A 144179-nucleotide genomic window follows, 5' to 3' on the forward strand; every position below is an offset into this window, starting at 1 on the left:
AAGGAGAAATCACGAAATGGGCATAGTTGCTTTCGTAACAGATGCTGGCAGCAGCAGTGACGTGAGATTGAAAAATCACTAAAAATAGTAGGAGTGGAATTAATTGATGAATAAATTATGTATTCGAAGCTCGATGAGTCTATTTTCATATAGAAGCAACGAAAAGATCATATGAACAGTATGTTAAGAGATATTCAGGTTCACGTGAGACAGGGCCAGAACGGTTTCTGGATTCCCTGTTCCGACTTTGGAAATTCATTATAAATTAACCAGAGACAATTAGGAGTCATAACATATATGGATAGATTCCTCTCTGAGTCTAGTTTCTATAGAAACAAACGGCATCAGTATTGAAGCTCTTTCCAGGGAGATATCCAGGTCGTAATGCGCAAAGGTCAGTGTAGTCGATCCCTGTAACATGGGAGACTTTGACTAATAAACTGTACTAATTGGCCCAACGAAAAATTCTAGAAAAAAATATGTAGATGGGCATATGAGTCTAGTTTCAGGGAAAAATCACAAAACTGATTTTCGAGTTGTGAAACTCAAGATATGATTTTTAAAGCGACTAGTACGCAGATTGGCAGTGTCTAAGAAATATTTTTATAAAGGGTTTAAAGTCTGTTAACACCTCGTGTTCGACTCCGGTGTCGGTCTCGGGTTCGGGGTGTTACAAACTTAGTAAGCATCAATTTAAATTCTAATCCACTTAACATATAATCATCATCTGATAAGATCAATCACGTATTCATCGCTCATAAAGCACACAAAAGTTTCTTATTCATATCATTTGAAACTATAATCATTTCTCTCAAATAATAATATTTACTTACAGACTCAAAAGTTTTTTCAACGATTCAAGCTAACTTTACTGTGCCAAGTTTGGGTCTCGCTCTGCAGCGTCAAACATTTTAAACTCTTGCAATCATCAAATATGTCACATAACTCTTTTCATGCTGCTTTAACCATATAAAATCACAAGATATCTTTGAACACTCTATTATTAGAACATACTTCAAGCCGTTGATTGATGCATGATTGAAGATCATAAATTTTTTCTTCAAATTAAACTGAACCAGTTCTGATGTTTCGGTTGACAATATCTCTGTGCAAAAAGGAAAACTTCAACAATCGAACTAACTTTAATTTACCACAACATTTCTCAAATAGAATTGTTTCGATAGATATAGTTTTGTATCGTCTTTAAGAATATGAATTCTTCCTCCAGACTATCCCTCAATTCACACGTGTTCATGCAAAGTTTATTTCCAATCCGGTGGATAGATTCAAACACATATAACCCAATTAACTTTTCAATCAAATAACTTCAGATCAGATTAAACTACTGAATCAGTCTTTTCAAAGAAATATTTTCTTCTCGTTAAAAAGGATAACCCAAACATATCATTATACAGATGTCACAATCATCAAATAGAAATCATAATATCATAATAAGTCCGACGTCTTACCCATAACAATAAATAATATCCCGACTGTTAATAAAGCATTTGAACCCAAAAGAAAATCAAATATGATTTGAACAACAGCCAATGCAGAAGCACAACTTTTATAACTCTAATAACGGTACTGTAGTACTCCCAAATTTCAGAACAAAAATTATGATTATAATAGATATAGGCATTTCTGTCAAATAGATATCTCTTATAGATAATTACATAGAATCATAAAAAACCAGAATAGCGAAATTTTCAACATCTGAAGTTACACAGAATATCAGAAAATTACAACCCATATAGAATGATATCAACCACGATGATATCCTAGAAAATGTCCAGAAAGAACAATATCACTCATAAATACTGGAATCCATAGTAACAGAAGCAATATAATCTTCACTATTTTCAATAGAACAATAGCCACTAGAAATAGAGTATTATTGTCATACAGATTTTGCCGTCAATTTTCATATCCACACTAGGGAATAAATACCAGAGAAAGACATAGCAATGTCGAATATAACCCAAACAGACCAACGATACTTTCATCCCTTAATATGTTTAGCTATTGTTTTCATACATTAAGAATTCCTTCTAAAATTAAATAATTGCATATATTTTTGAGGATAATTATACACATAGAATGCCCAGAAGAAGTCATAGTAACGGTCAGACTATAACCGCTGCACTCAGCTATCAGTACAATTCAAACATTATTCAACTGTCTAATTCTATCATCATTAGGTTCATATTATCCCATCAATGACAGAAATTAATCTAAAGAAGCTTCGAGTTAATACTTTCTTTAGATAACATACCTGAATAGGTCATTTAATCAGAGTTAACTTTTTCTGTAATAGTGACTTTGCATAATCTGAATAGTCTTCAGAACTATCCAATATCTCTTTTAATACTGTCTTCATTTGCTGATTCATTCACTTTTCTAACCACATTATTATTCTTCCAGACGCGGACATCTGTAACTCCACACTTGTGAAGTTATTCAACCAAACCTTACAGATTTCATTTTAACAATTCACTGATAAGAGGGTGAGGGTAGTAAAGCCTCAAATTTAACTTACACATAAATACACATAACACATACTATTACAAATAGCCAGTTCATGTAACATCCTAAAATAGGGCCTAGTCAGAACAGTGGTTTCAGGACCACAAATCAGACATCAAAATACTTATTTCATGATTATTATGAGGTCTAGAATATGATAATATTCATGTGTTAAAAGGTTCATGAAGGAATTCTTTGAGTAAGGTGTCCAATTAGACATTAGGGACCAAATTGAATAAATTGGAAAACTTGGGTTTTAGAAGCAATTTGTATGAAATTTCTTTAGAATATTAATTAGAATGTCTTGAGGAGCAATTTTCCCAATTTTTAGGTTTTTGGGAAAAAATGGGCTTGTATGGATGAAATTTTAAAGAAATGGCTTAAGGGTATTTTGGTCAATTTCAATTTAATGAAATAAAATGGGAAAAAGAAGGCAAAATCAGCCATTCTTCTTCATTGTCCAACTGAAATTCTCAAGTCACAATAGCTAGGGTTTTCAACATTTTCAAGCTCAATAGTAGGTGCTCCCAAGCCCTGTTTTTAATGTTCTTCGTATTTTTGAAATCCCGGTAGCTTACTCTCTCTATTTCTACCTATATTTCATGCTAGGGTTCATGTTTAAAAATTCACCTATGCATGAGCTACTTGTATTTTGATGGTTTATGGAGGAATATGGAAGTTGGATGTGTGTTAAACATCTTTTCTGAGGTGATTTTCATGAAAAACCCCTAAAAATGACCTTTTTGCAAAAGGTGTAAACTGTGAGGTAGAAACATGAAATAATGGAAAAATGTGGGCTTCTATAAGAGGAAAGAACATTCGGCTAGGCTTGGGTAATGTAGAAATTGCATGCATTCCATTATACGAGCCTAGGGGCTAAATCATAAAAATTTGAAAGGTTAGGGGCAAAACGATCATTTGGACTGGGGATGAAATGTAGACTCAAAAAGTACAATGTGAGGTGTTAATGATTTATTTTTATTGTTATAGACCCCGAGGAACAAATTTTAGAGGTCAATCAAGGAAAATGAAAGGTTTTGGAATAACCGAAACACGATACCGAGACGAGTACCAGGTAAGTTCGAATAACTTAAAGTAAACTCATAGTATGCTTAATTGCATGATTTATGAGTGTATGGTAATTGCATTTGATGATGGCATGAAAATCTACGAAATATATCCTTAATAATGACATGTTGATAAATGTCTCGGTTGAGGTTGAAAAGGAAATCTGATGGATAAACCATAGCTTACATGACCTAAAATCCTACATGTGTTGCAGAAAGGATTTAGCCCAGACGGGTAATCCGTTGATCTCAAGTATAAAAAGGATCTAGCCCGGACAGGTGTTCCTTGAGTGATCGAGCCTCCCGAAGAATATGTGTGCATTGTGGATTTAGCTCGGACGGGTAATCCAATTAGGGTTTGAATTTAGCCTGGACTGGTAATTCAGATTCGACCTCATTAAGGGTGTTTGCTGCTATAAGGGATTCAGCCTATACTGGTAATCCCGACTTCACCTTATGAGTTTACGATGCGAAGGATTTAGCCTGCACTGGTAATCTCACCGTAAGATGTGAGATTTGCGGGAGTGCATACTTGAAATGATCATTCTTATGACTTGACAGATAATGGATAATCCAATGAGATTTCTTAAAAACTTAACAGGATTAATATGATGTATATAAATGAAAAGATGAATGATGATCTCATCTAAGACAAATTACATGGTGCATTATTATTGTGACTAACTTGTTGATTGAATGCATGTGATAGGGAAACTATTTAATTCTTGTTGGTTTATTTGTTTAATATGGTTGTACACTAATTAATTGGTAAGTTTACTTTCCAGTTATTCGAACTTACTAAGCATGTAAATGCTTACCCCTTTCTTTTCCCTGTCTTATAGAGCTTGAGGACTTGTAAAGATTAGAAGACGGTTGGAGAGTCAACATACTATCAACTAGTCCAGCTTTGGTATATAGGCACTTTTATTTTGTTCAATGGCATGTATAGGGCTCTTGGTTTATTTTGTTAGATATGTCATTTGATTAGCCATAAGAAGACATGTAAAGATATACACATCTATTTGTATATGGCCATGGGAATTGGCTCATTTTGGAGTAGGCTATGACCTACAAATCTATGATTGTTTATGTTTACAAGAGATGGCTTGACTGTAATTGGCAATGAGTTATAAGAATGAGCCAATCTTAAATGTGTCAATGAGACATAGAAACCCTTAATACGAAAAGAGAATTAACCTAGCATGTATAAAATTGATGATATGAGGTTTACGTGTAATGAGGTTTATCAAGGTTATATCTAAGTGTATAATCTGGCCTTATTATGCATTAAGATAACCTATAAGTGTGAGTGGTTGATAGAGGGTGACCAAAGGCTTGGAAAATAGCCCTACAAGGTCCACACAGGTAGACACATAGGGCGTGTGTCTAGGCCATGTGGTGCCAAAGGAAAACATCACTTGGAAATTTTTCCAAGAAGAGTTTAAGAAGAAATACATCAGTCAAAGGTTATTAGACTCAAAACAAAAGGAGTTCTTGGAACTCAAGCAAGGAAATAACACTGTAGCGGAATACAAAAAGGAGTTTGTAAGGCTAAGTCAGTATGCCACTGAATGGGTTCAAACTGAGTCAAAATTGTGCAAACATTTTGAGAAAGGTCTAAATGAGGAAATCAAGCTGTTGATTGGGATTCTTAAGATACCGGAGTTCGCCCCATTAGCTGATCGGGCCAAGAGGGCCGATGAGCTCAATAATGAAAGAAAACAAGAAAAGAGAGAGGTTTGAGTTTTGGGCAAGAGATCCAGCGGTAAGACACTCTCGATTCCTACAAAGAAATCAAGCAACCAACATGAACGCTCCATTTCATCGGTAGGATTTTGGGTAGAACGAGAGGCTCCAAACGACGAAATAAGAAATCTTCCTCCCCGATGGTAACTAGTGTGGGGAGTGTAGATGACCAAAAGCCAAAGTGTAAAAGCTGCAACAAATTTCAATCCGAAAAGTACCGAATGGAGAGCGGTGCATGTTTCAGATGTGGTTCTCTTGATCACTTCCTCAAGGACTGCCTAGAGTGGAATGAAAAAGAACTGGAAGTAGCCCCGAAGTCATGTGCTCCCATTGCACGAGGTAGACCTCCTAGATATCTTGGAAGTGCTAGTGGTAGTCGAGCTGTGGCTAAAGACACTGCAAAATCAGAGGCTTGAGCTCCGGTAAGAACTTATGCAATACACGCTCAAGAGGAAGCCTCTACTCCTGATGTTATTACGGGTACTTTTTCTCTTTTTAATACAAGTGTTGTTGCCTTAATTGATCTGGGGTCGACACATTCATACATTTGCATGAGATTGGTGTCTAGTATGAACATACCCATTGAACCTACGGAATTTATTATTAGAGTGTCGAACCCATTAGGCAAATCAGTCCTGATTGATAAAGTCAATAAGAATTGTCCTTTGACGATTCATGGTCAATGCTTTCCGGCTAACCTTATGTTGTTACCATTTGATGAGTTTGATGTAATACTTGGTATGGATTGGTTAACCCTGCATGATGTAGTTGTCAACTGTGGTAGCAAGTATATTGAATTGACATGCTCATAGGTGAGATTTTGTGGGTTGATTCAACAAAATTTGGTACGCCACCGGTTGTAATCATAGTGATGGTTTTTCAAAGATATATGAGAAAAGGGTATGAAGCCTACCTTGCTTTTGTATTGAACACTAAGGAAACGGAGTTGAAGATTGAGTATGTGCCAATAGTATGTGACTTTATTGCTCCGTACAGGATGGCGTCAATTGAGCTAAAAGAGTTAAAAGCACAGTTGCAAGAGTTGACGGATAAAGGTTTTGCAAGGCTAAGCTTTTCACCTTGGGGTGCTCCCATATTGTTTGTAAAGAAGAAAGATGGTTCATTAAGGCTATGTATAGATTATCGGCAGTTGAACAAGGTAACTATCAAGAATGAGTATCCTTTGCCAAGGATCGATGACTTGTTCGACCAGTTGAGAGGAGTCACTATGTTCTCTAAGATAAACTTGAGGTCCGGCAACTATCAGTTGCGAGTTAAGGAATCGAATGTGCCTAAGACAACTTTCAAAATGAGGAACGGCCACTATGAATTTCTTGTCATGCCGTTTGGGTTAACAAATGCACCGGTCATATTCATGGACCTAATGAATAGAATCTTTCAGACGTACTTGGATAAGTTCATCGTTTTGTTCATTGACTACATTTTGATTTATTCCAAAGATGAGACAGAGTATGCGAAGCATCTGAGAATTGTGTTGCAGACCTTACAGGAAAAACAACTGTATGCTAATTTTAGCAATATTGAGTTTTGGCTTCAAGAAGTTGGGTTTTTGGGTCATATTGTTTAGGGTGAAGGCATTCGAGTTGATCCAAGTAAGATCTCTGCTATTGTTGAATGGAAATCGCCTAAAAATGTAACCGAGGTTAGAAACTTTTTGGGTTTAGCTGGTTACTACTGAAGATTTGTGAAAAGATTCTCCATGATTGCGACTCCAATGACGAGGTTGCTACAGAAAGACGTTAAGTTTGAATGGACAGAAAAGTGTCAGCAGATTTTCGAGAGGTTAAAGACATTGCTGACTGAAGCCCCTGTTTTAGTGTTACCTGTGCCAGGAAAAGAGTTTGTGGTCTACACTCATGCATCCTTAAATGGATTGGGTTGTGTACTTATGCAAGATGGCAAGGTGATAGCCTATGCTTCACCGCAGTTGAAGCCACACGAGAAAAACTATCCGACTCATGATCTAGAGCTTGCCGCCATTGTTTTTGCCTTGAAAATTTGGAGGCATTATTTATATGGAGAGACTTGTCATATATTTATCGACCATAAGAGTTTGAAGTATTTGATGACTCAAAAAGAATTGAATTTGAGATAGCAGAGATGGTTAGAATTAATTAAAGATTATGAGCTGATCATTGACTATCACTCGGGAAAGGCGAATGTGGTCGCCAATGCGTTAAGCAGAAAATCCTTGTTCCCACTGAGAGCCATGGATGCTCGATTAGCATTGCTTGATGATGATTTAGTTTTGGTAGAGCTAGAAGCTAGGCAGACATTTCTACAGGAAAATTTATGATGCTCAAACTAATGACAGCGACTTACAAGCTAAAAGAATTCAATGTTAGTCGGGCATTAAATCAGATTTTCAAATCGGTCCTGATGGATGTTTAATGTTCAGAGAAAGGGTTTGTGTACCCAAAGATGATGAGCTTATTTGGAAAATCTTACAAGAAACACATGATAACCATTTTTCTATTCATCCGGGAAGTACCAAGATGTACAATAATTTGAAGAAAATGTACTGGTGGAACGGCATGAAAAGAAACATTTCCAAATTTGTATCGAAATTCTTGATATTTCAGCAAGTCAAAGCTAAACATTAAGTACCTTCAGGTTTGTTACAGCCTGTGATGGTCCCCGAATGGAAGTGGGACAAAGTTACTATGGATTTTGTGACAGGTTTGCCATTGACCCCGAAAAAGAAAGAGCTATATGGGTTGTGGTGGATAAGTTGACAAAGTCGGCTCATTTCATTCCAGTAAGAATAGATTACTCTCTTGATAGATTGGTCGACTTGTATATATCTGAAATTATGAGATTACATGGAGTACGACTGTCAATTATTTCAGACAGAGACCCGAGATTCACTTTGAGATTCTGAAAGAAGTTATAAGAAGCCTTGGGTAGAAAGTTGAGCTTTAGTATAGCTTTTCACCCACAGACCAGTGTTCAGTCTAAGCAAACGATTCAGATCCTTGAAAATATGTTGCGATGTTGTATCCTAGAATTTTAAGGTAGTTGGGAAAAATATTTACCATTGGTAGAATTTGCCTACAACAACAATTTTTCAAATGAGTTTGAAGATGGCAACTTATAAGGCATTGTATGGCAGAAAGTTCTGAACTCCATTGTATTGGACAGAACTCAAGGAAAGTCAGATTCACGGGGTTGATCTGATCAAGGAAACTGAAGAAAAAGTTAAAGTAATACGAGACTGTTTAAAAGCGGCATCAGATAGGCAAAAGTCATATGATGATTTGAAAATAAAAGAGATTGAGTTCCAATTTGGAGATAGAGTATTCTTGAAAGTATCTCCATGAAAAAAAGTATTGAGATTTGGCTAGAAAGGCAAACTGAGTCTACGATTTATAGGACTCTACGAGATCATTGAAAGAGTTAGACCATTAGCCTATTGAACTGCATTGCCACCCGAATTGGAAAGATTCACGACATGTTTCATGTATCCATGTTAAGGAGATATCAATCAGACCCCTCTCATGTGATTTCACCGGCAGAGATTGAGATTAGACCGGATATGGCTTATGGCGAGGAACCTGTCAAGATTTTAGCTCGTGAAATTAAACATTTGAGAAATAAAGATGTTACTTTGCAAAGGTTTTATGGCATCGACACGGTGTAGAAGAAGCTACATGGGAAGCAGAAGAAACCATGAGAAGCGAATATCCACACCTGTTTACTGGTAAGACTTTTGAAGACGAAAGTCCCTAAGGGGGGAAAAATGTAACATCCCGAAATAGGCTAGTCGGAACAGTGGTTTTGGGACAAAAAATCCAACATCAAAATATTTAATTTATGATTATTATAAGGTCTAGAATATGAGAATATGCATGTGTTTAAGTTTCATGAAGGAATTCTTTTAGTAAGGTGTCCACTTGGACACTAAGGACCAAATGGAATAAATTGCGAAACTTGGGTTTTAGAAGAAATTTGTATGAAATTGCTTTAGAATATTAATTAGAAGGTCTTGAGGAGCAATTTTCCCAATTTTCATGTTTTTGGGCAAAAATAGGCTTGTATGGATGAAATTTTAAAGAAATGGCCTAAGGGCATTTTGGTCATTTGGCAATTTAATGAAATAAAATGGGAAAAAAAGGCAAAAATCAGCCATTCTTTTTCCTTGTCCAACCGAAATTCTCAAGTCACCATAGCTAGGGTTTTCAACATTTTCAAGCTTAATAATAAGTGCTCCTAGCCCCGTTTTTAATGTTCTTCGTATTTTTAAAATCCTGGTAGCTTACTCTCTCAATTTTTACCCATATTTCATGATAGGGTTCATGTTTAGAAATTTACCCATGCATGAGTTACTTGCATTTTGATGGTTTATGGAGGAATATGGATGTGTTAAACATCGTTTCCTAGGTGATTTTCATGGAAAACCCTAAAAAGGACCTTTTTACAAAAGGTGTAAAATGTGAGGTAGAAATGTGAAATAATTGAAAAATGTGGGCTACCATAAGAGGAAAGAACATTTGATTAGGCTTGGGTAATATAGAAATTGCATGGATTCCATTATACGAGCCTAGGGACTAAATCGTAAAAATGTGAAAGGTTAGGGGCAAAATGATCATTTGGACCGTGGGTGAAATGTAGACTCAAAAAGTACAATGCGAGCTGTTAATGATTTATTTTTATTGTTATAGGCCCCGAGGAACAAATTTCAGAGGTCGATCGAGGAAAACGAAAGGTTTTGGAATAACTGAAACACAATACCGAGACGAGTACCAAGTAAGTTCAAATAACTTAAATTAAACTCATAGTATGCTTAGTTGCATGATTTATGAATGTATGGTAATTGCATTTGATGACGGCATGAAAATCTATGAAATATATCCTTAATATGACATGTTGATAAATGTCCCGGTTGAGGTTGAAAAGGAAATCTGATGGATAAACCATAGCTTACATGACCTGAGATCCTGCATGTGTTGCAGAAAGGATTTAGCCCGGACGGGTGTTCCGTGAGTGATCGAGCCTCCCGAAGAATATGTGTGCGATGTTGATTTAGCCTAGACGGGTAATCCAATTAGGGTCTAAATTTAGCCTGGAATGGTAATTCAGATCTGAGCTCAATAAGGGTGTTTGTCGCTATAAGGGATTTAGCCTCGACTGGTAATCTCGACTTCACCTTATGAGTTTACGATGCGGGGGATTTAGCCTGGACTGGTAATCTCGCCGTAAGATGTGAGATTCACGGGAGTGCATACTTGAAATGATCATTCTTATGACTTGACAGATAATGGATAATCCATCGAGATTTCCTAGAAACTCAACGGGATTAATATGATGTATATAAATGAAATGATGAATGATGAGCTTATCTAAGACAAATTACATGGTGCATTATTATTGTGACTAACTTGTTGATTGAATGCATGTGATAGGGAAACTATTTCATTCTTGTTGGTTTATTTGCTTAATATGGTTGTATGCTAATTAATCAGTAAGTTTACTTTCTAGTTATTTGGGCTTACTAAGCATGTAAATGCTTACCTCTCTCTCTTTCCTGTCTTACAAAGCTCAAGGACTCATAAAGATTGGAAGACGGTTAGAGAGTCAACATACTATCAACTAGTCCAGCTTTGGTATATAGGCACTTTTATTTTGTTCAATGACATCTATAGGGCTCTAGGTTTATTTTGTTAGATATGTCATTTGATTAGCCATAATGAAGACATGTAAAGATATACACATCTATTTGTATATGGCCATGGGAATTGGCTCATTTTGGAGTAGGCTATGACCTACAAATCTATGATTGTTTATGTTTACAAGAGATGGCTTGACTGTAATTGGCAATGAGTTATAAGAATGAGCCAATCTTAAATGTGTCAATGAGACATAGAAACCCTTAATACAAAAAGGGAATTAACCTAGCATGTATAAAACCGATGATATGAGGTTTACGTGTAATGAGGTTTATCAAGGTTATATGTAAGTGTATAATCTGGCCTTATTATGCATTAAGATAACCTATAAGTGTGAGTGGTTGATAGAGGGTGACCAAAGGCTTGGAAAATAGCCCTACAAGGTCCACACAGGTAGACACACGGGCGTGTGTCTAGGCCATGTGTGACACATGGACCACCCTCATGGGCGTGTGGTGTAACACCCCTCGCCCGTATCCAATGCCGGGACAGGGTTCGAGGTGCTACTGGACTTAACTCAAGCATACGCATATAAAATCAGACCATAAATTTCTTTTAACTTGAAACTTCTTGTTCACATGCATTATCTCCCTTGAACAGGTTCACGAGGCCCAAAACATACATTAGAAACGGTTCGGGATTAAACCGTGAACTTAAGAAAAACTTGGAAAATTCATGTTTTAAGGCTCCACACACCCGTGTGGGTATAGACCGTGTGGTCACACACGCCTGTGAGGCTTGGGACACTCCCATGCCCTTAGTCCGTGTGCAACACTGACTTTCAAACATGGCCATGGCACACGCTCGTGTGGCCTGCCCGTGTACAACAGTGTCTTTAAAACACGTCCATGGCACACGCCCGTATGGCCTGCCCGTATACAACACCGACTTAAAATTTTAAGTGCAGGGGGACACACGACCAAAACACACACCCATGGAAGTGAGCCGTGTGTCACACACGACCTAGACACACGCCCGTGTGTCCAACCATGTGGACCCTAATAGGCTATTTTCCAATCTTTTGGTCACCCTTTTCACCACTTATACTTAATGGTTACCAAATACAAAGCAAAACGTGATTATACTCTTATAAATGATCTTGGCAAAACTTATTGCATGGAAATCTCATATCATTGGTTTCATACATGCTAGATTATTTTCCCATCTTGTATTTATGGTTTTCCATGTCATTATAACACATTCAAAATTGGCTTGTTCTTGTGACTCATTGCCAATTATAAACAAACCATCACATATGAATATAAACATGCATATAATTATAGGTCATAGCCTTCTTCAAAATAAGCCAATTTTCATGGCCCTATACAAAAAGATAGGTATATCTTTACATGCCTTCATTTCGCGAATCAAATGACACATATAAAAAAATACTCAAAGGTCCTATACATGCCATTGAACAAAACAGAAATGTCTTTATACCATAGCTAGTCTATTTGATAGTGTGCTAGCTCTCCAACCGTCTTCCAATCCTTACGAGTCCTTGAGCTCTGAAAAGCAGGGAAAAAAGAGAAGTAAGCATTTACATGCTTAGTAAGCAATCAGAAAGTAAACTTACCAAGTAATTAGCATACATCCATAATAGATAAGGAAACCAACAAGTATGAAATGGTTCCCTATCACATGCACTCAACCAATGAGTTAGTCACATAACAAAGCACCATATAATTTATCTTAGATGAGCTCATCGTTCAACATTTTATTTTGTACATGTATTTCATGTTAATCCCATTGAGTGTCTAGGAAATTGTAATACCCCGTACCCGAGACCGTTGCCGGAGTCGGACACGAGGGGTTAACAGACTTAATTCTGTTATTTTTACAGTCCATTTTAAAAATTTCCAGACTAGCTAGCTAACTGCATCACTGTCACCTTAAAAATAATATCTTGAGTTCCAAAACTCGAAAATCAGTTTCGTAAATTTTCCCTGAAACTAGACTCATATATCCATCTAAAATTTTTTTTCTAGAATTTTTGGTCAGGCCAATTAGTACAGTTTATTAGTTAAAGTCTCCCCTGTTTCAGGGTTCGACTGCTCTGACCTTCATGCATTACGACTTATATATCTCCCTGTACAGGGCTTCAATACTTATGCCGTTTGTTTCTAAAGAAACTACACTCGAAAAGGAATCTATACATATATGGCATGACTTCTAACTATCTCTGGTTAATTTATAAATAATTTCATAAGTCCGAACAGGGAATCCAGAAACCGCTCTGGCCCTATTTCACGAAAACTTTAAAATATCATAAAATACTGTTCATATGATCGTTTCATTACTTCCCTATGAAATTAGATTCATCAAGGTTCAATTAAATAATTTATTCACTATTTAATTCCATTCTTACTATTTTTAGTGATTTTTCAAATCCACACCACTGCTGCTGTCAGCATCTGTTTTTAAGGTAAACCTTACCTATTTCATGGTTTTCCATGAATCAACTAGAGTTTGTCATACATAGCATCAAAATAATCATAATTAACCATTCCCAATGGCTAATCGTTACCAAACATTTCCATACCTCTCAATGAACAACATACAAGACGATTATAATGCTATGCTCAAAGTGTATATAAGCCATTTTCGCATGGCTATCCAAATTTATACAAAACCAAAGGGTACATGACCAACAACAAAAAGGGTAGTCCTATACATGCCATTTTCAGAGTTCAACCAAAAGTGTACCAAAAGGGCTTTGATAGTGTGGACGACTTCAGCTTCGACAATCCTGAGCCCGATAGCTGACGAACCAAAATCTATAAAACAGAGATTCAAAGAACGGAGTAAGCATTTAATGCTTAGTAAGTTTTGAGCAATGAAATCATGCACAACTGAAGTATAGCATTCATACGACTAAACGAATAATTTCATATACACATATTCTCACAATCATACCTACTTCACATTTCCAACCCTTATATTCATACGTAAGGAATCAACTTGTCTAAAAGCCGGAAGCTTGTTAGTCGATTGAGCAAATACTATTTAGAAGGAATCAATTATCTCAATGCACATACGAAACATACCTCATCGTTGGGATTTTACGAGCGTATTAATGGAAATTATTACAGCAAGATCGCTCATTCCCAAACCCAATTATCTTCGGGATTTAGCCGATATAACCACTCGCACAAGGCCGTCGGGTCTTAGCCCGGATATAGCTACTCGCTCACATGCCTTCGGGACTTAGCCCAGTTATAGTAACTCGCACAATTGCCTTCGGGACTTAGCCCGGTTATAGTAACTCACACAATTGCCTTCGGGACTTGGCCCGGTTATAGTAACTCGCACAAATGCCTTCGGGACTTAGCCCGGATATAGTAACTCGCACAAATGCCTTCGGGCTTAGCCCGGTTATCAATCCGAATATCCATGCACATATCAATAAATCATGACACATCAATATTTCATTTTCGTAACTAGAATTCAAACACAAGTCACTTATCAAGCATTATCATTTTCAGCTCAAAAGCTACATACAAAGGGCATGATTTTGATTTGCTTATAACATAATCTAATCGAATCATAATCTAAGTTTCATTACTCGAAAACTTACCTCGGATGTTGTCGAACGATTTCGACGGCTATTCGATCACTTTTTCCTTTCCCTTATCCAACTTTGGTCCTTTAAGCTCTTGAGCTAATTCAAACAAATTTAACTTATTAAAGTCTCATTATGCTAGCTTATGGCCGAATATGACAATGAATTTGATAGGTCATATGGCCACCTTTAGCTCAAATACAAAATGGTCATAAGCATCTTTAATCACATTGAGCAATTTAATACAATTAATCTAACATTTCCTCATGTGCACTTTTATGACCGAATACACACATCATTGACCTAATATCAATTAACTAAGCACTTAACAAATTCTCCTTGAGCCGATTATCTAAGTCAAGATAAAAGCATCAATATGCTTGCCCCTAACCGAATACATGCAACACCAATCTATCTCATGTGGCCGAATATGCATGTCTATGTTGAGGCCAATATATGCTTAATACTTCCTACAAATATGGTTACTTGTATTGACTACATACCATTTTGTTTCAAATTCAAAACTCGGCTCATACACATATATGCATTAGTAATCAAATACTAACATTTGCACTTCACATTACTACCATTTCTCATCCAAATAACATGAGCAACAACCATTTTTCTCTTCTACTTCCTACCATGGCCGAATGCATCAAGACACCATACCATTTCAATTTTGGTCATGGTTTAAACAAAGAACTTAAGGTCTAACTCAAAAAAAAAGAATGCTAAAAAAAAAAGAAAATCCAAGAGTCATCAATCCACCATCACATGTATCATTACAAAGCTTCATATTTAGCATGCAAATGACATCAACACAAATCCACCTTAGCCGAATCTTAGCTCATCTTCATCACACAGCAAAGATTTAAACCATGGGCTAGGTAGAACTCAAGCTAACAACTAAAAACATGCATGAATCTCATGGAACAACATCAAACATACCTCCTCCTAAAACACCAACCAACCAAACATGAAGCAAGAAGACTCCTTTCTTCTTCCTTTGATTTTTCGGTCAAGAAGGACAAGGAGGATGAAGCCTTTTTTTTCTCTTTTTTTTTCTTCTAGGTACGGCACAATGGGGGAACAACCACACACATTTTTTTTGTTTCTCCTACTACTAACACTAATATTTTATTGCCCATGTTCTTTATTTTATTATTCCTAACATAAAGCATTAACCCAACATGTTTATGACATGTTTTAGCCATAACATTTTGTCCACCCTCATGCTCATGGCCGGCCACTACTAATTAGGGGGGGGGGAAATTGACATGCAAGTCCTCCCTTTTGATTTCATGCACTAATTGATCCATATAGATTAACCTATCACATTTCAAAAGTGTCACACATAAGTCCTATTGACTAAATTCACATGCAATTTACTAAATCGAAGCTTAAAACTTTCACACATTCATATTCACATATTTTAGACAATAAATATCATATTCAAATAATTTGGTGACTCGGTTTAGCGGTCCCGAAACCGCTTTCCGACTAGGGTCACTTTAGGGCTGTCACAGAAATCTTGATGGAATATCCATTAACCATCAATTCATAAGGATGACCATTTCAGGTGTGCACTCCCGCGAATCTCACATCCTATGCCAGGATTACCAGCCCAGGCTAAATCCTCATATCGTAATCTCATAAGGTGATGTTGGGATTACCAGTCCAGGATAAATCCCCCATATCGTAATCTCATAAGGTGATGTCGGGATTACTAGTCCAGGCTAAATCCCTTATTGCGATAAACACCTTTAATGAGCTCGGATCTGAATTACCAGTCCAGGCTAAATTCAGACCCTGATCAGATTACCCGTCCGGGCTAAATCCATAATGCACATGTATTCTTCGGGAGGCTCAATCATCCAAAGGAACACCCGTTTGGGCTAGATTGTTTTCATAATTGAGATTAGCGGACTACCCAACTGGGCTAAATCCTTTCCACAACACATGCAGGATCTCATTACACATGTAAAACATGATTTATCCATCGAATTCGCTTTTTAACCTCAACCGAGACAATTTTTCAACACATCATTATTAGGAATTCATTTCATGTAATTTTATGCCATCAATAAATGCCATCATCATTCATTCACAAGTCATAATCATATAATTAGGCATATTAGGAGCTTACTTTAAGTTATCCGAACTTACCTGGTATTCGTTTCGATGCTGTGTTTCGATTATTCCGAAACCTTTCATTTTCCTCAATCGACCTTCGGAATTTGTTCCTCGAGGTCTATTACAACAAAATTAAATCATTATCACTCCACATTATACATTTCAAGTTGAAATTCCACCCCCGGTCCAAATGACCGTGTTGCCCCTAACCTTTCATATTTTTATGATTTAGTCCCTAGGCTCGTATAGTAAAACACATGCAATTTCTATCTTACCCAAGCCTATCCGAACATTTTTCTCTCTTATGGCAGCCCACATTTTCCATTATTTTCACATTTCAACCTCACATTTTACCACTTTTGTAAAATGATCCCTTTTTGGGGTTTTTCATGAAAATCACTTAGGAAAAGATGTTTAACACACATCCAACTTTCATATTCCTCCATAATCCATCAAAATACAAGTAACTCATGCACGGGTAAATTTTTAAACATGAACCCTAGCATGAAATATGGGTAGAAATGGAAAGAGCAAGGTACCAGAATTTCAAAAATACAAAGAACATTAAAAACAGGGCTTGGGAGCACTTACTATTGAGTTTGAAAAGCTTGAAAACCCTAGCTATGGAGGGCTTGAGAGTTTCAGCTGGTACAAGGGAGAAAATGGCTGATTTTTGTTTCATTTTTCCCATTTTATTTCATTAAAATGACAAATGACCAAAATGCCCTTAAGCGCTTTCTTTAAAATTTCATCCATGCAAGCCCATTTTTGTCCAAAAACTTAGAAATTGGGCAAATTGCTCTCCAATACCTTCTAATTTATAATATAAAGCAATTTCATACAAATTTCTTCTAGAATCCAAGTTTTTCAATTTATTCAATTTAGTCCCTAATTTCCACTTAGACACCTTACTCAAAGAATTACTTTTTGAAACTTTAACACATGCATATTGTCATATTCTAGTCCTCATATTAATCATAAAATAAATATTTTGATGTCAGATTTGTGGTCCCGAAACCACTATTCTGACTAGGCCCTATTTTGGGATGTTACATTTCTCCCCCTTAGGGATTTTCGTCCTCGAAAATCTTACTAGTGCACAGATTTGAATATTGGCTTCTCATGGTTTCTTCCGGCTCCCATGTAGCCTCTTCCACACCATGTTGATGCCATAAAACTTTTACTAAAGCTACATCTTTATTCCTCAACTGTTTAATCTCATGGGCTAAAATCATAACCAGTTCCTCTCTATAGGTCATGTCCGGCCGAATTTCAACCTCAGTCAGTGAAATTACATGACAGGGGTCTGATCGGTATCGCCTTAGCATAGATACATTGTGACAGCCCTAAATTGACCCTAGTCAGAAAGTGGTTTTGGGACCGCTAAACCGAGTCACCGAAGTATTTGAATATGATATTTATTGTCTAAAATATGTGAATATGAATCTGTGAAAGTTTTAAGCTTCGATTTAGTCGATTGCATGTGAATTTAATTAATAGGACTTATGTGTGACACTTTTAAAAGGTGATAGGTTAATCTATAAGGACCTATTAATGCATGTTATAAAAATGATGGGTTTGCATGTCAAATTTCCATTTATAATAAGTAGTGGCCGGCCATGGTATGGGTCATTGATGATAATATGTATTTTCTATTAGCATTATTAGTTTACAAAATAAAATAAGGAATTAAGAATAATAAAACATGTGGTAAATGGGAGGAGAAACCAAAGTCTTCATCTTTGCTCCTCATTGCCGTGACTAGGAGAGAACAAGCTTGGAAAAAATTCAACTATGGTGGTTAGCTAAATCAAGGTAAGTTCAAGGATGATTCTTGGATTTCTAGCATTTTTTTTGAGTTAGTCATTAAGCTCCTTGCTTAGCCCATGTCCAAATTTTGAATCTTTTTGGTAACATGAGTAATCGGTTAAGAGAAAATGTTCAAGAAATGGTTGTTGTTCATGTTATTTGGATGAAAAGAAAAAAATTGGTAGTTAGGTGAAGTAGAGTCTAACAAATGAGCACATATGTGCATTAGTTGCTAGATGGAGAAAAATCGGCTAGCAAGTTGAGTACTAAGGCCGAATATGATTTTGGATATTATTGGGCAATGTATGTGTTTTGAATTGATGGAATGGAGAGGATGCTTTAATTGTGTTATGAACAATTATATGTTAAATTAAGGTTTGCTAAGCTAGCTATTAAGGTGAAGTGCAAATGTTAGTATTTGACTGCTAGTGTATATATGTGTAATAGCCGAAATGAAGATGCTTGATGTCATGAATAAATGTTGTTTATAGGTTTGGGAATTGAGTAAAAATCTGATGTTTAATCACTTAAGGATTCGGCATTGTTTAAGATAATTTACTTAAAATGTGATTTTGAATGTTATGAGTATTGGGATGTAAGTATATGTGTGTGCTTGGTCATAGGAGTTTGCTATGAAATTTTGTTTGGTTGAGTGATAAATGGCCGAATGAACTATAGGCTAGGGTGGATAAATTTTTGTACATAAGTAGTGTGTGTGACTATTGGTTAATGAATATTCGGCATAATGGGGTTTATGAGTAAATGGCATAATATATATATGTGTGTGAATATGTGATAGTGCATAAAACAAGAAATCGATTAAATTGGGATGGTCACACATAGGTATATTCGACTTGTAGTTTTATAAATGTGATATGAGTATTTTGTTTGTAAATGAGTAGTAAATATGTTAAGAATGGTTCTAAAATGTATATGGATGCCGTGTGATTGTGTTTGATTGGGAAGTAAATTGTTTGATTTAGCTCAAGAGCTTAGAGGATCAAAGTTGGATAAGGGAAAGGAAAAAGTGATCGAATAGCCGTTGAAATCATTTGACAACATCCGAGGTAACTTTTCGAGTAATGAAACTTAGTTTATGATTTGATTAAGTCATGACATATAAGCATAACAAATAAACGGTGATATAATGATTCTACTTGAATTGTATATTGAGGTGATTAGTTTATACCTATGACGGGTAGCCGAATGTGTATAGAGATCATGTTATAAAGCAAATCAAAATCATGCTCTTTGTATGTGGCTATTGAGCCGAAAATGGTAATGGTTGATAAGCGTCTTGTGTTTGAATTCTAGTTATGATAATGAAATATGGATGTGTCATGATTTATTGGTATATGTGCTTGATTTTTTGGATGATATCCGGGCTAAGTCCCGAGGGCATTTGTGCAAGTTACTATATCCGGGCTAAGTCCCGAAGGCATTTGTGTGAGTAGTTGCTATACCCGGGCTAAGTCCCGAAGGCATTTGTGCTAGTGACTATATCCGGGCTAAGTCCCGAAGGCATTCATGCTAGTGACTATATCCGGGCTAAGACCCGAAGGCATTTGTGCGAGTTGCTATATCCGGCTAAATCCCGAAGATACTTGGGTTTGGAAGCGAGCGATCTTGCTGTAATAATTTCAATTAATACGCTCATAAAATACAAACGATAAGGTATGTTTCGTATATGCATCGGAAAGGTTGATTCCTTTCAAATAGTACTCGCTCAATTGATTAATGAGCTTCCAGCCTCTAGTTAGGTTTGATACCCTGTGTATGAATATATTGGTTGAAGCGTGAAGAAATTATGATTTTGAGAATGTGCATATATGAAATTATTCATTTAGTCATATGAACGCTATACTTTAGTCGTAAATAATTTCGTTACTCAAAACTGACTAAGCATTAAATGCTTATTCCGTTTATTTAATTCTCTGTTTTATAGATTTTTGTTCGTCAGCTATCGGACTCGGGATTGTCGAAGTCGAAGTCGTCCACACTATCTAAGCCCTTTTGGTACTCTTTTAGTTAAACGTTGATAATGGCATGTATAGGACTAACCTTTGTTGTTAATCAAGTACCTTTGGTAATGTGTATATATATTCGGATAGCCATGCGAAAATGGCTTAAATATTTTGAGCATAGTATTAAAATCATTTTGTATATATATGGTTTTTGAGAGGTGTGGAAATGCTCGGCAATGATTAGCCATTGGAATAGTTAATCACGATCATATTTGGTGCTATGTATGTCAAATGGCTAGTTGAATCATGGAAACTATGAAATAGGTGAAATTTACCTTAAAATAGATGCTGACAGCAGCAGTGATGTGAGTTTGAAAATTCACTACAAATAGTATGAATGTAATTAAATAATGAATAAATTATGAAATCGAACCTTGATGAGTCTATTTTCACATGGAAGAATCGAAACAACCATATGAGCCGTACTTTATGAGATGTTTAAGTTTTTGTGAAATAGGGCCAGAGCAATTACTGGATCCCTGTTCTGACTTTGGAAATTTACCATAAATTAACCAGAGATAATTAGAAGTCATTCTTTATATGCACGTATTCCTTTTTGAGCCTAGTTTCATTAGAAATAAATGGTATATGTATTGAAGTCTTGTACAGGGAGATATCTAAGTCGTAATGCATGAAGGTCAGAGTAGTCGAACCCTGAAACAGGGGAGACTTTAACTAATAAACTGTACTCATTTGCCAGACCAAAAATTCTAGAAAAAAATCTGTAGATGGATATATGAGTTTAGTTTCAGGGAAAATTTACGGAATCAGTTTTTGAGTTTTTGAACTCGAGATATGATTTTTAATGTGACAATGACGCAGTTAGCTAGCTTGTCTGGAAATTTTAAAATGAACTGTGTAAATAAATGAATTAAGTTCGTTAACACCTCGTGTTCGACTCCGGAAACGGTCTCGGGTGCGGGGCGTTACATACATTGAACACATCGTGAATCTTTTCTAGTTTGGGTGGCAATGCCAAATGGTAGGCTAACAGTTCAACTCTTTCGGTGATCTCATACGGTCCAATAAATCGCGGACTCAGTTTGCCTTTTCGACCAAATCTCAACACCCTTTTCCATGGAGATACTTTCAAGAATACTCGATCTCCAACTTGGAACTCAATTTCCTTTCTTTTCAGATCAGCATATGACTTTTGCCTATCCGATGCTACTTTTAGACAATTTTGTATCACTTTAACTTTCTCTTTAGTTTTTTTAATCAGATCAACTCCATGAATCTGACTTTCCTTAAGTTCTATCTAGTACAATGGAGTTCAGCACTTCCTACCATACAAGGCCTCATAAGGTGCCATCTTGAAACTTGTTTGAAAACTATTGTTGCAGGAATATTCTACCAACGGCAGGTATTTTTCCCAGCTACCCTGAAATTCGAGGATGCAACATTGCAACATATACTCGAGAATCTGAATCTTACGTTCAGACTGACCATCGGTCTGAGGGTGAAAAGCTGTACTAAAGCTCAACTTTGTACCCAAGGGTTCTTGTAATTTATTCCAGAATCTTGAAGGGAACCTCGAGTCTCTGTCTGAAATGATCAATCGTGGTACTCCATGCAACCTTACAATCTCAGAAATGTATAAGTCGGCCAACTTATCAAGAGAGTAATCTGTCCTTACCAGAATAAAATGAGCTGACTTCGTTAACTTATCCACTACAACCCATATGGCATCTTTCTTTTTTGGAGCCAAAGGCAATCCTGTCACCAAATCCATGGTTACTCTGTCCCATTTCCATTCAGGGACCATTACAGGCTATAACTACCCTGAAGGTACTTGATGTTCAGCTTTAACTTGCTGACATACCAAGAATTTTGATACAAATTCAGAAATATCTCTTTTCATGTCGTTCCATAGTACATTTTCTTCAAATTGTTGTACATCTTGGTACTTCTTGGGTGAATTGACCAATGTCTTTCATGTGCTTCTTGCAAAATCTTCCGAATAAGCTCATTGTCCTTGGGTACACAAACCCTATCTCTGAACATCAAACATCCATCAGAACCAATCTAAAAATCTGATTCAATACCTGACTCACATAAATATAGTCATAGTTCTCATAAATATAAATATTATACCTAACTAATAATCAATTATCTTCCATGTCTCATAACAACCTTTATTCAAAAATACCTATTAACTTATTTGAATTTTTTTTGACTAACAATTATAAAACATAAATAGTTAACCAAAGGTAGCATAACAATTATAGTTCATTCGACATATATATTTACGAAACATCAAAACATATTTAAATAAATTTTATAATAAGTTGCATTCATGGATTATTACTCACCCAACATGTATCAATTAATACTTCCACAAACCCATAATAAATCCAATTGAAATCATGTTACAAACTTTATTAAACAATCACTTACGTAAATTAAATACATTTTGCTAGGATCGATCATGCTATTAATGCATATGCGCATAATATACAAATTTCCCAAATGTAAAGGTTACGTATAACATCCAAGATATGTGTACCAAATAAATCGACCTAATTAAACAAAAAAAATACTTACAATATCAACTGATCTAATCAAGGTAATATACCTTTAACTATCATTTAACTATATCACATTTCATATTTCCAACTAAGCATTATTCTAACCGATTTTTTTAGTCAAACACATCACTCACATATAATGAACACAATCTCTAAGTTCAGCAAATTACACAACCAAATACAAATTATAACTAACATCACTGTCACACTAATTTCCAAGCATATAACACCTAGCACAATTATCATACATTTTATAACAAATTTCATGACAGCCAAAATAAATTAAACCATGACCAAACATAACCAATTCCAAGCTTAGAAATTAAGCCATTTTCGCATGGCTTTAAACATACATAACCAAAATTCAACATTTCATACACTTTCTAGCCTATACATGCCATAATTCTAGTTTAGCTTATAAGGTACCAAAACAGTAGTTAGTGTGATGAACTTTACTGACAGTCCCCGAGCTCGTAGCTTTATCCAAAATCTATAAAGTAGAAATACACATATACACAAGTGAGCTTTTTATATCTTAGTAAGTCATAAGCAAATAATCAACCCAAGGATATTATCAACTTAATTTAACTAAACCGAATTATATTATCATAACACATTTAAATCCAAACGCATATAAATTCATATTATATATATACATATATATTTATTCATTACAAATATCACTTAACTGAATGTCTATATAGTCAAACTAACATATTAGCATTTAATTTTCCAAAACCAAATAATCATTACAAATCTAATTCACATACACTCAATTACATAAGCTCACATGTTACCACATAATTTCATATACATGTATTGATTATGTGACCGAATACATAAATTCCCATACATATAATTAATACTCATTCCAATAATTTTAACAAGGTTGGATACACGTACCTAGTTCACAAAGAATCTTATTTGCAGTACACACAATTTGTAATGAGTATCAATTTGCACACTTACCTTATTTTAAATAAACCTCAAGCTAATTCATACCTGGTCATTTAGCTCATTTTCATACTCAAATACAACTTATCTTTGCCTGATGAACCATTCAGAATTGGATAAGACACCCGGATAATCACATAAATCATACAATGCCAACGTCCCAGACGTGGTCTTACATGTAACCACATATCGATGCCATTATCCCAGACAGGGTCTTACTCGTAAACACATATCAGTATCACATACTGATGCCATGGTCTTACTCGTACACATATATCGGGATCCTATGTCATGACATATGTATCCTAGCTATTCCTAAGGTTCATTCGGGGCTTTCAGACATCGTAACTCGGTTGAAACGAATGCTTGAACATGGTTACCAAGCTTATACACATTTGGCAATAGCATATATAAATTCATAATTTGCATACCAGCATATATACTTAGCATTTAACTACAATTAGATATATCCATTTGATTGTAAACTTACCTCGAACGTCATAAAACAGGATGAGGCTGTTAGTCGACAACTTTCATTTTTCCCCGGTCCAAATCTGATTTCTTTGGTTCTTGATCTAAACATATTCAAATTAAGCTCATTCAAACATATTTTCATGCAATTTAGTCGAAAAACACATAAATGGGAAAATTACCATTTTACCCCTAACATTTACAATTTTTACGATTTAGTCCTCATTGCACAAAACACAAAATATGCAAAATTTCAAGGTACCCATGTTTAGCCGAATATTCCTAGTGTTCATACAAGACCATATATTTTGTTTATTTCACATTTTTGTCCCTCAAATTATTATTTTCGAAATTAAGTTCTAATTACTCAAAATCATCAAAAACTCCAATACAAAATATGTTAATCTAAAACATATCTTTCATTTTTCATCATCAAACAAAAAAATCATAAACTATCAACAATGGCACAACTCAAAATATTCATCAAAATAAAAAATTAAAGCATGGGTCTTGAAGATGACTAAGCATCTATCTCAAAAATGTAGAAATTATCAAAAACCGAGCTAAACTAGTACCTTAATCAAGCTTGAATACCACCGAACCCTAACTTGTTTTTCTTTTTCTTTCTTCTTTAAGTTTTGGCCAAGAGAAAAGGTAATATGAAAACCTTATTTTAATTTGATATAACATATAATAACATATAATAATATTTTATTTAATTATTTATTTAACTTTAAGAATATTATAACAAAGCCATATGACATATGTCTACCCATTGCAACTTTAAGGCTTCCATTTAAAAAGCCAAGTACAATTTAGCCCTTTTTAGAAAAACCACTGAATTTTCATTTTATGCGATTAAGTCCTTTTATTTAATCGAACACCTAAACGATAAAATTAAATCACGAAATTTTCACAGATATAAATTCACACAAAATAAACATAGAAAATAATTTTTTAATTATTTTTCTGACTCAGATTTGTGGTCCCGAAACCACCGTTCCGATTAGGGTCTAAATCGGGGTGTTACAACTCTCAACCTTAGGGATTTTCGTCCCTGAAAATCTTACCGGTGAATAGGTTCGGATAACATTCCTTCATTGTATTCTCTAGCTCCAATGTTGCTTCCTCAACTCCATGCTTATGCCATAATACTTTAACTAATAGAATCTTCTTATTTCGTAACTCTTTAATCTCACGAGTCAAAATATGAATCGGTTCTTCTTTGTAGGTCATATCTGGCTGAATTTCAATCTCAAACGGACTAATCACAAGGGAAGGGTCAGATCGATATCTCCGAAGCATCGAAACATAGAATACATTGTGGATCTTTTCTAACTCAGGTGGCAACGATAATCTGTAAGCAACTGGCCCAATACGCTCTATTACTTTGTATAGTCCAATAAACCTCAGGCTCAGTTTGCCTTCGTGACCAAACCTGAGTATTTTCTTCCACGGTGAGACTTTCAAAAAGACTTTATCTCCAATCTGAAACTCTATATCTTTAAGTTTCAAGTCCGCATAAGACTTCTAACGATCTGATGCTACTTTCAAGCGTTCACGAATCACTTTCACCTTCTGTTCAGTTTCTCTGATCAAGTCAACCCCGTGTATCTTACTTTCATTGAGCTCAGTCCAGTACAACAGCGTACGGTATTTACGACCATACAAAGCTTTATAAGGTGCCATTTTGATACTCGATTGATAGCTGTTTTTATACGCAAATTCAATAAGAGGTAGATGCCGTTCCCACGAACCTTCGAACTCGAGAATGCAACATCTCAACATATCCTCAAGTATCTGAATGATTCGCTCACACTGGCCATTTGCTTGCGGATGGAAAGCCGTACTGAAATGTAATTTCATACCTAATGCATCTTGCAGTTTCTTCCAAAATCGTGATGTAAACTTCGGATCTCGATCCGAAACAATGGATATAGGCACACCATGTAATCTCAGAATCTACAAAACGTACAATTCAGCTAGCTCATCAAGTGAGTAGTCCGTACGTATCGGAACAAAATGAGCCGATTTAGTCAATCTATCAACAACAACCCAGATTGCATCTTTCTTGCTCGGTGTCAGTGGTAGACAAGATACAAAATCCATCGTAACTCTGTCCCGCTTACATTTACGTATCATAATTGGCTAAAGTAACCCTGAAGGTACCTAATGCTCGGCTTTTGCTTGTTGACAGACTAAACATCTTACAACAAAGTTAGAGATGTCTTGCTTCATACCATGCCACCAGTAAAGCTATTTCAAATCATTATACATCTTTGTACTACCTGGATGAATAGATTCAAAATCATCTGAATCAACTCTGAATTCCTCAGAATACATATTCAGTTTCTGAATTTCAAACAGTCTCCAGCATCAACTCTGAATTCTAAATCAGCATTCGTCTCACACTGAACTCGTTTTGCAATCAATTCATTATCAACCTTCTAGGCATCACATATTTGTTAAACAAATAACGGTCTTGCCTTCAATTCAGCTACTATCGAACCATCATCAGACATGGCCATATGTGTATTCATTGGTCGCAAAGAAAATAGTGATTTTCGGCTTAAAGCATCAGCAACAACATTAGCCTTTCCTGGGTGGTAATCAATCACAAGCTCATAGTCTTTTAGTAATTCTAACCATCGACGTTGTCTCAAATTCAGATATTTCTGAGTCATCAAATATTTCAGGCTTTTCTGATCAAAATAGACGTGACATTTCTCACCGAATAGATAGTGACGCCAAATTTTTAGGGTGAAAACAATGGCTACTAATTCTAGGTCGTATGTAAGATAGTTCTTTTTATGCGGCTTCAACTGTCTCGAGGCATAAGCTATCACTCTGCCTTCCTACATCAGAACACAGCCCAAACCATTTAATGATGCATCACTATAAATAACAAATTCTTTACTCGATTCTGACAGAACTAGCACTGGAGCTTTAATCAAAAGGGCTTCCAACTGATCAAAGCTTTTCTGGCACTTCTCTAACCACTCAAACTTAACATCTTTCTGCAACAGCTTTGTCATTGGGCCTGCAATCATAGAAAAACCTTTCACGAATCGTCTATAATAACCAGTAAGTCCCAGAAAGCTTCAGACCTCAGAAACACTCTTCGAAGGTTTCCAATCCAATATAGCTGAAATTTTGCTCGTATCAACCCGAATACCTGATGCTGATACTACATGACCCAGAAAACTAACTTCACTAAACCAAAACTCACATTTACTGAATTTTGCATACAACTTCTTATCTTGCAATGTTTGCAATACAAGTCTCAAATGTTCAACATGTTCAGCTTCACTACAAAAGTAGATCAGAATGTCATATATAAACACAACCACAAATCGGTCCAGATACGGTCTGCAGATCTGATTCATCAAATCCATGAAAACAACAGCTACGTTAGTGAGCCTGAAAGGCATAACCAAAAACTCATAGTGTCCATACCTGTGACAGCCCTAATGTGACCCTAGTCGGAAAGTGGTTTCGGGACCACAAGACCGAGTCGTAAAAATAATTAATTGCTATATTCTGTGCTTATTATGTGTGAACATGAGTATGTGGAAGTTTCATTCCCTAATTTTACCAATTGCATGAGAAAATTGTTAATAGGGATCGATTTGAGACATGGAGAAAATATGATAGTCCAATTTAAAATGGTCTATTAGTGCATGTACCAAAAAGAGTGGACTTGCATGTCAAATAGACCATTTTTGAATGTGAATGGCCGGCCAACACACGCATGCATTATGGTGTTCCCTTGTCTTCATTTTTTATATTTGGTGGGAATTATGTATAATAAATTTATATTAGTAAGTGGTGATAAAAACAAAGTTCCATCATCTTTTCTATCATCTTACCGAAACCATAAGGAAAAGAAAAGAAAAAAATGGAAGCTAGGACATTCGGCCAAGTGAGTTTATAGATTAAGGTATGATATCATGTGGTTCTTTTGGCATTTTTTTTTGTGAAGTTGAGTTGTTTTGATGCTCATAACATGACCCATGTGTTGATTTTTGAGTTGTGTTGCAAGAAACCTTTGGTTATGTTCTTATATGCCAAATTGATGATGTTTTGTAGTATGTGATTTGAAATGGTTATAGATGAATATGAACTAAGAAACATGTATTATTGAGTAAGTAGAAGATAGAAAGGGGTTTAAATGGGAGGTTCATTTGATTTATTTTTGTCCTTGTATGAAAAGTGGTTCTTTGTTAAGGCCGAATGAGTCATGCTAGATTAGTTGAAAAGAATGTTCATGTTATGAGGTAATTTGAAAAATTGACCGAAACATGAAAGGAATAATGAAAGTTGTATTAAGTTTAATGTGCATACTTTAGTCTAAGTGTTGAGGAGTATTCGGCTAAGATAGTTGAAATGTGGGTGTTGCCGATTTTTAAATTTAGATTATGGGAGTGGCTATAATGGGCATTAAGATGTTGAACTTAAGAAATTAGAAGTAAATGAACTTGATAGTATTTAAGAGATAGAGGTGATAGATTAATGTTGCACATTCGGCTATGGTTAGGCATGTTGATGATCTTATCTTGATTTAGATAATTAGGCATAAAAGGGTGGTAAAGGGGATGGAATTGTTGAATGATTAGTTGGGTAACAAAAGAAGCATTCGGCCATCTCTTGAGAGCTTGTGTGATGTTGGGTTTAAAATTAGCAAAGGTAACTTACCTAATGCATGTGCATGTGTGATTAGATTTTTGATGATATGGTAGTTGCATGAGGTTGTTAGCCGAATATACTAACATACATATACATGTGAAATTGGATTGTAAATATTTAGCAAGGTGGTTAAACTAGTTAAATTATTGATTTAGCTCAAGGAGTTAAAGGAGGTGAATCGAGCAAAGGCAAAGAAAAGGTTATCGAGTAGCCGAGTTGGAACCGTCTTACCCAACACGAGGTAAGTCATTAAGCATGTAGTTGGTATTATTTCAAATGGTCATAACGTTTATGTATTGATGCTGAATGGAATGAATAAATATACATATATATATATGCATGTACGTATGTGATGATGAAATTGTTGAATGAAAGAAAAGAGGTAAGATGTACTGAGTTGTTGATCTCGGCACTAAACGTGCGGGATAACCATTTATGACCATGAGATTGGCGCTAAGTGCGCGGGATTAAATTGTATAGCACTAAGTGTGCGATTTGACTATGTTGCACTAAGTGTGCGAAATGAATATGATGCACTAAGTGTGCGAATTGACCATGCGGCACTAAGTGTGCGAGTTTGACTATGTAGCACTAAGTGTGCGATTTGATTACGTAGCACTAAGTGTGCGAGTTGATTATATAGCACTGAGTGTGCGGGCTCAATATACATTCGTGAATCATTATGGACACTATGTGTGCGACACTATTGAGTCGATCGCGGACAGCGGATCGGGTAAGTGTCTTGAGTACATGGCTAATAGGTGCTATGCTTATACTTGGTGTTGAGCTCGGTAAGTTGAACCTATGTGACAACTATACTTGAAGTCACGTACATAAAATTTATCGTAGGATGGGTGAAAGGCCGTTTAGTCGTTTGATTGTAACGAAAATAAATTGATTTATGAAAATGCTTCAATGTCCTATTGATGAGTATATGGATTGTGAATGCATGAATTGATATGAAATTGAATCGATAGGTTGGAGGAACTATGGTATGGTTCGGTATGGATGGAGTAAATTGTCTCGTTCCATTTTGTTTCCTCTTGTGATAATGTTATTGATGGATGGTAGTGCATTGCTTATGACTTACTGAGTTATAAACTCACTCGGTGTTTCCTTGTCACCCATTATAGGTTGCTTGGACTCATCTATTTTTGCGGGGTCAGGCCGTCATCGAAGTCATCACACCGGATAGCAAGTTTTGGTACTTTCTTCTTAGTTGGCTTAGAAGAACATTTTGGCATGTATAAGCTATTACGTTGTGTTTGAACTTTGGCATGTAAACTTTAAGCCATGCGAAAATGGCACGAATGTTCGATTGAGTTGGATCAAGGGTAGGCATGAGATGGACCTAGTTACTTTCGTAACAGATGCTGGCAGCAGCAGTGTCATGAGATTGAAAAATCACTAAAAATAGTAGGAGTGGAATTAATTGATGAATAAATTAAGTAATCGAAGCTCGATGAGTCTACTTTCATGAGGAAGTAACGAAAAGATCATATGGGCAGTATATTAAGAGATAATCAGATTATAGTGGGACAGGGCCAGAACGGTTTCTGGATTCCCTGCTCCGACTTTGGAAATTCATTACAAACTAACCAGAGATAATTAGGGGTCGTACCATATATGTACAGATTCCTCTCTGAGTCTAGTTTTCATAGAAACAAACGGCATCAGTATTGAAGCCCCGTGTAGGGAGATATCCAAGTCGTAATGGGCAAAGGTCAGTGTAGTCGACCCCTGCAACTTGGGAGACTTTGACTAATAAACTGTACTAATTGGCCCGACCAAAAATTCTAGAAAAAATTACATAGATGGGCACATGAGTCTAGTTTCTGGGAAAAATTATGAAACTGATTTTCAAGTTATGAAACTTAAGATATGATTTTTAAAACGACTAGTACACAGATTGGGCAGTGTCTGGAAAATAAATTTTGTAAGGGGTTAAAGTCAGTTAACACCTCGTGTTCGACTCCGGTGTCGATTTCGGGTTCGGGGTGTTACAATACCTCATTCTGAAAGCAGTCTTTGGCACATTTGAATCTTTAACTCACAATTGATAGTAGCCTGATCTCAAATATATCTTCGAAAATATTGTGGCCCCTTTCAGTTGGTCAAACAGATCATCAATCCATGGAAACAGATACTTATTCTTTATAGTCACCTTATTAACCTGTCTGTAATCGATGCACATTTTCATAGTTCCATCCTTCTTTTTCACAAACAACACAGGTGCACCCCACGGAGAGAAACTTGCTCGCGTGAAACCTCTATCTGTCAATTCTTGTAACTGAGCTTTCAACTCTTTTAATTCTGTAGGTGCCATTCTGTACGGGGCTATGGATATCGGAGTCGTCCCAAGCATTAAATCAATACCAAACTCTACCTCCTGAATAGATGGCAAACCCTGTAATTCTTTTGGAAATACATCTGGATACTCACATACAACAGGTACTAATTCAATGTTTCTTTCAGTCGCTTTACTATCGAGCACGTAGGAAAAATAAGCTTCACACCCTTTTATCACATATTTCTGGGCTAGCATCGAAGAAATCACTTGTGGTAAACCATACAAATCACTACATTCAATCCGAATAACTTCATAATTCTGGCTTTGTAGGTCAATGGTCTTTCTTTTGCAGCTCACAACAGCATCATGTAAAGTCAACCGAACCATATCCAAAATTATGTCGAACTCATCAAATGACAATAACATTAACTCAACCAAAAAGCACAGATCCCGAACCATCAAAGGGAAATTCTTACACATTTTATTAACCATGACACACCTGCCTAATGGGTTTGACACTCTAATCACAGACTTAGTAGACTCAACAGGTAGAGTCTTGTTGAATACTAATGTCTCACATACATAAGAATGAGTAGAACCAGAATCAATCAATGCAATTACATTAGTATCATAAAGAGTGAATGCACCAATAATGACATCTAGGGATGAAGCCTCCTCTCGTGCACGTATAGTATAGGCTCTAGCAGGTGCACGAACCTCAGATCTGTTTGCTGTATTTTCATTTCCTCTCAGACTACCACTCGCATTAGTCCCATTTCTCGGTGATCTACCCTGAGCCGCAGTATTACCTGACCTCGTGTTTTACACTAGATTATCTTCAACTAACCCTGGGCAATCTCGAATGGAATGATCTATCGATCTACATTTAAAACAGGCCCGATCATGCAATATACAACTATCAGGATGTCATTTACCACAATGCTGACACTCATGTTGATTAGATCTAACATTACCCACACTGGCTACTGAGGTAGCTTCGAGCTAGTAGGTGGTCTATTCTGATCCCGTCTGGAGTAACTCGAAGTGGCTCTAGAATGATTGAAATCATCTCAAGACTTCTTTGATGTTGACTGGACTGGCTTACTGAATGATCTCTTACGCGAGTCCCTAGCTTCAAAATCATCTTTCTTTTCCTCTTTCTCGAGCTCTTTGGCTTTGTAGGCTCGCTCAACAAGTACCACTAACTCTTTTATCTCAAGTATGCCAACCAACAATTTAATGTCTTCATTTAGCCCATCTTCAAATCTTTTACACATTATGGCTTCAATGGAAACACACTATTAGGCATACCGGCTGAGTCTCATGATTTTTCGCTCCTACTCTGTCACTGTCATCCTACCCTATTTCAGTTCTAGAAATTCTTTACACTTCTAGTCGATAAATCTTTGACTGATATATTTTTTACGAAACTCAGTCTGAAAGAATTCTCAAGTCACCTATTCTCTCGGAACTACTGACACTAGGGTATTCCACTAGTGATATGCTGTGTCTTGAAGTAAAGATATGGCACATTTTAAACATCCATCAGGAGTATAGGACAGCTCATCAAACACACGGATGGTATTATCAAGCCAGAACTCAGCCCGCTCAGCATCATCATCATCAGTGGCTTAAAACTCTTTAGCTCCATGTTTTCTGATTTTATTGACAAGTGGTCTATTCAATCACAATGGATCACTTACTTGAGGTACAACAGGCATGGAAGATGGATTAATCGGGGGTGGAGGTTATTGTGCAGCCAGGCTAGTCCGAATATATTGAATGAACCAGTCATTCATCATTTGATAGAAGGCTTGTTTAACCTCACTTTCTTGATTACTCGAAGTCGGTCAAGAATCAGCCTGCGCTATCCCTTGTGCAGGAGCAGGTGCTACACTTTCCACATCATCAGCTACAGCTCTGTCGGGATCCATTTACTATATGAAAACATATTTCAAATGTCAAAAGTCATCACACTATCACGAAGTATAATTATGACATGTATAGCTAAACTCACACACCCTACGTTCGTCCTAGAACCGACTAACTGTAGCTCTGATACAATAAAATGTAACACCCCTAGCCCGTATCCATCACCGGATTAGGGTTATAAGGAATTACCTGTTGTAAGACAATTCAAAACCTTTTTTTTTTCAACTCAACTAATTTATGACAAATCTGTACAAATTTGTAATTCAAAGTCACAAGCAAAACTCACAAACATTATATATAAAAACATGTACTTTCAATGTAAATTCAAACGAAAAACCATGTATATATTTAATCATTGCTATTATATATAATCTTAGTTCTCATAAATATAAATATAATACCTAACTAATAATCAATTATCTTCCACGTCTCATAACAACCTTTATTCAAAGATACCTATTAACTTATTTGAATTTTTTTTGACTAACACTTATAAAACATAAATAGTTAAGTTAACCAAAGGTATCATAACAATTATAGTTCATTCGTCATATATATTTACGAAACATCAAAACATATTTAAATAAACTTTGTAATAAATTGCATTCATGGATTATTACTCACCCAACATGTATCAATTAATACATCCACAAACCCATAATAAATCCAATTGAAATCATGTTACAAACTTTATTAAACTATCACCTACGTAAATTAAATACATTTCACTAGGATCGATCATGCCATTAATGTATATGTGCATAATATACAAATTTCCCCAATGTAAAGGTCACGTTTAACATTGAATATATGTGTACCAAATAAATCGACCTAATTAAATAAAAAAATACTTACAATTTATATACCACTTATCAACCGAACTAATCAAGTTAATATACCTTTAACCATCATTTAACTATATCACATTTCATGTTTCCAACTAAGCATTGCTCTAATCGATTTGTTTAGTCAAACACATCACTCACATATAATGAACACAATCTCTAAGTTCAGCAAATTACACAACCGAATACAAATTATATCTAACATCACTGTCACACTAATTTCCAAGCATATAGCACCTAGCACAATTATCATACATTTTATAACATATTTCATGACAGCCAAAATAAATTAAACAATAACCAAACATAACCAAGTCCAAGCTCAGAAATTAAGCCATTTTCGCATGGATTTAAACATACATAACCAAAATTCAACATGTCATACACTTTCCAGCCTATACATGCCATAATTTGAGTTTAGCTTATAAGGTTCCAAAACAGTAGTTAGTGTGATGAACTTTGCTGACAGTCCCCGAGCTCGTAGCGTGATCCAAAATCTATAAAGCAGAAATACACATATACACAAGTAAGCTTTTTATAGCTTAGTAAGTCATAAGCAAATAATCAACCCACAGATATTATCAACTTAATTTAACTAAACCCAATTATATTATTATAACACATTTAAATCGAAACGCATATAAATTCATCTTATATATATACATATATATTCATTATAAATATCACCTAACCGAATGTCTATATAGTCAAACTAACATATCGGTATTTAATTTTCCAAAGCCAAATCATCATTACAAATCTAATTCACATACACTCATTTACATAAGCTCACGTGTTACTGGATAATCACATAAATTGTACAATGCCAATGTCCCAGACGTGGTCTTACATGTAACCACATATCTATGCCACTGTCCCAGATAAGGTCTTACTCATAAACACATATCGGTACCACATATCGATGCCATGGTCTTACTCGCACACATATATCAGGATCCTATGTCATGACATATGTATCCTAGCTATTCCTAAGGTTCATTCGGGGCTTTCAGACGTCGTAACTCGGCTGAAACGAATGCTTGAACATGGTTACCAAGCTTATACACATTTGGAAATAGCATATATAAATTCATATTTTGCATACCAGCATATATATATTTAGCATTTAACTACAATTAAATACATCCATTTGCTTATAAACTTACCTCAGACGTCATAAAATGGGATGGGGCTACTAGTCGGCAACTTTAGTTTTTCCCCGGTCCAAATCTGATTTCTTTGGTTTTTGATCTAAACATATTCAAATTAAGCACATTCCAACATATTTTCATTCAATTTAGTCCAAAAACACATAAATTGGCAAATTACCATTTTACCCCTGACATTTACAATTTTTACGATTTAATCCTATTGCACAAAACACAAAATATGCAAAATTTCAAGGTACCCATGTTTAGCCGAATATTCCTAGTGTTCATACAACACCATATATTTCATTTATTTCACATTTTAGTCCCTCAAATTATTATTTTTTCAATTAAGTTCTAATTACTCAAAATCATTAAAAACTCCAATACAAAATATGTTAATCTAAACCATACCTTTCATTTTTCATCATCAAACAACAAAAATCATAAACTATCAACAATGGCACAAGTCAAATTATTCACCAAAATAAAAAATCAAAGCATGGGTTTGAAGATGACTAAGCAACTATCTCAAAAACGTAGAAATTATCAAAACCCAAGCTAAACTCGTACCTTAATCAAGCTTAAATACTAGTGAACCCTAACTTGTTTTTCTTTTTCTTTCTTCTTTAAGTTTCGACCAAGAGAAAAGGTAATATGAAAACCTTATTTTAATTTTATATAAGTTATAACATATAATAATATTTAATAATATTTTATTTAGTTATTTATTTAACTTTAATAATATTATAACAAAGGCATATGACATATGTCTAGTACCGTCCACTTATTCTTTTAATGGGTGAATTACAACTTTAAGGCTTCTGTTTAAAAAGCCAAGTACAATTTAGCCATTTTTAGAAAAACCACTGAATTTCATTTTACGCGATTAAGTCCTTTTATTTAATCGGACACCTAAACGACAAAATTAAATCACGAAATTTTCACAGATATAAATTCACACAAAATAAACATAGAAAATAAATTTTTTAATTATTTTTCTGACTCAGATTCGTGGTTCTGAAACCACTGTTCAGATTAGGGTCTAAATCGAGCTGTTACATATCACCAAGAAATGCCAAACGAGCATCCATGGCTCTCAAAGCAAATAAGGATTTTCTGCTCAATGCATCGGTGACCACATTCGTCTTTCACGGGTGATAGTCAATGATCAGATCATAATCCTTAATTAATTCTAATCATCTCCACTGTCTCAGATTTAATTCTTTTTGAGTCATTAAATACTTCAAACTCTTGTGGTCTGTGAATATGCATCAAGTCTCACCATATAAATAATGCCTCCAAATTTTCAAAGCAAAAACATTGGCCGCAAGCTCTAGGTCGTGTTTCGGATAGTTCTTCTCGTGTGGCTTCAATTTTCGTGAAGCATAGGCTATCACTTTGCCATCTTGCATAAGTACACAACCTAATCCATTTAAGGATGCATCACTATAGGCCACAAATTCTTTTCCCGGTTCAGGTAGTACTAAAACAGGAACTTCGACTAGCAATGTTTTTAACTTCTCAAAACTTTACTGACACTTCTCCATCCATTTAAACTTAATTTCTTTCTGTAGCAACCTCGTCATCGGAGTCGCTATCATGGAGAATCCTTTTACAAAACTGCGATAGTAACTGGCTAAGCCTAAAAAGCTTCTAACCTTGGTTACATTTTTAGGCGGTTTCCATTCGACGATAGTAGAGATCTTACTTGGATCAACTCAGATGCCTTCACCCGAAACAATATGACCCAAAAATCCAACTTCCTGGAGCCAAAACTCACTCTTGCTGAACTTAGCATACAGTTGCCTTTCCTGCAAGGTATGCAACAAAATTCTCAGGTGCTTCGCATGCTCTGCCTCATCTTTGGAGTAAATCAAGAGTCGTCAATGAACACAACGACAAACTTATCCAAATATGGCCAAAAGATTCTATTCATTAGGTCCATAAATACGACTGGTGCATTTGTCAGCCCAAACGGCATGACAAGAAATTCGTAATGACCATACCTCGTCCTGAAAGCTGTCTTAGGTACATCCGATTCTTTAACTTGTAGTTGATAATAACCAGACCTCAAGTCTATCTTAGAGAACACGGTGGCTCCTCTTAACTGGTCAAACAAATCACCGATCCTTGGCAAAGGATACATATTCTTGATAATTACCTTGTTTAGTTACCGATAATCTATACATAGCCTCATCGAACCATCTTTCTTTTTTATAAATAGTACGGGGGCACCCCAAGCTGAAAAACTTGGTCTTGCAAATCCTTTATCCGTCAGCTCTTGCAACTGTGCTTTTCAGTTCGATTGGCACCATTATGTACGGAGGTAATCCAGGTAATTCTTCCGGACACACATCTGGATACTCACATACTATTGGCACAGACTCAATCCTCAACTCTGTTTCCTTAGTGTTCAATATAAATGCAAGGTAAGCTTCATACCCTTTCCTCATATATCTTTAAGCAACCATTGCCGTGATTACAACCGGTAGCGAACAGAATTATCTTGAATCGACCCGTAGAATCTCACCATTCGAGCATTTCAATTTAATATGCTTACTACCACAATTTACAATTACATCATGAAGGGCTAACCAATCCATACTAAGTATTACATCAAATTCATCAAATGGTAATAACATAAAGGTTAGCCAGAAAGCAATGACCCTGAATCGTCAAAGGCCAATTCTCACAGACTTTATCAATCAGGACTGATTTGCCTAAGGGGTTCGACACTCTAATGATGAATTCTGTAGGTTCAACGAGTATGTTCATAATAGACACTAATCTCATGAAAATATATTAATGCGACGACCCCGGGTCAATTAAAACAATAACACTTATATTAAAAAGAGAAAATGTACCCGTAATAACATCAGGAGCAGAGGCTTCCTCTCAAGCACGTATCGCATACGTTCTTGCCGGGGCTCGAATCTCTGGCTTTGTAGTTCTTTACTCGCAACTCGACTGCCACTAGAACTCCCTAGGTATATCGGAGGTCTACATTCTAGAATGGGAGTACTCGACTTCGGAGCTACTTCCACATCTTTTTTGACTCACTCAGGGTAGTCTCTGAGAAAGTGGTCAAGAGAACCATATCTGAAACATGCACCACTCTTCATTCGGCACCCTCCTAAGTGAAATTTGTTGCAACTCTTACACTTCAGCTTTCGATCATCTACACTCCCCACATTAGTCACCATCGGGGTCGAAAACTTCTAACTTCATCGTTTAGAGCCTCTCGCTCTACCTGAATATCTTACTGAAGAAGTGGAATGTTCATGTTGGCTTCTTGCTTTCTTCTTGAAAAACGAGAGTGTTTTACCGCTGGACCTCTTGCTCGTAACTCGAGCCTCTCTCTTTACTTGGTTTCTTTCATTATTAAGCTCATCAGCCTTCTTGGCCCGATCAGCCAATGCGGCAAACTCCCATATTTCAAGGATTCTGATTAACAACTTGATTTCCTCATTCAGACCTTCCTTAAAGTGTTTACACATTTCTCACTCAGTTTGGACCCATTCAGTTGCGTACTGACTTAACCTTACAAACTCTCTCTCGTATTCTACGATAGTCTTGTTCCCTTGTTTGAGTTCCAGGAACTCCTTTAGCTTGGAGTCTAAAAACTTTTGGCTAATGTATTTCTTCCTAAACTCTACTTGGAAGAAATCCCAAGTGATAGTTTCCTTTGGCACTACCGAGGATACAGTATTCCACCAATGGTATGCAGTATCCTTGAGGAGGGACACAACACACTTCAAGCACTCCTAGGGTGTGCACGACAATTCATCTAACACCCGTGTAGTATTTTCAAGCAAGAACTCAGCTCTTTCAGCATCATCCTCAATTTTGGCTCTAAATTCCTCAGCCTTATACTTTCTATGTTTATTTATGGGGGCCTTATCAATTCTTACCGGTGCCATACATCGTGGCACATCCTCATCAGGTTGGTTAGGGAGCGGGGGAGGCCTTGGTATGTTGGGGTGATTCCTCAGAAAGTCCCCAAACCATTCATCCATCATATCAAAGAAGGCAGCTCGGGACCCTTCCCGGCCTTCAGACATAAGCCTTCTACTACTACTAGATACAACTCGTTGTTCGAAAGCTGGAGCATGGATCTCGGGTCCCTCGGACTCATCTTACGCTTGATTGGAAGAAATTTGCTATATTCAAAACAATTTAAATAGTTAGAAGATGTCACACTACCAATATTCAAATAATGGTATGTATAGCAAACCTCAATATCCTCTACGGTAGTTTTAGAACCGACTAAACCGTAGCTCTGATACCACTAAATGTAACACCCCTCGCCCGTATCCAATGTCGGGACAGGGTTCGAGGTGCTATCGGACTTAACTCAAGCATACGTATATAAACCCGAGCCATAAATTTCTTTTAACTTGAAACTTCTCATTCACATACATTACGTCCCTTGAACAGGCTCACGAGGACCAAAACATACATTAGAAACTATTCAGGACTAAGCCGTGAACTTAAAAAAAAATTGGAAAATTCCTGTTTTAAGGCTCCACTGCCCGTGTGGGTATAGACCGTGTGGTCACACACGCCTATGCCCTTATTCCGTGTGCAACACTGACTTTAAAACATGGCCATGGCACATGTCTGTGTGGCCTGACTGTGTACAACGCTATCTTTAAAACACGGCCATGGCACACCCCCGTGTGGCCTGCCCATGTACAACACTGACTTAAAATTTTAAGTGCAAGGGATGCACGACCATAACACACACCCATGGAAGTGAGACGTGTGTCACACACGACCTAGACACACGACCGTGTGTCCAACCATGTGGACCCTAATAGGCTATTTTCCAAGCTTTTGGTCACCCTTTTCACCACTTATACTTAATGGTTACCAAATACAAAGCAAAACTTGATTATACTCTTATAAATGATCTTGGAAAAACTTATTGCATGGAAACCTCATATCATTGGTTTCATACATTCTAGATTGTTTTCCCATCTTGTATTTATGGTTTTCCAAGTTATTATAACACATTCAAAATTAGCTCGTTCTTGTGACTCATTGCCAATTATAAACAAACCATCACATATGAATATAAACATGCATAGAATTGTAGGTCATAGCCTTCTTCAAAATAAGCCAATTCCCATGGCCCTATACAAAAAGATAAGTATATATTTACATTCCTTCATTTGGCAAATCAAATGACACATATAACAAAATACTCAAAGGTCCTATACATGCCATTGAACAAAATAGAAATGTCTTTATACCACAGCTGGTCTATTTAATAGTGTGCTGGCTCTCCAATCGTCTTCCAATCCTTATGAGTCCTTGAGCTCTGAAAAGCAGGGAAAACTGAGGAGTAAGCATTACATGCTTAGTAAGCTCGAATAACCGGAAAGTAAACTTACCATGTAATTAGCATACATCCATAATAGATAAGGAAACTAACAAGTATGAAATGGTTCCCTATCACATGCACTCAACCAATGAGTTAGTCACATAACAAAGCACCATGTAATTTATCTTAGATGAGCTCACCGTTCAACATTTCATTTTGTACATGTATTTCATGTTAATCCCGTTGAGTGTCTAGGAAATCTTGATGGAATATCCATTAACCGTCAATTCATAAGGATGATCATTTTAGGTGTGCACTCCCGCAAACCTCACATCTTATGGTAGGATTACCAGTCCAGGCTAAATCCCCCATATCGTAAACTCATAAGGTGATGTCAGGATTACCAATCTAGGCTAAATCCCTTATTGTGATAAACACCTTTAATGAGCTTAGATCTGAATTACTAGTCCAGGCTAAATCCAGACCTTGATCGGATTACCCCTCTAGACTAAATCTATAATGCACATGTATTCTTCGGAAGGCTCAATCATCGAAAGGAACTCCCGTCCGGGCTAGATCCTTTTCGTAATTTAGATCAACGGATTACCCATCCGGGCTAAATCCTTTCTGCAACACATGTAGGATCTCATTACACATGTAAAACATGGTTTATCCATCGAATTCCCTTTTTAACCTCAATCGCGACAATTTTTCAGCACATCATTATTAGGAATGCATTTCATGAAATTTTATGCCATCAATAAATGCAATCATCATTAATTCACAAATCATATAATTAGGCATATTAGGAGTTTACTTTAAGTTATCCGAACTTACCTGTATTCGTTTTGGTGTTGTGTTTCGGTTATTCTGAAACCTTTCATTTTTCTCGATTGATCTTCAGAATTTGTTCCTCGGAGTCTATTACAACAAAATTAAATTATTTTCACTCCACATTATACTCATTTATTTCTTAAAATGCCCGTTGAACCGTTCGGAATCAATTAGGATACTCGAGTAGCTCAAAAGCTCATACAATGCCAACGTCCTAGACGTGGTCTTCCATGTAATCAAGTATCAAAGCAACTGTCCCAGATAGGGTCTTACACAAAATCATAATACGATGCCAATGTCCCAGCCATGGTCTTACATGCAATCTCAATATACTGTCAATGTCCTAGACATGGTATTACATATAAATCTTAGGTTGATGCCAATGTCCCAGACATGGTCTTAGACAAAAGCACATATCAGTTCCTATGTCATGACATATGTATCCTAACTATTCCGATGTCAAGCTCGTAACTAGTTCTCCAACTCTCAATTCAATTCGGTACATATAACACATATACGTTTGAATTTAACTGCATTTATTTACTTATGAACTTACCTCACACTAACACGAATGGACCGGAACGACTATTCAATAATTTTTTACTTTCCCCGATCTAAATCCAATTCCTTATTTCTTGATCTAAGTCAATACAAATTCAACTTATTTAATCAGATATTCATTCAAATTCATTCAAAAACACATAAATGGGCAATTTACACTTAAGCCCCTAACATTTTACTTTTTTCACAAATTAGTCCTTATTTCACAAAATACAAAATATGCATAATTTTATTGCACACATGCCTAGCCAAATCTTTCTTTAGCACATATAAGTCCACATAATTCATTTATTTCACACTTTAGTCCCTCAATTTACAAATTTCACAATTTAGCCCAATATACTCAAATTCATCAAAAATTCAAAGACAAAACATGTTAACCCAACATCCAGGTTCCATATTTCATTAATTAACATTTAAAAACTCACAAAATCAACAATGGCATAACTCAAAATCATTATCAAATTCTAAAACTGAGGCATGGGCTTGATAAAACACGAACCAACGATCTCTAAAACGTAAAAATTATTGAAAATTGATCAAAAACACATACCTAATTGATCTTCAAAGTGTTGAATGCTTAAAACCTAAAATGGTTTTCTTTCTTCTTCAATAGTCGATTGGACAAAATGTTTTTGCATGCCTACATTTTGTTTTCTTTATTTAATAACCTTTATTAATTGTTTTACTATTTTATCCAATGCATATATCATTAAAAAGCCATTATGTAATGTCCATCTAAGTCCATTCATAAATCCAAAGGTCTAATTGCATCTTAAGGACCTTACATTTAATAAGACACATCAATTCGACACTTAATCAAATAGAAGGCCACTTTTGCATTTTCTGCGATTAAGTCTTTTTTGTAAATTAAGCACACAAATAATAAAATTTTCACACGAAACTTTCATAGATATTAATTCACATATTATAAACATGAAAAATAATATTAAGATATTTTTCTAACTCAAATTCGTGGTCCCAAAACCACAGTTTCGACTAGGGTCTAAATCGGGTTGTTACATAACCCTAATTCGATGACGGATATAGGTTAGGAGTGTTACATTTGTTTGGTATTAGAGCTATGGTTAGTCGATTCTAGGACTAATGTAGCGCGTGTGAGTCTAGCTATACATGCCACATTATATATTGTGATAGTGTGATGACTTCTGACATTTGAAAATGTGTTTTTGTATAGTAAATGGATCCCGACAGAGCTATAGCTGATAATGTCGAGAGTATAGTGCCTACTCCCGCGTAAGGGACAACGTCAGTTGAATCTCAATCGACCTCGAGTAACCAAGAGGGAGAGGCTAAGCAAGCCTTTTACCAAATGATGAACGACTGGTTTACTCAGTATAACCGGACGAATCTGGCCGTACAACAAACTACACCTCCAATTAATCCTTCTCCGATACCTGCTATGCCTCAAGTGAATGATCCGTTGAGATTACATAAGCCTCCTATTGATAAAATCAGAAATCACGGGGCTGAAGAATTCAGAGCTATTGAGAATGATGATGCTGAGTGAGCTAAATTCTGGCTTGATATTACTATCCACGTGTTTGATGAGTTATCTTGTACCCCGAATAACTGCTTAAAATGTATCATATCTTTACTACGAGACACTACATATCACTGGTGGAATACACTAGTATTGGTGGTTTCGAAAGAACGGGTGATTTGGGATTTCTTTCAGTCTAATTTTTGTAAAAAATATATCAACTAGAGGTTTATTGATAAAAAATGCAAAGAATTTCTACAGTTGAAACAGGGTCAGATGACCGTGATAGAGTATAAGCGAAAATTCGTGAGACTTAGTCGGTATGCCCGAGAGTGTGTTTCGACCGAAGCCATAATATGTAAAAGATTTGAAGTCGGGTTGAACGAAGACATTAAACTGCTAGTTGGCATACTTGAAATAAAGGAGTTCGTAGTCCTAGTTGAGCAACCGTGTAAAGTAGAAGAGCTTAGGAAAGAGAAAAAAAAAAGGTAACTTTGAAGCTAGAGATTCACGTAAGAGATCATTGAGTAAGTCATCTTAGTCAGCATCAAAGAAGTTCAGAGATGATTTTAGCCGTTCTAAGGCTACTTTTGGTTCTACTAGACGGGATCGAGATAGACCACCTATGAGCTCGAGAGCTACCTCTATAGCTAGTGTTGGTAATGTTAAATAGAATTAACCCGAGTGTAAACATTGTGGTAAACAACATCCCGACAGTTGTAGATTGTATGATTGGGCCTGTTTTAAATCTGGATTGATGGATTATTTTGTTCGTGAATGCCTTGAGTTAGCTGAACAAAATCCAGTATAAAATACGAGATCGGGTAACATTGTAGCTCGAGGTAGACCACCCAGAAATACAGGTAATGTAAGTAGTAGTCAGAGAGGGACTAAAGATATAGCAGTTAGATCCAAGGCTCGTGCACCTGCTAGAGCCTATGCTATACGCGCACGCAAGGAGGCTTCATCCCCAGATGTTATTACTGGTCCATTCATTCTCTATGAGACTAGTGCACTTGCATTGATTGATCCTGATTCGACTCATTATTATGTGTGTGAGACCCTAGTATTTAGTAAGACTTTGCCTGTTGAGTCTACTGAGTTTATGATTAGAGTATCGAACCCTTTAGGCTGCTGTGTTCTGGTTGACAAAGTGTGTAAGAATTGTCCTTTGATAATTCGAGATTCATGTTTTTCGACTGATTCGATGTTGTTTCCATTCGATGAGTTTGATATAATTTTTGGTATGGATTGGTTGACTTTGCACGATACTATTGTAAACTACAAAAGAAAGACTATTGAATTACAGTGCCAGAATAATGAGATTATCCTGATTGAATTTAATGATCTGAATGGTTTACCAGTGGTGATATATTCGATGTTAGCTCAGAAGTATGTAAGAGGTTGTAAAGCTTACTTTACATATGTGCTTGATAGTAAAGTGGCCGAAAGAAAGATTGAAACAGTACCAGTTGTGTGCGAGTATCTAGATGTGTTTCCTGAAGAATTGCTAGGTTTGCCACCTATCCAAGAAGTAGAGTTTGCTATTGAGTTAGTGTCGAAGACGACTCTGATATCGATAGCTTTGTACAAAATTGCTCCTACTGAACTAAAAAGATTGAAAGCTCAGTTGCAAGAATTGACAGATAGAGGTTTCGCACGACTGAGTTTTTCTCCCTAGGGTGCCCATTTTTATTTGTGAAAAAGAAAGACGGAACTATGAGAATGTGTATCGACTATAGACAGCGCAATAAGGTAACTATAAAGAATAAATATCTGTTGCACGGATTGATGACCTATTTGATCAACTAAAAGGGGCTACAGTGTTTTTGAAGATAGATTTGAGATCAGATTACTTTCAGTTGCGAGTTTAAGACTCTGATGTGCCATAGACTACTTACTGAATGAGGTACGAACACTATGAGTTTCTGGTTATGCCTTTTGGACTTGCTAATGCACCTGCTATCTTCATGGATTTGATGAAATGGATCTTCAGATAGTGGTTGGATCGGTTTGTGGCTGTGTTCATAGATGATATTTTGATCTATTACCGTGATGAAACCGAGCATGCCGAACATCTGAGACTTGTGTTATAGACTTTGCGAGATAAATAGTTGTATGTGAAGTTCAGTAAATGTGAGTTTTGGTTACGCAAAGTCAGTTTTCTAGGACATGTTGTATCAACATCGGGTATTCGGGTTAATCTGAGTAAAATTTTAGCTATAATTGATTGGAAACCTCTAAGAAATGTTTCTGAAGTCTAAAGTTTTTTGGGACTGGCCGAGTTAATATAGAAGGTTTGTGAAAGGTTCTCTATGATTGCAACCCCAATGACGAAGCTACTTCAGAAAGATGTTAAGTTCGAGTGGTTAGAAAAGTGCCAAAAAAATTTTGATCAGTTGAAAACCCTTTTGACCGAAGCTCTAGTGCTAGTTCTGTAACACCTCGAACCCGAGACCGTCGCCGGAGTCGAACACGAGGTGTTAACAGACTTCAAACCACTTATTTGACATTTCCCAGACAAGCTGCCAATCTGCGTACTAGTCGCTTTAAAAATCATATCTTGAGTTCTGAAACTCGAAATCCAGTTCTGTAAATTTTTCCTGGAACTAGACTCATATACCTATATGGTAGAATTTTTGTAGAATTTTTGGTCGGGCCAATTAGTACATTTTATTAGTTAAATTCTCCCCTATTACAGGGTACGACTACACTGACCTTCATGCATTACGATTTGGATAACTCCCTGTACAGAGCTTCAATACTGATGCCGTTTGTTTCTATAGAAACTAGACTCAGAGAGGAATCTATAAATATAAGTAATGACTCCTAATTATCTCTGGTTAATTTATAATAAATTTCCAAAGTCGGAACAAAGAACCTAGAAACCGTTCTGGCCCTGTCTCACGAGAACCTGAATATCTCTTAACATACTGTCCATATGATCATTTCGTTACTTCTATATGAAAATAGACTCATTGAACTTCGATTACATAATTTATTCACTATTTAATTCCATTCCTACTAGTTTTTTTAATTTTTCAATCCCACGTCACTGCTGCTGCCAGCATCTGTTACTGAAGCAACTATGCCCATTTCGTGATTTCTCATTGATCTAACTAGTAATTCATCATACATATCACAAAATTATAATCATGACTAGCCATACCAAAGGCTAATCATTGTCAAATATCTCCCTACTACACTATTGCCATATCATGAATCTTAACACCAAAATTAATCAGCCATGACATATGGCATAAAAATCGAATTACCAAGACTTACGACCTAACGTTATAAAACCAAATCCAACCGAACATTTATGCCATTTTCGCATGGCTAAAAGTTTACATACCAAATTTCAACAAAACATATTAGCCTATACATGCCGAAATGTTCTCCTAGACAGACTAAAAAGAAGATACCAAAAGTTGCTAGCCGGTGTGATGACTCCGATGACGGCCCGATCACGCAAAAAGAGACGAGTCCAAGAAACCTAAAATAGGTGACAAGGAAACACCGAGTGAGTATATAACTCAGTAAGTCATAAGCAATGCACTACCATCCATTAATAACATTATCACAAGAGGAAGCAAAATGGAACGAGGCTAGTTACTCCATCCATACCGAACCATACCATAGTTCCTCAAACCTATCGGTTCAATCTCATACCAAGTCATGCATTCACATTCCATATACTAATCAATAGGACATTCGAGGCATTTTCATACATCATTTTATTTTCGTTACAATCATACAACTAAACGACCTTTCACCTATTCCACGATAAATCTTATGTACGTGACTTCAATTATAATTGTCACATAGGTTCAAACTTACCAAGCTCAACTTCAAATATAAACATAACGCCTATTAGTCACGAACTCAAGGTACTTACCCGATCCGCTGTCCGTGATCAACTCAATAATGTCGCACACTTAGTGTCCATAGTGATTCAAAAGTATATATTAAGTCCGCACACTCAGTGCTATATAATCAACTCGCACACTTAGTGCTATATAATCAAACTCGCACACTTAGTGCTACATAATCAAACTCGCACACTTAGTGCTACATAATCAAACTCGCACACTTAGTGCTGTACAATTTAAACCCGCACACTTAGCGCCAATCTCATGATCATAAATGTTTATACCCGCACTCTTAGTGCCGAGATCAACAACTCAATACATCTCACCTCTTTTCTTTTCATTCAACACTTTCATCACCACATACATACATGTATATATATATATTTATCATTCCATTCAGCATCATTACATAGACGTTATGACCATTTAAATTAATACAAACTATATGCTTAATGACTTACTTTATGTTGGGTAAAATAATTCCAAGTCGGCTACTCGATGACCTTCGATTTCCCCTTGTTGGACGCCTCTCCTTTAGGTTCTTGAGCTTAAATAAATAAATCAACTAGTTTAATTACCTTGCTAGTTATTTATATCCCATAACATTAATAGTTTCATATCAAAAGAAGCATACGGCAACATTTTATTTTTATTCACCTTATGCTTTTTACTAACTTTAAGCCATTCGGCTATTGATCACCTAAGATCCAATTACTAAAATTAACCCAATAAGTATTTCAATAAAACACACATAAATATTATATACACGGCAACCACCCTTGTTAATTACTCATATATATTTTAATAATTTTCATTTCATCTTACAACCATTCTTGTTCAAAACATTAGAACCTTAACTAATACTTATAAATTGTCTCAAGGCCGAATGCATTCTTACTTCCAAAGTAACATAGTCGATGATATATTTTATTTCAAGGTACATATTCATAATTCAAATTCAACCATATAAACCAATATCACCCACTTGATCAATTATAGAGAATTAAAGTTAATATCACAATATGTACTCTATATGGCCCATTATACATAATCAAATTTAACATCATCTATATATTTACTCATATGGCCGAATATACATACCCCCATATAATATCATTTTCATTCCATTTAACACTTAATTTCCACCACATAAACACTTGGCCGAATAATCCTAAACTAGCAAAACTCCACATTTGTTCATACCATCTTTTAAATTCACATATATCTAATTAGGTAGCTCATATTTTCCCCTTTCTAATATCTCAATCCAAAATATCAAAACACCATCCTTTTAGCATTTATCCAATAATACCGTATGCACAATTTGTCACCAAAACTAAAGAAAAATCAACATATGGGTTCCAATAAGAGCTTGACTACTACTAGATTCTCATAAAAATCAATAGAAATAACATGAACTCCTACCTTATTTAACCTCCAAGATAGCCGAATGCCCTAGACAAATTCCTTCCTCTTTCCCCTTTTGTTTCGGCTTTGCAAGAAGGTAAGGAAGATGAACACACTCTTTCTTCTTTTTTCTTTGTCTAGCTACGGCAAATGGAGGGGGGGAGATGGATGAGACAACTTTGTTTTCATCACCCCTCCCTTTTCATTACTTAATTACTAACCCTTTTATTTATTCTTTCTAACATAACACACTAAGCCAACATGTTCCCAACATGTTTCCACCCATAGCATGGCTGGCCACTAGCTCACATTTTGGGTAATTTGACATGCAAACCCATCATTTTCATAACATGCATTAATAGGCCACTTCACATTTGCCTAGCACATTTCTAAATTTTCTCACATAAGTCCTATTTAATAAAATTCACTTACAATTTACAAAATTCAAGCATGAAATTTTCACACATGCATATATACATATAATAAGCATCAAATATGATGGCTAATTATTAGTATGACTCGGTTTTGTGGTCCCGAAACCACTTCCCGACTAGGGTCAATTTTGGGCTGTCACAACTCTCCCCCACTCAAGAAATTTTCGTCCCCGAAAATCTTACCGGTAAATAGGTTTGGGTATCGTTCTTTCATCGAGCTCTCGGTTTCCCAAGTAGCTTCCTCGATCCCGCGTTTGAGCCATAACACCTTTACTAACGGAACCCTTTTGTTTCGCAACCCCTTCACTTCACGAGCTAGGATACGCATCGGCTCTTCTTCATAACTCATATCGGCTTGAATTTCAACCTCCGACGAACTAATTATGTGCGAAGGATCAGATCTATAGCGTCGAAGCATCGAAACATGAAAGACGTCGTGAATCTTTTCGAGTTCAGGGGGTAAAATCAATCGATACGCAACTGGACCGACTCGTTCGGATATTTCGTATGGCCCAATGAATCTCGGACTCAACTTGCCCTTTCGGCCAAATCTGAGTACCTTTTTCCAAGGCGAAACTTTAAGAAACACTTTATCTCCCACCTGATATTCAATGTCTTTTCGTTTCAAATCTGCATACGATTTCTGACGATCCGTGGCTGCCTTTAGACTTTCACGGATTACCCTTACTTTCTGTTCGGCATCTTTAATCAAATCGACTCCGAAAATTTTACTTTCATCGAGCTCGGTCCAAAACAATGGTGTACGGCATTTACGACCGTACAAAGCCTCGTAAGGTGCCATCTTAATACTTGATTGAAAACTATTGTTGTAAGCGAATTCAATCAAAGGTAAATACCGTTCCCATGAACCACTAAACTCGAGGATGCAACATCTCAACATATCCTCAAGTATCTGAATTATCCGCTCGGATTGACCATCGGTTTGTGGATGAAAAGTGGTGCTAAAATGCAGCTTGGTACCCAAAGCCTCTTGCAATTTCTTCCAAAATCGCGAGGTGAATCTCGGATCTCTATCCGACACGATAGAAATAGGTACTCCATGTAATCTCACAATCTGAGAAACATACAATTCGGCTAGTTTATCCAATGAAAAATCCGTACGCACGGGGATAAAGTGAGCCGACTTAGTCAGTCTATCAACAACAACCCAAATCGTATCTTTCTTACTTACTGACAATGGCAGTCCGGACACAAAGTCCATTGTGACTCGATCCCATTTCCACTCGGGTATCATGATCGGCTGAAGTAATCCTGAAGGCAATTGATGTTCCGCTTTCACTTGTTGACATATTAAACATCTCGAAACAAAGTCGGAGATGTCCCGTTTCATACCATGCCACCAAAACCGACATTTCAAATCGTTGTACATTTTCGTACTCCCCGGGTGAATTGACATTCGGCTACAATGAGCTTCGTTCAGAATCATCGAAATGAGTTCTGAATTTCTTGGAACACACAACCGACTTCTGAACCTCAAACAATCGTCATCATCAATTTGAAATTCGGATTCCATATTCGGAATACATTCAGCCCGTTTTGCAACCAATTCATCGTCGACTTTCTGAGCTTCACGAATTTGATGAATCAATAATGGTTTGGCCTTTAATTTAGCTACTAACACATTGTCGGGTAGAACAGACAAGTGCACATTCATTGCTCGTAAAGCAAACAGCGATTTCCGGCTTAAGGCGTCCGCAACCACATTAGCCTTTCCCGGGTGGTAATCAATGACAAGCTCGTAGTCTTTCACCAACTCAAGCCAACGTCTTTGTCGCAGATTTAAGTCTCTTTGAGTCATCAAATATTTTAGACTTTTGTGATCCGAAAATACATGGCACTTTTCGCCAAACAAATAATGTCTCCATATTTTCAAAGCAAATACGATGGCGGCTAGTTCGAGATCATGGGTTGGATAATTTCTCTCGTGTGGCTTCAATTGTCTCGACGCATAGGCCACAACTCGACCTTCTTGCATCAATACGCAACCCAACCCGAGTAGGGATGCGTCACTATAAATGACAAACTCTTTGCCTGATTCGGGTTGCACTAAAATTGGAGCTTCAGTCAAATGAGTTTTCAGTTGATCAAAGCTTTTCTGACATTTCTCCGTCCATTCGAACTTAGCATCCTTTTGAAGTAGCTTCGTCATTGGTGTGGCTATCATCGAGAAACCTTTTACAAATCGTCGGTAATAACCGGCGAGCCCCAGGAAGCTCCGAACTTCGGTAACATTTCTTGGAGGCTTCCAATTAAGTATGGCTGAAATTTTGCTCGGGTCAACTCGAATACCCGATGCGGATACCACATGACCCAAGAAACTAACCTCTCTTAAACAGAACTCACACTTACTGAACTTAGCATATAACTTCTTATCCTGCAAAATTTGCAACACTAATCTCAGGTGCTCAGCATGTTCGGTCTCATCTCCTGAATAGACTAAGATGTCATCAATGAACACAACTACGAACCGGTCCAAATACTGTCTGAAGATCCGATTCATCAAATCCATAAATACCGCAGGGGCATTAGTGAGCCCGAACGGCATCACTAAGAACTCGTAGTGACCGTACCTCGTTCTGAAAGTAGTTTTGGGTACGTCCGAATCTCGAATCCGCAACTGATAATAACCCGATCTCAAATCTATCTTTGAAAACACTGAGGCTCCCTTTAGTTGATCAAACAAATCATCAATACGCGGTAATGGATATTTATTCTTTATCGTCACTTTATTCAGTTGACGATAGTCAATGCACAACCTCATGGTTTGGTCCTTCTTTTTCACAAACAATACTGGTGCACCCCAAGGTGAGAAACTTGTTCGAGCGAAACCTCTATCCGTCAACTCTTGCAATTGAGCTTTCAATTCCTTTAACTCGGTTAGTGCCATACGATACGGAGCTATCGAAATTGGCGTAGTTCTAGGTACAAGCTCAATACCAAACTCTATCTCCCGAACAGGTGGCAAACCCGGTAACTCTTCAGGAAAAACATCCGGGTATTCACAAACCACCGACACAGATTCAGGTTTCTTTTCTAATTCTTTGTCATCAAGTACATACGCAAGGTATGCTTCGCACCCTTTTCTTACATATTTCTGGGCCAACATTGCTGATATTACAGCTGGCAACCCCCTTAAGTCCGTAGACTCAACTCGAATTATCTCGTTATTTGCGCACCTCAAATCAATAGTCTTGCTTTTGCAATTCACAACCGCATCATGCGCGGTCAACCAATCCAAACCAAGAATAACATCAAATTCGTCAAACGGCAAAAGCATCAAATCGGCCGGAAAACAGGATTCTCGGATTATTAGAGGGCATCTCTTACACACTTTATCAACAAGTACGTATTGACCCAAAGGGTTTGACACTCGAATTACGAACTCAGTAGACTCAACAGGTAGAGTCTTACTGGATGCTAAGGTTTCGCATACATATGAATGAGTAGAGCCAGGGTCAATCAATACAATCACATTAGTATCAAAGAGAGTGAAGGTACCAGTGATGACGTCAGGGGAGGATGCCTCCTCTCGTGCGCGAATGGCATATGCTCTAGCAGGAGTACGGTTCTCGGCTCGAACAGCCGTATCAGAGGCCCCTCTCTGACTACCACCCCTACCTCCTAAAATTCTCTGTGGTCTACCTCTAGTTGTCACTCCACTAGGTCTTGCACCTTGAATCTTATTCTTCTCATCAAGCTCCGTGCAATCTCTAATGAAGTGGTCCTTCAAACCGCATCCGTAACAGGCCCTGTTAGTAGACTTACCCCAACATTCGCCTAGGTGTCGTCTTCCGCATTGGGGACATTCAGGTTTCTCTTGACGATTATTGCCCACACTAGCTACCGAAGTAGCTCGGGAGTCCGTCGATGGTCGTGCTCTGATGGAAATTCCCGCAGTCGTCCTCGACTTATTAGTGTCCTCCCTGAACTTCTTTACAGCTGAGAACGGAGCTTTACCCGTGGATCTTTTACGATAGTCTCTAGCTTCAAATTTAGCCTTCTTATTCTCCTTTCCAAGTTATTCCGCCTTGCAGGCTCGTTCGACTAGTGTTACGAATTCTTTTATATCCAAAATACCCACTAGTTACTTTAAATCTTCATTCAATCCTTCTTCGAATCTTTTGCACATAGCAACCTCATCAGCTACACACTCCCGGGCATACCTACTGAGTCTTACGAATTCATGTTCGTATTCAGATACTGTCATACGGCCTTGCTTGAGTTCCAAGAATTCCTTGCACTTTTGATCAATGAACCGTTGACTAATATATTTCTTTCGGAATTCCGTTTGAAAGAAGTCCCAAGTAACTCGTTCGTTTGGGACTATGGAAATCAGGGTCCTCCACCAATAGTAGGCTGAGTCCCGCAACAAGGATATAGCACACTTTAGACATTCATCGGGTGTGCATGACAGTTCATCAAGCACCCGAATGGTGTTATCAAGCCAGAACTCGGCCCTTTCAGCATCATCAGTAACTATGGCCCTGAACTCCTCAGCCCCGCGCTTCCTAATCAAGTCTACAGGTGGCTTACTCAGCCTCACAGGATCAGTGACTGATGGCATTACGGGCTCTTGGGGTGGATTATTCAAATTCGGGAATTGTTGGACAGCCGGATTGGTTCGGGCATATTGCGCGACCCACTCATTCATCATGGTAAAGAAGGCTTGTTTAGCCCCCTCACCTTGATTATTCGCAGATGACTGAGGTTCAACAGGCGGCGTCCCTTGTGCAGGAGCAGCCGCTACACTTTCAACGTCATCCGCCAAGGTTCTCTCTACACCGGGATCCATTTACTAATCAAAACAAAAATTTTAACCGTCAGAAGTCATCACACATTTAAACATTAACATTAAGGCATGTATAGCTAGACTCATACGTGCTATGGTAGTCCTAGAACCGACTAAACCATAGCTCTGATACCAATAAAATTGTAACACCCCGAACCCGAGACCGTCGCCGGAGTCGAACACGAGGTGTCAACAGACTTCAAACCACTTATTTGACATTTCCCAGACAAGCTGCCAATCTGCGTACTAGTCGCTTTAAAAATCATATCTTGAGTTATGAAACTCGAAATCCAGTTCCGTAAATTTTCCCTGGAACTAGACTCATATACCTATATGGTAGAATTTTTGTAGAATTTTTGGTCGCGCCAATTAGTACAGTTTATTAGTTAAATTCTCCCCTATTACAGGGTGCGACTACACTGACCTTCATTCATTACGATTTGGATAACTCCCTGCACAGAGCTTCAATACTGATGCCGTTTGTTTCTATAGAAACTAGACTCCGAGAGGAATCTATACATATAAGGCATGACTCCTAATTATCTCTGGTTAATTTATAATGAATTTCCAAAGTCTGAACAGGGAACCCAGAAACCGTTCTGGCCCTGTCTCACGAGAACCTGAATATCTCTTAACATACTGTCCATATGATCATTTCGTTACTTCTATATGAAAATAGACTCATCGAGCTTCGATTACATAATTTATTCACTATTTAATTCCATTCCTACTAATTTTTGTAATTTTTCAATCCCACGTCACTGCTGCTGCCAGCATCTGTTACTGAAGCAACTATGCCCATTTCGTGATTTCTCATTGATCTAACTAGTAATTCATCATACATATCACAAAATTATAATCATGACTAGCCATACCAAAGGCTAATCATTGTCAAACATCTCCCTACTACACTATTTCCATATCATGAATCTTAACACCAAAATTAATCAGCCATGACATATGGCATAAAAATCGAATTACCAAGACTTACGACCTAACGTTATAAAACCAAATCCAACCGAACATTTATGCCATTTTCGCATGGCTAAAAGTTTACATACCAAATTTCAACAAAACATATTAGCCTATACATGCCGAAATGTTCTCCTAGACCGACTAAAAAGAAGATACCAAAAGTTGCTAGCCGGTGTGATGACTCCGATGACGGCCCGATCACGCAAAAAGAGACGAGTCCAAGAAACCTAAAATAGGTGACAAGGAAACACCGAGTGAGTATATAACTCAGTAAGTCATAAGCAATGCACTACCATCCATTAATACCATTATCACAAGAGGAAGCAAAATGGAACGAGGCTAGTTACTCCATCCATACCGAACCATACCATAGTTCCTCAAACCTATCGGTTCAATCTCATACCAAGTCATGCATTCACATTCCATATACTAATCAATAGGATATTCGAGGCATTTTCATACATCATTTTATTTTCGTTACAATCATACAACTAAACGACCTTTCACCTATTCCACGATAAATCTTATGTACGTGACTTCAATTATAATTGTCACATAGGTTCAAACTTACCAAGCTCAACTTCAAATATAAACATAACGCCTATTAGTCACGAACTCAAGGTACTTACCCGATCCGCTGTCCGTGATCAACTCAATAATGTCGCACACTTAGTGTCCATAGTGATTCAAAAGTATATATTAAGTCCGCACACTCAGTGCTATATAATCAACTCGCACACTTAGTGCTATATAATCAAACTCGCACACTTAGTGCTACATAATCAAACTCGCACACTTAGTGCTACATAATCAAACTCGCACACTTAGTGCTGTACAATTTAAACCCGCACACTTAGCGCCAATCTCTTGATCATAAATGTTTATACCCGCACTCTTAGTGCCGAGATCAACAACTCAATACATCTCACCTCTTTTCTTTTCATTCAACACTTTCATCACCACATACATACATGTATATATATATATTTATCATTCCATTCAGCATCATTACATAGACGTTATGACCATTTAAATTAATACAAACTATATGCTTAATGACTTACTTTATGTTGGGTAAAATAATTCCAAGTCGGCTACTCGATGACCTTCGATTTCCCCTTGTTGGACGCCTCTCCTTTAGGTTCTTGAGCTTAAATAAATAAATCAACTAGTTTAATTACCTTGCTAGTTATTTATATCCCATAACATTAATAGTTTCATATCAAAAGAAGCATACGGCAACATTTTATTTTTATTCACCTTATGCTTTTTACTAACTTTAAGCCATTCGGCTATTGATCACCTAAGATCCAATTACTAAAATTAACCCAATAAGTATTTCAATAAAACACACATAAATATTATATACACGGCAACCACCCTTGTTAATTACTCATATATATTTTAATAATTTTCATTTCATCTTACAACCATTCTTGTTCAAAACATTAGAACCTTAACTAATACTTATAAATTGTCTCAAGGCCGAATGCATTCTTACTTCCAAAGTAACATAGTCGATGATATATTTTATTTCAAGGTACATATTCATAATTCAAATTCAACCATATAAACCAATATCACCCACTTGATCAATTATAGAGAATTAAAGTTAATATCACAATGTGTACTCTATATGGCCCATTATACATAATCAAATTTAACATCATCTATATATTTACTCATATGGCCGAATATACATACCCCCATATAATATCATTTTCATTCCATTTAACACTTAATTTCCACCACATAAACACTTGGCCGAATAATCCTAAACTAGCAAAACTCCACATTTGTTCATACCATCTTTTAAATTCACATATATCTAATTAGGTAGCTCATATTTTCCCCTTTCTAATATTTCAATCCAAAATATCAAAACACCATCCTTTTAGCATTTATCCAATAATACCGTATGCACAATTTGTCACCAAAACTAAAGAAAAATCAACATATGGGTTACAATAAGAGCTTGACTACTACTAGATTCTCATAAAAGTCAATAGAAATAACATGAACTCCTACCTTATTTAACCTCCAAGATAGCCGAATGCCTTAGACAAATTCCTTCCTCTTTCCCCTTTTGTTTCGGCTTTGCAAGAAGGTAAGGAAGATGAACACACTCTTTCTTCGTTTTTCCTTGTCTAGCTACGGCAAATGGAAGGGGGGGGAGATGGATGAGACAACTTTGTTTTCATCACCCCTCCCTTTTCATTACTTAATTACTAACCCTTTTATTTATTCTTTCTAACATAACACACTAAGCCAACATGTTCCCAACATGTTTCCACCCATAGCATGGCCGGCCACTAGCTCACATTTTGGGTAATTTGACATGCAAACCCATCATTTTCATAACATGCATTAATAGGCCACTTCACATTTGCCTAGCACATTTCTAAATTTTCTCACATAAGTCCTATTTAATAAAATTCACTTACAATTTACAAAATTCAAGCATGAAATTTTCACACATGCATATATACATATAATAAGCATCAAATATGATGGCTAATTATTAGTATGACTCGGTTTTGTGGTCCCGAAACCACTTCCCGACTAGGGTCAACTTTGGGCTGTCACAAGTTCAGCCAGAATCGGGTAAAGAACTTCTTGTCTATAATGATGCATTTTTATATGGTTTGGCTGTGTTTTGATGCAGGAAGGCAAAGTCATAGCTTATGCCTCGAGACAGTTAAAGCCACATGAAAAGATTTATCCAACATGTAACACCCCAAACCCGGCCCAGACATTATGGCCAAGTCTGGTGTGTCACATTGAAGTGTTTTTCGAAAACCATTATTTCATTGAAAACCCTTCTTGATGTTTAGAAACTTTTACCGTTTCAACTTGTAAACCTTTGTAGTGGCAGAAACATGTTATTTTAAAAATAGTTAAGTATCAAAAAATCAAACCTTATTTGTTATGGCTTAAAGTGAATGGATACTAAGCACCAAGTAGAATTCAAGAAAAGAGGAGGTGAGTCAATTAGACTGCTTAAGTACCTAGCTCTTCTATGATCTAATCCTAGACATGCACACATCCATTGCCACACTTTAAGCTTATTACTTGTCCACGAACAATAAATTAAGTTTAAGTCTATTTAAAATATTTATTTCCTTTGAAAACATTTACGTTGCGGAAGCTTTGCTCGGTTATCGTTATATTTTGAAAATAAGTAACTTTTATAAAACGTGCCCTAGGGCTATCTAATTTTAAGGAATCAATTTAACTGATGTGAATCTCAAGTTGAAAACGATTTAAGTAATTTAAAAACCAAAAATAAAAATAATAGAGTGGCCTTATTACAACTTTAACAAAAATAGAAATAATCAAAAATAAATGCAAAATTTAAAAGGAAGCTAATTGAAACTTATTTAAAAACCAGAAATTTAATCTTTGTGGCCACTTTGAATCCCACCCAGGTCCAAGTCCACCAACTAGGGCTCACCTGCAAGGATAGAAGAGAAAGGGGCTGAGTTTGGAAAACTCAGTGTGTATGGAAAACCCAACCAAAGCCCAAGTCAGCTCAAGCCTATTGGGCCTAAGCCCTATTCAGATAACAGCAGGTATTGGGCCGAAGCCCTTTTCAAAATACAGTAAACTGGGCCTTAGCCCCTTCTCAAATAACGGTATGGCCCATAGGCCCATTCCAGAATAGAACAGAACAGACATATTCGTGTATGCAAGCCCAACCCAGTGTATAACCAACCACTACACTCCACCCGTACCAGCCCTACACTCCATGTGAGGAATAGCTCAACCCACCCAGCCCTATATCCATAGTTGCAGCATTGCTACTCAGAAATCAGTAAGTTGAGGCAAAGCCTCCAGTACATGGACAAGCCACTTTCAGTACTTCCTCCATCAGTAACCCAGTCCCATGCATCAGATGATAATAACATGGCATGCAGTAAATAGTAACAGTCAAACATGCATTCAGGTCAACCTTAACCCTAGGGGTATATTAGTAATTTTACTCCTAGGGGTAAATCTGTAAATTTTCCACCTATAAAGGTATTTCAGTAATTTTATCAGTTTTAAGGGTTCTCATGAATGTTAGGTCCTTACTAGCCCATTTGTCATCGCAATAATTTATTTATCTCAATTTCACAATTTTAGCCATTGGGCCCTAAAACCCCTAATGGGCCCTACAGTGTCCATTAGCAATTTAAGCCCATTTAATTCAAGTTTTATGACCAGTTTACCAGTTTAAGCAGTTTCGATTCTACAGTCTAACATAACATACTTATTGCCTATTTTTTTATATTATATATTTTTATTTTTTATTAACCCACATGAGCCCGTAAGCCCATTCGTCCCAGTTTAAGCCTATCAAGGCCCAATTACCGAAGTGCACGAAATTTCACACACGATTAACTTACCACTTTGCGATTTCAGATCTAATGATTTCTAAATGTCTTGCGAGCACTCGCACACTCACAAGCCCACGAAATGTCGAAATTTCGGCATTTCGGCTTTTGTCAAATTGAACTACGAGAGGGTGTTCGATACACACTTGCTTTGTATGACTGCTACTGAGATCCCTTACGATGTCCTACAATTGATTACCACAATTCTTAGATTGCAACCCACAACAACCAATCCCAATATTCAGCAACCCATATTCGAACCATGCCCCTAAAGCCTTTAGAATCTTACCTTTTTGCCGAAAACCGATGACTAGATCTAGGTCTAGTTGTTCCAAAGATCCAAGCCTTCAATCAAACCTCTAGAAGACACTAATCACCAAAAGAAATCTTTGGTTAAAGACCCTTAAAGCCCTATGCCCAAATCGACAGCCTCCCTAGATTTTAGGGACTTCGACTTTTCTAAATTGTAAAATAAGACTAGATCTGAGGTGATGAGCACTTACCACTTATTCCTCTTTAATTGCTATGCAGATATAATGCAGATCTATCCTCTAAACGATAGTAGAACTCGAATCCAGGAGATCTAAAGTTTCGGCTATAAGTCCTTAAATTTATGGTATTTTGGCTTTTTAAGTGATGAAGAATATGACGGTTTGAGGCTATAACTTTGAAGTAATGTTGCCGACAGATACTAAGGGTTTAGAGAAGATGAAATTTGATCAAAAAGAACAAAAATAACTGAAGGATTTTGGCTTGGAGAAATCAGCACAAGAAGTGAGTTTTCGGGATTTCAGCTTTTATGGTAATCGGCTATGGAGGTTTTGTGGAGGATGGGATTGACAGAGGATGTGAGTAAAAATCAAAAAGGAAGAAAGAAAATGGAGAAAAAAGAGAGTAAGAAAAATCGGCACTAAGGAGAACGAATTTGTGTTTTCGGCTTTTGTGAGAACTCAGAAAGGATGAATGACAGTGAAAGCTTTCAGGTGGCTAACCCTAATTCTCCAAGACAAAAAAAGAAAAGAACCTAACCCTAATATCAACTAAAACAATCGGCCCAACCTCCCTAAGGCCCTTTCCAAAATTCACTTAAGTGATCACATGCCCGGCACATGCCTAAAATTAAAAAGTAACAATATGCCTACCTTGCAACTTGAACCCTGGACCTTTAATTCCTTCCCAGATGCCATAAACCCTTCGTAACTTATTTAATTACTACACTAAACATACGAAATAATAATAATAAAAATAATAATAATGATAACATCTGAATTATTGGGGCCGTCTGCTACCCGAACCCAGACTCAAGGCCCAATACCTTTAAGCCCAAAAATCGGGGCGTTACACAACACATGATCTAGAATTGGCAGCTACTGTGTTTGCATTGAAGATATGGCATCACTATTTGTTCGATGAGAAATGCCATGTTTATTCTGATCACAAAAGCCTGAAATATCTGATGACTAAGAAAGATCTGAAGTTAAGACAGCGTTGATGGTTAGAGCTGTTAAAAGACTATGATCTTGTGATTGGCTACCATCCGGGAAAGGTTAATGTTGTTGCTAATGCTCTAAGCCAAAAATTACTTTTTTCTTTGCATGCAATGAATGCACATATGGCTATGTCTGATGATGGTTCGATAATAGCTGATAAAATCAATACCATTATTTATTTAACAAATTTGTGAGGCTCAGAAAGTTTATGATGATTTGTTAGCAAAACGAGCTCAATGTGATTCAAATGTTGATTCAGGGTTCAGAGTTGATGCTGAGGGTTATTTGAGGTTCAAAAATTGAATATGTATCCTGAGAAATTCAAAGTTGATTCAGATGATTTTGAACAAAGCTCAAAGCAGTCGATTATCTGCTCACTCGGGTAGTACGAAGATGTATAATGATCTGAAACAACTTTACTAGTGGCATGGTATGAAACAAAACATTTCTGACTTTGTTTCGGAATGTTTAGTCTATCAGCAAGTAAAGGCTGAGTATCAGGTACCTTCTGGGTTGCTTCGGCTGATCATGATACCTGAGCGGAAATGGGACAGAGTCACAATGGATTTTGTATTTGGTTTCCCGTTGACACTGAGCAAGAAAGATGGAATCTAGGTTATTGTGGATAGATTGACTAAATCGGCTCATTTTGTTCCTGTTCGCACAGATTACTCGCTTTATAAGCTAGCTGAATTGTATGATTCTCAGATTGTGAGATTACATGGAGTACCTATTTCTATAGTTTCAGTTAGAGATATGAGGTTTACATCGCGATTTTGGAAGAAAGTACAAGATGCTCTAGGTACGAAATTACATTTCAACAATGCTTTCCATCCGCAAATAGATGGTTAGTTCGAACGAATCATTCAACTACTTGAGGATATGTTGAGATGTTGCATTCTCGAGTTCGAAGGTACGTGGCAACGATACTTACCTTTGATTGAATTTACGTACAATAATAGCTTTCAATCAAGTATCAAAATGGCATCTTATAAGGCTTTGTACAGTCGTAAATGTCGTACACCATTGTATTGGACCGAGCTCAGTGAAAGTAAGATACACGGGGTCAATTTGATTAGAGAGACTGAACAAAAAGTAAAAGTGATCCGCGAAAGTTTGAAAACAGTGTCAGATCATCAGAAATCATATGCGGACTTGAAACGAAAAGATATAGAGTTTCAGACAGGGGACAAAGTCTTTTTGAAAGTTTCACCGTGGAGGAAAATACTCAGATTCAATCGTAAAGGCAAATTGAGTCTGAGATTTAATGGACCATATGAGATTATAGAGCGTATTGAGCTGGTTGCTTATAGACTATTGTTTCCACCTGAGTTAGAAAAGATCCATAATGTATTCCATGTGTCGATGCTTTGTAGATATCGATCTGATCCCTCACATGTGATTAGTCCGTCACAGATTGAGATTAATTCTGATATGACATATGAGGAAGAGCCGATTTGTATTCTGGCTCGCGAAGTTAAAGAATTGCGAAAGAAGAAAATTCTGTTAGTGAAAGTAATGTGGCATAAACACGGAGTTGAAGAGGCAACGTGGGAGCCAAAGGATGCAATGAAAGAATGCTTTCTGAACCTCTTTACTGGTAAGATTTTCGGGGACGAAAATCGCTAAGGGGGAGAGTTGTAACAGCCCGATTTAAACCCTATTCGGAATGGTGGTTTTGTGAACATGAATCTGAGTCAGAAAAATATTTTAAAATTATTTTCTGTGCTTATTTTGTGCGAATTTATGTGTGAAATTTTCGTGATTTAATTTTGTCGTTTAAGTGCCCGATTAAATAAAGGGCTTAATCGCGTAAAATGAAAACTTGATAGTTTAATGTGTAAGGTCTGAATTGTTGTTGTCTTGTTAAATGGAGGCATTTAAGTTGCAAATAGACCATTAATATATGGGATGGACGGTTGAAACCTTATGTTATAATGGTTTCATATTTTATAATAAGGTTAAATATGTAAAATAGATAATATGTTAATATATGTTACGTTATAACATAATTAAAAGCCATTAGTTCACTATTTTCTCATGACCGAATAACAAAAAGAAAGAAAACAAATAAAGCTTTAGGTGTTCGGCACTTTCAAAGCTTAATCAAGGTGTGTAACTAGCTTGGTTTTTGATAATTTTTATGTTTTTGAGATTGTTGCAATGTAATGTACAAAGCCCATGCTTGAATTTTTTATTTTGATGAATATTTTGAGTTATGCCATTGATGAATATTTGAGCTTTGTGATGTTAGTTGATCAAATATGAAAGATATGTTTTGGATTAACATGTTTTGTATTGGAATTTTTGATGATTATGAGTAATTAGGGCTAAATTGAAAAAAAATAATAAATTAAGGGACTAAAATGTGAAATAAATTAAATGTATGGACTTGTATGAACACAAGGAACATTCGGCCTACGCATGGTGTACTCAAATTTTGCATGTTTTGTGTTTTGTGCAATTTGGACTAAATTGTAAAAAGTGTAAAATGTCAGGGGTAAAATAATAATTTTCCCATTTATGTTTTTTTGGACTAAATTGACTAAAAATATGTTTGAATGAGTTTAATTTGAATATGTTTAGATCAAGAACCAAAGAAATCAGATTTGGATCGGGGAAAAACCAAATTTGTCAACTAGTCGTCCCGTTCCGATTTTCATCATCCAAGGTAAGTTTATAAGCAAATAGGTATTGTTAATTTTAATTATGTACGAGTTTATATGCTGAAATTAAATTATGTGAAATTATATATATGAAAGTCGAATGTACATATGCATTGAAATAAAGTTTACGAGTTCGACTCGATCGAATTACAACATCTGAAAGTCTCGTACGAACCTTAGGAATAGCTAGGATACATATTTCATGACATAGGTTTTTCGATATGTGTTCCCATGTAAGACCACGTCTGGGACACTAGCAACGATCTATGATTACGTGTAAGACCCTGTCTGGGACAGTGGCATCGATATGAGATAGCATGTAAGACCACGTCTAGGACGTTGGCATTGTTTGATATATGTGATTATTCGAGTTTCCTATTCAATTTCGAAGGGTTCAATGAGCAATGATAAGTTGTGAATGAAGGTGTAAAACTAGCTAAAACGATCAAGTATCAGTTAGTTGATTACCTATTCAAAAATAAGGTAAGTTAGCCATTTCATATATGATGCAAATAATATAAGTTATTAATGTGAACATATGTGCACTTGCAAAGTATATTCGGCTATATGTTATGTATATGCAAGTGATGTTATATTTTGATTCATGAGTATATGTATACGTGTATAAATACATTCGTTTTATAATGATGTTATGTCTTTGAAATTGAATGATACTTGGGATATGCATGTATGTACAATCGGTTAAGATAAGGTTATTTATGAAAGCATATGTTAATTATGAAATGTTAAACTTTAGATTAAATGTGACTATGATAGTATAACTTGATTTGGTTAAAATAAGTTGATAATGTCATTGAGTTGTTATTTTCTTATGACTTACTAAGCTTTAATAGCTTACTGTGTGTTATGTTTGTCTCTGTTTTATAGATTTCGTGATCTAGTTATGAGCTCAGGGATTGTCAGCAAAGTCCATCACACTATCGACTATTTTTGGTATTTGATAAGTTTAAATTTGAACCTATGGCATGTATAGGCTAGTTAATATGTTAGATTTTGAAGTTGTGTATATATTAAGCCATGCGAAAATGGCTAATATGATATGTGAGTATATAAAATTTTAGTGAAGTAGATAAGTGTTTTATACATGGAAAGTGGTTGATGATTTTGGATGTGGTTTGTTTGATTCATCCATGGCATATACATAAGCATGAAATATGTTTGTTACGTTATTCATGATTAAAATGATTCAATTTTGACTGGTATTTGGTAGGAATGGTTTAACTTGGTTGTCGAATATATTCGGTTAAATGTTAAAATTAGGTGAGGAATATACTTGATTGATGATTCAGTACTTGCACATATAAATATATTTTGGCACATAATATGTTGTGGTACATGATCATGTGTTTCAGTAATGGAGTAAATGATGGATGTTATTGAGTTAAAATATGTAATGTATTATTTAGTAATATGTATGCCATATACATTTATAGTGTGCTTGGTATATGCTCACGGTTTTAAAGTAATGATGTAAATAGATTATGGTTAATCATTTTGGAACGCTTTTCATATTAGATATATATATACATATATGTATTTTGGTTGTGTCTTAAAATTTGGTTTACTTGGAACATATGATTTGTACTATGAATTAGTTTAAGTTATTAAATTTAATACAAGGAATATATGTTTGTCATGTTTGTTATAAGTTTCGGTAAAATGGATAAAGTTAAGTATAATGTATATTCGGCTGTAGTACTAGATCTTTTTATAAGTGTTTCTAGCATATTTATGTGATGGAATAGTATGATCATGTGTATTTGGGTACGTAAGATTAATTTATGAATGATTTTTCATAGTGAATGAGATGTAATTTAGTTTGTTACTTTTGCTCAATTAATGGTTCATAAAGATATGTTTGATATTTGCCAAGTTAGATAGATTTAATGGCATGTAATTGATATATGAGTGTGAATGTCTTAATGTTTGTGTATATAATTTGTCCTGAAAGAATTTATTTTAAAATTTGATTATTTGAACATTATAAAGGAGATATATATATATAAATAGTATAATTGAGTTTATATTATCTTAAACATGTATAGTAATGAATGACTTCCTTAAGCTGTGAATTGTTCGGTAATGCCTTGTAGCGCTAATCTGGCGACGAATATGGGTTAGGGGTGTTACAAGCTGAGTCTAAAAAGATTTAAGAGAGTTGAAAAACTCAAAAATGTTATAAAAATTCAACAATGATCAAAAAGTCTTTTAACAACCAAAAAATAACACAATATTTATAGTGAAAGTCTAAGGCTTGTCGAATAGACAAAATAGTAGCTAGATGGACATTTGATTTCAATTTTTAATGAGCTAAAAATTACAAAATAATTCAAGAAAATTCCAGGAATCTTCTCCAGCCTTTGGGAATGTCATTGGATAGCCATTTGGGGGTTTGAATCAGCTGAATTGTGGTGGTTAGATAAAGAGCTGAAATGAGCTGAATTTGCTAGACAGAGTCGACCTAGGTGATTTAATAACTGTTAATTGAGCTGCCTTGGTTATTTGAAGAGCCACTGAACTTAATGAACAACTTAGATCATTTCAATGGACATGGAAGTGTGAAACCAAATTTGAGAAGTCTATTGTGTGTGAAAACAAAAAACCGAATGGGCACAAGTGTGAATGGAATTTTCCAGCAAATGTGAAAGCTTTCATAGCTAGTTGGAGAGCTAGACGGTCAGCTTGGGGGAAAAAAGCATCAACAACTTTTGGAATTTGGTATTTCACAAACAGACACATAGAGAAACCAAAAGCATCAGCTGGAAGTTTAATTCAGCTCAAGGTCTATTGAGCTTCACGAACAGCCACATGAAAAAGAGGAATCATCAGCTCCTTTAATGTCGGTCCATGCATGTAGTTGCACATTAAATTCAACAAATTAATTAGCTTAAGACATATGAAATTGACAACAGCTATGACAACTTAAATGAGCTACATTCGGCTGGACAAATTAATTAGCAACAAGAATTTAATTTGTCCTAAACTTGACACATTAAAAAATGCATTAACTAAGACACATTTAAGCTAAATTAAAATGTCTAGAATTTAGACACATTAAAACGCAATTTAATTATTTGAGCTAAACTTTAACTAAATTAACTTAACTCAATTAAATAGATAAATTCATTACAACAGCTTAAAATACATGAAATTAAATAAATTAGAATCAAGCTCAATGAGCTAGCATCAAGCCAAATTGAGTTCCATTGAGCTAGGTAAAAACGAAGATTCAGCTCGTTGAGCTAAAATTAAGTTTCATTTTGCACACAGGGCCTTCATTTTTAGACCATTCTCAATGTCATCAATTTAAGTCACAATAGGATTCAGTGGGGATCGCATCATTCCCTCCTCCTTGAAGATGATTTGTCCTCAAATCGGGCCATTTGCTCTCGAAAAATCTTCCAAGGTCTTAGTCCTCTTGGTTGATGAAGTTGGAAAAGTTGCTCCCAATAACCTGAAATCTACACAAAACTTGAACACAAAATAGATTTTTTGCACGCCCTCCCTCTTTTGGAGAGAACTTTTCCAAAGTGCCACCTACATGAAATTTAGATGGATTAGTGACACCATGGTATATACGCTCAATAGAACTTACTGAAGTCTTATTCACAAATTGAGCATATGAAGTAATGTCGGGCTCAAAAATAGAAGTTGATTTTACCTTGTTCATTGATAAAAACAAACCAGAATCATGGAGCATTTGAAAGTTATACTTTTGGACAACAAAAGTCTATGACTCAGTTCCTTTGAACAATGATATAGAACGATGTTCTCCGTGATCAAAAACAATATTTTCTCTTACCAATTCTAGTTGACTTGAAAACTTTTTAACTGGTATCATAGAAAGATCATAAGGCAAGTTAAAGTCATTATCATTAACACATGTTCGAGTCTTGTCTACCACAATATAGAACAACATCAGGATTCAAAAAGTGGATTGTGACTTTGCAAGCCAACAAGATTCACATGTATTGTTTTCAAACCTAAAGTCAAAGCATCAGGTAAGCAAAAATGGTTCACGTATTTATTCACACAAAATTGTGGATGCTTGCCTTCTCTTAATGACATTTCAAAAGAATAAACTTTAGGTTTGAACACACTAGTTTGACTACTTATTCTAAAGTGTAGCAAGGGTTTCATTTTTGCCATTAAATCAAACATGCCAAACCAAAAAAATTTGTGCATAGAAAGATTCAAACACTCAAACCTCTCAGCATTCATCCAATCAAATTTGTGCAAACTCAAGGATTTTGCACAAGGCAGTAAATGATTCACATAATCACCACAATTAGAAAAATTGGGATTTTCACATAAAAATGCTTTGTCACACATGACCAAGTTTTGTATATGCTGATTTAATCTTACTTCGTCAACAAACGTGTCAATGCAACGTTCTTTAATAGAGAAACTCTTTAAACCATCATCCCAAAGAAGGCCATTATTAACTAGAAATGGAAACTTAGACAAACCAAGGTGGGGAGTTCTTTTATTAACTAAGTCTTCAGTGAACTCACCACTATCATGCAAGTGAAATGGTCGAGACTCGATTAACATAGAACCTTTACCTTGCTTACCTTTAGGCATTAATGGACTAAGGTCATCTACGATTTTAGCTTTGCTGAACAACTTGAACCGCCTCTTTTCAGGAAGATAATGAAGTTGAAGCTAGTCAAATGAATCCTTAGAAACCTGAAAAGAAGAAATAATACGAGGACAACTCACTCGTTGGTTAATTAAAACATTCCTCAATTTTTCTTGTTCTCTCTCGTCTTTTCCACTTGTTTCTTTTTCTAAAACATTTTCTTTTTCCAAAGTCTCTTTTGTTGTTGAGCACTCATTTTCACTCAGTATTCTATTTTCTTTTTCAACATCACTCGTTTCTCACTCACTTTCTTTTCTCTTTTTATACTCACTCTCTTTTCTTGTGAACATGCTTTTTCAATCTCAATCTTGTTTTTATTTTTCTTTTTCAATTTCTTTTTCTTTCATTTTTTATTACAAGAAGAAGATAACAAGAAAGAATCAAAATAAGAACCCTTTCGTTGAGAATAAGAGGGGTCTATGACAGCCCTATTCTGACCCTAGTCGGGAAGTGGTTTCGGAATCGCTAAACCGAGTCGCAGAAATAATTGAATATAATATTTTATGTCTAAAATATGTGATCATGCATGTGTGAAATTTAAATGCTTTGATTTTTGTCAATTTGAATGTGTTTCTAAATAAAAAGGACTTATGTGAGAAGCTTTGAATATATGTGTGGCTTATTTTAAGGGATTAATTATTGAATGATGCAAATAAGTGGGTTTGCATGTCAATTTGCCACTTTTAATGTTAGTGGCCGGCCACGATGGTTTTGGTGAGAAAATAAGCATATTTTATATGTATAATAATGAATTGATATTTTTTTCAGTAGTTTATTGATATATTCATTATTATATAGTTTATTGATAAAAATAAAATAAGAATTTGGTGAAGAAAACAAGAACTCATCTTTGTTTCTTCACCTAGCTGAAATTCATAAAAAGAAGAAGAGTGAAGGATGGTTTTGGGATCGTTCGGTCAATTGAAGGCAAATTTGAAGGTAATTTGATGTGGTTTTGTAAATTGTTGATGAATTTGTGTTTCTCTTCTTTTTCTAGCCGAAACCCACTTGATAAATTTAGTTTATGAGGCATTTTAGATTCAGCCTTAGTGAAAATGAGTGAGGAAATTTGAGTTGAGGATAGAAGATTGTAAACGAATGTTCAGTGGACAATTTGATACCAAAATTCATATGTTTATGAGCTATTTTTTGAAAAGTATGTTGCATGTGAGTGATTAGTTCATGAAGGGATTTTCGGTTATGTTTGTTTTGTATGAGTAATGGATTGTTGAGTTCATGCTATTATGAATAAAATTGATTAAGAGAGGCTTGAGATAATTAAATATGCATGTTGGTGGTAAGATGAGCATTCGGTTTTGGACTTTTAAGTGTTGTTAAATACTTTGAATAATATATATAAATGGCTTTGATATGTGAAATTCGACCAAGTGGTTATAAGCATGATTTTAGAAATTCAATGATATTCGACCAATTTGAATAATTCATGGCACCTCAAGCAAATTAGTTTTAGATGTTATTAAATATTGAAGATTATTTAAGCATATTACCAAATGTGATTTTAGTTAATGATTCGATTATGAGTTCTGATTTTGTTTTATAATTAGCCGAATGTGTATATGTATGCTATGAGTTGGTTTAGCTTAAAGAAAATTAAGGTGCTCGGAAGGTGATTGTTGTGAATAGTTTAAGTAATGAAATTTAGTTTCTGTTATGTAAAGTAATGACATTGTCGTTTGTAAATTGAGTAGTTCAAATTGTTGATTGAGCATCAAGAGCATAAGGGGACAAACTCGGATCGAGGAAAAAAATGAAGGTAGTCGTGTAGTCGATATAGCCGTACGATAACTTTTGAGGTAAGCTCTTAAACGATTAAGTTAAATTTATGTGTTTAAAGATTAAATGAATATAGAATAAAGTTTTAGTATATGTGATATATAAATATATATTTTCGAATGATTAATAATGTTCATAATATGAGCCAAAAATGGCTAGCTTACTCGATTGAATTGTGCATGGAAATGAGGTATATGCTAAAAGAGTTTTAGAGAATGATATATGATCTCTGTGTTTTGGTTATGTAATGGTAAATAGAATGAGTATGAATTTAGTGAGTACTATGTGTGATAGCCAAATGTCTTATTAGCTAATATGTGTGAATGGTATTTTGAATACATGAGATAAGATGGAATAACCGAAAGCATCATGAGTTAAGACGTGAATAAAATACTATGAATTTCTTGTAAATGTTGAATAGTGAATACATTTGGCTATGAAATTATGCTTTAAATTCTTGAAAGTATTTGAAATCAATATAAGGAAATGGTATTTTAATAAATTATGTGGTGAAATTACCGAATGAATTATGAGATGAATTGTGGATTAATGTTACAAAGTAAGTGAAACTATTAATGTGATTAGGAAATTGAAGAAGGGAAATTGAGATCTTAGTAAGTTCTTAAGTGTTTGAACTTTTGGAAATTTAAGAGTAAATTACAATAGATCTGCTTGGGATAGCAGCAATAACGTGATTTTAGAAATTCACCATAAATTTTTAGAGTTGAGTTAGAGGCTTAATAAATTATTTAATTAAAGCTTGATGAGTCTATTTCTAGGGAAAATTAACAGCACTTGATTTGGAGTTTCGTAGCTCCAGTTAAAAATAATTTAATGACTGTTGCTCAGGAAGACAGCTTGTAGTGAATTTGTGATTATGTTGTAAACATTGATAAAACTGTTTGAGTTGCTTATAAGATATTGATTAAAACCATATGTGAATTTTGAATTGTGACGTTAGGAAATGATATATGAGTGTTAGATGGATCTTTGATGTTAAAATTTTTGAAATTATAAGTTTATAAGTATTGAATTATTGGAGATGAACATGTCATTGCCTAATGTAAAATAAAATGTTAAATAATTGTAATTAAGAACATGTTTGATTAAATATTGGTAATCAAAGTACCGAATCCATATTAAAATGAGGCTATAAGCCATGAATGACTAGTATACCTAGTCGATTTTGATATGATGAAATTGATGTACAAGATATGTATATATGGTGAGGCCGAAATGGCTAATATTAAATGTGTGCAAGTTATCTGAATGGCCTTTATGAAAATGTGTGCTATCTTATTTGTATAGTGAGGCCAAATGGTTACTTAGAAATGTAATATGGCTGAGTGGTTATTTAAATGAAAGCAAAGTATATGATGTATTAGCAAGTAATGATAAAAACATTATCTTATATATGTGCTTGTGCATGTGGTGTGACCGAACCGGCAAGTGTGAAATGTACATATGTTTATGTGTATATAATGTGGCCGAATGACCAATTGTAAAAAGTGTGTATTATTAGATATTTGATGAGGCCAAAGTTAGTAAAAAGTATATAAAATAAATTGTGCTGAGATTGTATCTGGGTTTAAAGTCCTGTAGGCTTCATGCTGGTGTTATGTTTGGGTTTTATACCTTGCAGGCCAAGTGCTAGTGAATTTGATAAAGTATATGACTACGAGATCCTATGCTAAGATGATAAATTGAACTCGTATTACACATTAAGTGATTTAGGTATGTGATATATATATTATATATGTGAGATTGATCTGATGGGAATTAAGAATGTGTAATGAAAAGCATATGAAAAGATGTTGTAAATTCATATGTATATTTGTATATGTGTGCATTCAGTTATTATGCAAAGTTACAAGATAGTTTTTGATATGCCATTTAACTATGAATGTTGAAAGTAAGTGTGGGTAAGAAATGATACACTAGTGAAATTTGAAAGAATTAAAGTTAATCCGGAAGCTCGTAAATACTATGTTTATATGAGTTTGAGTATAAACGGAGTAAAATGATATGTATTTGTGCATAATCGGCCAAATAGTATTGTACTCAGAAAGTGTTATGTGATTTCGAACATTTGGTTTGTTTTTTTTTTTAAGTTCAACTATTTAAATTGCTTAAGACTTACTAAGCTTATGAAAGCTTACTTCGAATGTTATGTTTCTCTGTTTATTTTTGTAGATCGTTGACTCTTACTATTAGCTCGAGGATCGTCAGCACTTCGTCACACTATCTACTATTGTGGTAATCATGTGATTTGGACTTAGCTTATGGCATGTATAGGATAGACTATAAGTAGAATGATATTTTGACTATTGTATATAAGCCATGCGAATATGGCATCTTATGGAAGTTTACTTTTATAATTTTTAAATTCGATCTTTGTTTGTGTCTATTAGTTATATAAATAAATGATCTTTTATTTAAGAAAAGGTTCAAAATTTTACTGTTCTGATCCGATTCCTAATTTCTGGTAACTTCTCGTCCTATTCCGGCGACGGTTTTGGGATAGGGGTGTTACAGGGTCTTCATACAAAAGACGATTATTTCTTCGAGATTGAATCTTCACGGATGAGTATCTTGGTGTATACGAAGAATTGCTTGAACCTTCTCGTTTGTGACCACAATAGGCTTCAAACTCGAAGCTTGAGTTATTTGGACTCAAAGTCCTTGTTGAAAAGGAATCTCGATAAGGATCTCTTCGTAAACAATCGTTGGACGCTAAACTCCTTAACAATCTCATTTTCATCCTTTGGCTTGAAGAAATTAGCTCCTGTTGAGCTCTTGCTTGTTGGCCCTACTCTTCAACATGATCCAATCGTTCTTGTACGGATTTTACTTTTCTATCGAACAACCGGTCCATCTCTTTCATCAAATCTTGAAATTCAAATTCTGAAAACTCTTCTCGAAACATGATTTATTATTGAAAAGGAAAAGAAAAAAGAAAAAAATATTTTTTAAAATAGAAAATGAATACCTCACCAATACAAACCTCACGAATCCACTCAAAAAGAAAATATTTTATGGCACTCTACTCTTTTTTGCACTCACTATTGGCTTTTCTTTGCTCTAATACTCTCACAAACTATTATACCTTTTACCACTCGATTCTCCTCTCAAAGTTCGTAGAAGACTCGTTTAGACTTAGAAGCAAGCTTAGGCGTCAGTTTCAAATGGTTAACAAGGGTAGATGATGTTTGGGTATTGGGAAGGCTGAAAGAAAAAAAAAAAAGAAGGGCTGAAAGTGTGGCGCAAGGAGTTGATTGTGGGCAGAAATAGATTTGGAAGATCAGAAACAAATTGAACACTTTCAAAGCAACTTCTTTCTTTTTTTAAAAATAAAATTCAAATCTCTTCCTTTTTTTTTTCTTTTTTTTCACACAATTTTTTTTTCGAATTTCTTTCGTTTTTTAATATATATGAATTCAATACAACTTGTATTACACTATTCTTGTAAAAAAAATTATACACGAATTTTTTTTCAATTTTTTTTGAATTTTATTCAAAACTCACCTCAAAACTTCACGAACGTATGTACTTCTCGATTTTAACTAGCTCTGATACCAAATGATATAATTTTACCTCGTGAAATGATTTGAGTCGTTTAGATGCCCGATTGTTAAAATGAGTTCTGTTTTATTTAGAGTTTATAAGAAATTCGACTAAGTGATGGTTTAAACAAAGGGGTTTCAAAGAGTGTTTAAGTTAGGTTAATGGTATATTGGCTAAACAAAGAAATTAAGGTAAAGTTAAGATGGATAGTGTGGATGGAAAATGGGATTAATGCCAAGAAAGAACCAATACTATAGAATGTATTAACTCGAACCTTATACGACACTTAAGACGGATGGAAGATGGAAGATAGGATCTTGACCCACTATCTAGGAAGATGAGAACCAAAGGTATCAATGGGGTGAATGCCACACTTGGTTTAGGAGTGATAAGTTCAAAGAAATAGAATGACGCCATTAGCAAGCTAGATAAGTCAAGCTAAGTCTAAAATGAATTAAGAGAGCTGAAAAACTCACAAATGTTATAAACATTCAACAATGAGCAAAAAGTCTTTTTACAACCAACAAATAACACAATACTTATAGTGTCAGTCTAAAGCTAGCTGAATGGACAAAAGAGTAGCTAGATGGACATTTGATTTCAGCTTTTAATGAGCTGAAAATTCCAAAATAATTCAAGAAAATTCCAGGAATCTTCTCCAACCTTTAGGAATGTCATTGGACAACCACTTGGGGGTTTGAGTCAGCTGAATTGTGGTTATTAGATAAAAAGGTGAAATGAGCTGAATTCCCTGGATAGATTCAGCCTAGGTGATTTAATAATTGTTAATTGAGCTACCTTGGTTATTTGAAGAGCCGTTGAACTTAATGGGTAGCTTAGATCACTTCAATGGACATGGAAGTGTGAAACTGAATTTGAGAAGTCCATTGTGTGTGAAAACACATAACCGAATGGGCACAAGTGTGAATGGAATTTTCCAGCAAATGTGAAAGCTTTCATAGCTGGTTGGAGAGTTGGACGGTCAGCTTGGGGGAAAGAAAGCATTAGTTCCTTTGGGCATTTGGTGCTTCACGAACAGACACATAGAGAAACTAAAAGCATCAGCTAGAAGTTTAATTCAACTCAAGGTCTATTGAGCTTCACGAGCAGCCACATGACAACGAGGAATCATCAGCTCCTTTAATGCCATTCCATGCATGTAGCTGCACATTAAATTCAACAAATTAATCAGCTTAAGACATATGAAATTGGCAGTAGCTATGACAACTTAAATGAGCTACATTCGGCTGGACAAAATAATTAGCAACAAGAATTAAATTTGTCCTAAACTTGATGTAACACCCCAAACACGGCCTGGAAGTTTGGCTCGAATCTGGCGTGTCACATTGAAGTGTTTTTCGAAAACCATGTTTCCATTAAAAACCCTTCTTAATAATTAAAAACTTATACCCTTTTTAAACCTTGTTAGAAAACCTCATCTAAATAACATTCTTAACAACTTTGTAAAAATCTTGGTAGTTGCGAAAGCTTAATTTAAAAACAATTGCGGATACGTGATGTTTTGAACAACAGTAGTTGCTTTGGAAAATCGTGTTCTAATACTAGCAATTATAAGAACAATAAATAAAATTACAAATCTAAAATCTGGAAAATTACAACTTTACTACAACCCACACAAAACATTTAAAAGTAATAATCGAAACTATAAAATAAACAGTGTGTGTGGCTTCCTCCGAGCCCCTCGTAGCTCCGATCCGTCTAAGGCTAGAAATTACCTGAAAGGTTAATAAACGGGGTGAGTTTACGAAAACTCAATGTGAAATCCCCTACTATAAAAAGGAACAGTCAGTCATATAAAAGAATTAAAAGTTGGTCCCAGCCCTACTTACAGTTTCAGTATCAAGTAGGCCTTAGCCCATTATAACAGATAGTACCAAATAGGCTTTAACCCATTACAGAATAAGAAACATTATCAGAACTAGAATCAGAATCAGAATCAGAATCAGGTGATAGAATCAGAATCAGAATCAGTATTAGGTCACAGAATCAAAATCAGAATGTGAATGCAATCCCAACCCAATCCAGCTGTATACACCCTCGTACCAACCCTACACTCCATGTGGGGAATAGCTCAACCCACCCAGCCCTACACTCCACAGTTGTAGCATTGCTGCCAGAACAGATATTGTGACAGAGTCACCAGATACAGATATTTGTGGCATAGCCACCAGAATCAAATAATGTGGCAAAGCCACTTAACAGAATACATGGCACAAAGCCATCGATAACTGTAATAACTTCGACACATAGCCATCAGTGACGGTAATATAACTGGCACACAGCCTTCGGTAAATATGATCGACACAGAGTCATCAACAAATATGTTAGGCACATAGCCACAGGTAAATACGTTTGGCACGAAGCCATAGTCAAGATGGCACGAAGCCATATTTAGGTTGGCACAGAGCCATCGATAATGGGTCTATAATTGGCACGAAACCCACAATATCGATAAGAAGCCCACAATAATGGCACAAAGCCTTCGGTAACATGATCGGCACTCAGCCATCGATCCATCCACAGTCGTCTCGAGCGACCCGTGCGACCTTAACAGATCAGATCTTCCTCCGTACGAAATCCCAACCCATGCAACATGTCATGCATGCAGAATGTCATGCCCATATTTGAATCAAACAATCACAGCCAAGTCATTCATATCACCAACATGTATTCACAATCAAATCCGTCAACCACACAATCCAAGTCAGTCACTTGCCCACAAGGGCAAAATAGTCTTTTAACACCCTAGGGGCAAAATGGTAATTTTACCCTAAGAGGGTATCTCGGTAATTCTACCTTACAGGGGTAAATCAGTATTTCTAACCTACAAGGGTATTTCGGTAATTCTACCCTACAGTGGTATTTCGGTAATTCTACCTTACAGGGGTATTTCAGTAATTCTACCCTACAAGGGTATTTCGATAATTCTACCTTATAGGGGTATTTTAGTAATTATACCCTATAGGGGTATTTCGGTAGTTCTACCTTACAGGGGTATTTTAGTAATTATACCCTACAGGGGTATTTCGATAATTCTACCATACAGGGGTATTTCAGTAATTCTACCTTACAGGGGTATTTCAATAATTCTACCCTACAGTGGTATTTCGATAATTCTACCCTACAGGGATATTTTTGTAATTCTACCTTAGAGGGGTATTTCAATAATTCTACCCTACAGAGGTATTTTGCTAATTCTACCTTACAGTGGTGTTTCGGTATTTTTGTAAATCAAGGGTAAAATGGTAATTCTGTAAATCAGGGGTACTTTGGTAATTTTACAAGTCGAGGGTATTTCAATAATTTTGTAGGTCGAGGATATTTCAGTAATTTCACAAATCAAGGGTAGTTTGGTAATTCTACAAACTAGGGGTATTTTGATAATTTTACAAACCAAGGGTATTTTGGTAATTTTACAAACTAGGGGCATTTTGGTAATTTTATAAACCAAGGGATTTTAGTAATTTTACAAACCAGGGGTATTTTGGTAATTTTGTAAACCAAGGGTATTTTGGTAATTTTACAAATCAGGGGTATTTTGGTGATTTTATAAACCAATGGTATTTTAGTAATTTTACAAACCAGGGGTATTTTGGTAATTTTATAAACCAAGGGTATTTTGGTAATTTTACAAACCAGGGGTATTTTGGTAATTTGGTAAACTAAAGTATTCTAAACAGGGATGACAATACGAATGGGCCTAAAGCCCTTTCTCGGTCTAAATGGGCCCACACGCTCGTGGCTCTTTTAGCCCAAATCTAGTCACAGATATGAGATTCACCTAGCCTAGTCCAATATTTACTACACTATCAAACAACTTATCCAATTGGGCCCGTAGGCCCATTAGGCCCACATGGCCCCTTTCGGCCTATCGCAGCCCGAGGTAGCCATCCTACAGTTAGAGTAGTGAGAAATACACACCTGTTTGGAGACTGGAGTTAATCTACGCTCCGAGCACTCTTAGCCGACGCCGAACCCAAACGAGCACGCCATAAAGCGAAAGGGATCCGCCAAGAAAGGTACCTTTACTCTCCTCATGGTTCTCTCTATTTAAAGCCAGCTTCGCATCCACTATTATGTTAGCTTCCCGATGTGGGATCCCTCTATCATCAAAGTTTAAATTCACACCAAATCTTGCCGCCCCCTGTTAGCAAAATAAATGCTCTTTGCTTGCCATGGGATTCGAACCCATGCCTCCCCTTAAATGCTCCACACGCTACTTGCCACTAAGCCACAAGGCTTTTTGTGTCACAATTTCTCCAACAATATTCTTAAGGCCTACCTACTACACCCAGGGTTTGATTCACCTTAAACCAAAATTTTGCTAGAGTCCAGGTTTGAACCCAGGACTTCTCCAACACTTCTCAGGACACTTAACCACTAAAACAAGCCTTCAACTACGAAGTTTTTACGCATAACAGAATATTATAAGCTGCCTTTAATCGCTCCCATGCTCAAGGCCCAAAACTTCTAGGCCCAAATTCAGGGTGTTACAACTCTACCTCCCTTAAAGAAATTTCGTCCCTGAAATTTCCATCTAATAGGGTAGTCGTGTAACATCTACATCACTACGCTACCGCTGCGCACTCTGATCCTACTATCATTATCACACTTCAACTAGAACTTGAAACATCTCATACATACAACACTTATTCACTGAAGCAAACACATATTTATCACACATATATACAATTTCTATATCCAAACATCACATCCACATAAAATAAATTCCAAATTTAAAGTTAGACCAATATCTAAGGAATCCACAATATTTTAATTTCTAAACAGACAAAAGATTTCAGAAGACTTACGGATTCGGCGCCGGAGACTCGATGTGCCACACTTTTTAGGAGAAATACATCAAACAGACCACATGGTTGAAAATAATTTTCTAAAATTCAACCTTTGAAACCCAATCCACAGCCGAGTTGTTGCAACCCAGGCTCTGATACCACTAAATGTAACACCGCAAACCAGGCCTGGAAGTTTGGCTCGAATCTGGCATGTTTCATTGAAGTGTTTTTCGAAAACCATGTTTCCATTAAAAACCCTTCTTAATAATTAAAAACTTATACCCATTTTAAACCTTGTTAGAAAACCTCAGCTAAATAACATTCTTAACAACTTTGTAAAAATCTTGGTAGTTGCGAAAGCTTAATTTAAAAAAATTGCGGATACGTGATGTTTTGAACAACAGTAGTTGCTTTGGAAAACCGTGTTCTAATACTAGCAATTATAAGATCAATAAATAAAATTCAAAATTTGAAATCCAGAAAATTACAACAACTTTACTACAACCCACACAAAACATTTAAAAGTAAAAATCGAAACTATAAAATAAACAGTGTGTGTGGCTTCCTCCGAGCCCCTCGTAGCTCCGATCCGTCTAAGGTTGGAAATTACCTGAAAGGTTAATAAACAGGGTGAGTTTACGAAAACTCAGTGTGAAATCCCCTACTATAAGAAGGAACAGTCAGTCATATAAAAGAATTAAAAGTTGGTCCCAGCCTTACTTACAGTTTCAGTATCAGTTAGGCCTTAGCCTATTAAACAGATAGTACCAGATGGGCTTTAACCCATTACAGAATAAGAAACATTATCAGAACTAGAATCAGAATCAGAGTCAGAATCAGGTGACAGAATCAGAATCAGAATCAGTATTAGGTAACAGAATCAAAATCAGAATGTGAATGCGATCCCAACCCAATCCAGCTGTATACACCCCTGTACCAACCCTACACTCCATGTGGGGAATAGCTCAACCCACCCAGCCCTACACTCCACAGTTGCAGCATTGCTGCCAGAACAGATATTGTGACAGAGTCACCAGATACAGATATTTGTGGCATAGCCACCAGAATCAGATAATGTGGCAAAGCCACTTAACAGAATACATGGCACAAAGCCATCGATAACTGTAATAACTTTGGACATCGCCATCAGTGACGGTAATGTAACTGGCACACAGCCTTCGGTAAATATGATTGACACAGAGTCGTCAACAAATATGTTAGGCACATAGCCACAGGTAAATACGTTTGGCACGAAGCCATAGTCAAGATGGCACGAAGCCATATTTAGGTTGGCATAGAGCCATCGATAACGGTTCTATAATTGGCACGAAGCCCACAATAATGGCACACAGCCTTCGGTAACATGATCGGCACTCAGCCATCGATCGATCCACAGTCGTCTCGGGCGACCTGTGCGACCTTATCAGATCAGATCTTCCTCCGTACGAAATCCCAACCCATGCAACATGTCATGCATGCAGAATGTCATGCCCATATTTGAATCAAACAATCACAGCCAAGTCATTCATATCACCAATATATATTCACAATCAAATCCGTCAACCACACAATCCAAGTCAGTCACTTGCCCACAAGGGCAAAATAGTCATTTAACACCCTAGGGGCAAAATGGTAATTTTACCCTAAGAGGGTATCTCGGTAATTCTACCTTACAGGGGTAAATCAGTATTTCTAACCTACAAGGGTATTTCGGTAATTCTACCCTGAAGGGGTATTTCGGTAATTCTACCCTACAGGGGTATTTCGATAATTCTACCCTACGGTGGTATTTTAGTAATTTTACCTTACAGGGGTATTTCAGTAATTCTACCCTACAAGGGTATTTCGATAATTCTACCTTATAGGGGTATTTCAGTAATTATACCCTATAAGGGTATTTCGGTAATTCTACCTTATAGGGGTATTTTAGTAATTATACCCTACAGGGGTTTTTCGATAATTCTAACATACAGGGGTATTTCGGTAATTCTACCTTACAGGGGTATTTCAATAATTTTACCCTACAATGGTATTTCGGTAATTCTACCCTACAGGGATATTTTTGTAATTCTACCTTACAGGGGTATTTTAATAATTCTACCATACAGGGGTATTTCGCTAATTCTACCTTACAGGGTGTCTCGGTAATTTTGTAAATCGAGGGTAAAATGGTAATTCTGTAAATCAGGGGTACTTTGGTAATTTTACAAGTCGAGGGTATTTCAATAATTTTGTAGGTCGAGGATATTTCAGTAATTTCACAAATCAGGGGTATTTTGGTAATTCTACAAACTAAGGGTATTTTGATAATTTTACAAACCAATGGTATTTTGGTAATTTTACAAACTAGGGTTATTTTGGTAATTTTATAAACCAAGGATATTTTAGTAATTTTACAAACCAGGGGTATTTTGGTAATTTTTTAAACCAAGGGTATTTTGGTAATTTTACAAACCAGGGGTATTTTGGTGATTTTATAAACCAAGGGTATTTTAGTAATTTTACAAACCAGGGGTATTTTGGTAATTTTGTAAACCAAGGGTATTTTGGTAATTTTACAAACCAGAGGTATTTTGGTAATTTGGTAAACTAAAGTATTCTAAACAGGGATAACAATACGAATGGGCCTAAAGCCTTTTCTCGGCCTAAATGGGCCCACACGCTCATGTGGCCCTTTGAGCCCAAATCTAGCCACAGATATGAGATTCACCTAGCCTAGTCCAATATTTACTACACAATCAAACAACTTATCCAATTGGGCCCGTAGGCCCATTAGGCCCACATGGCCCCTTTCGGCCCATCGCAGCCCGAAGTAGCCATCCTACAGCTAGAGTAGTGAGAAATACACACCTGATTGGAGACTGGAGTTAATCCACGCTCCGAGCACTCTTAGCCGACGCCCAACCCAAACGAGCACGCCATAAAGCGAAAGGGATCCACCAAGAAAGGTACCTTTACTCTCCTCATGGTTCTCTCTATTTAAAGCCAGCTTCGCATCCACTCTTATGTTAGCTTTCCGATGTGGGATCCCTCCATCATCAAAGTTTAAATTCACACCAACTCTTGCCGCCCGCTGTTAGCAAAATAAATGCTCTTTGCTTGCCATGGGATTCGAACCCATGCCTCCCCTTAAATGCTCCACACGCTACTTGCCACTAAGCCACAAGGCTTTTTGTGTCACAATTTCTCCAACAATGTTCTTAAGGCCTACCTACTACACCTAGGGTTTGATTCACCTTAAACCAAAATTTTTGCTAGAGTCCAGGTTTGAACCCAGGACTTCTCCAACACTTCTCAGCACACTTAACCACTAAAACAAGCCTTCAACTACGAAATTTTTACGCACAATAGAATATTATGAGCTGCCTTCAACCGCTCCCATGCTCAAGGCCCAAAACTTCTAGGCCAAAATTCAGGGTGTTACACTTGACACATTAAAAATATGCATTAACTAAGACATATTTAAGCTAAATTAAAATGTCCAAAATTTAGACATATTAAAACACAGTTTAATTATTTGAGCTAAACTTTAACTAAATTATCTAACTCAATTAAATAGATAAATTTATTCTAGCAGCTTAAAATGCATGAAATTAAATAAATTAGAATCAAGCTCAATTAGCTAGCATCAAGCTGAATTGAGCTCTATTGAGTTGGGTAAAAACCATGACTGAGCTCATTAAGCTAAAATTAAGTTTTATTTTGCACTTCAGGCCTTCGTGTTTAGACCATTCTCGATGTCGTCGATTTAAGTCACAATAGGATTCAGACAGGATCGCATCAATTACATTGGAATTTATAACATTAGTTGATATCTTTACGTATGTATCAATGAATTGGTGTTTGGAATACTCTTGATTAAAAAAAGGAAAAGACCGTGATTGAAATACGCCATGGTATTATACTCGAAAAGGAAAAATACCATGACATTACATTTGGTATTTTTGAATCAATGAAAAGGTTGAAAAGGATGTTATCCAAAATGGATATAAAATGAAAAGGTTGAAAAGGATGTTATCCAAAAATGATATAAAATAAAAAAGGTTGAAAAGGATGTTATCCGAAAAGGATATCAAATGAAAAGGTTGAAAAGGATTTTATCCAAAAAGGATAACAAATGAAAATGATGTATTTGAAAAGGATATCATGGAATGAACTATTCAGTATAGGTCTGTTGTGTGATATGGAATGATTATGTACATTTGAATTGGAAAGGAAGATGATTGAACCTGTGATTGATGATTTATATATTGAAATCTTCTGCATAATATGTTATATGTAATGATTAATATGTTCTTATATATGTATATAGTTACTAACTTGTGAAGTGGTGTGATTGGGAAGAAATGTGCATATAGGGAATAAACAATGCTTGAATGGTTTAATCATGTAATTATTTATTTGGTAAGTTTGAGTTTCTCTTATACAAGCTCACTAAGCATCGGTTGCTTACGTTGTTATTTTTCTCTGTCTTGTAAATCATCAAAAAGCTTGATCGATTACAATCTTGTCGGAGCTCTATCATACTATTCATCAACCATTTTGGTAGTTTTTAGTTCTTTTGGCTAGTGGTTATAATTGACATGTATAGGGTTTAAGTGCAATAGGGCTTGATGTTAATATGGCCATTTGGTATGTTTTGTGTTATTCTAAGTTTGTGTATGTTTAAATGCTTTTAGGTGAAGTTGTAAATAATGGTGTAAATAGTTATGTTTTTGAACACATATGCATGCCATATGACTATATGTAAATCATGAATGAACCATTTATATAAATGTGTGTGTGAAATGGTTTTGGTATGCTTGGTTGTGCTAAATGAATAAACTTGAGTTGTTGATTTGGTTAATATGGTGTGTGAATTGAGGTGCCTTTGTTGGCATATTGGTTAGACATAAGATGAATGAATATTTGACATGTTTTAAGTGTATTTGAAGTGTGTTTTGGTCATTTAGATGTTTGTGGAAATGGTGTATCTTGGTGTGCAAGATTTGGTTTTGAAATGACTTATTTTAGGGGCAACCTATGCTGCACACGGCCTGCAACACGGTTGTGTGTCTCAAGTCATTGTGTAACACGGTCTAGCACAGGGCCTACGACATGGCCGTGTGACCCAACATCGAGTGGACACACGGGCTAGGATACAGTCGTGTGTCCAGACTATGAATGTTCACACGATCTAGGGTATGCCACACAACTGTGTGACCCTTGCTTCCTAAATTTTCATATTTTTCCAAAATTTTCAATTTTGTTTCAATTTGATCCCAAACTATTTTTAGGGCCCCGTGGGCTCAATTTAAGGTCCATAAGTGTATATTTTTTCATGATGAGATTCAATTGTTATATGTTAGCATTAATTTTGTATAATTATTTCTGTTGTGAAGTTAAATGTTCTGATTTGTAAAGTAATGCTACGTAACTCTAATTCGATGACAGAGACAGGTTATCGAAGCCCGTTGTAACACCCCTAACCCATTTCCTATATATATAGAACAGTCATAAGCATAAACATCAATCATAACCACAAGCTTGGCACAAGGCTAAGCACATCAATAACACATGTTAGTTCATTTAAACATAATTCATATGAATTTAACATGGATAACCATTATACCTAAGCATTGTTCAATTGGATTTATCATCCATCATAACATAACATGCTTTTAATGTATCTCACCATTTCAATGTACTTCATAAATTAATGTCTTAGTTCATATTGAACACATACCTTTCCTTTCCTTTTTCATCTCCGTTAAACCATGTTAAACCATTTAGAATATCATTGGATATGATGGATAGCTTACGCTAAGTGTGCTAACATATAACTGCATCATTTCCTTTCCTTTATATCATTGCTCACACGAGCTATGAAATGTGCCTGCTCACACAAGTTGTGGGTTGGAATGTAAGCTACACGATACTGCTCACATAAGCTGTGGAGTATCCACAACACATGCGGCACCTCAGCCACTAGTAGGAGATTCAAGACTAGCACCCAAAACATGGAAACCCTAATGACATATCATTTGTATCCTATGACTTCTTAAGGTTCAAAGGAGGCTCGATAGTCGTCGAAACATAGTTGGATTTCCATCGTTTCATTACAATACAAATTACATAATAACATATATATATTGATTCAATCACAATAGAACCACATATTAACATTAAATTTAATCAACATTATACAGAATAAAGTTTATACGAACTTACCTAGCTAAAATGCAGAAATGTCAAAGTACAGGGGCTTTATGGTAATTTTTGATTCTCCTAAACTTTCCACTCGATCTTGATATAAATTAATAATTTCATTCAATTTATTAATTTAGATAGTAAAACAATTTATTTTATGCAATTTAGTCATTTTTACATTTTTACAAAATAGCCCTTAAAATTTTACTTTTATTCTATTTAATCCTGATCCTAAAACATGCAAACTAACCATTTTTAATGCAATCCTATGCCAACAGGATATTCTGGCATCCAATATAGCCCACATTTGTAATAATTTCACAACAAATCCTTGTATTTTTACTATTTCAACAATTTAGTCCTTAATCGGTAAATTCATCAAAATTACTTAACAAAGTACTTATAAATAATAACTAATTCCTCAATTCACCATTTAATATCTAAAATCACATAGATTCATTAATGGCAACATTCAATATCTTTACCAGTTTCAAAATCAAAGGTACGAGCAAGTTGTACCTAGTTACAACGATATCAAAAATATAAAAATTATTAGAAACGAGACTAAAACAAACTTACATGCACAAAATGAAGTTTGGCTGAAGCTTCAAAGCCTTTAACAATGGCTTTCTTCTTCCCAATTCGGTAAAAGAAATGAATTAGAAAAGATGATACAAACTTTGTTTTATTTAATTTAATTTAATTACAAAATTACCATTTTTGTCCATTTAAATATCATCCAAATTTCATGCTTTTAGTTGCCCAAAACCATCCACCAAATCCTTAAATGGTTTTATTTCCATTTTAGTTCCTTTTCCTTGATTCAATAAGCCATTTAATCACTCAAATCAAATAGTGATCAAATTTTACATCCTTTACAAATTAGTCCTCTTTAATTAATTAACTATCGAAACATTAAAATTTCTTAATGAAACTTTATTACCACCTTAATAACACTCTGTAAATATTTATAAAAATATTTACGACTCAGTTTATAGAAATGAGGTCATGATACCTCATTCTCTAAAACGGGTTTTACCACTTGAACTGAATAAATAATTTATAAAACCTAAAATACCAAATCAAAAACCTTTTTAAAACCATATTTGACTTACAAACTTACTTGTTGGATTTGTGGCCCCGAAACCACTATTTTCAACACCACTGAAAGACGGGCTGTTACAACTCTCCCCCTTACAAAATTTTCGTCCTCATAATTTCTCACCTGATAAAAGTCATCACATCAAATCTTTCTTTCATCTTCTTAATGGTAGTCCAAAATTAAATCAATCATAACTTGTCTCGATTCAGAACTTATATCAAAACTCATATCAAAAGTTGATGTTATATCTAAATTTAACTGAACAGTTATTATGTTCTCCTATCATAACTTTATCATTAGTAGCACATCTACTGAGAAATTTCCAACAATTACCTACCGAAATATAACCGAAAGGAAACCCAGATTATCAAATTCCAGTCACATTAGACAATTCATAGCGTTTAGTTAAAGTTCAAAATTTTCACAACAAACTCTAACCGACGCTTTTGATGCATCTGGATGTGTAACTTTTAACCGAGGAATGTTCCATTTAATGAAAAGATTCAAACAATATCATTTAAATATAATCAGGAAATTCTGATCTAGAAGATATATCTCTATATCATGTCCTCTAGAATATGAATCCTTCATTCTAACTATTCATCATTTACCTGTGAATCCACAAAATTTATTCCCGAATCTAGAGATGTACTCGAATATATATACAACTCATCTAACTTTTCTAGTGAATAATTTGTTCTGACTAAAACAATTGAGTCAACCTTATCATTCATATAACAACATTTCAGAGTAATTCTTTCTTCTTGTTGTCGTGATAACCCATACACAAAATCTACCATGATTCACTCAGAATACCAATCAGAGATCATCACCAACTGTATTAACTCAAACAAAATATGACATCCCGTTTTGACTCGTTGACATAATTCGAGATTACCTGAATAATGAGAACCAATATGCAAGGTTGAGCTCAATCTTTCACCGTTAATAATTTAAATAGTTTTATTATGTACTCTATGTAGTCTGACTATCTCTGAAATATATAACTTAGCCAACTTGTCAAGTGAATAATCCATACAAATTGGAATAAAATGAGTCGACTTTGTTAGCTTATCAATCACAACCTATATTGCATCTTTCTTTCTCAGTGTCAACGACAATCCTGTCACAAAATCCATGGCAACTCAGTCCCATTTCCACTCAGGAACTAACACAGACTGCAATAAACGTAAAGGTACCTGATGTTCGACTTTTACCTATTGACAGATCAAGCATCTAGAAACAAACTCTGAGATATCTCTCTTTATTCTTACCCACCAATACATTTTCTTCACATCATTATACATCTTTGTACTACATGCATGAATAGACAAAGAACTACTATGTGCTTCCTTTAAAATCTTTCGAGTAAGCTAATCATTCTTTGGTACACATATCCAATTTTTGAACATTAAACAACTGTCAAAACTGATCTGAAAATCTGACTTTATACCCGACTTACATTGAGCTTTTTTGGCTTGCAACTCACTGTCATCTTTCTAAACTTCACAAATTTCTTCAAGAAACATTGGCTTCGGCTAAGATAGAACCATCATCCGTTAAGGTTAAACTAGTGCTCAAATCTCTTAATGCAAATAAATATTTACTACTCAAAGCATCAAAAACTACATTTGTGTTACCCAGGTGATAATCGATCACTAGTTCATAATCTTTAATCAACTCTAGCCATCTTCTTTGCCTCAAGTTCAAGTTTGTCTGAGTCATCAAGTATTTCAAACTTTTATGATCAGTAAATATTCAGCACTTCTCACCATACAAGTGATGTCTCAAGATTTTCAACGCAAATACAATGGTAGCTAGTTCTAAATCATGTATAGAAATTATTTTTCTTGTGTGGCTTTAGCTGTCTAAAGGCATAAGCAATTACCTTTCCTTCTTGTATAAGTACATAGCCTAGTCCATTAAAGGACGCATCACTATAAATCCAAAACTCTTTACCCAGTTCTGGTTGACTAAGACAGAAGCTTTAGTCAATAATGACTTACTCATCTATCTTTTTTTCACGTCTTACCCAGTTCTGGTTGTACTAAGACAGAAGCTTCAGTCAATAATGCCTTTAACTTATCAAAACTCTTTACCGCTTTTCATCCCCAGACCGATGGTCAATCCGAGCGGATAATTTAGATACTCGAGGATATGATGAGATGTTGCATCCTTGAATTTAGTGGTTCATGGGAACGATATTTGCCTTTGATTGAATTTTCTTACAACAATAGTTTTCAATCAAGCATTAAGATGGCACCTTACGAGGCTTTGTACGATCATAAATGCCATACACCGTTGTTTTGGTCTGAGCTCAATGAAAGTAAAATTTTCGGGGTTGATTTGATTAAAGATGCTGAACAGAAAGTAAAAGTGATCTGTGAAAGTCTGAAAGCAGCTTCAGATCGTCAGAAGTCGTATGCGGATTTAAAACGAAAAGACATTGAGTATTAGGTCGAAGACAAATTTTTTCTTAAAGTTTCACCTTGGAAAAAGGTGCTCAGATTTGGCCGTAAGGGAAAATTGAGTTCGAGGTTCATCGGGCCATATGAAATATCCGAATGAGTTGGGCCGGTAGCATACAGATTGATTCTGCCCCCTGAACTTGAAAAGATTCACAATGTTTTTCATGTTTCGATGTTTCACGTTATAGATCTGATCCATCACATGTAATTAGTCCATCAGAGGTTGAGATTCAATCTGATTTGGGTTACGAAGAAGAACCGGTTCGTATTTTGGCTGGTGAAGTAAAAGAACTACGAAATAAGAAAATCTCATTAGTGAAACTACTGTGGCTTAAACACAGGGTTGAAGAAGCGACTTGGGAGCCAGAAGACTCAATGAAAGAATGTTATCCTAATCTTTTCACTTGTAAGATTTTCGGGGACGAAAACTTCTAGGGGGAGAGTTGTGACAACCCTAATTTGACCCTCGTCGAAAAGTGGTTTCGGGACCACAAAACCGAGTCATAAAATATAATTAACCATTATATTCTATGCTTATTATATGTGTAAATGCATGTGTGAAAGTTTCATGCTTTGATTTTGTCGTTTGTACGTGAAATTTATTAAATAGGTCTTATGTGAGACATTTTTGAAATGTGACAGGTTAATTTAAAAAATAGTCTATTAATGCATGATTTAAAAGGAATGGACTTGCATGTCAAATTATCCATTTTTAATGTATTGGCCGGCCATGTTGATGTTTAATATAAAATATATCTATTATTTATTAGTTTAATGGCAACTAAATGGCTTTGTATTTTATAATATTGATGAATATAATAAAATAAAAAAAGGGGTGAAGAAAACAAAGTTTCATCTTTGTTCTTCCTAGCCGAATTTTAAAGAAAAAAAAAAGGGGCAAGACATTCGGTCATTTTAAGCTTGAGGAAGGTTAGTAAACTATGTTGGATTTTTGAAATTTTAGCTTGTTTTAAGTTAATTATCAAGTTTCTTACTTAGCCCATGTCAAAACTTTGAATTTTGGGTGATGAATTGAGCATTCGGTTATGGTAGATAAGGAAGGGATTGGATTATTGCCTTTATGTTTTGATGAAGAATTGTTGATGTAAGAAGTTTGAGCTAGGTAAAAATTTAAATTGCTAGTACTTGTATGTGTAATAGCCGAACATGGACTTGCTTAATGACTTGAACAAGTGTTTTGTATTTAAATGCCAAAATGTGAGCAAATGCCGTTTGGGTGATTTGAAATGAATAAATTAGATGGTTAAATATCTAAGGGTTCTGTAACAGCCCAATTTATGGCCAAAATAGAACAGTGGTTTCGAAACCATGAAAAATAAAAAAATTAGAATTATTTTGATTAAGTTTTAGTGTTTATATTATGATTGCATAATCGTGTGAAAATTTCATTGTGAAATTTTATCGATTGGGTGTTTAATTTGATGTTTAGGACTAAATTGAAATAGGTGAAAAATGTGTGTGTTCTAGTTCATAAAGTACTTGATTGAAATGGGGGTTTTAACTAGACGTCCTTAAATGGAAATTAGACCATTATACTTTATATGGACAAAAATTTGGACATGGATAGAATTTTTAGAAAGTTTAGTAGTAAGGGCATTTTGGTCATTTGCATAATAAATGAAAAAAATAGGGAAAATAACACAAAAATGTGTTCATCTTCATTTAGCTTGGTCGAAACTTGCATGTTCTCCATAGCTAGGGGTTGTTTCAAGCTTTCAAGCTCAATAGTAAGTGCATTCAAGCCCCGTTTTTAATGTTCTTTACATTTTTGAAATCCTCGTAGCTCAGTTTACCTATTTCTACCATTATTTCGAGTTAGGGTTTATGTTTAAAAATTTACCCATGAATGATATGCATGTATTTTGATGTTTGATGGTAGAATATGAATGTTTGAGGTTAGGAGAATGATCTTTTCTAAGCGATTTTTAGCGAAAACGAGCAAAACGATATAATTGGTAAAAATACCTAATGCTCATAAGTGCATGTTAGAGTGAGAATTTGATGTTGTCATAGAAGATAAAAATAATCAGCATGTCATAAAACATAAGAATAAGAGCTGAAATTAAATTTCCGAGCCTAGGGGAAAAATCATAATTTTGTAAAAGTTAGGGGGCAAAAATGTAATTTTTTCATAATGTGATTTTTGGATTGAAATTGTGACAGCCCAAAATTGACCCTAGTCGGGAAGTGGTTTCGGGACCACAAAACCGAGTCATAAAAATAATTGATTTCCATATTCTATGCTTATTATGTGTGTACATGAGTATGTGGAAGTTTCATTCTCCAATTTTACCAATTGCATGAGAAATTATTAAATAGGGATTGATATGAGACATGGTGAAAATATGATAGGCTAATTTAAAATGGTCTATTAATGCATGTTGTGAAAATGATGGGTTTGCATGTCAAATTACCCAAAATTTAGGCTAGTGGTTGGCCATGCTATGGGTGGAAACATGTTGGGAACATGTTGGCCTAGTGAGGTATGTAGGAAAAAAATAAAATAAGGGGCATGGGCATAAAATAATAAAAAGGAGTATGATGAATACAAAAAAAAATGTGTGTAGTTGTTCCCCCCCCCCCATTGCCGTGAGCTAAAGAAAGGAAAATAAAAACTTGTTCATCCTTTTTCATCCTTTTTTGACCGAAAATTCTAAGGAAGGAGGAAGGAGTTCTTGCTTCATGTTTGGTTTGGAAGAGGATTAGGAGGAAGTTTGGCCATGCATGTAACTAGATTGAGGTATGTTTGATATTATTCTTTGAGATTCATGCATATTTTAGTTGTTAGCTTGAGTTCTACCTAGCCCATGGTCTAAATCTTGCTATGTGATGGAAATGACACTCGGCCATGGATGCATCATTCTTGGTTGATGTTTGATGTTGTGGTGATGAGGCATGAAGATGAGTTAAGATTCGGCCTAGGTGGAGTTTGTGTTAATGCCATTGCATGCTAAATATGAAGCTTGTTAATGATGCATGTGATGATGGCTTGATGATTCTTGAACCTCCTTTTTAGCATTTTTGAGTGAGCACATATGTGCATTGGTTGCTAAATGGAGAAGAATCGGCTAGCAAGTTGTGTGCTAAGGCCGAATATAACTTTTGCATGTTAATGAGCAATGCATGTGTTAAATTGATGGAAAGGGAGAGGATGCTTTACTAGTGTGTATATGTGTGTATTAGCCAAGTTTTGAACTTGAAACAAAAGGGTGTTTAGTCAATACAAGTGACCATACTTGTAGAATGTATTAAGTGTTGAAATCGGCCCCAAAATAGACATGCATATTCGGCCAAGGGGGAAAAATTTGCTAAAATGTTGAGTTTGATTCATGATTCCGTACATATGTGACTTTAATGTCTAATGTATAAATATGGGCTAAGTGCCTTGTGTTCCTCTTTTCGATGCTCAAATGATTAAATCAATTTATTTGTTTAATTAAGCTCAAGAGCAAAGGGGAACTAAATCCGATAAAGGGAAGGAAAAAGTGGTCGAATAGCTATCGGAATCGTTCGACAACACCCGAGGTAAGTTCTTGAGTAAGAGAGCTTAAATTATGATGTGATTAGATCATGTTTTAAGCAAATTAAAATCATGCTCTTTGTGTGGCTATTGAGCCGAATTTGCAAGAATGATAAATGTCTTGTGTTTGAGTTTTGCTAACGAAAATGAAATACGAATGGGCCATGATTTATTGTTAAATGTGCATGGTTATTTGAATGATGTCCGGGCTAAGTCCCGAAGGCTTGTGCTAAGTGACAATATCCAGACTAAGATCCGAAGGCATTTGTGCGAGATACTAATTCCGGGCTAAGCCCGAAGGCATTTGTGCGAGATACTAATTCCGGGCTAAGCCCGAAGGCATTTGTGCGAGTTACTAAATCCGGGTTAAGTCCCGAAGGCATTTGTGCGAATTACTATAACCGGGCTATGTCCCGAAGGCATTTGAACGAGGAGCTATATCCGGTTAAATTCCGAAGGTACGTGATTTGGGAATGAATGAACTTGCTGTAAAATTCCAGTTAATACTCTCGAAACATCCCGACATTGAGGTATGTTTCGTATGTGCTTGAATGTAGTTGAGCCCTTACAAATAAGTATTCGCTCAGTTGATAAACGAGCTACCGGCCTTTGGCCGAGTTGATCTTTTGTGTATGTACATAAGGGTTGATAATGTGAAGCAAGTACGATATCGTAAATTTGTGCATATGAAATTATCCGTTTAGCTATATGAATGCTATACTTTTGTTGTGCTGGAATTCCTTGCTCAAAACTTACTAAGCATAAATTGCTTACTCCGTTTCATTGCTCCTCTGTTTTATAGATTTGGTTCTCCAGCTATCGGACTCGGGATCTTGAGGTCAAAGTCGCCCACACTATCAAAGCCCCCTTTTGGTACAATTTTGGTTGAACTTCGAAATGGCATGTATAGGACTACCCGTTTGTTGTGGGTCGTGGACCCTTTGGACTTGTATAAATTTTGGATAGCCATGCGAAAATGGCTTATATGTGTTTGAGTATATTGTTATAATCATTTGGTGTGGATATGCTTGACAAGGATTGGCCATGGGGATGGTTAATCACTTTCATAAATTGTGCTATTTATGCAAAAAGGGCTAGTTGAATCATGGAAACCATGAAATAGGTAAAGTCTACCTTAAAGGCAGATGCTGACAGCAGCAGTGATGTAGATTTGGAAAATCACTAAAAATAGTAGGAAGGGAATTAAATAGTGAATAAATTATGTAAACAAACCTTGATGAATCTAATTTCATAGGAAAGTAACGAAACCATCATACGGACAGTATGTTAAGAGATATTCAGGTTCTCGTGAGACAGGGCCAGAACGGTTTCTGGATTTCCTGTTCCGGCTTTGGAAATTCATTACAAATTAACCAGAGATAATTAGGAGTCATACCATATATGTATAGATTCCTCTCTGAGTCTATTTTCTATAGAAACAAACGACATCAGTATTGGAGCCCTGTACAAGGAGATATTCAAGTCGTAATGCGCAAAGGTCAGGGTAGTCGATCCCTGTAACATGGGAGACTTTGACTAATAAACTGTACTAATTTTCCCGACCAAAAATTCTAGAAAAAAATATGTAGATGGAAATATGAGTCTAGTTTCAGGGAAAAATCACGAAACTGATTTTCGAGTTGTGAAACTCAAGATATGATTTTTAAAGCGACTATTACGCAGATTGGCAGTGTCTGGAAAATTTTTAAAAGTCTGTTAACACCTCGTGTTCGACTCCGGTGACGGTCTCGGGTTCGGGGTGTTACAGAAATAAATAGTATGAGTATTAAATGAGCTAAATGTGTTGTTATAGATCAAGAAAGGCGTGGAATTGACCTCGAACAGGGGAAGGAAAAGGTTTTGGACTAAATTGCAAAATTTCCATATTTTGCACCGAGGTAAGTTTGTATGTAAATAATACATTAACTTCATTTACATTTTTATATTTCATCCTATTATATATATTTTAGCTGATTTTGAAGCATAAATCGACTATTGGAAGAATAGAAATAAGTAATAGAGAGAAAAATCCCGGTTGAACATTCGGAAAGATTGAATAACATAGATGGAGCGTAGCTAGGTCACATGTATAGTGCTGAGTGCACATCATGTGTACAAGAGAGCTACGAGATACTATGTAGTAGCTAGGTCACATGTGTGATACGAGATGTATCACATGTAGACAAGAGAGCTATGGGAGAGATAAATGTAGTTAGGTCGCATGTGTGATTCCAAGTGAAGGACACCATGTAGACAAGAGAGCTACAAGATAAATTGGCTAGGTCACATGGGTGGTACTAAGTGTTCACCATGTGTACAAGAGAGCCGAATTATATGAAATATGATGGTGGGGCTGTGTGCTGAAACCATCAAGTATCGAGGATTGATCCAAATTGTTCAACGGGATGGTTTTAAGGTGACATTGTAATCATGGACCTATACTTGTGATGTATGAAATGTTGAGAAAATGAATTGTGATATGCATGTTAAAATGAGGTTAATACAAAGAAAGTGTGAAAGAGTGAATTAGCAATAATACTGTTTTGGACAGTTACAGTGACGTGAATTTGAAAAATCATCAAAAATAGTAGGAATTTAATTAGAGGCTGAATGAGAGATGAAATTAAAGGTTAATGTGTCTATTCCCATGTAAAAGAAACAGATCAAGTAAAGGAACTCTATATTTTGAGATATTTATATTTGTGCGTGACTCACTCAGAATGACTATGCGATCCCCTATTCTAACTTTGAAAAATCAGTAAAAATTGTACAAAACAAATTAAGAAATATAGTTTATATGTATAGATTCCTTATTGATTCTAGTTTTAAATGAAATAGATTTCAAGGTGATTTGAATTGTGTACTGGGAGAAATTCAATTTGTAGTGAACAGAGGTCAGATCAGTCGAGCTGTATAACAGGGGAAAATTTAACTAATAAACTGAACTAATTGGCTAGACAAAAAATTCTAAAAATTTTTTTATTAAGAAGTAATATGAGTCTAGTTTCAGGAAAATTTTACAGATTTTAATTTTGAGTTTTGTAACTAGAGTTATGATTTATTTAGTGAATATGACGCAGGAGAGACAGCTTGACCAAAGTGGAGTAAATAGTAAAATTTAAAAGTAGATACACTTGAGTTATTGTGTAAACATATTAAATTCTTTATTCATTATTTATATACTTCCTTACTAAGCTATAAGCTTACTTTCTTTTCTCTCTTCTGTCTTATAGTGTCGTCTAGCTTGCACAGGAGTCAAGGATCGTTGAAGATCTGCCTACACTATCAATACTTTTGGGTATTTGAACTGAACATTTTGAATTATGGCATGTATAGTAGACTTAGTTATTTTGTTATGTGTCATAATTGTCTAGGTTTAAAATATTAACTATAGTATCTGACCGATTATTTTGTACGAAGCCTTTGAAATTGGCTAGTATTGTTAAAGGCATATGTTATAATGATTCATGATCTAATTGCATGCCATATTTTTGTCTCGGTTTTATTTAATAGTATGTACTATGATTTGCTAATACCTCATACCCTGTTCCGGCGACGGATATGGGTAATGGGTGTTACAGGTTTGGCATTGTACATGATTTTTAAGGGTATGATTTTGAATAATGTAAGTAATAAAATGTGAGTAATGTTATGCATAGGTGAAATTATTATGTTCGGCTTTGATAGTATATATGTATATAAGTATAATTAATCCATTTTGACAATATTATATAAGGTGATAAATAATAAGATTATGGTGACTTGAGTTTAGTAACATTCGGCCAAGGAATATATGTGCTACCTAATTCGGTATAAGTGTATAGGTGCTAATTACCTTGTATTTGAGGTTTTGAAGAATAGGTAGTGATTAATTAAAATGATGAAGGTTAAATTTTGAGTTTGGTTAAGTTTGGGCATTCGACATTACTTATAACATTGGATATGAGTGTATGAAAGGTTAGAATTTCTTTTAAATGAATTATGACCTTGATTTGAGCAAGATAGAATCGGCCATAAGCATGATTAGATGGTTCGGTCATTGTTTGGCATAGGTGAAACCTATATGAATTTTGCTACATTCGGTCATAAAATGGAATTGAATATGAAAGTTACGTTGAGTAGTTAGGGTTGAATGGGTTATATATTAATCATAAATGGATTTTATGCATATGAGTATGTATGTATTTGTGTGTGCGGCATTGATGATAAATGGCAATGGTATTGTGGTAAATGTGTAATAAGTTGACATTAGGAGTTAGTTATATGTCTTGGTGCTATAGTGTAAATTTGAGAAAAAAAAATAAAAGTATATGATTTTAAAGCATGCATTATATATATGCATGTGTATACACGGTTGTGCATAAATATGAGTAAATGATTAAATTGCGATAGTCATATATAAGTATATATATATATGCCCTATGTATGTACCTTGTGCTTATAGAGACATTCGGGAATATGGTTAAATTCATGTATAAGGAAGCATGATAAGTTATGTGAATCTTTGCTTGTATGTACGAATTAGATATAGATTAAATAAGCATGAAATCAAGTCATGGCCTATTTTATAAAATATAATACATATTGAAGTTATATATGATTGTCAAATGTGACTATTAAGAAATAAAGTTAAGTAATTAAACAAATCTATTGTTTTATTAAGCTCAAGAGCAAAGAGGGTCAAAGTTGGATAGGGGAAAGGAGAAAGTAATTGAGTAGCCTTTCCGCAACCGTTCAAGTATATCCGAGGTAAGTTTTAAGTAGTCACCTTTAGTATATAATTGATTATGCCTTGATATGTATATATTAGATGAATTGTAACCTTTTGGTTCTACTTGAATTAAGTTGTGTGATAAATAATTTATGTATATGACATATAGTTGAATGGTCACTATGGGTTAAGCTTGAATGGTGAAATGGAATGTGATATTTATGTATGACTTTTGAACCGAAATGTAAATGATGATGTTCATATGGAGCTTGTATCCGAATGTAGCAAATGACTACTAATGTGATATGTTGAATGAGATGTGTTAATATATGATTAAATATGCATGATATTTGATGTGTATCTGGGCTTAAAGATCCACAGGCTTTGTGCTGGTATTATATCCGGGTTAAATCCCGCAGGCTTCGTGCTGGTATTATATCCGGGTTAAATCCCGCAGGCTTCATGCTAGTATTATATTCGGGTTAAATCCCGCAGGCTTAGTGTTGGTATTATATTCGAGCTTAAAGTCCCGTAGGTTTTGTGCTGGTGACTGGATTCGGGATTTAAACCTAGCAGGCTTAATGCCGGTGATTCAAGTAAGATTATGAATTTGAAGTTTGAGGTAAACTACTATTGATTATGTATGATACATTATGATAGTCAGGTACGTATTATGTACTCACATGTGAATTGATTTTTTAAGGTGAATTATTAGTATCAAAGAACGATATATGTGTGTGAAAGATTACTGTATCTACGAATAAGAGCATGACCTATTCGGTTGATGTCTATCATTATTTGAAAGTATGTGACTTAAATTAATTGTATGAGCTATAAAGTAGAGTAAAGTATGTGCTGAAATTTCTTTGTGTATTCATATATTTATATACATATATATTCGGCCAATAGGATTTTTAATTGGTGTACTTGTGTATATTCGGCCAAGTGATAACTAATTAGAATATTAGTTTTGTGATACTAAATGCTCGATTTAAATGACAAGTTTTAATTGTTTGTATTGCTTAAAACTTACTAAGCTTTGAAAGCTTACTCTGTTCTTTATTTCTCTGTTTTATAGATTGTTGATTCTGGCCACCGACTCGGGGATCGTCAGCAGTTAATCACACTATCGATCTTTTTGGATGTAGTTATATTTTGGACTCGATATGGCATGTCTAGGTTAGGCTGATGATAACGATGTTTTGAAATTGTAAATATTCTGGCCATACGAAAATGGCGTATAACTTAAATATCAGTATGTATTTCAGCTCGATCTCTGTTTATGTTTATTTACAATGTGAATGAGATTATTAAATGTTTAGTTCGGTAATACTTCTTAGCTTTAATTCAGCGATCGGATTTGGGTTAGGGGTGTTACAATGGCGGCATCTGTGATGTTACGTTGGAGTGAGTTTGAAAAAAACGTAGTTCTATTGGAAAAGTTCGGTTGTGTTAAAACCTTGCTTGTGATTTTTATGAAAAGCTATCTTATTTAATTTATTTGTTAATTTCCAGGTTCCTTAAGCAAAACATGCCTCGTACAAAGACGTTATTACGCTTTAAAACATTGTTCGTTACGGAAGCTTTTGAAACCAGTTACGTGGCATAGCAGTTGAAAACCATTTACCTTTTAAAAACTCAAGTCCTACTGCTAGCAGTTATAAGTCAATTTAAATAAATCTCTAAATAAATTGAACTTTAAAATGGTCTTATTACATAAAATTTACCCATTTAAGCTACTTTTAGTAAATGCAAAATGAAAACATAATCAGTGGTGTGGCCATCTCCAAGTCCCTCGCAGCACCGACCAGCGTAAGGGTTACCTGCACAGATAGGTAGAAAAAGTGAGTTTATTAAAACTCAGTGTGTAATCCATATTTTTCAAACAGTCAAACATACAGTGTTGAACAGTCTAGGCCTAAGCCCATTCCAGTCGCAATATCATTGTGGGCCTTACCCAATACAGTAACAGTATTAGTGTGGGCCTTAGCCCATTTTAGTACAGTATCTGAAATGCATACAAAGATCTTACCCATCCATCCTCTACACTCCACTCCGACCAGCCTTACACTCCATGTGGGGATAAAATCAACCCACCCATCCCTACACTCTAAAATTTAGTACCGGTTGTGGCACTAACAGTAATTGCAGTAGAGCTACCAATAATAGGCTTATAGCCTTTCAGTACACTTCCTTGAATATCATATATCCCACCACATGCAATGCAACATAATATAAATGTACATACAATAAAGATGGCATTCTCAAACGTTCACATATCATATAGGGTTGTTTTCGTCATTTACCTCATACGGGTACAACAGTCATAACATAAATTAGGGTCTAGGTGTACATACTGACCCAACAGTAGGTCCATAGTCATCTCGTGCAACCTGTGCAACCTTAACAGTTTAACACAAAAACAGGCCCAAGCCCAAAATATGGCCCATGTGGGCCCACACGTTCGTGTGGCCCAGTAAGCCCAAATAATGGACATGGCCGTGTAAACTAGACCGTCGGCCCATGAAACTTCATCCATCCATCTGGTGTACCTGTGTGGGCCCCACGAGCCCATTTCAACCCAACGTGGCCTAAAATGAACTATGCCCACGAGATCACTCGCGGTGGTCTCTACAATCGCGTGCTCACGCTTATGCGTTTAGATGACCAAACGGGTGCACGCACGCCCGCGTGGCATCAGTGGTAACAATTGTCCAGCTTTTACCGTTTAATGATTTAAGCAGTGTGATTACACACCTGTTATAGAGTTGTAGCCGAAGTGCCTCTGAGATCGAGAACCTATGATCAACCACAACCTCTCATTAGTCTAACACCCTTGTTAATACAAAACCATACTGCCATTGAATAAAAATATTTTAACCAAATCATCACCACTTACCAATCAACAATCGTAGCCCCTCCTTGTTCCAAACCACGTATTCTTCCCAACACTTAGCCCTTCACTAGAACAGTTAAGCGATACGTGAGAATCTGTAATCTCACACAAACACATTCAGAACTTAACACTTACCAACAAAGGAGTTATCGCTTGTAAAGGAAAAGTGATCGGCTCCACACCTTGTTTTAAAAGATTGAATCCCTAGCAACCTTCGTACAAAAAGTGAAGTGTTAAGAAGGATATCTCCCCATGATAAAAAGGGAAAAAGCAACCGTTCAACCTAAGAGGTACATAAGCTGAACCTTTAAGAGAAAAACTGAATAAGGTTCGGTTAGGGAACACTTACCAGTACACAAGGGGATTTCAATAGTCCCACAGCAAGAAACAGTCAAGCACAGAAAAGAGAATATGAGAAGATGAGAAGAAGAGAATAACGGTATCTACACCTTGATAGGGTTTATCCAAAGTAGAAGCAAAGAGCAATTAATCAAGACAAGTTCACAGTAGCAAAAGAGGGAAGAAGGAAAGAATCGGTTCCCCAAGCAAAGCTCAAAATCGAAGCAAAATTGAGAGAAAAGGGACCAAAGATATTTGACCAAAAGGGTAAGTTACCAAAAGAGAAAAAAAGAATGATGGACAAAAATCATTGCACTAGGGAAGTTTCCAAAAGCCGAAATTGAAAAAAAGAAGGAGTTTCCCAAGCTCAAAGCCGAATTCTCTTCAGTACCGAGAGTTCACCAACAACACTAACACTTCCTCTCACCCATCACTTATTGGTTTCCTCCTAAAACCTCTCCCCACACCCTCAAACTAATTATCATTCAAACTCCCCCTTCATCTCCTAACTTTCGACTATACACTCCCCTACACTCTTCAAACTCCTCAACCGTCCCAAGCCATAGAGTTTCGGTCAACCCTAACTACCAACCTTGCGAGAGCAGCAAAATATTACTTCCTTGCGTATTGGGTAGCTTGAACTCAATACCCCTAAGCACATCCACACCCCACTTACCAATAAGCTAACAGGAGATACATTGCCATGTTTCACTCATTTTAATTTAAAAGTCCATTATCAACCTGCAAGGGTTTATTCAACATGAAGACAAAAATTTGCTAAAGCCTAGGTTTGAACCCAAGTCTTCTCACACTACTCGGGACCCTTAGCCATCACAACAAGTAAGCCAACATGCAACATAACACGCAATTAAGTTACTAAAAATTTGGGGTGTTACACTGCATGACTGTCACTGAGTATAAAAGAGAGTTCGTACAGTTAAGCAAGTATGCTCGAGAGTATGTGTCTACTAAGGATATTATGTGTAAACGGTTTGTTGATGGGTTAAATGAAGATATAAAACTATTAGTTGAAATTATAAAGTTGAAAGAAAATGTAGTTCTGGTTGAAAGGGCTTGTAAAGCCGATGATCTTAGCAAAGAAAAGAGAAAAGCCGATTTAGAAGCTAGAGACTCAAGAAAAAGATCAATGAGTAAGTTGTATTACTCTTCATCAAAGAAATCTCAAGATTTATTTAGTCGATCAAATACACCAGTGGAATACTCTAATAGAGATTGTGGGAAGCAAATTACAAGTTCAAAAACTCCAACTGTGTCAGTGGCAAGTATAGATAATGTTAGATCAAATAAACTTGTATGTGGACGATGTGGAAAGCAACATTTTGGAGAGTGTAGATTAATGATAAATCCTTTTTTAGATGTGGCTCACATGAACATTTCATTCGGGATTGTCCTGAGCTAGATGAAAAAGATAAGTCTTAAAATGTAAGATGGAGCAACCCTGCTGTAAGAGGAAGATCATTCCGTAATATTGGAAACATGAGTGGTGGTAGAGGTGCAACTCGAGATACTACTGTGAGATCCGATGCTAGAGCACTTGTGTAACACCCCTATAACCCGTATCCATTGCCAGAATGGGTTATGAAGTGTTACCAACCCAAAATACCATATTTGAACAATCACATTAATATAAGGACATTAAAATGTATATGCATTCAAAAACTTTATACGAACATTCACAAGATGCAATATTCGCATGGCCTATATACAACAACATTCCAAAATATCATTCATTTAAATCTATTCTATACATGTGATTCTAGCTCCCAAAACATAGTAGTACCAAAATGACAGATAGTGTGATGAGTTGCTGACAATCGCCTCCCCGAGCAGGTGACTGAAATCAACAATCTATAAAACAAAGAAACATAACAAATGGAGTAAGCTTTCATAAGCTTAGTAAGTTTTAAGCAATGCAACAAATAAACTCAATTATACATCAATTATTCAATTTCTCAAGAGGTCATTTTCTAGATATATTACCATTTGGCCGAATATACACAAGCACATAATGCACAATTAACATTCTAATTTCACTTAATCTGAATTCATATGGCATAAATAAAACGAATATTTTCGCATACTTTCACACCTTGACTGAATATATCATGATTATAAATATAGATATAAAATTTATTCACATATGTATCACATTATACACTTATGATTCAATTCAAATCATACTCACATATAAGTACATAATACGTACCTGGCCAACTTATCGTATTGAACATATTCATTTGTCATTCTAACACGAGGTATCTTAATTTTAGACTTTTATCAAATCATCGGCTTTCAGCCTGCTAGGTTTTAAACCAGAATTCATTCACCGACATTTCGCCTGCTAGGCTCGAAAGCCCGAATAGTATCTCACCGGCATTATAGCCTGCTAGGCTCAAAGGCTCGAATAGCATATCACCGACATTATAGCCTGCTAGGCTCAAAGGCCCAAATAATATATCACCGGCATTATAGCCTGCTAGGCTCAAAGGCCCGAATAGTACTGTACGATATTCAATTCAACAAGTTTCATTTAACACAATCACACCAAATTAGGTACAAGTATCATTCGAGTATATCATCCAACATTTTATTCACGTTTTATTTTATTTTATCACTCACATTTATCATTTGATAGTTTACACATAACATCTTACTCATATTTATCTAACATTATCATTTGATCATAAAAGCATATCACATTTTACTTCCATTACAATTGCCATTTGGCCATATACATATATGACAAGTAATACTTAATTCTCATAATCTTTCATGTCATTATCGAATATTACTTATATTTAACTACTTAAAACTTACCTCGAATATTTTTGAACAGTCTCGGATCGGCTATTCAACTACTTTCTCTTTTCCCCTGTCCAACCTTGGTTCTCTATGCTCTTGAGCTAATTCAAACAAAATTTAATTTATTAAGGTCCCATCAAGCTAGCTTATAGCCGAATATTCATTGTATACTTAGCTCACATACACAAACACCAAACTCATAAGGCTTATCATATTTTCTTATATATATATCTTTACCATATAGCCGAATATATATATAGCTCATTAAATAGGTATTTATTTACGTTTCCCTTTTTAACACATATTGATCAACTAGTCCATGCATTAGCCATTGACACATTCGGTCATTAAAGTAATAACCTGTTAACATTCAAGCATTTTATACCAAAATTTCTCCCAAGGCCGAATTCATCTACAACCTTTAGTACATATACAAAGTTTATATTAATTTATACACACATCATTAACCTAATATCAATTAACAAGCACTTTAAAATTTTCTTTAACTAAGTAACTTATTCAAAAATAATAAGGGCAAATTTAACTAGAAATATTAAGAGCAAAATTTAACCGAAATTATTAAGAGCAAATTTTACCGGAAATATTAAGAGCAAATTTAACCGGAATTATTAAGAGCAAATTTAACTGGAATTATTAAGAACAAATTTAACCAGAATTATTAAGAGCAAATTATCAAGCTTTAAATTCAACTTATAATTGAGCATAACTCATCCAAAGCATCCACTCCATTCCATCATTTTAAAACACAAACCTTACTCAATATTATCCAAGTTCACATTCGGCAATTTCACAAATACACAAGCCGATTTTTCTATCATTCAAACTACCTATATGAACATTAAACTAGTTCAAACATCACCCATTCACAATTACTCATTAAAACATAAAGACAACAACCATTCTCTTTAACATCTTCCATAGCTGAATACTCATAGCACCACCAAATTCAAAATTTTGACATGGGCTAAGTAAGGGACTTAGTATCTAGCTTAAACTATGCTAAAATTTCAAAAACTAACATGAATTTCTTACCTTAATTCCAACTCAAAAGTGACCGAATGTAGCTCGAGTTTCTTTTTCCTCTCCTAGTTTCGTCTATGAAGAACAAAGATGAACAAGCCTTTTCCTTTACCTCATTTTTGTTAATTTATTTATCTTTATTTTATGATAATAAAGCCATCAAATTTAATAATGCTAATTTAAAAAGCATATTTTATTTATCACCATCACTATGGCCGGCCACTACTCATTAAAGTGGGAAATTTGACATGCAAATCCACCTATTTTACACCATAAATTATTTAGCCACTACAAAATTAACCTATCACATTTTCAAAAATTTTCACACAAGTCCTATTTAATAATTTCACTCACAAATGACAAAAATCAAAGCATGAAATTTTTACACATGCAAATAAGCACAGAATATAACATCTAATTATTTTTATGACTCGATTTTGTGGTCCCAAAACCACTTTTTGACTAGGTCAAATTAGGGCTGTCACAACCTGTCTGAGCCTACGTGATTCGCATTCGTGAAGAAATGTCATCTCCAGATGTTATCACCGGTACTTTCACTCTCTATGATACTAATGTGATTGCATTGATAGATCCGGGATCAACTCATTCTTATATATGTATAAATTTAGTATCTAGTAAGACTTTCTCTGTACAGTCTATTGAATTTGTTATTAGAGTATCAAACTTCTTAGGCAAATGTGTTTTGGTTGACAAATTCTGTGAGAATTGTCCATTAATGCATTGGTATTTCTATTTTATGGCTAATCTGATCTTGTTTCCATTCGATAAATTTGATGTGATTTTGGGTATGGATTGGTTGGCTATGCATAATGCTATAGTGGATTGTAGACGAAAGACAATTAAACTGAAATGTCATAATAATGAAACTATTAGAATTGAATCTGGTGATATGAATAGTTTGCCAGTTGTGATCTCGTCTATGTTAGCACAGAGATTTGTAAGAAAAGGGTGTGAAGCTTATCTAGCCTATGTACTTGATAAGAAAGTGACAGAAACAAAGATTGAATTAGTACCAGTTGTGTGTGAGTATCCAGATGTATTTCCTGAAGAATTACCAGGTTTACCACCTATCAAAGAGGTTGAGTTTGGTATTGAATTAGTACCGTGTACAATGTCGATATCTATAGCTTCGTACAAAATGGCACCAGTAGAGTTAAAAGAATTGAAAGCTCAGTTGCAAGAATTGACAGATAGAGGTTTTGCCAGATAAGTTTTCCCCTTAGGGTGCACCGGTGTTATTTGTGAAAAAGAAAGACAGCACGATGATGATGTGTATAGACAATCGACGGCTCAATAAAGTGACAATCAAGAATAAATACCCTTTTCCTCGAATAGATGATTTGTTTGATCAGTTAAAAGGGGAAACCATGTTTTCAAAAATTAATTTGAGATTGGGTTATTACCAGTTGCGAGTTAAAGACTCAAATGTGCTAAAGATTGCATTCAGAACAAGGTATGGACACTACGAATTTCTTGTTATGCCTTTTAGACTAACAAATGCACTTGCTGTTTTTATAGACTTGATGAACTGGATCTTCAAGTCGTATTTAGACTAATTCGTAGTTGTGTTTATTGATGAAATTTTGATTTACTCTCAAGACAAACTGGACCATACCGAACATTTGAGAATCGTGTTACAAACTTTGAGAGATAAATAGTTGTTTGCAAAGTTCAGCAAATGTGAGTTTTGGCTAAGAGAGGTCAGTTTTTTGGGACATATAGTTTCAGCCAAGGGTATCCGAGTTTACCCCTGCAAAATTTCTGGGATTATAGATTGGAAGCCTCCAAGAAATGTATCTGAAGTTCGTAGTTTTCTAGGACTAGCTGACTATTCTAGATGATTTGTAAAAAGTTTCTCGATGATTGTGACTCTGATAAAGCGATTACTTCAAAAAAATGTTAAATTTGAGTGGTCAGAAAAGTGTCAACAGAGCTTTGAACTATTGAAAGCATTATTGATAGATGCACTAGTGTTAGTTCAACCTGAGTCGGGTAAAGAATTCGTAGTTTTCAGTGATGCATCATTAAATGGCCTAGGTTGTGTTTTGGTGCAGGAAGGCAAAATTGTAGCTTATGCCTCGAGATGGTTGAAGCCGCATGAAAAGAATTATCCAACACATGATCTAGAGTGAGCTGCGATACTGTTCGCATTGAAAATTTGGCGTCATTAAGTGTTTGGTGAGAAATACCATATTTATACCGACCAAAAAAGTTTGAAATATCTGATGAATCAAAAAGAGTTGAATTTGAGACAGCGAAGATGGTTAGAGTTTCTAAAAGATTATGAATTAGTGATTGATTATCATCTAGGGTGGGCAAATGAAGTTGCTGATGCTTTGAGTCGAAAGTCCATATTTGCTTTACGAGCTTTGAACACACACTTAGCTTTGTCTGAAGACAGTTTGTTAGTAGTCGAATTGAAAGCGAGGCATTTATTTCTACAACAGATTTGTAAAGCTCAAAAGTTTGATAATGAGTTGCAAGCAAAACTAGCTCTGTGTAAGTCAAGTCTTGATTCAGAGTTTCAAATAGGGCTTGATGACTATTTGATGTTTTGTGATAGAATATGCGTATTGAGAAATTCTGAGCTCATTAGGAAGATTCTAAACGAAGCACATAGTAGTTACTTATCAGTACATCTGGGAAGCATGAAAATGTATAACGATTTAAAACAGTTTTATTGGTGGCATGGTATGAAACAAGATATCTCAGAATTTGTTTCGAAATGATTGATTTGTCAGCAAGTCAAGGCTGAGCATCAAGTGCCATCAAGTTTATTACAGCCTATTATAATTCCTGAGTGAAAGTGGGATAGAGTAACAATGGATTTTGTATAGGGTTTGCCCTTATCACTGAAAAAGAAAAATACGATCTAGTTTTTTGTTGACAGATTGACGAAATCAGCTCATTTCATTCTGGTACATATGGATTATTCACTTGATAAATTTGCGGAGTTGTATATGTAACAGCCCGATTTAGACCCTATTCAGAACAGTCGTTTCGGGACTACGACTCCGAGTCAGAAAAATATTTTAAAATTATTTTCTATGTTTTTTACGTGTGAATTTATATCTATGAAATTTTCGTGTTTTGATTTTGCCATTTGAGTGTCGATTTAATAAAAAGGGCTTAATCGTGTAAAATGAAAATTTGAAGGTTAAATGTGGAAGTGCCTAATTGTAGTTGTCTTTATAATATGATGTATTTATAATGCAATTAAAACATAATTAAAGGTGATGGACAATTGTGACCTCATTACATATTGGTTTTATATTAATTAATAAAGGTTAATTTTGTAATATGTTAAATAATATAAGGTATAATAAAACATAAAATAAGAAACAAGCCATGCATTCATCTTTTAATGGCCGAATATTGTAAGAAAGAAAAGAAATAAAAATTTAGGTTCGGCCCTTTGTTAAGCTTGATTCAAGATCAAGAACCAAAGAAATCGAATTTGGATTGGGGGAAAATAAAAGTTGTCGATTAGTCGTCCCGTTCTGATTTTCATTGTTCGAGGTAAGTTTATAAGCAAATAGATGTTGTTTATTTTAAATAAATACAAGTTTATTATGCTGAAATGAATTATGTGAAGTATATATGTTGTTAGCCGAATGTGTATATGTTAGGGAGCTATATTTACAAATTCGTTTCGACCGAGTTATGACGTCTGAAAGCCCCGTATGAACCTTAGGAATAGCTAGTAAACATATGTCATGACATAGGATCCCGATATGTGATGTTCAAGTAAGACCATGGCATCGATATATGAGTGCGAGTAAGACCACGTTTAATACGTTGGCATCGATATGTGATTTCGATATATGTGTGCGAGTAAGACCACTTTAATACGTTGGCATCGATATGTAATTTTGATATATACAATATATGGTATGTTATGTCTATGAGAATGGTTTACTAATTCGGCTTAGTTTTGGTGTGAAACGATAATGAAATATATATATTCGAATATGTATTAGTTGTTTTAATTCAGTTGTAATGGCAATGTGTGTATATATATATATGTGCATAAGTCATGGTTGATAATGTAGTGAATTGGCCAAATAGAGTCAAGTTGTATATTATCTAGACTTATTAATATGCTATATATTTGGTTCGGCAAATATGTTTAAAGTAGGTCATTATGTGTTTACTTGTATGTTCATATTATAATTGTGGTATTTAATATTTTTGGCTTATGTTTAGCTATAAAAATTTGATTAATGAATGCAATTTTTGTGTTGGTTTTAAAGGGCATATTACTTGGATGTTTGGGTTAGTTTATTTGAGTAGTTTAATTGATTAAGTTGATAAAATATTATAATATTTTATATATATAAATGTTATGCAATTGTTGTGGTTAGGTAATAATTGTTATAAAGGTATGGTAATATTTGATAAAAGAAATAGACATAATGATATATGTTATTTATATAAAATTAAATGATATATGTTTATATGTTTTAAAGTAGGTGCATAAAATTTGTAAGTTGATAAGATATTCTATATTTAAATCATTCAATTGCCTTAAATGTTAAGTTTGCATATATGTTTTGTATATGAAAAGAAATATATTGGGTTATGAGTTAAGCATTTGATTTCTATGATTATTTGGTTGTATTGATTGAATAGTTAATATTAAAAAAAATTATATGAATGGTAGAATCCAAGCATGTTAGTTAGGCTTGAAATTTTACTAGATGATTAACTTTGTAATGAAAGTCTGTTCTGAGTCTGTATTATGATCGGTCATGCCTCATAACCCTATTCCTGTGATGGATATGGGTTAGGGGTGTTATATTTGATTTGCATTAGAGCTATGATTTAGTCAATTCTAGGACTAACGTAGCGCATGTGAGTCTAGCTATACATTCCGTATTATATATTACGATAGTCTAATAAATTTTGACATTAGAAAATGTGTTTTCGTATAGTAAATGAATCCGGATCGAGCTATAAGGATGACGTAAAAGATAATGCGCTTGCTCCTGCTCAAGGGGCAGCGCCAGCTGATTCTAGGCCGATTTTGAGTAGTATAGAGGGAGAGCCTAAGAAAACCTTCTTCCAGTTAATGAATGAGTGGTTCAAGGAGCTCGTTAGAACGAATCCAGCTGCTCAACAACCTCCACCCCCTCAAGTTCCTGTAACTTCTCAATTTATATGAAAAGAAAAGAAAAGAAAAATTGATTTTGAAGCCGAAGATTCCTGTGTGAGATCATCGGGTAAATTATTTCAATCTGCATCAAAGAAATTATGAAATGATTATAACCATTCAAAGGCTAAGTGGGACACTCTAGTAGAGATCGTGCTAGATCATATTCGAACTTCAGAGCTTCTACTACTTCGATTGATAGTGTTGAAAATGTCAAATCTGATTGACCTGAGTGCAAACGTTGTGGTAAGAGACATTTGGGTATTTGTAGATTGAATAATCAAGCTTGTTTCAAATGTGGATCCTTAGATCACTTTATCCGAGATTGTCCCAAGTTGGTTGAGCGAGAGATTGTGCAAAACCCGAGATCGAGTAACATTTCAGCTAAGGGTAGGTCTTCTAGAAATGCGGGAAATGTAAGTAGTAGCCAGAGAGTAACTAAAGACATAGTAGTTCGATCTGAGGCATGCGCATCTGCCAGACCTATTTCCATTCCCGCACGTGAGGAGGCTTCATCCCTTGATGTTATTACTGGTACATTCACTCTCTATGATACTAGTGTAATTGCATTGATTGATCCTAGTTCGACTCATTCTTATGTATTGAGACCTTAGTATCCAGTAAGACTTTTCCTGTAAAGTCTGCTGAGTTTGTAATTAGAATATCGAACCTCTTGGGCCGGTGTATTCTGGTTGATAAAATGTGTAAGAATTGTTCATTAATGGTTCAAGATTCATGTCTTCCAATTGATTTGATGTTGTTATCATTCTACGAGTTCAACATAATTCTGAGTATGGATTGGTAGACTTTGCACAATGCTATTGTAAATTGTAAATGAAAGACTATTGATTTAAGATGCCAAAATGATAAGATTAATCGATTGAGTCTAATGATCTGAATGGTTTACCAAGAGTGATATTTTCGATGTTAGCTCAGAAATATGTGAGAAAAAGTTGTGAAGCTTACTTTGCACATGTGCTTGATAGTAAAGTGACCAAAACGAAGATTGAATCAGTACAGTTGTGTATGAGTATCTAGATTTGTTTCCTGAAGAATTACCAAGTTTGCCACCTATCCGAGAAGTAGAATTTGGTATTGAGTTAGTGCCAAGGACGACTCCGATTTCTATAGCTCCATACAGAATGGCACCTATTGAATTAAAAGAATTAAAAGTTCAATTGCAAGAGTTGACTATTGAGGTTTGCGCGACAGTGTTTCTCTCCCTGGGGTGCACCAGTTTTATTTGTGAAAAAGAAAGACAGAACTATGAGAATGTGCATTGATTATGAACAGCTCAAGAAGGTGACTTAAAAGAATAAGTATTCGTTGCCATGGATTGATGACCTATTTGATCAACTAGAAGGGGCTACAGTGTTTCAAAGATAGATTTGAGATTAGGCTAATATCAGTTGTGAGTTAAAGACTCTAATGTGCCAAAGACTACTTTCCTAACGAGGTACGAACACTATGAGTTTTGGGTTATGCCTTTCGGACTTACTAATGCACATGCTATTTTCATGGATTTGATGAACTAGATCTTCAAGCAGTATTTAGATCGGTTTGTGGTTGTGTTCATAGGTGACATTTTGATCTATTCCCGTGATGAATCCAAACATGCCGAACATTTGAGACTTATGTTATAGACTTTGCGAGATAAACAACTGTATGTGAAGTTTAGTAAATGTGAGTTCTGACTACGCAAAGTCATTTTCAGGGACATGTTGTATCAGCATAGGGTATTCGGGTTGATCTGAGTAAAATCTCAGCTATACTTGATTGGAAACCTTCGAGAAATGTTTCTAAAGTCTGAAGTTTTGTGGGACTTGTTGGTTACTATAGACGGTTTGTGAAAGGTTTCTCTATGATTGCAACCCCAATGACAAAGTTATTACAGAAAGATGTTAAGTTTGAGTGGTTAAAAAAGTTCCAAAAAAGTTTTGATCAGTTGAAAGCCCTTTTGACCGAAGCTCCGATGCTAGTTCAACCAGAATCGGGTACAGAATTTGTTATTTATAGTGATGCATCTTTAAATGGTTTGGGCTGTGTTTTAATGCAGGAAGGCAAAGTCATAGCCTATGCCTCGAGATAGTTAAAGCCGCATGAAAAGAATTATCCAATAGACGACGTAGAATTGGCAACTATTGTGTTTGCATTGAAGATACGGCGTCACTATCTGTTCAGTGAGAAATGTTATGTTTATTTTGATCACGAAAGTCTGAAATATTTAATGACTCAGAAAGATCTGAACTTGAGACAGCAACGATGGTTAGAGTTTCTAAAAGACTACGAGCTTGTGATTGATTATCATTCAGGAAAGGCTAATGTCGTACACCATTGTATCGGATCGAACTTAGTGAAAACAAAATACACGGGGTCGATTTGATCAGAGAGACTGAATAGAAAATAAAAGTGATCCATAAAAGTTTAAAAACAACATCAGATCGTCAAAAATCATATGCGGAGTTGAAAAGAAAAGATATAGAATTTCAGATCGGGGATCAAGTCTTTTTGAAAGTCTCAGCATAGAAGAAAATACTCAAATTTGGACGTAAAGGCAAATTGAGTCCGAGATTTATTGGGATGTATGAGATTATAGAACGTATCAGGCCAGTTGCTTACAGACAGTGTTGCCACCTAAGTTAGAAAAGATCCATAATGTATTCCATGTTTCAATGCTTCATAGATATCGATCTGATCCCTCACATGTGACTAATCCGTCAGAGATTGAGATTATGTTTGATATGACATATGAGGAAGAACCGATTAGCATTCTGGCTAGCGAGGTTAAAGAATTACGAAATAAGAAAATTCTGATAGTGAAAGTATTGTGGCATAAACACAGGGTTGAGGAAGAAACGTGGGAGCCAGAGGATGCAATGAAAGAACGTTATCTGAACCTATTCACCAGTAAGACTTCTGGGATGAAAATCCCTAAATGGGGGGAGTTGTAACAACTCGATTTAAACCCTATTCAGAACGATGGCTTTGGGACCACGAATCCAAGTCAGAAAAATATTTTAAAATTATTTTCTATGTTTATTATGTGTGAATTTATATTTTTGAAATTTTCGTGTTTTAATTTTTCCATTTGAATGTCGATTTAATAAAAAGGGCTTAATCGCTTAAAATGAAAATTTGAAGCTTAAATGTGGAAGTGCCTAATTGTAGTTGTCTTTATAATATGAAGTATTTATAATGCAATTAAAGCATAGTTAAAGGTGATGGACGGTTGTGACCTTATTACATAATGGTTTTATATTAATTAATAAAGGTTAATTTTGTAATATGTTAATTAATATAAGTTTTAATAAAACATAAAAAAAGAAACAAGCCATGCATTCATCTTTTAATGGCCGAATATTGTAAGAAAGATAAGAAATAAAATGTTTGAAGGTTTGGCCCTTTGTTATGCTTGATTCAAGATCAAGAACCAAAGAAATCGAATTTGAATCGGGGGTGTAACGCCCCAAATTTGGGACTAGAAGTATTGGGCCTTGAGTATGGGTCCATAAGGAGATTGTATATAATCATTTAATTGTGCAAGGAAATAACATAATTAAATGTCTGCTTTGGTGGTTAATGGCTCTGAGAAGTGTTGGAGAAATCTTGGGTTCAAACTTGGGCTTTTGAATAAAATTTTGTTTTAAGTGAATAAAACCCTGGGTGTTTGGATAAAGGCCTTTTAAATTATTGTGTTAAATAACTGACACAAAGAAGCATGTGGTCTAGTGGTTGTGGCGTCACTAATGTTGCAAGGGAGCCTGGGTTCAAGTCCTGGCTCTTGCAATTTATTTTGTTTTTTCTTTTAAAGGAACTTGGACTTTGGCCTATAGACCTTATAATTAATTGAGGATATTTTGTGACACAAAAAGAGCCTGTGGTGGAGTGGCAAGGTGGCGTGTTGTGTAACTGTGAGGTCTAAGGTTCAAGTCTTGGGATGCGTAATGGAGTATTTATTTTTCTATTTAAGCTATGTAGGAGGTGGAGTTGGACCGAAACTCTATGGTTGAAGTGGTCATAAGAAAATAAGGAATTTTATTAATGATTGAAAGTAATCCTACATCAGGAAGCTAACATGAGAATTGGCAAGAAGCTGGCTTTAAATAGAGCGAACCAGATGAGTTGTAGGGGGAAAAGTGACTAAGACTCAATGCAGGATGTGCCAAGGTTAGTGATCGTGGACTTCGGCGCTTTCTCATAAACAAGTGTGTATTTCACACTACTCTAGTTGTAGAATGACAAATGCTGGAATGCTGAAATGCAGTTCACACGACGATGGCAGCCACACAAGCGTGCGAGCACATGTGTGGGAGCTTTGACGTGAGGATTGAGGCCATCATGAGTGCTCTCGTGGGCTTAGGTTGCTTTGGGCCACGATGGGTCGGGATGGGCCATGTGGGCCCAATGTGCCCTTGGGCCCAAGTGGATAAATTGTATGATTGTGTAGTAAATATTGGATTGGACTATGTGAATCTCATATCTGTAGGCTAGTATTACTGAAATGCCCCTGTAGGGTAGAATTATTGAAATACCCTTGGTTTACAAAATTACCAAAATACATGCATATAGCAAAATTACCAAAATACCCCTAATTTGTAAAATTACCGAAATACCCTTGACATATAAAATTACTGAAATACCCTTAACTTGAAAAATTACCGAAATACCCTTAATTTATAAAATTACCAAAATACCCCTAATTTGGAAAATTAAAGAAATACCCCTAATTTACAAAATTACAAAAATACCCTTAACTTTCAAAAAATTATAGAAATACCATTGGTTTGCAAAATTATCGAAATACCTTTGGTTTGTAGATTTACCAAACACCCTTGTAGGGTGAAATGACTAAAATACCCTTAATAGGTAAAAAGACCGTTCTACCCTCTAGGGTATATGACTCACTGACAATATAATTTGATTGATTTGACTATGTTTTGACTGAGAATGTCTGACTGTGATTGGACTGTTGTGATTGTGATTTGTATGATTTTGTATGTCGTGTGTATATTTGCTGCATTCATATAATATTATGTTGCACATGGGTGGGGATTATGAAAGGAGGAAGAAATTAAGGATCGCATGGTTGCTTGACGACCGTGGATCCACCGATTGAGGATCGCATGGTTGCTTGACGACAGTGGATCCACCAATTAAGGATCGCATGGTTACTTTATTACCGTGGATCCGCCGGTGGCCTTTAAGCCCAATATATGATTATTGATGACTTTGTGTCAATCATATTTGCCCGAGGCTGTGTGCCGACTATATTACCATCGCTGATGGCTATGTGCCTAACATGATACAGTTACCGATGGCTTAAAGCCAATTATTCTGATTATGGCTTTGCGCCAACCTACATATGGCTCTGTGCCTGTAACACCCCTAACCCGTAACCGACATCGGATTAGGGTTACGAGGCATTACCAGATAGACAGAACATTTCGGACCAATTCAGAATCACAGGTATTATTTAACATCATTTCATAAGCAATCATCTCTAAATACGATCCTAGACAGGGTCTTACACGAAATCAATGCAATTACATCGTACCTTAAACGGATGTTTTAGGTCTCATAGACCATATTTAGAGATGATTGCTTATGAAATGATGTTAAATAATACCTGTGATTCTGAATTGGTCCGAAATGTTCTGTCTATCTGGTAATGCCTCGTAACCCTAATCCGATGTCGGTTACGGGTTAGGGGTGTTACAGGCACAGAGCCATATGTAGGTTGGCGCAAAGCCATAATCAGAATAATTGGCTTTAAGCCATCGGTAACTGTATCATGTTAGGCACATAGCCATCAGCGATGGTAATATAGTCGGCACATAGCCTCGGGCAAATATGATTGACACAAAGTCATCAATAATCATATATTGGGCTTAAAGGCCACCGGCGGATCCACGGTAATAAAGTAACCATGCGATCCTTAATTGGTGGATCCACGGTCGTCAAGCAACCATGCGATCCTCAATCGGTGGATCCACGGTCAAACATTTAACATCATTTCAGAACATAGAAAATTTTACAATTCTATTGAGGTCACACGCCCATACATCCAGGCCGTGTGCCTCACACGGGCATCAGACACACCCATGTGAACTAGCCATGCCAAACCAGGGTAACCATACTGGCTTTCACCCATAGCCAATAAGCATGCCTCTGTGCTATGGTCGTGTGATACTTAGCTAGCTACTGACTTTAGCCTACGGCCATATGACACGCCCATGTCACCTGACCGTGTGGCACCAAACAGGCTTGATTTAAGCCAATTTGCCACCGCTTTTAGAGGTCATCCCTACAAGCCATAATAGACAACATTTGTACTTAAATTTTCAACCAATTCCATACTCATAACATGCTTCATTATAACAAAAACATATTAATTCATAAAACACTACAACCATACACCATTTGACACCTTCAACCAAAAACCTAAACTATATACAACATTTCATTTGCTAGCCAACTCCCATGGCATAATATATACACATCAAAACTTATATACATAGACCTTCTAGCCTATACATGCCATACTTTAAAATAATTACACTTTCAAAAGTACCAAAATGAGATCGATAGTGTGGTGACGATCCTCGACTATCCCCGAGCCTTCAGTAGCTATGATTACTGAAAAAGAAACAATAATCACACAGAGTAAGCTACAAAGAGCCTAGTAAGCCAAATACAATTGGTTTAACTACCAAAGCATATAAATACAATTCACCCATATAGATTCATAACGATTTCATAGAATAATTCATAAACTTAACCATGCTCCTTTGTTTGCATATATGTCATGCTTCATTTCCATACATATTTCACAGAGACAGCATTTTTCATATTCAGAAATTTAGTACGATACAAACGTACCTGCATAGGTTGTACATTTCATATACTCAATCTTAGATTTCGTACGCTATCATCAGACGGATCAGAAATGATATAGATGCTCATAAACAAGTACAATGCCGATGTCCCAGACGTGCTCTTACATGTAATTCAATATCGATGCCTCTGTCCTAGACAGGGTCTTACACGAAATCAGATACGATGCCGATGTCCCAGACATGGTCTTATATGTAAATCTCAATCGAGGATTGTGTCCTAGTGAAGGTGATGTGAGCACGCCTGGGGCATCCTTGAATGCAAATCATGAATCAATCGAGCTTCCAAAAGGCCCCATGACTCGAGCTCGAACAAAGCAAATTCAAGATGCTTTATCCGCATTGGTGTTGCGTATTTAGGATGAAAACAATGTTCATAACGTTGGAGGAGCTAAGGACAATGCCTTGAAGACTCCGTGCACCCTTTTGCAATCCGATCTTAGCTCCTCTCCAACTCCCCATGCGCCATTCAGCTCCCATCAGCTCACTTGAGCTCAATTCAGCTCGTTTGAGTTCGAATTTAGCTCGTTTCAGCTTATTCCTTCTTCATCTCAATAAACTAAGTCTTATTTTAGTTTTTAATTAAGTTTGCTATAGCTTATGCCGAAACCCCTAGCTCAACTTAGCTCACTAAGTGTTTTGACTATTTGAACTAGCTGAATTTATTAGTTGACTCTTATTTAATTTGTCCAAATTTAGTTATTGTCATTAAGTTGTTTAGTTAATATTTTAATTATAATTATATGAATAGTTGTTTGTTATTTAATTATGTTAATTGATTCATGTAGGTTAGTCGAATGTGGAAGGTTCATTCATGACAAGATGCATGAACGGGAAAGTACAATGAATGGGAAGATACATGCATGGATCGGTTCAATGTTTGGAAGCTATACATTCATGAACATGGAGGGTTAATGAATATTGAAGACGTACCTCCCATGGACGGCACACATGCATGTATGAGGGACATTTAATGCAAGTGCATGTACGGCTAGGTTCAAGCCTCCTACCAAGTTCCATGTACAGCCGATGCATGTGGGAGGACTCTTGGTGTTTCCTAAGCATCTACTCGGCCAAGAGACACCTCTTGGAAGTATCATGCACACCTTGGCCGAACCTAGACAACCCGTTGAGCTTCCAAAGGTGTACATCCATCAAGTGACTTAAAGCTCATGCATGAAGCTGTCCAAACACATTCCTATCAACCGAATCAAGATAAGACAATTAAAGTGTTCATTCTAGAATATTCTAGCTAGTTCATGACCGAATTTGCTTAGCCTTTAAGCTAGCTAGTTTGTCCATTCGGTTACTACATGTTTGCCTTTAAATAGTTTGTTGATTTCATTGTTAAGGGACTTTTGCCAAATTTGTTAATGAATATTTGTTCTTGTGAGGTTGCTTCCTCTCATATCTCGTACAAGTTTCGAAAGACTTATCTGGCTTGTGCTAGTGGCGTCAATCGTCTTGTTTTGAACTTATCACCAATTTTGGTGTGGCGTTCACCTATCCATCTATCCATAATTTTTTCACCTTAACAACATAGGAATCGGGGTGACACTTCTTAGTGTTGAATCATTCCTGACGTTGAGTTCGTTTTCCATTCCCAACTTTTAACTTTCTTTCTTGTTAACCCAAACTGAACCATCTATCCTTCATCCATCTTTGCTACCCTTAACCAAACCTACTGCTAAACTTACCCTTCTTGAAACCTTCCGCTAACCCATCCCTTTCCATTCATTTCTAATTCTAAAACTCGAAGCACGAATGACTCTCTTGAACGACGATCGGGCAACTAAGTGAGTTTGACTCATCAACCAGAGTCGGATCGCATCATTTGGTATTAGAGCTTGTTAATCGAGAGGCACCGACATTCGTATCAAGATCGAAATAGGTTTGTAGTTGTAAAAAAATTTGAATTAAAAAAAAATTCAGTTGTAATTTTCATTCTCGCTATTGTAATAGTGATATTGTAAAGTATAAAAAAAATAAAAAAAATACGAAATTAAAAAAATATTTATACAAAATTAAAAAAAAAGTGTGTGATCAAGATCTGTTCTTTTGGTTTTATATTTTGTTCTAATCTTCAATCTTTCTTTCCATCAATTCCCCCCCAAAACGCCACACTACACCAGAGTCTATTTTTCTTTTAGCCTACCCATACATCGTGGCATTCTAACCTTTGTAACCATCTTGAAACAGACCCCAAAGCACCAAGACAAGTCGAAAGAAAGAAAATACGAGGTTACGAGAGTAAGCTTGAGTGGAAAAAGGTTAGAGTGCATGAGAACATTCGAGAGTGCGAAAAAACCAAAAACAGACAAAAACACGAGTGTGAGTGCCATCATTCTTTCTTTCCGAGTGAACTCGCGAGGATTTTGTAGTGAGGAATTTGTGTCTATTTTACTTGACAATTTTCCTTTCAGTGATAACATCATGTCTCACGAAGAATTTGCCGAATCAGAATATCAATATTTGGTGCAAGAAATGCAAAGAATGGTGAAAACTAAGTTTGACAAATTGCACGAGAGATTAGATCGTGTGGAGAAAAGAGACCAACGGGCACAAATGTCATCAAGTCAAAAAGTGGATTCGAGAGCATCACGGAGATACACATCCAACGACTACTCAAGAAGAGATTACGATCGAGATTCTTTTTCATCAAGGAATTCAAGACAAAGAGAAGCCGATTTTGATTTTGAATCCTTCCGAGAAGACGTGCAAGATGAAAGATACACCTCTTCAAGAGCTCCAAAGAAAATAGCCACGGAAAGATCTTCACGAAGGATTGTTCGTGAATCATATGTAAATGATTTTTCTTCTTTTGATCAAAATGAATTTTCTCCTAAATCTTTTGTAACCTCTTGTAAAAAGAAAGTGAGAAAAGAAGAAGACGAAAAGCAAAAAGAGATCAAAAGAAAAGAGAGGCAAGAAAAGAATATGAGAGAAAATGAGAGGATTTTGAATGAAATCGAGAGAAGAAACAAAGAAAAGAGAGAAAAACAAAGAAAAGAAAGTGAACAAGAAAACAAAACCGAAAAAGACATTGAAAAAGAAAATGAGTTTGAACAAAAGAAAAGAGTGGAAAGAGAAATTGAGGTAAAAGAAACGAGTGTTTCCAAAGAAAAAGATTCGAGTGGAAAAGATGTTAGTGAGCAAGCGAGGTTTGTTTCCACTAACCCACTTATTAGTTTTTCTTGCGATTTCTCTTCCCAGGTTTTTGAAAATTCGTGTGACCACTTCCAGCTTCAATACCTTCCCAACGAGCGGCGATTTTTGTTCTACAAGAAAGGTAAGAATGAGAAAGACAACCGCCCACTTTTGTCCGAAGGTAAGAGAGGTAAGGACTCTATGATTATTGAGTCACGACCATTTGACTTAAAAACTACTAATAAAGGTTTTGATGGTTCAATTTCTAAAAGGTCTCAAAATTTTGATTTTGTTAGTTACTGTTCAAATTTTGATGTTAATGACCTTGTCACAAGAAGAACCATGAAAAATTTGTCTTATGACATGTTTAACCTTTCTGTTGAGTTGGTTTTGCCTATGCAAATCGTGGCGGTGTGTGATAAAAGTTTTGCACATAAAAATTTTGATGTGTTTCAATTCTTAAACTCTTTGAATATATGTGCTAAACCTTTTTTCTTAAACATGCCTATTCAATTGGTCTGTGATGATTTTGAACTTTTGAAAGGAGACATGTACACAACTTCTTTGTTCAACATATGTGTTCAAAGGTTTTCACATACAATGAATAATCCGTTTGATTTTGTCATTCAAGAGAAATATTTAAATTTTTGTACGAAGTTTCCATGTATTGATTTGCCTATTCGATTGAGTTTTGTGAAGTATGAATGTTTGCATGTTCGTCTGCCTAAACCTTCTTTGATCTACTTTTTTGATTTATTTGAGAAATTGAAATTCTTGCTGTATTTTGGGATAAGTGATCAAAATCGAGTGTTTAAGCCTGGAGCTAGCCACTTTAAGTTGTTACCAAGAGAAGGTAAGCATCATAATTTCCATGTAGATAAATTTGTTGTACCTTTTCATCCATTGCGAATTTTATCTTCATTTCTGAAAATAAATCTTGTGGTTAGTTTACAAAGTCAAAATCAAGCCTTTGATTCTGGAAATTTTATTTTTAAACCCAGAATTGATTCATACGATCAACTTGTGAATAGCATCTCAATTTGTCCTTCTAAGTACATTATCCATGGTGACCTTGACATCTTCCATCTTTGTGGTAATTTCATTTTGAAGAGCGCGAGTTACTTATTTGATTTTTCACCTTTTCAGGTTTATTCGAGTTCAAAGTATCGATTACATCACCTTGCTAAGGAGCAAAGGTTTGTTTTGCGCAAACGAGGTAACATCGAACTAACATCATGTAACTTCCAAGTTAATCAAGGTAAGTCAACAATATCTTTGTTTTGTTTGAAATATAAAGAAAACGGTGTTGTTGATGATGCCTTTGTGGAAGGTGGTCATATTGTTCATCCTACTACTGTAAGTCCATTTAATCGAATACGCCAAGGTGAGATTGTTCAAATCAAAAAGCCAATTGAATATGTCCTTTGTTTTGATCCATTTGGAATGTTGTGGTTGAAACGAGGAATGCATTCTTGTTTGTTAAATTGCATGATTAATCATTCCCTGTTTTCATTTTATTCAATTGATCACATTGATAACATATCAAAATTGTGCGATAATGTGAAGTATCCATGTTATGAATGAATAAAATTCTTGCCATATGACCTTTGGGCTAAATTTTACATGTACCATCCGAATTTAAATACTTTCCACTTGTCATTGCCAAAATTGGTAAGTCAATTCGGTAAGATAAGATTCGTCTTTTGCTCAACATTCAGGTTATCTATTGGTTTTTATTGTCTTAACCCTCTGCTACTTATTTATGATGGTGATGTGTTAAGTTATCCATTGGTGAATCAATTTCAGGTTTGCTTGATATCCTTTGTCCCATTCGACCAAGGAAAACCGAGCAAGAAAAAATATTGTCCTTTAGACAAATGGTTCGACTTGAGGACAAGTCGCTTTGAAGATGGGGGGAATGATGTGAGCACGCACGGGACATCCTCGAATGCAAATCATGAATCAATCAAGCTTCCAAAAGGCCCCATGACTCGAGCTCGAACCAAGCAAATTCAAGATGCTTTATCCGCATTGGTGTTGCGCATTTGGGATGACAATAAGGTTCATGACGTTGGAGGAGCTAAGGACAATGCCTTGATGACTCCATGCACCCTTTTGCAATTCAATCTCAGCTCCTCTCCAGCTCCCCATGCGCCATTCAGCTCCCATCAGCTCACTTGAGCTCAATTTAGCTCACTTGAGCTCAATTCAGCTCGTTTGAGTTTGAATTTAGCTCATTTCAGCTCATTCCTTCTTCATCTCAATACACTAAGTCTTATTTTAGTTTTAAATTAAGTTTGCTACAGCTCATGCCGAAACCCCTAGCTCAACTTAGCTCACTAAGTGTTTTAACTATTTGAGCTAGCCGAATTTATTAGTTGACTCTTATTTAATTTGTCCAAATTTAGTTATTGTCATTAAGTTGTTTAGTTAATATTTTAATTATAATTATATGAATAGTTGTGTGTTATTTAATTATGTTAATTGATTCATGTAGGTTAGCCGAATGTGGAAGGTTCATTCATGACAAATACATGAACGGGAAAGTACAATGAATGGAAAGATACATGCATGGATCGGTTCAATGTTTGGAAGCTATACATTCATGAACATGGAGGGTTAATGAATATTGAAGACGTATCTCCCATGGATGGCACACATGCATGTATGAGGGACATTTAATGCAAGTGCATGTACGGCTAGGTTCAAGCCTCCTACCAAGTTCCATGTACAGCCGATGCATGTGGGAGGACTCTTGGTGTTTCCTAAGCACCTATTCGGCCAAGAGACACCTCTTGGAAGTATCATGCACACCTTGGCCGAACCTAGACAACCCGTTGAGCTTCCAAAGGTGTACATCCATCAATTGACTTAAAGCTCATGCATGAAGCTGTCCAAACACATTCCTATCAACCGAATCAAGACAAGACAATTAAAGTGTTCATTCTAGAATATTCTAGCTAGTTCATGACCGAATTTGCTTAGTCTTTAAGCTAGCTAGTTTGTCCATTCGGTTACTACATGTTTGCCTTTAAATAGTTTGTTGATTTCATTGTTAAGGGACTTTTACTAAATTTGTTAATGAACATTAGTTCTTGTGAGGTTGCTTCCTCTCATATCTCGTACAAGTTTCGAAAGACTTATCTGGCTTGTGCTAGTGGCGTCAATCGTCTTGTTTTGAACTTATCACCAATTTTGGTGTAGCGTTCACCTATCCATCTATCCATAATTTTTTCACCTTAACAATATAGGAATCAGGCTGACACTTCTTAGTGTTGAATCATTCCTGACGTTGAGTTCTTTTCCCATTCCCAACTTTTAACTTTCTTTCTTGTTAACCCAAACTGAACCATCTATCCTTCATCCATCTTTGCTACCCTTAACCAAACCTATTGCTAAACTTACCCTTCTTGAAACCTTCCGCTAACCCATCCCTTTTCATTCACTTCTAATTCTAAAACTCGAAGCACAAATGACTCTCTCGAATGACGATCGGGCAACTAAGTGAATTCAACTCATCATCTCGCCGGATCGCATCACAAGGTCTTACACGATGTCTTAGAAAGATGTCAACTTTTCTTAGAAATATACAGAGCTTTTCAGATACTAACATATTATCTTACTTTACTTCAAATATATTCATCCGGCACTCAAGGCCATCCAATATAGATTACAGTTTATATGAGCAGGATATAATTCAATTAACATGCAATTGTAATTTGACTTACCTCGGAGGATTTCGGATAAAACGAGTCGACTATTCAACTATTTTGGATTTCCCCCAATCTAAGTCTGATTTTCTTTGTTCATGATCTAATACAATACAAATTTAACCATTCAATCAGTCATTTCATTCAATATAATCCATATACACATATATAAGGCACTTTGCATTTTAGCCCTTACATTTTCACACTTTGACAATTTAGTCCATTTTTCATAAAATCACAAATATACAAAATTTGTTTGTAACAAGGGCTAGCCGAATTTTCATGGCTTTTATAAGCCCAAACAACATGTTTAATTCACAATTTAGTCTTTCAAAACCTCATTTTCAAAATTTAACCCAAATAGCTCAATTTCATAAAAAACTCAAAGACAAAACTTATGAACCATCTACGAAGCCTTCATAATTCATTCAAAAACATCACAAAACTCATGATATCAACAATGGAATTTCATGAAATCTTTAACAGAAACATAAATTCAGACATGGTTTTGAAGAACACGAAGCAACAATCACAGAAACGTAGAAATTACAAAAAAAACAAACAAATTTCATACCTCAATTTAGCTACCAAAGTGTCGAATGTACAAAAGCTTCAAACCCTTCTTTATTTGGCTGATTTTTGGCTAATATGGATGATAATAAGCCACCTTTTTGTTTTCATTTTATGATAATAAGCATTATAATCACCTTTTACCATTTTTCCCTTAATGATATAACATTAAATTCACCAACTACATGACCATTTTTGTCCATCATTAAAACAAATGGTAAATTTGACATGCAAGGATTTTTATTTTAAAAGCCAAGCCAAATAGTTGCTTTAACATCTAGCACTCAACTTTTACACTTTACGCGATTTAATCCTTTTTTTATAATTAAGCACAGAAACAGACAAATTAAATCACAGAAATTTTCACAGATGTAAATTCACATATCAGAAACAAAGAAAATAATATTAAAATATTTTTTGGACTCGAACTTGTGGTCCCGAAGCCACTATTTCGACTAGGGTCAAAACCGGACTGTTACAATGCCAACCTGATTATGGCTGTGTGCCAAACATATTTACCTATGGCTATGTGCCTAACATACTTATTGATGACTCTGTAACCGAAGGCTGTGTGCCGATTATATTACCATCGCTGATGGCTATTAAGCCCAATATTTGATTAGCAGCTTGCTGCAATGAAGGTAGTACCGCAACCTGGCTACCATTGATGTGTATCAGATGGGTGGGTCGATATTTATATCCCCAAATGATGTGTACCAGGGGACAGAGTTGGTGTGTAGTGGTTGGATTATTGGGGTGGGTTGCACAGCATTGCATGTATGATATTATTGTGATATTATTGCGATGTGGGCTTCAGCCCAACTGAAACTAATATGGGCTAAGGCCCAAATGCCACCATTTTGAATAAGGCTCTGGCCCAGGCCGTTACTGTATGCACTGTTACTGATTTTGATAATGGGCTAGGCCCAATTGATTCTGTGAGTCACACGACCTGGCCACACAGTTGTGTGACCCTTGCAGTTTTGAAAATTTTAGTGTTTCCGAAAAATTCTATGAGTTTCTTATTTAGTCCTGATTTGTTTCTAATGTGTATTTTGGGCGTCGAGGGATCGTATAAGGGACAATATGTATGATTTGACTTGGATATAATGTGTTTATCGATATGATATGAAATATTTGAAATTTTTGTCCATTTGATTTGTAAACTCCAATAATGCTTTGTAACCTGGTGACGGATATGGGTTAGGGATGTTACATATCATAACTGATGAAGTTAATTACCCGTGAATCACTTCTTATTTAATAGCGTCGTTGTGTATCCCAAATGATCTTCAGAGAAAATCTAATATCTCTTCTAGAACTTTCTTTATTTTCTAACCAATTCATAGCTCTGACCACATTATTACTAATTCAATCACAGAATTCTTTAGCTTATCTTTTGCCGACTTAACCGGCATAAATCTTGTAAATTCCATTGTATAACACTTTGAGGGTGAGCGGGTGGAGATTGTAAAGCGACTAAATTTAATTCTCATATATACACATCAAACATATCTTTTAAATTGTGAAATCGTACTTACAAGAATGCTATATACATTAAGGATGTGGAATGGAGAGGAGGAGGAGGAAAATAAATATATGTGGAATACATGGAAACTATGGTATATGAAATGTTGATATAATGAAATAAATGATATGTGTTTATAAGAAAACAGAAAGAGAATGATATGTATCATGACATATATATATATATGACTAGTCTCAATGTAATGCTTGTTGGGTATGGAGTTGAATTGAAATGTTTCAGGCAAACATGTTACTCTGCGCATCTGAATTGTGGTATTTTATAAAGATATGATCTAGGTTTAAATATGAATGCTTGATGATTAAGCTAAAGATATTTGGTAAGATGATAATCTTGGTATAAAGTATTTGTGTTTGATCATGTTATATGCTTAAGAGTCGAATAATCATAATTAAGAAGATGTTTGATTGTATATATATATACATATGTTCTTTGTGTTGAATGAATATTAAATTAAAGTTATGAGCCGTATGTGACTAGCATATCTAGTCGACTTTGATACTATTAAATGATGTACTAAGATATGTGTTCCAATGTGGAAATTAAACCCTATGTGGTTGAAAGGATGAAAATCTTTGTTCATAGATATGTATTTCAGTTATACGTAATTGAAGTATAAGTTATGAAAGTATGAAAGAACAGGTGAATTGTTTATCGAAATGTGATATTCGGGCCTCGGCCTAGCAAGCTTTAAGCTGGTGAATAATATTATCGGGCTTCGGGCCTAACAGGCTATAATACCGGTGAGATAATGTTGGGCTTTGGGCCTAGCAGGCTATAATGCCGATGAAATGATATCGGGCTTCAAGCCTAGCAGGCGAAATGCCGGTGAATGAGTTCAGACTTAAAGTCTAGCAGGCTTCGTGCCGGTGATAAATTCGGGTTTAAAACCTAGCAGGCTAAATGCCGGTGATTTGATAAAAGTCTAAGACTATGAGACCTTGTGTTAAATCAGCAATTGAATTCGTTCAATACATTAAGTTTGCCAGGTATGTGATATATATACTTATGCATGTTAGATCGATTGGAATTGAATCATGAATGTGAAATGAGAAGCATAGGTGAAGATGTCATCTGTGTATGTGTGTATTCGGTCATGGTGAAAGGTTATATGAATTATGTGGAATACCATTTAGATATGAATGACGAAAGTAACTGTGGTTATGAAATGGTACAATGGTTGAATTCGGTTGAATTAAAGTTGACACTGAATTATTTAAATGCCTATGTCATATATGTGAGTAAGGGTAAAACCATCGTAAATTATCGATAAGGATGGGCTATGTGCGAACCATCTTATAATTGCTAATTTGAACGGTTGTGTGCGAATCATTGATCATGATGTATTGTATTGATATTATGCTTAAGTGAAATTATAGATATGTGATGAAATTGATTGGTGATATGCATGTTTAAATAATGTGAATGCAAAGAATGTGTGAAAGAGTAAATTTGTAATAAATCTGCTTGGGACAGCAGCAGTAACGTGATTTTGGAAAATCACCATAAATTGTGGAAGTTGAGTTAGAAGCTGAATAAATTATGTAATTAAAGCTTAATGAGTCTAGTTTCTTATAAAAGAAACCGTGTAAGCAAAAGAATTGCTCATAATGAGATATTTGAAGTAGCGGGGTACAGACTCAAATGACTTCGGGGTCCCCTGTTCTGTTTTTTAGAAAATCATTATAATTTGTACAAAAATGGTTATAAGATAAATTTTATATCCTTAGACTCCGTAATGAGTCTAGTTTCATATGAAATAAATGAAAACATATTTTGAACTCTGTACAATGAGAAATTTTAATCGTAGTGAAGAGTGGTCAGATCAGTCAAACAGTGAAACAGGGAAACTTTAAGAAAAATCTGGTATTTATTGGCCACATAAAAAATTCTGAAACTTTTATTGATGGAATATATATATGTCTATTTTCAGGGAAAATTAACGGCAATTGATTTGGAGTTTCGTAGCTCCAGTTATAAATAATTTACTAACTATTTCTCAGGAAGACAACTTGTAGTGAATTTGTGATTATGTTGTAAACATTGATAAAACTTGTTAATGAGTTGCTTATTGTTTTCTTATGAACTTACTAAGCGTAAAGTTTACTCCTCTTTTCTTTCCCATATTCCCTAGGGTTGCCAGGTTAGCTTGGGTTGGAGGCCGTCAGAGATATCATCACATTGTCGAGTCTGCGCTATCGGCGTAAATAAATCTTAGTGTTTCGAGTCTATGGCATGTATAGGATTGTAAAGTTGAGTATGTAATATTATGATTAAGCCAAAGACTTTGTAACACCCCGAACCCGAAACCGACACCAGAGTCGAACACGAGGTGTTAACTGACTTTAACCCCTTATAAAATTTATTTTCCAGACACTGCCCAAACTGTGTACTAGTCGTTTTAAAAATCATATCTTAAGTTTCGTAACTCGAAAATCAGTTTCGTGATTTTTCCCAGAAACTAGACTCATGTGCCCATCTATGTATTTTTTTCTAGAATTTTTGGTCGGGCCAATTAGTACAGTTTATTAGTCAAAGTTCAAACACAACGTAATAGCTTATACATGCCAAAATGTTCTTCTAAGCCAACTAAGAAGAAAGTACCAAAACTTGCTATCCGGTGTGATGACTTCGATGACGGCCTGACCCCGCAAAAATAGATGAGTCCAAGCGACCTATAATGGGTGACAAGGAAACACCGAGTGAGTTTATAACTCAGTAAGTCATAAGCAATGCACTACCATCCATCAATAACATTATCACAAGAGGAAACAAAATGGAACGAGACAATTTACTCCATCCATACCGAACCATACCATAGTTCCTCCAACCTATCGATTCAATTTCATATCAATTCATGCATTCACATTCCATATACTCATCAATAGGACATTGAAGCATTTTCATAAATCAATTTATTTTCGTTACAATCAAACGACTAAACAGCCTTTCACCCATCCTACGATAAATTTTATGTACGTGACTTCAAGTATAGTTGTCACATAGGTTCAAACTTACCGAGCTCAACACCAAGTATAAGCATAGCACCTATTAGCCATGTACTCAAGACACTTACCCGATCCGCTGTCTGCGATCGACTCAATAGTGTCGCACACATAGTGTCCATAATGATTCACGAATGCATATTGAGTCCGCACACCCGGTGCTATATAATCAACTCGCACACTTAGTGCTACGTAATCAAATCGCACACTTAGTGCTACATAGTCAAACTCGCACACTTAGTGCCGCATGGTCAATTCGCACACTTAGTGCATCATATTCATTTTGCACACTTAGTGCAACATAGTCAAATCGCACACTTAGTGCTGTACAATTTAATCCTGCGCACTTAGCGCCAATCTCATGGTCATAAATGGTTATACCCGCACGTTTAGTGCCGAGATCAACAACTCAGTACATCTTACCTCTTTTCTTTTCATTCAACAATTTCATCATCACATACGTACATGCATATATATATATATGTATATTTATTCATTCCATTCAGCATCAATACATAAACATTATGACCATTTGAAATAATACCAACTACATGCTTAATGACTTACCTTGTGTTGGGTAAGACGGTTCCAACACGGCTACTCAGTGATCTTTTCTTTGCCTTTGCTTGATTCTCCTCCTTTAGCTCCTTGAGCTTAATCAATAATTCACTAGTTTAACCATCTTGTTAAACATTCATAATTCAATTACACATGCATATGTATGTTTGTATATTCGGCAACTATCCACTCTAATTACCCGTTTAGTCGATTACACACATAATTAAAGGTAACATCACGAATGGCATACTTATGTATATATATATGTATATATATACTTCGGAATGGGCATCACAATTAGATTTAACACCACCTTCATACTCAATTAGATGGCCGAATGCATGTGTATATGCACAATGTCAACTATAACATCATGTAGATCCACATATACTACATTTCTTATGTTCCACATCTTAATGCCCATTATACATAAAAAAAATTTAACATCATCTATATATTTACTCATATGGCCGAATATACATACCCCCATATAATATCATTTTCATTCCATTTAACACTTAATTCATCATAAATTTCCCCCTTTGCTCTCTTTTTTTTTCTTCATGGCCGAATGCTCCTTCTACTCCTTTTACCTTCACAAAGCATGAATTTCATCATCCAACTTACAAGCTTACAATCTCATGAAGTTTAACCTCATGGTACCTATCAAACTCTCACTCATTAGCTTCTATCATAAACCTCCAACAACACCCAATAAACATATACTTTGGGGCTCTATGGTAGAACCAATAAAGGAACTCATAGATATCAAGATGTGAGCAACTACAATTATTCATCTAAGTTTAGCATGAAACACAATCATCACCCTTATTAATCTTTTATAGCCGAAAACCATACTCACCCCCAAAATCAAAATTTCAACATGGTTTACAAAAATCACTTGATAACTCACTCAATATCAACTAAAATTTCAAAAGCTAGTACAAACTTCCTTACCTTAATAGTGACCTAAGATGACCGATTGCTTCACTCCCTTCTTCTTCCTTTCAATTCGGCCAAGAAGAACCAAAGAACACAACTTGTTTGTCTTTCTTCCTTAGAACATTCGGCCAAGGGGAAATGAAGAAAGATGGACACTTTTTTTTTCTTTGTTTTCTTTCTTACTTTCACGGCAATGGGGAGGGGAAGAAACAATTACACACATCCTTTCCTTTTTCCATTTCTTTATTCCCCATACTTCTTATTATATTTTATCCTACATACCTCACTAGGCCAACATGTTCCCAACATGTTTCCACCCATAGCATGGCCGGCCACTACATATTAGGGAGGGGGAATTTGACATGCAAGTCCCCTTTTTCTTCCACATGCACTAATAGGTCCTCATGCATTGACCTATCACATTTTAAAATTTTCTCATATAAGTCCTATTGACTAAATTCACATGCAATCGACTAAATCGAAGCTTGAAATTTTCACACATTCATGATTACATATTCTAGACAATAAACATCACATTCAAACCTTTCGGTGACTCGGTTTAGCGGTCCCGAAACCACTTCCCGACTAGGGTCAATTTTGGGCTATTACAACTCTCCCCCACTCAGGAAATTTTCGTCCCCGAAAATCTTACCGGTAAATAGGTTTGGGTATCGTTCTTTCATCGAGCTCTCGGTTTCCCAAGTAGCTTCCTCGATCCCGTGTTTGAGCCATAACACCTTTACTAACGGAACCCTTTTGTTTCGCAACCCCTTCACTTCACGAGCTAGGATACGCATCGGCTCTTCTTCATAACTCATATCAGCCTGAATTTCAACCTCCGACAGACTAATTATGTGCGAAGGATCAGATCTATAGCGCCGAAGCATCGAAACATGAAAGACGTCGTGAATCTTTTCAAGTTCAGGGGGCAAAATCAATCTATATGCAAACGGCCCCACTCGTTCGGAAATTTCGTACGGCCCAATGAATCTCGGGCTCAACTTGCCTTTACGGCCAAATCTGAGTACCTTCTTCCAAGGTGACACTTTAAGAAACACTTTATCTCCCACCTGATATTCAATGTCCTTTCGTTTTAAATCCGCATACGATTTTTGATGATCTGTGGCTACCTTTAGACTTTCGCGGATTACCTTTACTTTTTGTTCGGCATCTTTAATCAAATCAACTCCGAAAATTTTACTTTCACCAAGCTCGGTCCAAAACAATGGCGTACGGCATTTACGACCGTACAAAGCCTCATAAGGTGCCATCTTAATACTTGATTGAAAACTATTATTGTAAGCGAATTCAATCAAAGGTAAATACCGTTCCCATGAACTACTGAACTCGAGGATGCAACATCTCAACATATCCTCAAGTATCTGAATTATCCACTCGGATTGACCATCGGTTTGGGGGTGAAAAGCGGTGCTAAAATGCAGCTTGGTACCCAAAGCTTCTTGCAATTTCTTCCAAAATCGTGAGGTGAATCTCGGATCTCTATCCGACACGATAGAAATAGGTACTCCAGGTAATCTCACAATCTGAGAGACATACAATTCGGCTAGTTTATCCAATGAAAGATCCGTACGCACGGGGATAAAGTGAGCCGACTTAGTCAGCCTATCAACAACAACCCAAATCGCATCCTTCTTACTTGCGGACAATGGCAGTCCGGACACAAAGTCCATTGTGACTCGGTCCCATTTCCACTCGGGTATCATGATCGGCTGAAGTAACCCTGAAGGCACTTGATGTTCCGCTTTCACTTGTTGACATATTAAACATCTCGAAACAAAGTCGGAGATGTCTCGTTTCATACCATGCCACCAAAACCGACGTTTCAAGTCGTTGTACATTTTCGTGCTCCCCGGATGAATTGACATTCGGCTACAATGGGCTTCGTTCAGAATCATCGGAATGAGTTCCGAATTCCTTGGAACACACAAACGACTTCTAAACCTCAAACAACCATCATCATCAATCTGAAACTCCGATTCCTTGTTCGGAACACATTCAGCTCGTTTTGCAACCAATTCATCATCGACTTCCTGAGCTTCAAGAATTTTATGAGTTAATAATGGTTTGGCTTTTAATTCAGCTACTAACACATTGTCAGGTAGAACAGACAAGTGTACATTCATCACTCGCAAAGCAAACAGTGATTTCCGGCTTAAGGCATCCGCAACCACATTAGCCTTTCCCGGGTGGTAATCAATGACAAGCTCGTAATCTTTCAACAACTCAAGCCAACGTCTTTGTCGCAGATTCAAGTCTCGTTGAGTCATCAAATATTTGAGACTTTTGTGATCCGAAAACACATGGCACTTCTCACCAAACAAATAATGTCGCCATATTTTCAATGCAAACACAATGGCGGCTAGTTCGAGATCATGGGTCGGATAATTTCTCTCGTGTGGCTTCAATTGTCTTGACGCATAGGCCACAACTCGACCTTCTTGCATCAATACGCAACCCAACCCAAGTAGGGATGCATCACTATAAATGACAAACTCTTTACCCGATTCGGGTTGCACCAAAATTGGAGCTTCAGTCAAATGAGTTTTCAGTTGATCGAAGCTTTTCTGACGTTTCTCCGTCCCTTCGAACTTAACATCCTTTTGAAGTAGCTTCGTCATTGGTGTGGCTATCATCGAGAAACCTTTGACAAATCGTCGGTAATAACCAGCGAGCCCTAGCAAGCTCCGGACTTCGGTAACATTTCTCGGAGGCTTCCAGTTAAGTATGGCTGAAATTTTGCTCGGGTCAACTCGAATACCCGATGCGGATACCACATGACCCAAGAAGCTAACCTCTCTTAACCAGAACTCACACTTACTGAACTTAGCATATAACTGCTTATCCCGCAAAATTTGCAACACTTGCCTCAGATGCTCAGCATGTTCGGTCTCATCTCTTGAATAGACCAAGATGTCATCAATGAACACAACTACGAACCGATCCAAATATGGTCTGAAGATCCAATTCATCAAATCCATAAACACCGCATGGGCATTAGTGAGCCCAAACGGCATCACTAAGAACTCGTAGTGACCGTACCTCGTTCTGAAAGCAGTTTTGGGTACGTCCGAATCTCGAATCCGCAACTGATAATAACCCGATCTCAAATCTATCTTTGAAAACACCGATGCTCCCTTTAATTGATCGAACAGATCATCAATACGCGGTAACGGATACTTATTCTTTATCGTCACTTTATTCAGTTGACGATAGTCAATGCACAACCTCATGGTTCCGTCCTTCTTTTTCACGAACAATACTGGTGCACCCCAAAGTGAGAAACTCGGTCGAGCGAAACCTCTATCCGTCAATTCTTGCAATTGAGCTTTCAACTCTTTTAACTCGGTTAGTGCCATACGATACGGAGCGATCGAAATTGGCGTAGTTCCAGGTACAAGCTCAATACCAAACTCTACCTCCCGAACAGGTGGCAAACCCGGTAACTCTTCAGGAAAAACATCCGGGTATTCACAAACCACCGGCACTGATTCGGGTTTCTTTTCTAACTTCTTGTCATCAAGTACATACGCGAGGTACGCTTCGCACCCTTTCCTTACATATTTCTGGGCCAACATTGCTGATATTACAGCTGGCAACCCCCTTAAGTCCGCAGACTCAACTCGGATTATTTCGTTATTTGCGCACCTCAAATCGATAGTCTTGCTTTTGCAATTCACAACCGCATCATGCGCGGTTAACCAATCCAAACCAAGAATAACATCAAACTCGTCGAACGGCAAAAGCATCAAATCGGCCGGAAAACAGGATTCTCGGATTATTAGAAGGCATCTCTTACACACTTTATCAACAAGTACGCATTGACCCAACGGGTTTGATACTCAAATTACGAGCTCAGTAGACTCAACAGGTAGAGTCTTACTGGTTGCTAAGGTTTCGCATACATATGAATGAGTAGAACCAGGGTCAATCAATGCAATCACATTAGTATCAAAGAGAGTGAAGGTACCAGTGATGACGTCGGGGGAGGATGCCTCCTCTCGTGCGCGAATGGCATATGCTCTAGCAGGAGTACGGTTCTCGGCTCGATCGACCGTATCAGAGGCCCCCTCTGACTACCACCCCTGCCTCCTAAAATTCTCGGTGGTCTACCTCTAGATGTCACTCCACTAGGTCTTGCACCTTGAATCTTATTCTTCTCATCCAGCTCCGTGCAATCTCTAATGAAGTGGTCCTTCGAACCGCATCCGTAACAGGCCCTGCTAGTAGACTTGCCCCAACATTCACCTAGGTGTCGTCTTCCACCTTGGGGACATTCAGGTTTCTCGTGACGATTATTGCCCACACTAGCTACCGAAGTAGCTCGGGAGCCCATCGATGGTCTTGCCCTGATGGAAATTCCCGCAGTCGCCCTCGACTTATTAATGTCCTCTCTGAACTTCTTTACAGCTGAGAACGGAGCTTTACCCGTCGATCTTTTACGATAATCTCTAGCTTCAAATTCAGCCTTCCTCTTCTCCTTTCCAAGTTCTTCCGCCTTGCAGGCTCGTTCGACTAGTGTTACGAATTCTTTTATTTCCAAAATACCCATTAGTAGCTTTAAATCTTCATTCAATCCTTCCTCGAATCTTTTGCACATAGCAACCTCATTAGCTACACACTCCCGAGCATACCTACTGAGTCTTACGAATTCATGTTCGTATTCAGATACAGTCATACGGCCTTGCTTGAGTTCCAAGAACTCCTTACGCTTCTGATCAATGAACCGTTGGCTAATAAATTTCTTTCGGAATTCCGTTTGAAAGAAGTCCCAAGTTACTCGCTCGTTCGGGACTATGGAAATCAAGGTCCTCCACCAATAGTAGGCTGAGTCTCACAACAAAGATACAGCACATTTTAGACATTCGTCAGGTGTGCATGACAATTCATCGAACACCCGAATGGTGTTATCAAGCCAGAACTCGGCCCTTTCGGCATCATCAGTTACTATGGCCTTGAACTCCTCGGCCCCACGCTTCCTAATCAAGTCTACAGGTGGCTTACTCAGCCTCACAGGATCAGCGACTGATGGCATTACAGGCTCTTGGGGTGGATTATTCAAATTTGGGAATCGTTGGACAGCCGGGTTGGTTCGGACATATTGCGCGACCCACTCATTCATCATGGTAAAGAAGGCTTGTTTAGCCCCCTCACCTTGATTATTCGCAGATGACTGAGGTTCAACAGGCGACGTCCCTTGTGCAGGAGCAGCTGCTACGCTCTCAACGTCATCCGCTAGGGTTCTTTCTTCACCGGGGTCCATTTACTAATCAAAACAAAAACATTTCAACCGTCGGAAGTCATCACACATTTAAACATTAACATTCGGCATGTATAGCTAGACTCATACACGCTACGGTAGTCCTAGAACCGACTAAACCATAGCTCTGATACCAATCAAATGTAACACCCCGAACCCGAAACCGACACCGGAGTCGAACACGAGGTGTTAACTGACTTTAACCCCTTATAAAATTTATTTTCCAGACACTGCCCAAACTGTGTACTAGTCGTTTTAAAAATCATATCTTAAGTTCCGTAACTCGAAAATCAGTTTCGTGATTTTTCCCAGAAACTAGACTCATGTGCCCATCTATGTATTTTTTTCTAGAATTTTTGGTCGGGCCAATTAGTACAGTTTATTAGTCAAAGTTCAAACACAACGTAATAGCTTATACATGCCAAAATGTTCTTCTAAGCCAACTAAGAAGAAAGTACCAAAACTTGCTATCCGGTGTGATGACTTCGATGACGGCCTGACCCCGCAAAAATAGATGAGTCCAAGCGACCTATAATGGGTGACAAGGAAACACCGAGTGAGTTTATAACTCAGTAAGTCATAAGCAATGCACTACCATCCATCAATAACATTATCACAAGAGGAAACAAAATGGAACGAGACAATTTACTCCATCCATACCGAACCATACCATAGTTCCTCCAACCTATCGATTCAATTTCATATCAATTCATGCATTCACATTCCATATACTCATCAATAGGACATTGAAGCATTTTCATAAATCAATTTATTTTCGTTACAATCAAACGACTAAACAGCCTTTCACCCATCCTACGATAAATTTTATGTACGTGACTTCAAGTATAGTTGTCACATAGGTTCAAACTTACCGAGCTCAACACCAAGTATAAGCATAGCACCTATTAGCCATGTACTCAAGACACTTACCCGATCCGCTGTCCGCGATCGACTCAATAGTGTCGCACACATAGTGTCCATAATGATTCACGAATGCATATTGAGTCCGCACACTCAGTGCTATATAATCAACTCGCACACTTAGTGCTACGTAATCAAATCGCACACTTAGTGCTACATAGTCAAACTCGCACACTTAGTGCCGCATGGTCAATTCACACACTTAGTGCATCATATTCATTTCGCACACTTAGTGCAACATAGTCAAATCGCACACTTAGTGCTGTACAATTTAATCCCGCGCACTTAGCGCCAATCTCATGGTCATAAATGGTTATACCCGCACGTTTAGTGCCGAGATCAACAACTCAGTACATCTTACCTCTTTTCTTTTCATTCAACAATTTCATCATCACATACGTACATGCATATATATATATGTATATTTATTCATTCCATTCAGCATCAATACATAAACATTATGACCATTTGAAATAATACCAACTACATGCTTAATGACTTACCTTGTGTTGGGTAAGACGGTTCCAACTCGGCTACTCAGTGATCTTTTCTTTGCCTTTGCTTGATTCTCCTCCTTTAGCTCCTTGAGCTTAATCAATAATTCACTAGTTTAACCATCTTGTTAAACATTCATAATTCAATTACACATGCATATGTATGTTTGTATATTCAGCAACTATCCACTCTAATTACCCGTTTAGTCGATTACACACATAATTAAAGGTAACATCACGAATGGCATACTTATGTATATATATATGTATATATATACTTCGGAATGGGCATCACAATTAGATTTAACACCACCTTCATACTCAATTAGATGGCCGAATGCATGTGTATATGCACAATGTCAACTATAACATCATGTAGATCCACATATACTACATTTCTTATGTTCCACATCTTAATGCCCATTATACATAATCAAATTTAACATCATCTATATATTTACTCATATGGCCGAATATACATACCCCCATATAATATCATTTTCATTCCATTTAACACTTAATTCATCATAAATTTCCCCCTTTGCTCTCTTTTTTTTCTTCATGGCCGAATGCTCCTTCTACTCCTTTTACCTTCACAAAGCATGAATTTCATCATCCAACTTACAAGCTTACAATCTCATGAAGTTTAACCTCATGGTACCTATCAAACTCTCACTCATTAGCTTCTATCATAAACCTCCAACAACACCCAATAAACATATACTTTGGGGGTCTATGGTAGAACCAAGAAAGGAACTCATAGATATCAAGATGTGAGCAACTACCATTATTCATCTAAGTTTAGCATGAAACACAATCATCACCCTTATTAATCTTTTATAGCCGAAAACCATACTCACCCCCAAAATCAAAATTTCAACATGGTTTACAAAAATCACTTGATAACTCACTCAATATCAACTAAAATTTCAAAAGCTAGTACAAACTTCCTTACCTTAATAGTGACCTAAGATGACCAATTGCTTCACTCCCTTCTTCTTCCTTTCAATTCGGCCAAGAAGAACCAAAGAACACAACTTGTTTTTCTTTCTTCCTTAGAACATTCGGCCAAGGGGAAATGAAGAAAGATGGACACTTTTTTTTTTCTTTGTTTTCTTTCTTACTTTCACGGCAATGGGGAGGGGAAGAAACAATTACACACATCCTTTCCTTTTTCCATTTCTTTATTCCCCATACTTCTTATTATATTTTATCCTACATACCTCACTAGGCAAACATGTTCCCAACATGTTTCCACCCATAGCATGGCGGCCACTACATATTAGGGAGGGGGAATTTGACATGCAAGTCCCCTTTTTCTTCCACATGCACTAATAGGTCCTCATGCATTGACCTATCACATTTTAAAATTTTCTCATATAAGTCCTATTGACTAAATTCACATGCAATCGACTAAATCGAAGCTTGAAATTTTCACACATTCATGATTACATATTCTAGACAATAAACATCACATTCAAACCTTTCGGTGACTCGGTTTAGCGGTCCCGAAACCACTTCCCGACTAGGGTCAATTTTGGGCTGTTACAGACTTTGGCTTATTATTAAGGTAGTTTGATTATTCATATGCTTGTATGTTATTATCTCTTGTGATGTGATTTATAACATGTAAATGATACAAGACTAAGATACTGGTAAATATTTAATAATGCCTCATGAATGTTTTAGGGCCTTGTAAACCCGATTATAGGATAATATACGCGTGTACAAAAAGTTTAAAATTGATGAAATTTTTTTTATGGCCTAGTTTTATATAAATGGTTGAGTTTAAATCTGGCAGCACCTCAAACCCTTTTCCGGTGAGGGATAGGGTGAAGGGTGTTACATTTAGTGCTATCAGAGCTATGGTTTAGCCGATTCTCGGACTAACCTAGCGTATGTGAGTCTAGCTATACATGCCATATTACTACTCGTGATAGTGTGACATCTCCCAGCTCGAACGAAATTGTTTTGTAAGACAGATATGCTTTCCAATCGAGCTAATTTTGATAGTACAGAATGTTATACTCAAACGTTTGAGTGAAAATCTGTTGGTGATAAGTTGAAACTCATAAAAGGTATGAATCAGAATGCATGATATTCTACTATTGATAAATGCTATAATTATATGAGTATATGAGTTGTGATGTTGGGTATATGATTGTTGTGTGAATATTTTGATTTGGAATTTATGATTTGATTTAGCGTATGAGCTATGTGTTAATTACCAAGTGATCATAAGTAAATGATTGCTAGATGTTTGAGAATGTGGAATTAGTAATGAACTGTTCGTTCATAATAGTATGTGTGGTGTGCATGCTTACGTAAGAGTTAAAATTGTTGGCTTTACAACCCTCACCCCCTCATCGGTAAAGCATTGTAATGAGATCCGTACTATATGGATTAAATACGCTTACGAGTGTGAAATTACATAGTTTCGTGGTTGAAAGATTAGTATTGTGATCAGATAAGAGAATGAGTCTTCAAGTGAAGACAGTAACAGAAAAGATATTGGATCATGTTGAAGGCCATTCGTAATATGCTAATTAACTGTTAAAGAAGAAGTTGAATTCGATGAGATGAAAGTATTCAGGTATGATGTCTAAAGAACGTATTAACTGGAAGTTTTTTTGAATTGATTTCTGTTAGTAATGGGATATTGTGAAATCAGTGATGATAGAATTAGACAGTGGGATAATGTTTGAATTGAAATGATAGCTGAGTGCAGTGGTTATAGTCGGGCAGTTACTACGTTTTCTTCTGGGCATTCTATGTGTACATTTATCCTCAAAGGTATGTGTAACTGTATATTTCAAATGAAAATTCTTATCATATGAGAACGCCATCCATATATATTGATATATGAAAGCATTGTTGGGCTATTCAGGTTACAATCGACATTATTATATCTTTCTCTGGTACCCTATTTCATTTTATTGAAAGAAAATATCGACGACAGAATCTGTGTGATGCTGGTATTTTGATCCTATTAGTTTTTGATCTACTTAGTATACATGAAGATTATATTGTTTCTGTTACTGTTAATTCTGGTGCATATGAGTGATGTTTTACTTCTGGATTTCCTCTGAGACATCACTGAGATATCTGTTATCTGATATGGGTGCTTTCTTAAAAAGATCAGTATAGTGATATATTTGATATTACAGTATTTCTACTTTCTTATGATTCTATATGGTTATCTGTGAAAAATATCTTTTGAATAAATGTAATTATGTTTCAATTTCTCTTGTTTCAAAATGCATTATTGATAACTGGGACTTTATATATCTATACGGTTGAGATGTCGGCCTTATTATGGCACTATGATTTTAATTTATCTGATGGTTGTGGCTTCAGTATGGTTCAAAGCTTCGTTGATTAATAATTGAAAAGTTATTACTTGACATTCAAGATTGATTCAGTTGTCTAGTTTGATTAGATTAATTGCTTGAAGGATTAATCGAGTTACTTGTATCTAAATATATCCATAGGGTGGAAATAAACTATGAATGTTCACGGATAAATAGATGAATATTCTGAATGCAGGATTCATATTCTAGAAAATATGATACAGAATTATATCCATCAGAACGATTTTATTGAGAAATGTTCTTATAGATCACGATTGGGAAGTCTGAATGATGTGATATTTATCAATAAAGTGGTAAACAGTTGAAGAAATTGTTAATTGAAGCGTCAGTTCTCAGGTAAAGAGTTATTCGACACAAGAATTAAAGATGGTTTGAACTGTTGAAAGATTATGAGTCAGTGATTGATTATCAATTTGAGCGAGAATCTTTATGTGTTTTACGACCGATAATCATGTGATTAATCTTATCAAATGATGAGTAGTTATTGGCTGAGCTAGAAACTAAATTGATGTTTAATCTACAAATTTGTGAGGCTAAGAGGTTTGTCAGTGAATTACAAGTTAAAAAGGGTACAACGTAAATTGATTTCTGATTTAGAATTTCAGATTGGAACCGATAATCATTCGTTGTGTCGAGATAGAGTTCGTGTATTGAGAAATCCAGTGATTTTACAACAATTGTGACATCTAGCACAGTGGTAATTATCTGTCCGTACGGGGAGTACTAAAAGAGGGCCAGTTTTCATTGTTCAAATGGAGACACGAGGATTATATCGTGTTACTAAAATAAACTACTGTGAGCTTTGGGTATGGAGTTACTTTGTCACACTGTGTTCTAAAACTTAAAAGCAACCGAGAAAGACATTTGTTGTTGGTTAAGTTTTCGTATAATAATAATGGTTATGAGATGAATGTTAATATAGCATTGTACGAGAGAGGCATGGTTGCAATTACTGAACTTTGTTGTATTGAATTGAATTTTGATAAAAAGAATTATGGGGTTGATGTGATTGGAAAGAGTGAGGGGAAATGAAAGTAATTCGTGACCGTCTAAAAGCAGTTTCAGATTGGCAGAAAATATATGTGGGCTTGATGCGCAAAAGCATTGAATTTTCAATTAGAAAATTTAGTATTTGTGAAAGTATTATAGTGGGAATAGATTTTTTCGATTTAGCTATAAAGAGAAGTTGAGTTCGCAATTCATCGGATTGAATGAGATTATTATCAGAACTTGAGAAGACCCGTAATGTGTTTCTTATATATGTGATGTGATGATACAAATAAGATCCTTTATCTATAGTATCTCTTACAGAAGTAGAAACTCAACTTGTTATGATGTATAGCAAAGAGCAGATCATAAACTTAGCTCATGAGATTGAAAAGTTGAGAAATCTGAGGTTAGGTGAGAAATTGATGAGGCTTGTGAAAGTAATCTAATTTATTTCCTGGTAAGATTTTCGAGGACAAAAATCCCTAATGGGGGGGAGAGTTGTAACAGCCCGTTTTTAGGGTTAATTGGAACAGTGGTTTCGGGGCCACTAAATCCGACGAGTAGGTTTGTAAATATTATATTTAATATTTACGAGTTAATTGTGATTTTAAAAATGTTTTTGATATTGTGATTTTCGTTTTATAAGTGATTTATTAAGTTCAAGTGGTATGACCTTAAGGTCAAGTGGGTTTAGAAATGAGGTGTCTAATAGCTATGGTTTATTAAAGTGAAAGTATTTATAAGAATATTAGACCATTTTTGTGTTAATGGATGATAGTGGAAGGGTAGTTAGAGTAGTTTTAAATGTTTTTGAAGGTTAATATTGTAAAATAGCTAATAAGTGTTTTAATAAATAAAACAAAATAAAATTTTGGCTTCATTCTCATCATCTATTGCCGAAAGTTAAAAGAAAAAGAAGCCATTGAAGCTTCAAAGTATTCGACCATTGCATGTTAAATTGGTAAGTACATTTTGACTCTAGCTAGCCCGTACCTCTAATTTTAAAATTGTTAAAGTATTTGGATGATGCCATTATTGAATGTTTGAGTATCTTTGATGTTTAATGATAGAAAATAAATCTTTGATGTTAGATTAATAAGTTTTGTTAAGTGAATTTTGGTAAAAATGTCAATTTTGGATTAAATTGTGAAATGTGGAAATTTAGTGGTTAAAATGTGAAATTGTGAAATATATGGGTTGTGTGAGTGTCTTTGAAGGTGTCTGATGTTTTTGGTATTAAATGTGATGATAGATGAGTTGAGCTTGATCAATAAGGATAGTTGTGGTTAGATAGATAGATGGTAATCGACTATTAGAATATAATGCAAGAATTGTACACGGTAGTTTAAAATAAGGCTTGAATGAGAGATATAATTGCCGAATGATCAAATAGTTAATGAATTGAATAAGTGTTTAAAATGTTATTCGGGTATTGGTGTTATGTGCTAGCATGATATGTATGTGTGATTTAGGTGAAAAATGTTTAAATGATAATTCTGTTTGAATAATTACCGAATGACATTTTGGTGAATTGAATGAGTGATTGTTTGCAAAGTGAGATTATTGAAAGTTAGATGATTTATAGTAATCGACTAATGTGTTATTGTGGATATAGATGCCGAATGTGGACCTAAGAAATTAATTGGAAAATTTATTGTTTATTTAGGTGATAGAAAGTATGAAATGGTCTTATGTGATACGTGTATATAAGTAGATGGAAATGAAGTGTCGTATATTTTTGTGTATGGGATTAATTGCACTTTGATTATAATGTGCATGATTATTACTATGTTTAATATGTGTGAAAGCCGAATATACTCAAAATACAATGCTTGATTAGTTGATAAACAATAAGTTCAATTTGTTTAATCCAAGCTCAAGAGCATAAGGAGCCAATTTTGGATAAAGGGAAAGCGAAACAAGTCGATTAGTCAATCCGTAGTTATTTGATTAAATCCAAGGTAAGTTCTTAAGTATTTGTGTTTGATCATATTATATGCTTAAGAGTTGAATAATCATAATTAAGAAGATGTTTGATTGTATATATATATACATATGTTCTTTGTGTTGAATGAATATTAAATTAAAGTTATGAGCCGTATGTGACTAGCATATCTAGTCGACTTTGATACTATTAAATGATGTACTAAGATATGTGTTCCAATGTGGAAATTAAACCCTATGTGGTTGAAAGGATGAAAATCTTTGTTCATAGATATGTATTTCAATTATACGTAATTGAAGTATAAGTTATGAAAGTATGAAAGAACAGGTGAATTGTTTATCGAAATGTGATATTCGGGCCTCAGCCTAGCAAGCTTTCAGCTGGTGAATAATATTATTGGGCTTCGGGCCTAGCAGGCTATAATGCCAGTGAGATAATATTGGGCTTTGGGCCTAGCAGGCTATAATGCCGATGAAATGATATCGGGATTCAAGCCTAGCAGGCGAAATGCCGGTGAATGAGTTCAGACTTAAAGTCTAGCAGGCTTCGTGCCGGTGATAAATTCGGGTTTAAAACCTAGCAGGCTAAATGCCGGTGATTTGATAAAAGTCTAAGACTATAAGACCTTGTGTTAAATCGGCAATTGAATTCGTTCAATACATTAAGTTGGACAGGTATGTGATATATATACTTATGCATGTTAGATCAATTGGAATTGAATCATGAATGTGAAATGAGAAGCATAGATGAAGATGTCATATGTGTATGTGTGTATTCGGTCATGGTGAAAGGTTATATGAATTATGTGGAATACCATTTAGATATGAATGATCTGTGGTTATGAAATGGTACAATGGTTGAATTCGGTTGAATTAAAGTTGACACTGAAGTATTTAAATGCCTATGTCTTATATGTGAGTAAGGGTAAAACCATCGTAAATTATCGATAAGGGTGGGCTATGTGCAGAACCATCTTATAATTGCTAATTTGAACGGTTGTGTGGGAATCATTGAGCATGATGTATTGTATTGAGATTATGCTTAAGTGAAATTATAGATATGTGATGAAATTGATTGGCGATATACATGTTTAAATAATGTGAATGCAAAGAATGTGTGAAAGAGTAAATTTGTAATAAATCTGCTTGGGACAGCAGCAGTAACGTGATTTTGGAAAATCACCATAAGTTGTGGGAGTTAAGTTAGAAGCTGAATAAATTATGTAATTAAAGTTTAATGAGTCTAGTTTCTTATAAAAGAAACCGTGTAAGCAAAAGAATTGCTGATAATGAGATATTTGAAGCAGCGGGGGACAGAGTCAAATGACTTTGGGGTCCCCTGTTCTGTACTTTAGAAAATCATTATAATTTGTACAAAAATGGTTATAAGATAAAATTTATATCCTTAGACTCCTTAACGAGTCTAGTTTCAAATGAAATCAACTAGAATATATTTTGAACTCTGTACAATGAGAAATTTTATTCGAAGTGAAGAGTGGTCAGATCAGTTAAACAGTGAAATAGGGGAAACTTTAAGAAAAATCTGGTATTTATTGGCCAAATAAAAAATTCTGAAACTTTTATGGATGGAATATATATGAGTCTATTTTCAGGGAAAATTAACGGCAATTGATTTGGAGTTTCGTAGATCTAGTTATAAATAATTCAGTGACTGTTGCGCAGGAAGACAACTTGCAGTGAATTTGTGATTATGTTGTAAACATTGATAAAACTTGTTAATAAGTTGCTTATTGTTTTCTTATGAACTTACTAAGCGTAAAGCTTACTCCTCTTTTCTTTCCCATATTCCCTAGGGTTGCCAGGTTAGCTCGGGTTGGAGGCCGTCAGAGATATCATCACATTGTCGAGTCTACGCTATTGGCGTAAATAAATCTTAGTGTTTCGAGTCTATGGCATGTATAGGATTGCAAAGTTGAGTATGTAATATTATGATTAAGCCAAAGACTTTGGCTTGTTATTAAGGTAGTTTGATTATTCATATGCTTGTATGTTATTATCTCCTGTG

The sequence above is a fragment of the Gossypium hirsutum genome, chromosome A10 (assembly GCF_007990345.1).
Source record: "Gossypium hirsutum isolate 1008001.06 chromosome A10, Gossypium_hirsutum_v2.1, whole genome shotgun sequence".
NCBI lineage: Eukaryota > Viridiplantae > Streptophyta > Magnoliopsida > Malvales > Malvaceae > Gossypium > Gossypium hirsutum.